The 144,179-nt window shown below is 39.8% G+C and overlaps 1 protein-coding gene across 1 annotated transcript; it reads left to right on the forward strand.

Moving 5' to 3' along the window:
- Window positions 1–23,404: 23,404 nt before the first annotated feature.
- KCNK1 (potassium two pore domain channel subfamily K member 1) lies at window positions 23,405–54,377 on the forward strand. The gene is made up of 3 exons (XM_062573687.1): window positions 23,405–23,778; window positions 50,792–51,187; window positions 54,118–54,377. The coding sequence occupies exons 1-3, from the start codon at window positions 23,424–23,426 to the stop codon at window positions 54,375–54,377; spliced, it is 1,011 nt and encodes a 336-aa protein (XP_062429671.1). The 5' UTR covers window positions 23,405–23,423.
- The last annotated feature ends 89,802 nt before the right edge of the window (window positions 54,378–144,179 follow it).

Consider the following 144,179-nt stretch of genomic DNA (forward strand, 5'->3'; position numbering starts at 1 on the left):
GTGCCAAGTTAGCCCAGCAGCAGAAGCTTGTAGATTTTAAGCCATTAGCTGCCCAAAATGGATCCAAGGATTCTCTCTCTTCAAAGGGGATTTCGTACACTAAACCTTTTCACTCTCAAGATGAAGGCTGAGAGAGGCACAGAGCCAAGTTATGACCAAGCAAAAATCCTTAGAATTATTTTTTATGGATGTTTGCTTCACCTTTTTCTTTCCCCAAACCTGTGTGCATACGTTCACACAACCTAGAGACTTAGATGGACTGACAAGCTGAAGTTTGGTGTCAGCTAAGAAGGAAGCGAAATAGAGAGCAAATAGGATTCCCTCAAGTCAGGGAAAAGAAAAATGACTGCATTTTCCAGTCCTCCCCTAGATGCTATTTTCAAGTGTGTATAAACTTATCACACAGACCAGGTAACCTTGGATCTAGGCAGTCAAAAATCAAGATGACGACATTATTACTTTGCTTAGCCACCCTGACCCATTTCTGTTAAGTAGGAATATTAAGTACTAGTGTTTTGAAAAGCAGACAACGCCGTTCTTGAGTCTTTTATTGAACAGCATTTTTCTGTCTAAATACTGCTTTTTTGACTTAAGAATGGTCCACATATCTTCCAACTTAAATTTAAGGGGACTTTGCCAGTAGCTTCCCTGGGAGTCCTGTCCTGAAGTTGAGAGAGTCATGTATAATGAATCCACCCTTTGAGAAGTCTCATCAATTATAAACAAGATATGATGGAGGAAAGCACTCTAGCAGATGCTCACTACCTGAAGGACTTTCCTGGGTCAAATCCACCCTTGTTTCATTTTGGGGGCTACCAGGGCATTACCTCTGAAAATCAATTCTTATGCACGGTAAATGCTTTCAGTTCAACAAACTATGTACTATGGTAGGTATTAAATTGCTGCAATGCTGCTTTGAGGTTTTTTGAGTCTGTTGGTAGCTGTTGGCTATAATTAGCAGAGCTCTTTATGCAACTTTCATATCACTGAGAGAAATCAATGCTGCAGCATTATTTTACTTTCCTTCTCTTACCTAGACTTCTGTAAATTGAAACACAAATGCAGCCAAGAACTGCAGGCTTTGAACCATATTTTATAGTGCTTCACTAATGTATTGCAGTGTGTCAGCTGTCTTACAAGAGGGAGGGGAATAAAGATGTGTATTTGTATGATTACCTGGGGAGACTTCAGGATTGGAAATCTTTAACAGGTTAGACAGATGTTTATCAGGTAGGACGCATAGTTAGTTTAATTGGTTGGACTAGAAACTCTCAGGAAGTCCCTTTTTTGCAGTTACTCTGTCCATGTGGGATGATCATGTTACTTATGAATAGTTTGGTAAACTGGAGAACTAACAAAGCTTAGCTGGGCTCCTGTGTGGATTCCCTCATATCAAGCAAAGTGGATGGTGCTCCCAGTTCCTTCGGTAATAGCACTTACAGAAACTTCTTCCTCTACAGTCTCCTATTCTCATAAATTTTATAGGACCGTAACACCTCTGAGACCTCAGCAGATCTGACTGAAATTGGCAGTTTGGTGCAACAGTTATTAAACAAGGATTGACACACATGCATGCAAGCAGGCCCGCAGAAAATGATTGTGTGAGCTGTGTTATGCCATGAAATGAGGCTGTAATGAAAAGTTGATGCAGCAACCTTGATTTCTGCCAATGGACAATGTAACAAACGATGACTCTGTAGGGAAACAGGAAGATGTACAGAAGGTTTTGATTATGTTGATGATGGACTGTGGTTTTTTTTTTTTTTTTTTTTTTTTTTTTTTTAGTGCATTGAAGACATTGAAGCCATATTATATGTTCAGCAATGCAAAGCCACCAGAAGTTCCTCTTAAATTTTTCTCATCTGGTTTGTATCACTAGATTAGGACAAAGTTATCTGAGTGCACCAGTGTATCTGATCCCTTTTTAGCAGACATCACTGGTAAAACAATTGTCTCTCTTACCCTGTGCACTAAGGATTGTAATGAGAGGTAAGCCCCCACAAGAATGATGTGGATAACCAACTGGTGTTATTCATGACAAATTATGTGGAAATACTTTGTCTAGCTACCTTTCATATGCCTGCAGTAGGTCTTCCATTCTAACTAAATGCCAAAATGCTTTCTGTAAAATATCGGCTGGAGTGGACATGGGAGTTCAAGACTGCACGTAGGCCAAGGAAAAAAAAATCTGCTGTTGAGCCTGATGGAGATTTATCTGAATTTAATAGCTGAAGCTGTTAAAACTTAGGTTTGTCCTGCCCTCATTTGCACTCATAAATTAAGGGGAATCCACCAGGAGAAGCCACTGGGATTTGCTATCCCTAACCTGATTTCAGCTTATTTAATGGCTAGGATGGAGGCAAGTGGGAGCAGGACCTGGAAGCACAAGTTAATAAACATTATTTGCCCATACAGCAGCTTGGCATCTTCTGTTGTCCTGTCTTACCCACTGATGGCTTCTGCCAGTCTCTGTGGTGGGGAGTGATGATGCTTTACAGCTGTTTACCTGTTTCCAGAGTGAACTGAGGAGCCTGAGATCTCTACCCTTATTCCAGTTAAAAATTATGAAGGAAGTCTATTGCCTGCATGCCTCCCACTTCTCTGCCTTTTCCTGGGGTGTTTTTGTGGAGGTGGGCAAGGAGGACATAGGGAGCTGCTGGAGACAGCAGCACATGGTGAGTGTTGTCCCACAGACAAAGCTGGTTAGGAGGGGCAGGGCAGTAGAGATTGAGAAAATACTTTCTTTTTGTTGTTGTTATTGTTGTTGCTGTTGTTTGTTTTTAATTAGAAGTCTATAGGACAAGCTGTATGCAGATTTTTTGCCTTGTTTTCTTCAACTCCCTGGTGCCCCCACTGATAATGAATCATGTGCTAATGCTAGATACAAACCCACAGTATCCAGGGTAGATAGCATTTTAATATTTCATACATGGCCTACTTGTCAGAGCTGTTTTCTCTCTTTTCACAGCAATACACAAGGGATTTCTTTCTGTGACTACTGGAACACTCCCTCCAGACTAAGCTGTGCACAGTTGCCCAGTGCTGGTTTCAGAAACTGTCCAGCACATGTAAATGATTGTGTATCCATAGATCTCCAGTGGTGAGGGAAGAAAGCAGAGCTGATAGCAGTGGAAGTGTGAACCATTGGTCTCAACTTCTTGTCCTGTCATTTGCTGTTTTAGAGGATTGATTCCATTTTAGGATCATTTGGAGGTACACCAGTGCTGGAATTCATTACTCCTTCCTGTTAACAGAACTAATTCTTTCCAGGATCATTCCTGATTAAAGGATTAAGGCACAAGGATGAAATCAAGGGGGGAATCACTTTTGATTCCCTAGTCTTTAGATGCATGAAAGATGTTTCCTTAGCTCTGGAGCTGGAAAAGCCATATTCATGCTGACATCTGTTATGTTTGCTTCATCCAGCTGCTGAAAAAAAGAGGCTTCAGTCTGTTTGAAGTTTATCCTTCTGAATTCAGTGCTGGTGAAAGCAACCGGAGTGGCAGCTTTGCCCTTTGACGATGCCTCATTTCTGCCTGAGAGTTTCCTTCACTTTTTCCTCTTGGAGTTAAGGGAATGGAGTTAAGGGAATACAAATTCAGTGTGAATTCAATGTCAGTAAGGCTCTAATGTCCTGCTAATAAGAACATTATAATAACCTGAATGGAACAGTAACTTCAGCAGCAGCAGCATTCATCACTTTTAGAAAACAGTTTTTCTCCTGGCCTCTCCATCGAGTGATGCAGTGTGAAATGAAGGGGGACTTTCACATTACCTGCATCAATGCAATAACTCAAGTGCATAGGTGAGTAGGTTAGCCATCCTAAAAAACTCCTATATCTTCAGTTATGCTCTAGAAGTGACTCCCTCACTGTGACTGTAGAGAGAACTGAGTCTTGTAAGTTAGCACTGCTATTAGGTGCAGAAAGTCAAATATTGCGAAAACCCAACAGTACCTCTGTCAAATTCACTGACAGACTCCACAGTTCCTCTAGCTACTCTGAGATATATATTACTGGAGCCATTACACCATGTATTTGACATTTTCCAATTACTCTTTCAGTGTTCTTAATCAGCAGTTAATTTTACAGCACCATTCTGACTTCCTGATTAGTCAAACTTCTTTTCTTTATTTAATGTGCTACAGACAGATTTAAAAAAAGCCAGCCTCTCCCAGACATTTTGAGTCATCACTAATTTCATCCATTTCTCATTTTTAATTGTTCTGTTATCTCTCTAGCTCCATTCCCACTCCAATATATTAGAAAAAACCTCCAGCCTTCTGGTTTCCCTCAGCCCCTTTGGCTAATGGTAACTCATTTTGGGTTTTTAATTGCGTTTTTAATTAAGGCTGCTTCAACCCTATTGGCTCAGCACCTTTCCCCATGTACAGTATTTTCTAACGTGCAACACAGCACAAGCTAGCCGTCAGGGATAGCCTTTGCACAGAGCCCATAGAAGCAGAGTGGAGCACGTACCACTTTCTGTTGCAAGAACCTGGGCAGGGAATAAGGACAAGTTAGTTAAGTTTTTAGCTATTTCTCTCACTTTGGGGCTTAAGTTAGTCATCTCAGCAGTGTCGCAGTTCCCCACCTATAAAATGTCGTCTCTCTCCTGTCAACTTGTTGTGTGATTTACCAAGGATACCCTGCCTTTTTGTGCCCCAGTTTGCCCCTCCATTACTCAAAGGATTTTTTGTGAGATGTTCTCCCGGGAGCCCCAGTCTGGCACCAGCAGTGTTTGCATTGCCAGGATGCCAGGATGGCTTCCTGCTCTCACCCACACTCCACAAACCTGATATCAACTGCCTGGCCACATACGAAACCCGTATGTACTGCACAAAGACTCAGCAGGGACAGAGCCACATGGCCGCGAGGCATCACCTGAACCTTCCCCTGTCTCCACGTGGCTCTGCATGTCCTTTGTGCCAGCCCACCATAGGGGCACATGTTCTCACCAGGTGAGCAAAGGGATCTCACCTGCAAACAAAGAGAAACCCTATGGTGTCCCTTCCAAGCCTTGCAGTTGTACCACCTTAAGCTTAGATCTAAGCAGGCATACACCATTAATGCCTGGTTTGCAAAATCTAAAGGACACCTGTTAAGAGTGAGTTTAGTGAATCACTATTACGTCGCTGTACATGACTCATCTCTCCGACCCAACGTTAACATAAAGTCCAGATCTGTGTTAACAGGAGTTATATTTAAAGGTTCCTAAGTGGATGTTCCTGGCATTGCATCATTAAAAACAGCACTACTTCATTTCCAAAAACACAGAGATTTTAGCCTTCATATCCAAGCCACATTCTAAATCGAGTATTTACTTCTTGCACCTCAAAATGGTTTTCCATTATTTCTATTGGCAACTACAGTTTCACTTTCTGCCTTAAACCGTGCTATTGGGTTGCTCATATACTGTATACAGTGCCATACATAATGGAGCTTGGAGTGTAGTTGCATATTTGGAAAATATTTGGGGAATAAAAGCAGGTGGACAGTGTTCACCTATAAAAGTAATCTATATATTAGATTCAATCTATATAGTAATCTATATATAATTGGTGTTTATAGAATGTTCTGAGGAAATACGACCTATAAGAACATTCACCACTTTTAATCACAAATAAACCTGATGTGTCACAATTACTTTGGCTCCCAGTTCAACAGATTTCATAATGCATTAGGAAAACATAACCAGCCATACGAATGCAGGGTAATTAGTTCAATATAAACAAGACGGTCTTCTTGTAAAACAAGCTGAAATACTTCATTTCAGCTGCTTCAGAAAAATCAGTGCAGGAAGAAATTCATCGCATAAGTTTCTCAGCAGCAGCTAGGGGCTTCTGATAAGCACTCAGAGAGCAGCTGACTCAAGCACATGGGCCCTGGTATCAGATCGTCCTTTCAATAACAAACCCACTGGGCAGGCTCTGCTGAACGTATCTTCACGAGGAGTCAGCCCAGAGGTTCTCTCTAACGCTTCCCACCCCAGTAACATCCTAATGATGAGAAAAGGAACAGCTACAAATAATAATTCAAGGAATAATTCGCAAGTAACTTTCAACAAATTATTAGCATTTCAAAGTTAGTTTGCAGTGAAAACATACCTGCCCTGAGGTAGCACCCAGCAAGGGTTGTTCCTGAGTCTGTCTGGCTTTCAGAAGATGTTTATCCAACAACAGTATCAGGAATTGTAGACAAGTCCCAAAATACCAACTCTTCAGTTGCTGTTGCTATCCTCCCTCATTCATTTTCATAGGCATTCCCATGAATAAAGGGGATTTTTCTCAAAACAAGAAATAATCATAGGCTGATGTTATTTAAATAAATCTGACTGATAGCAGTGCTTTCTTCTTCCCTCTATTCCATCAGCCTTGATGCTGCACAGCAGACTCCTATGGGTAGAGTTGGTTTCATGGAGGGGATGTAATATATTTCCAACAGTGCACTGGCAGGTCTTACCAGCTCAGGCACAAAGCCCTCGCAAAATCACTATATTCCTTTTGTGCTGAAGCTTAACATCTGCATACATGTTTGTCGGCAGGATTCACAAATCAGGCACCGCTCCACTATGCTGTCCAAGCCGCCAAATCCAGGTGACATGCCAAGAGCTTTAGTTCTGGTTGTAGAGAGTATTTCTGCCTTTTGAACTGCTGGGATAGATAAATGACAGCAATATTTAATTTTTGGCTGCCATGGTTTGGGGATAGGCAGGTGACAGCCAGATTTGAAGATATTTCTTCTTACGATGAAGCAACTTTTACAAACTCTTAATATATACTGTTAGTGATTCATTAATTTTATTACTAAACCTTGTGTCTCACAGTATTCATACTTGCTAATATGTGCATGCTAAATATTTTCTGCTATCTCCTTTCTAATTTTTCTTGGTAGTGAAACCTTTGCTTCCTAACTGACTGTTTTTCTTTCCTTTTTTTTCTTTCGCATTACCTTTTTATTTGAAAGAGCATTTTAAAATAGCTGTTCAATACAACATGTCTATTAGAAAATGATGACTCTTGCAGGCTTTTGAAGTACTCTGTAGAGCTTAAAGGAGAATTATATCCACTGTAGAATGTTATAGAAAATCTCTGGAATACTGCAAAAGAATATGGTATTTATTACATCCATAAGTTTCAACAGTACTTTTAAGTAGAAAATTATGAAGTGTGTTTATAATTCTCTTGTAACTCTAATAAGGTCTCTTGGGACAATCTTAGATCATTCAATTTGTCAAGTCCTCCATTTGCTACGAGTTTATGTGCTGCGAGCTAGATCATGATGTAGTCCAAGACCCTTTCCTTTACATTTTTTGGACAATATTAATGTAGCTTAGCATGAGGCTATAGGTAAATATGGAAATTAGGTGTCTGAGTTTTCTTCTGTAGAGTTGGACTGAAAGAGGTGCCATCAAAGTCAATGGAAGCCTCCTCTTTGGTTTCAGTGCGTGTTAAGTCAGACTGTTTCCAGAAGGAGAAGTTCCTTTTCATATTTTATGCCTTTGAGCAATCTTTGTAAACCTCTACTGGCTGCTGCTTATCCTTTGTATTTTCTTTGTTCATCTTTAAATAACCAGACAAGCACACTATTGTAGTTCAATTTGTTCTTCAATACTGATTTTTGAAGCTGACATATGATTTGCTCCGACGGCTGTTTGCAGTGACACATCTTTGGAGCCAGGAGTTCTTGACAGAAGTAATTGTGTTGTTTCATCCAGCCACATTGTCTGTAAGTCAGGAGGGCCAGGCAGGCCAGGTCACCTGAGCTGCTCGCTCTGGAAACGGTAGATCTGCTTACATGCCCGTTTACAGAGTAGAAGTTAACTTCGCTGTACACGTCCTAATTAGATTTGAAATACCTGAGTTCATCATTGTATGGTACAAAGTGTGCTAAAGTGGGAGATGCCATCTTACCTTGCTAACATCACAAATGACAACATGCTTTTTTTCTTTTTAAGCAGGAATTTGAAGTTTACAGTTTAATTAGGTTATGCTTTTGAATACAGTCAGTTTTTTTTTTTTTTTTTTTTTGTTCTGAGATGTGATTTTTACAATTCATTCCTAGCTAACAAGGGGATCTATTTCTTCTGAAAATCAGAGAACTTGAAGGGAAAATATTTATATTGCCTACTATTCCAACAGGTTTAAACACAAAATCCTGCAGTAGGTTATAGCTGAGAACAACAGAAAACCTGCTAGAAATACAGAGGGAGGTGCAGCAGAATTCCTCTGCTCTTCTCAGGGACAGGACCAGAGCAGGATGTATCTGCATTTAAAATGTATATGAGATCCTGGAGCTTTTAACTTAGACTATAAAGCAACAGGTACAGAAAGTGAACTCTAACCCCGAAGTCTAATTGCCAGGTGAGGCAAGTCACACACTTTGGTCCTCGTTAATCATTGCTGGCCAACCTCTGGCTTTGTGCGCCTTCACTTCCATTCTCATTATTGCCCACTGCTGCCCAGAGACCTGTTCAGGGATTGCACCGAAGCTGGCTGGATGTTTGAGGTGGATGGGAAGTCAAGGAGCAAAAGGCTCACAGGGGCTGCCCAGCACCATGACCACTACCACGTGTCAGAGCTGGGAACATCTGCTTCACTGGGACATCCTGGGGACGCTGTGGTGGCCAGGAGGCACAAAGGTGCCCTTATGTCCCCCCCTCCTCAGATGTGCACCCTGTTCTTCACACACTGCATGCTGCAGCCTACCCAGAGGGGACTAAAGCACTGCAAAGCTTTGACAACAAGATGAAATACCAATATGGAGTTGATAGTCCTTTAATAGTTGCTTTCTACTGTAGTCACCTTACTTTTCAAGAAACAAGCATCAATTCTGAAACAGCCGTAACAAGTGGACCAGTAAAATCCTATCTGTTTAAGTGAGGTTGCTATTTTGGTATTACAGATAATGAAAAACAACATCTGGTTAGTTAGCATCTTTTCTGTAAAAGCAGAGTTGCATTAATAACTTCCATATAAATAACCTTTAATCTTTATTTATATAGTAAGACACTAGGAAAAAATAAAATAAAATATTACACCTGTTGAAACGGCAGTACTGTTTAAATGGAGTAAATAACATTTCTTGTATACAAGCATCACTTTTAAGATATGAAATGCAGACATTTCAGTTATAACAAAATTATGCTATCCTTAGCTACAAATGAATCATTTTCCTCCTCAATTTAAAGCATACAATAGTACACAGAGAAAAGAAAATGATAGAAATCATGCTACCGGAACAAGAAGAGTGCTGCATCATCTATTAGATTGTCTTTTATAGCTAAATATAAAGGTATATTCTCCTGAAAGCATGTCTTGGGGTCATAATTTTCATAGAGCAAGGCTATACTCTGAAACTAAACATTTTGTAAGGACTACAGTCTGAAGAAGTGCTAAAATGCACAGAAAAGTGGAACATTTTAATCTAATTATAGACTGATTTTCAAACTTCAGTGGACAATGTAATTTCCCCTGTTTAGTGAAGCTATATTTAAAATTATTTTCTTTATTCTTTTACTTTCATGATCAAAATATTTCAGTAAAAACGATAAGCTGAAAAATCATTTCTGCTATAACATCAGGCAGAAGAAATATATCTTAGGGAGTTCATCCGGGGGACCAAAGTGGAGATCTTTTTCTGTAGGAAAGCTTTGTGTCATTTGTCAATAACTTAAGAAATAAAAGAAGTACCTTGAGAGAGAAGTCACAAAAGTATATGGCACAATTATATGTAAAATGCTAGTGATATATATCTTTCATTAATATTTAATGCTTTAGGATAAGTACATCCAGCTTTTCCTTCAATCTGAACTTCCTAGAAGACAGGCAGGATTTATAGGATCCTGTGGTAATAGTACATTTTGTTCTCCTGAAATAATGTCTGTCTATCTATCATGCAATATGAATGGGAAAGTCTAAGCAGACAGAAGCCTGTGGCTAAAAAATTCAGAGTGCCTGCCTTTAAGCTTCTAAATTAGTTTTTAGGAAATTAACCCTGAGCCACTCGACTTCCTTAAGGTGCTTTGCTATTACAGGTCCTTTTGCATAATGCTCCTTTGGGTCCGTTGTCCCCTTTGTCTATGGGAACAGAGTTACAGATAAAGAAGGTTCCACAGGCCATATATTGCCATGCAGGAGAAGGCAACTCACCAGCAGCTGGGATGTCACCCACAGTATGTTGCACATTACACTGCAGCTTTGGACCCACTGTTAGTTACTAGGGCCAGATTTCCCATAAGCACTATGTTAGAAGGTGTTAAGGGCCACCCACCAAAAGGATTTTTGATCTATAGATACTTAGAGTGAAAAAAATCACTATTTCTTAGTGGAGTAAAATGGTGGAAGACTGTGGAGGCTAAGGCACCAAGCTCTATGATTAGCCAGGAAGAGTCTCCAGTGGAAAGTGCTAAAAGACTGGAAACAGAGCAGCCAGCCCCTGATGAGCTTTAGATACGTGTGCTTGCATACAGACATCCAGGAAAGAAGAGCAAAGCTGCGGAAAACATGAAAGGATAAAGAGCGTGGCCCAGATGGGGAGCAAGTTCAGTCCTCGCTGAGGGGCAAAATTTACTGGCAAAGGCCAACTTGGAAACCGGGCTTGGAAATTTTGTGTTCTGTAGAAAAGCACACCTTGCATGTGTTTTGTACACAGACCAGTCTGTGGGCAGCAAGCATTTAATTTCATCATTGTTTTCTCCTGCAAGGTGGACTGGCCTAACAAGGCCCTAAATATGAGTTGGTGACTCCAGTCAATGGGGCTCAAAGGTTTAGGATGCAGGCAAGAGCCTGAGGAAAGTGCCAAAAAGCACCACTATGAACTACATGTTAAATTCCTAATGATTTCAGCAGGGCTTTGCAGGCAGTCCTGACTATGCTATTAAATGTCTAGCCACATCTCTTGGTGACTGACCAGCCTTGAAAAAGTAATCCTGAGTTTTCATGACTACTTTTTCCAGATGTAACATGAGGAAAATAGAATTTCCTCCCTCAAAGAGCTGTTTGGAGAAGAAAAGCACTGAAGCTTTCTCTTGTTTTAGTGTTCAAAAACACTGAGCTGCTCAGTAATCATGGCATGATAATATAATATATGCTTTAGAAATGTCTGGTGGCTAAATAGATCTGATAATATTCCAAGGATATAATTATCTGATAACATACTGAAGAGAAACTTCTTTGTAATCCTGAACACAATTGCTGTGTTTTTTGTCTAGCGGGAATAACCATCATGATTGTCATCATAAACATAATCATTATTACTTTTTATTTCTATTCATTATTTTCATTGTTATTAGTAGATGACCTCTTCTAGAGGTCTTAAAATAGTTTAAGGCAACTCCATAGTGTCCTTTTACTGGTTTTGCATAGTGGAGATTTGTCTTTATTGACATTCTGACAGGTGAAAATATAGCCTCTAGAAGCCAAGTGTATATTCTTGTTTTCTTTGTGTGGTTAGACTGAGAGTCCATTGAGGACTGAGGGATCTGTTCAGCATTAACCTTTAATTGTATAGTGTTATATTGGTGCTATATCCCTGTTCTCCAAAGCCCTAGTGCTAAACTAGAATGTACTTACTGTATCTGTAGCCATGCTTAACTGCATAGTCATATCACATATTTTAATACCATAATTCATGAATATTACATTGTTTAATGAGTCTTATGACTCCATGTGCTTACATAAAAATTTGCGCTTGTGATTTCTCTTGCTAATTTGGTAATTGCATCTTCCAGGATTTACTTTTTGCCACCATCAATTTAAAATCTCTGATTTATTTTTAACAGATTGAGGAAAGTGCTTTAATTCTGATGCCTCCTTGCTGAGAAAATTCTTTCAGACGGCTCTATACCTTGCTGTCTGCAAAGTCATTTTTGTATCTTTAGAAAACTGTGTATCCAGTTGGAAATATCATTTACTTGTTCCTGTTGCAGGATTATGCTACATAAAAGGACCCTGTTACTATGTGATTCCTATTTGATACTGACTTTTTTTTTTTTTTTTATGTTTGAGCAATTTTACTTCTTCACTTCACTGAAAAATTGAAGGCTGTAGCTGTTAAATACTAGGGCAAAATTGTTTCAACGTTCATGTCAAAATTTACACCAGATGTGAGTGCTTCAAAAGTCTCACTCACCACATATGCAAGTACCCCAACATGTGTAATCTGAACTGTGCAGATTTTCCCATTGCCTGAGGTAGAACCACATGTTGGTTACAGTTGGACGTGCATTTGCAAATCTTACAGATCACATAATTGTACAAAATATGCAGACCTGAACCTACACCTTCTTCTCATGTGCTGACTGCATGCCCCTGCCCATTCCACTTTTGTGGAAAATTAGATCAAAATACAAATTCATAGAGAAACTTGAAAAAGGCATAGACTGGTCAGGAAAAGGAAGAGCAACAGGACTATTACATTATCAGTCTTTTCAACATTGATTTTAGCCCATTTATTTTCAGAGCATTTGAAATTTGAGTAGATTTGGGATCTTTTCATCCCTCAAAAAAGTCAAGAACTGTCCAATATTAATGTCTTTCTCACAGCATAAGAGTGCAGGTACCAACAGATGGATCTTGTGATCTTTCCTATATTCCCTTACCCAATTCTAGTCTCATTTATCCCCTTCAAAGGTCCTTGTGCAGATTTTCTGTTCATGTAAACCAGCATTGCTTCTGAGGAACCAGAGTTCTCTAACACCTGATAGCAGCCAACTATCTCCTCACTGTAATAAGCTGAGTTTTCTTGGTTTCCACTGTGGTAACTCAGAGACCGAACTGGGGACATGACTGAGAATTTTTCTATTATGTGCCAGCCTTTGCTGGATTTGTTTAATATTACACAATAACTAATAAATGAACAATTTGTTTCAAGTTTGTTTCAGGGAAGAAGGACTTTAACAGCAATATTGGCTAAACACATTCCCATCTCCTCTTTGTGGCTGCTTATTCCTACCCACACATTGCAGAACGCCTTGGTGATATTAATGCAGCTCTCTGTGGGATTGCATAGCCACAGATGTCATGCTGACACATCTGAGGGGTGGTGTAGGAGGGGAGAGGAGCAAGCTGGAAGCTTGGGAGCTGGAGCACTCTGAGGTCCTTGCCAGTGTTCCCCCCATAACGTGAAACTGCTATCTCCGATGCAGCAGTGGCTGCAATTAGCCCACTGCATGAGGAATGCAAGGAAAGAGTTTGCTTCTAAAGTAAAATTTGTCAATATTTAATACCTGGAGTAATCTTTCATTGATAAGAAGGAAAGTTTGGGAAATATGTAGTGTTAGGAGATTAGTAACATGAGACTCAAGGATGTTGAGTGAAATTTCTTTATTATGCTATTATTGCAATACACATGAGTAATCCAGTGGTATGATAAACTTGGTACTGGTTACAAGAATTAATCCAGTCAGCTAACTAGGTGAAATGTGCTGGCTAGCAGTGGCCAGGAAAACAAGAATGGAGAGCAATGTAATTATAAGCATCAAGGTAGGTGAGGCATTCGACATGGTACCAGCCAGATCCCAGGCAGGCAGCAAGTACTGGCTGCTGTGCCTTTCCCAATGCCAATGCAGACAGCCCGATGGGACCACGATCCACTGCAGCCATGGAAGGGCAGATGGGCTGTGAATTCTCTGTGGGCAGGAAGAGGTGATTCAACATGCTGCAGGAAAAGAAAAAGTATTTGAAGAGCAGGGAAGGTGTTGGTGCAGGAATCTTTGACAGGCAGGAAGAGGCAAGACAGGCTGAAAGCTACAGGGTTAAATTAAAGCAAAAAAAAAAAAAAGATGACATGAAAGCCTGCCACAAGGACATCTTGAAAAATATACACAGTATTAATTTTATTTAATTTTCTCATTTACAAAAATATAGTCCTAAATTTACTCGATAGAGTGTGTAGGAGAAGAGGGCTTTAGCTACAAACAAGAATGGGCACAGATATTAATAGTTTAAACAAAGAAGAAGTGGGGGAGGTAGAGAAGATTATATATATCCATATATGTATGTATTATAATGCAGCACAAAATCCGAATACACAGTCTGCAGTGTTCAAAAGGTTGTAAGTATTAGTTCCCAACCTCATCTTTTGAAAGTATTTTGTGTGTCTTGAAAATCAAGTGTGAGTGATCAGAGAAGAAACAGTGGCTCTATGAGAAATGCTTTCTCCCTGGAAAGTGGATTTTTCAGTTTTTTATTCTTTATACTTGGCAAGGATAAAGACTTGTTGACAGGATAGTGGGCTGGATTCTGGAAAAGGGATTTCAAGAAGAAGGAAAGATCTTCTTCCAGTACGTTTCCCATGTATGCTCCATGAACCAGACAGAGTAAGATACTAAAATGATTCGATCCCTGACAAGGTCAGGTCACTGATACTTTTTTTTGCTATGACAACAGCAAGAAAAATAGATATTGTTTTATTTTTTAAATAACTTCATACATCTCTGAAAATACAGGGAAATTTATAGTAAGGTTTCTACCAGTGATTTTTCTGGATAGTCTTACACTTTACGTCACTTCTTTTAGCAGACTGTATGCCAGCCAGTTTTTTATTTCTTTCTCAGCACACATGCTCTCGTGAACATCTAATAAATGCTACAAGAATGAAAGTGCATTCTGAGAGAAGTGGATTAAACTAGGACAGTTTAATAGCATAGAATGCCATTAATATTAAAGTTATCTTATTTCTCAAAAACTTTTTTTGTTGTCTGTGATATTTTTTCTATCCAAGTGTATTTTTTTCAGGGGAGAGTGTAGAATTTGGCCTTGGTCAAATTTTCTTAAATCTTAAAATATCCCACATAATGCAATATTTGCAATGACATTTTGAGCTGAGTGACAAAATTGTCCTTTTGTACTTCTGATAGGTTTGTTAGGTTGATTGAGAGTCAGTGGGTGAAAATAGGACTCAAATTCAGTTTCGATTGATGAGTCAGATGACATAGTTGAGAAAAAGTAGGACACTGCAGCTTGTGTTCCCTCTAAGTGGATAAAAATAAAGGACTAAATTTTCAAAAGATTCAGGTCACTGAAGTAGGCTTTGGTGTTTATTATAGCAGGTGCATGTGGCAATAGTACCCATGGGCTGTTCCAGACACTGGTTCAGAAAGGCAATGAGTTGCATTTATTAAAATTTAACTCTGCTGAGGCAGAAGGGTTGTCTGGAAAACGAATCTGCCCAAATAGTATGGCTATGTGGAAGGACCGCAGGTTAGAGCTCTTTGATTGTGCTTCCTCATCTGTGAACAGTAGCTCTTGCTTACTTCACTGCAGCAATGAAGAATAAACGAGGCTCTCGATTTCTGGTACAGCATGTTGTTTCATGCTGCTCTCACATTAAATGGCTTTGGGGCTGTGAGGAGTGACCACAGCAAGTGATGGGTGTACTCTGTAGGCGCAAAGAAGGAAGGTTGCCCACAGCACCACAGCCCTCCTGTGCGGTGTGTAAAGGGTGTGCCTGGGCAACACGTGGCATCTGGGTTCTCAATGCCACTAGGACAGCTGTGGTAAAGTCTTTGTGCTTGTGGCAGTAAACAAAGACTTAGATATACATTAAGCTCTTGTGAGTTGTAGGATCCGTCCAGCACAGGGAAGAGCCCAGATCAGACACAAGGGTTGTTTGGTGTGCCTCATTTTCAGGTGTAGTTGAGGATCTAGGTTAGAGAGTGTTTTATGTATTGGAGGCTGGCAACTACTTGTACAATGGTCTCTTCTTAGGATTTGAACTCTCTAGAAGTTAGTCTAAAGCCTGTCTCTGAAAAAACAAGTTGTTATATATCCTAGCCATCGGCTATGGCTGCAGATGGAGAAAAAAAGTCTTTCCAAGAGCTGAATCCCTGTTCCTTCCAAGGTCCCTTAACCCTTTGGCTACATCTGGGCAGGATCTGAAAGCCGTCCTAAGGACGTGCATGGGTTCCATGCCCTAGGAGCACCATATCATAGAATCATAGAATTGGTAAGGTTGGAAGGGACACCTGGAGGTCATCTAGTCCAACCCTCAAGCGAGTGGCCCATACTGGGATAGAACCCATGTCCTTGGCATTATTAGCACCATGCTCTAACCAATTGAGCTAAACCATATGATCCACAGATGGGCAGCCACATTCAGCATCAGACTCTCCTCCCACAGCAAAGCAAGTGTAGTTACCACAGGGTCACACATAGACCAGGATGACTGCAAACATCGACAGTTCACTGCCACTAATGACAACAGTTTCAAAAACTTCTCCTGCTGCCTGAGCTTAACTGTCCAAAGCAAACAGAATCACAAGGTGGTGTCTAAGTTAGCCTTCTGAAGTGCATGAACTAGCTAACTGAAGGGCATGAAGACATCCAAGCGTGCACAGTATTCAGTCTGAGCTAATTAAGTAGGTCAGGGAGGCCTGAGAGCCAGCACTGTGCTGTGTACACATACTGGGGGCCAGGGAAAACAAAGACAGCCAAACGCAGCTAGAGCTGAAAGCCATTTTGGCAAGTTAATACAACCTTTCCGAGAATGGGAGAGAGGATGTGTGACTTAATTTAAACCTCATTACTGCAGTGTCCAGGCCTACTATCATAGCAGGAGTCCAACCCAGTCAGTTATGTTAACACTCTTTATATGTGTATACAAACTCTAAGGCAAAGCAGACTGAACCAAAACAAGCAAAAAGACCTGCCAATACTCCCCAACTGTATCATGGTATTAAATCTATGTCTGCTGAAGACTAGGAGACTGGGACTAGATCTCATTTAGCCGAGAATGAAAGTGATGAAAATTAGGCCTAAATACTGAACAAAGTAATTACAGGCAGGCCACTTAATGCATAACTCTTTCTGGGGCTGTGTGTTTTGAAAACAACAGGGAAAGCTGGTGGGCTGTGCAATCGACGTCATTTCCCGGGAGCCCAAAAAGCCAGCACAACCTCTTTGAGACACTACCAAGACCAAGTCAGGAGATGGTAAGACTGAACTCCAACAGCTGTTTCGGGTCACTTCAGCTGCTGCAGTCTTTTACTTTCCGCCATAATCTCTTTAATATCAGACTTCCAAGAACAGAAAGGAGGTATTAAAAATTCTACAGTGCAGAAGGAAGAGAAATAAGAAATGTTGTGAAAATGAACCCTTATTTTCAGTATGATGTATTAAGCATCTTAACCAGTTTTCTTCTTTTCAGCATCTTGAACAAGAGGTTAAAAAGACTCATACTGCTGGCCGTCTGCCATAAGACTAAGGAGGACAAGGTCACTTTATTTAAAACACTGAATTTTATTTAATGTAATACTCTAATAAGGTCATGTTGTCATCCTGAATCTTCCAAGCCATTACATTCCTTTGGCATTAACACAATCCTACAAATCATGGGTAGTTACCTTTCTACTAAGATATGACATAATTCAAAACGCCAATAATATATGAAAAGTTCAAGGAATCATACTGTATCTGTATCTATTTAAATATCAATTTATGTATGTACATATAAGCATGCATGTATCTATGTACATATACACAGCCCTCATCCCCACCCTACACCTCTTAGAGTGACAAAGTTCCTTTTTAGATAATGCCATAGGGTAAATCTAACTGCGTATATGAAAGAAACTACTTTTTCCATGAGAGCATGGTTATTTTATTAAGCGCTGATATCTATCAGTTATACTCATAGGATGCTGAGGTCACAGGTTAAATATGAATCCCTATTGCAGCTCTAAGGAAAATTATGCTTATATTGAACATGGCATGACTCACTCTAGAAAGAGTTTATGCCTGACCATGCATTTGAACTTTCACAATCCCAAACAATACTGCTCCATTACATAATATTTTCCCCAAATAGAGCCACCAAACCATGCACATTCATTCTTTTGGTATCACAGATCAGTGGTCTTAACCCTTGCGGACATTGTTGGAGCATTAAGTTAGTAACATAAACTGATTTTTTGAGGAAGCCACTAAATCTGAAGCCTTCTCTACTCCCTCTCTAGTAGAATGAAGCCAGGCAGGATATTGGAAACAGTACAGACAGGGGCTTTGCTGATTCTTTTTCTTCCACAGAGATATTTCTACTGTCACCAGTTTGCTCAGTGATAAATTTTAAAGACCTAAATATATCTGTACTCTGCTACCATATCTCCGTCCTCGCCAGTACATTAAGATGGGAATGAATCTCCTCTTCAGAGATAACGTTTTTCTATAAAGTCAGGCTGTGTTGTTTCAATTTTTATAAGATTCACATTATTTGACCCAAATCTAGAGGACTTCTTTTAGCCAAAATAGAACACCTATCCATCTGAAACAGAACACATGGTGACCCATCTGACTGCTTCTCAAGTTACCACATATGAATTGGTGCTGTGTGGATACAATTCTTGTAATTCCACCCCTTGCCTGCCCACAAGGGCGTGACAGGCAATTACACCCACTAGGTGACCTTATATTAACTTCTGCAAAAGCTCACAAACTGAGTGGTCTGAAACAGTTGTTTACCTATATTTTCTTCTATAAGAACAGGAAATTTTATTGTATTTCAGCCTTCATTTAACAGATACAGAAAATTATGAAGCATTTTACTTCTTCTGAGTGTTATTTTAAAAAATGTTCATGGAAACAATTAAATGTGGCAGAATCCTTAATGCAAGTGAATTCAATGACTCCTACATTTGTGACTATCTTCCTTCATGTACACGTAATACAGGATTGATCAGACAGGTTTTAGACTGGATACAACCATGCAATTTATCTTAGTACCAAATTTAAAGAAAAAACACAAAGGACAAATCAGTTCCCTACTGCCATTCAGTTTTCTTGGGGTGACAGTTTTAGTACTATTTCAAGTTCTCTGCAAGCAACTGCTTACTGCCTCCCGCATTGTCCTGGTTCATCCCACTCTTCCCATCACCCCTTAGCACCACTGTTCAGCATATGTTGAGCTCATGCTGTAGGTATGCCAGAGCAGAACAGGTTTGTCAGGATGAGTAGGTCTATAGCTAATTTTATTTACCCTTCTTCTCAGAACTGAAAAGTTCTTCACCATGATTATTTACACTTTTGGAGAGGAAGGATATTTTCTCCTAAGACTGATGTCAAGATGGAGGGTTTTGTGCAGAAGTCTGTGAGACTAGTTCCTTTTCAAAAAAGTACCTTTCAGTCAACTTGAAACTCTCTGCGTATTTGAATCACTTTCAATTATTTGCTTTAGTTGATGAAAATATTTTATAGTCCTGGTGTTAGTAACCATGCCAAGCACAGGTATTTTCCTTTCCCCAGACTCATCCCCCATGAGGTCTAGAGCTCAGTGATTAGAGCAGCGGAGCTCCAGCTTCAAATCACCTCTTTGCCTGATTCAGCACAGGGCAGTCACTCGGCATTGGATCATTTTAGTGAGCTATTTTTTCCTTTCCACAGAAGCTAATATTTTTGTTTAATATCATTTTACACTAACTGGAACAAAGACTAGAGTGCAGTGACCCCACTTTCTGGTCAGTATCTGCCACCAGTCTGTCCTCTCCCTCCAGCCCACCTCCATCTCCTTGTCTTCTGCTGTTCAGAGCACTTCAGGTTTTCATTGCAAATGCCTTAAAATTTAATTTTTCTTTCACTTAATTGAAAATCTCAGAGAAAAATTGTGATTAACATTAAAACTCTTTATTTAAATTTCATCACCCACCTAACAAAAATACATCAGTGACTTGTACTGCTCTGAGAGGGCCTTACATTTAATATATACAAGAGAGGATTTTCAAAGAAAAGATGAGTAGTCTCTAGACTACACTGGAGAAACAGCTAGCCTGATAATGTGATGGGAAAGGGCTGTCTTATCTCCCTGAGCTGTAAATTTAGAGCAAATTGCTATCTTTTTCTGTGTTTTTCTAGCACCAAAAAGACACAGGCATGCTGTCAAAGTTTATGGGAGAACTAGAGTGACTACATTGTCTTCTATCATCTCCTTAGAGGTTTTCTATGGGATGGCAGCTTGTGCTTGCATTTTCTTTTCCTCAGAACTGAGTTTGGTGCTATAGGGAGCACCAGTATCTTTTCTTCTCTGTGCTGGTAGTTGGACCTCCAACAATGTTATTGAGCTTAGTTAGAGGATGAGTGATGTGATGATGTAGCTTGCTTTATTAACCGGGTTATCGATTTACTAGGATGGATAATCAGAGTAGAAGGAAACTTCTGCTGAAGAAAGACTGTCCTGTAATAGCCTGCTCCAGAATTTCCTTCATCTCTTGCTGAAGTATGTTGTAACTATCTGTCATACTATACATAATTCTGAATTCTGTGCACTGATCTGATCCTTGACTAGCAAAATAATGTGAAAATGGACATAACATACTCAGGGATGAAAACTAAATGATACGCTTGCATTCAAATTTAACATTATCATGATAAATGACTATTCAAACTCAGAAAACTGAACATTATGACACTTTTCTCTCTGCCTATCTATCCCAGTGAAATCTGCAATTAAATTATCAGATACATAATGAATTTAAAATACAGGTTTAAAAAATGCTAGCTGAAACTCAGAACGTCCAGGCGTTTGTTTTGGAAGGGAGAATGTGAAAGCTTCTATGACACAGCTGTGCTGCTCTGCTGTTGTTCCCCTAGCCCATGTTTCTGAAAGCCTTTGGTGGAAAAATCACTAAGAGCAGTGCAGCTTCTGTTCAGCAGAGTCCTGCTTCTGTTTCTAGCCCAGCAAGCCTGCAAGTGTGATAGTGTGGGTGACATAAAAATGGAGAATGACTGTTTTATGTAAATGGAAGACTGAAGGAGGCCGGTAAAGAAAACGTTCGACTACACAGCCACAGTTTCCTATCACCACTCAAAAGAGGTGTGTTCTTAGGCAAACACTTCCTAACATTTAAACAAATATTTGGCTTGAAGGCTGGGAAAATACTGATTTACGGTAAATACAAGCCTACTCTCCATCATATATACAACTATACCTATCAGGTATTGCCATAAATTAGATCATATTATGAAACCTATTGTGTCTCTGGCAAACTAAGTACCCTTGATCAAAATGGAACCCAGTGTCATACATATTGCTTTAAATGGCTTTTCTATTATAGATGGAGATATATAGTCATTTGGAATTTGAGGAGGCAAGTGATTAAGTAATTGGATAGAGTTAGCCAAGAAACTGGTCAATGAGGTCCCTTGACCTCTTTTTCTATAACAATGCTTCAAGGTATGTTGTCTTAGGGGGGTATAATAAAACATTTGCTTGGAATACTCCCTTCAATATCTTATCTGCATTACATTCTTTCAGACAGTATCCAATATTGTCATTGCTAGTGATTTAGATTGCCTTGTTCCTATACGTAACTCTTTTAGAGCAAATAACTGCATCTTAAAGAGACATTGGTGCTGAGAAAAGGTGCTGAAGTGATGTTCTAGTGACCTGATATCTCTGCCTGCCCTTCTGTCAATGAATTTCTGCGTATGTAGCATAGATTTTCTTCAGCTGCTCATTTTAAACCCCTCCCCTTAATTTAACTGCATCTCATCTCTGTCTGGTGCTACAGTTTATACGTATGACGAATGCAGCATGGAAATGTTTGCCTTGCAACAGTTCAGAAATTCAGCCATAGGAAAAAAAAGTATATTCTTCTTCTGAAACAGCCAAATGTCCACAGTGCCCCTTCCCTGGCTGTATGACTGAACGTGCTTTCAACAGAACCAGCAGCCATGTCTACTCTAGCTATGCTCCAGACACGATGGATGCACATTTGACACTGTAAGCTGACACACTTGCATACTCCTGTCACATGACTTAGAGCCAGCTTGCATCGCCTGTCACATATGTAGCTATCACATCACCCAAATGCATCATTTGACAGAGCATTCAAGCAGCTGCTTTTTGCATGCATGAGCACTTATGTATTTTGATCGTGCAACAAGAGAGGGGAGTTTTTAGCCCCTGAAACAAGTTAGCTACAGAGGGGAGTGGCAAATGGGCCAGAGACTGGATGAACTGTTCTGCCAGGCCAGATTCAGCCCACAGATTCATTCCAAGGGAACGTTGTATACAAAGGGAACATTGCTACATCATTTTCAGTTTCCAGCGTGAAAAATTGTTTCACACTTTACATTTCTGTATTTTTTCCCCACTTACTCCTTATAGCTTGGCGATATACCTCACATTTCAAGCTAAATTGCTGGATTTGATTTATTCTGTCCAATCTCACCTGCTTAAACTCAGTACATTTCTAATTTACAAAATACCACTTTCTGTGATGCTACAAGCTGCCATCAGCTGAGATGAGCAAGGGAAGAGGCAGACTCCTGCAGGATGAGTCTTTAGCATTTCTTCTGTCTGGTTTACACAAAGTTAGTCATCTCAAGGGACACTTCAAGACACTACACTTTTCATTGTTTCTCTTTTAGTGGTGGGGAACTGTATGACAGCTGGTTGAAGTCTGAGGTAAATAACGAAAGAGGCATTTGAGGTGAAACTTGGAAAGGTCACTCTTGGACCATTCAAAGGGCTGACTGGATGGTGCATTTGTATTCATGGCAAATGCTTCTTGGAGAACTAGGTAGGTATTTCCTATCACTAAAAAATAAGTAGCTTCAGGGCTGGGGCAGAGAGTCATAGAGTAATTTATGTTGGAAGGGGCATCTGCAGGTTGCCTGGTTCAAATCTCACCCTCAAACAGGCCTGATTTTCAAGCTACATCCCAACGGTTTGAGGAAAGCCATTCATTCCTGCTGCTGGGATTACTTCCTGAATTCATTTTATCAGAGGAACTGAAAATTAATCTCCTGCTTCACATAGGTCAATGCCACACTAGGAATTACCTTCTTCTCCTTTGACAAGTGCCTTTTGAAGTATGAAAAACTGGTGGAAGGATTTTTTAAGTCTTTAGCCATTGGCTTTCTTATTAGTGATGGGGGGCACACTCAAAGCATGAAATCTCAAAGAATATTTGTATAAAAAGGGGAAGAAACCTTTATTTCCCCAGCCACGCGCCTGCCCCCATCGCAGCCAGTCAGAGTTTTTGCGGTTGATTTCAGGAAAATTTAGATTGGGCTTGCAAACCCAATGAAAAGGTTAAAGGAGGGGGGGTGTATGTAAATGTATATAAACGTCCTTTTTTATTCAAGGGGCTCAAGCGTGACCCCCTCCGCTACAGCAGCTGCCCCCGGCAGGCGGCGGGGCGGGGCGGGGGCGGGGCGGCCGTTGGCAGCCGTTGGCGGCCGTTGGCGGCCGTTGGCTCCCGCCCGCCCGCGCGCGCGCGCGCGCGTGGCGGCGGCCACCTGCGCCGCGAGGCCACGTGAGCGCCACATCACCGCGGCTCCGCGCGTTCAAAGTCAGCAGGAAGAGCGGCGGCGCGGTGTGGCGCGGCGCGGCGCAGTGCAGCGCGCTTCCTCCGTCCCCTCAACTTCGCGGCCCGGCGCGGGGGCCGCAGCTGGCCCCGGGGCGCTGGGCTGGGTTTGGCTTAGGAAGATGCTGCAGTCGCTGGCGGGCAGCTCCTGCGTGCGGCTCGTGGAGCAGCACCGCTCCGCCTGGTGCTTCGCGCTGCTGGTGCTGGGCTACCTGCTCTACTTGGTTTTCGGCGCCGTGGTGTTCTCCTCTGTGGAGCTGCCCTACGAGGACCTGCTGCGCCAGGAGCTGGGCAAGCTGAAGCAGCGCTTCCTGGAGGAGCACGCCTGCCTCTCGGAGCAGCAGCTGGAGCAGTTCCTGCTGCGGGTGCTGGAGGCCAGCAACTACGGCGTCTCGGTGCTCAGCAACGCCTCGGGCAACTGGAACTGGGACTTCACCTCTTCCCTCTTCTTCGCCAGCACCGTGCTCTCCACCACGGGTAGGGGGGCGGCCCTTCCCCGGCGCCGGCGGGCCTGCCCTGCCGCCGCGCTTGGCGGGATGGGGAGGCCCGGGCGCTTCGCGGGGGGAGGGGGTGCTCCCTCCGCTCGGGGGCCTCGCTGGGGGCGGGGGCGGGGCCTGGAGGGCCCGGGCGGGGGCGCCGGGCTGGGGCGGGCGGGCGGCCGTTGGGCTCGAGCCGCCGGCGCAACCGTCCGCTGGAGGCGGCCGGTCTCGCTCCGTGCACGAAATGACCTAGCGAGGGCAAGCCGGTATAAAGTTTCTGTCACAGCGGAAAAACCGATTGCTCATCACGGGTGGCTGGAAAAAAAAAAAAAAAGAGAGAGCGAGAGCACACCCATAACTAATTCAGAATTGCAGTCTGAGTGGCGTTCTCATACCTACTGTTAAATCCAGGAAGCCACACTGAGCTAGGTTCAAACAGATGTGTAGACGTGGCTGCTGGTCCTAGCTTTTGCCAGTATAGAGGGCTGTCTGCTCTCTGCCTAGGAGCTTAGAAATATTTTTTTTTCCATTTTTCAAAATGAGGCAAAGCGAGACTGTCGGTTTAAATTATGAATTTATACCTCTGCTTCTGACGTGAACCTACATTGCTTTTTGGAGCATCTCAAAGTGACTAGGAGAAGAGAGACTTTGCACACCTACTGAGCCTCTGCAGCATGGCAGTGGCTATGCAGTAATCTTGTCTGCAAATATTTGACTAGCAACCCACCTGTGCCCTTGGCTTCAGGAGGGCACTCGGGTATCTCGTGCTAATGATAGCCGAGAGGCCTCCCGGAAATGACCGCTTGGCAGAGTTAAAGGGAGACATCAGAGTTGTTACACTGACTTCCCAGGACCTGCATAGTTCCCTTGTGTAAGGGGAATCTCTTATGTAAGATGTGTTTCCCCTTACAAACATCGGTGTTAATGTCACTGCCATACATAAATTGAAACCATATTTTAAACCTAGCCTGTTTATCATTAAGAGCCAAGGTTTTAACTTTCTCTTAATACTTAAAGAGGCAGGCATTGTGCCAGGTTTCTGCCTCCTTCCTCCCTACTCACAAATATACTGGTGTTTTTGAAAATCCACCCAAGTACCTCTCGCCTCCTTTGAACTTTTAAGTCTTTTTTAGAAGTCTCTTAGGCTCTTTAGTCTGCTGCTGCCTTCCCCCCCCCCCCCCCCCCCGCCGGTATGGACTAAAAACAACCAAAAAAGTAACTTGATATAATAAAGAATAATGAAGTTAAATTTCAGTATTTTTACTGTCAGCTTCAACTTCAAGTTTAATATTTGCATGTAAAATACTAAAAGATAGTGTTTATTTGCTTCTAAATAGCAATTTTCGTTGGGATTTTAAAAGACTTATGGAAATGCTTCTTCAGCCATAGTTCTTATACACTCATTTTTGTAACAGTTATGTTTCAGGTAAGATTGTAATGGACTGCTGTTTTGTAAAGGATGAGTACAAGTGTGTATGCTTGGAAGCTGGACTTGTAACAATTTTGATAACTGAATTTGAAAGCTGGCTCACTGAAATTAACTTCTTAACACTACAGAATGGTTAAGGTTGGGAGGGACTGTTGTAGATCGTCTGGTTCAACCTCCCTGCACAGGCAGCGTCAAGGAGAGCAGGTCGCCCAGGACTGTGGTCAGATGGCTTTTGAATATCTCCAAGAATGGAGACTGCAGCCTCTGTGAATGACCTAGTGCTCAGTGTCATGCAGTAGTGATTTTTTTATTATTATTATTTTATTATTATTTTAAGTAATAAAAACTCTATAAAGATTTCCCTAAAGCTAGTCTGAATTCAAGGCTTTGCCCTCTAAGTAATTTGAGCCTGTACTGCTATAAAAGAAAAAACCCAACAGATTCCATCTTTTTTTTTTTTTCCCTCCTGCCTAAGTGAGCATTCTGAGAGACATCAGCTGATATTAATGATAATGTTTTATGGTGTACTTCCTAACTGATTAGGACAAGCATTTCCCCCCCCCCTTTTTTTTTAAGAGTGTTTTTCAATGAATGTACAAATGAGATTGCTCATTTCAAGGAATTCTTGAATGTAGGATAAGGGCAAAAAGTTACTTTCACCCCCCCCCCCCCCCCCCGTTTTCTTTCCTGTTTCTGGTCCTTATAACCATAATTAGACCAGAAGATGTGAGAGTGACATACTTCTGGCATATACAATTAAATGTTTCCAGTGAATGAAGTTTTAAAGCTATAGTCAATGTATAGTAATGACAGTGGTGAGAAGATGTATGAAATTGTAATAATACTTCACTATTTTTTTGTAAAAACAAAATTCTTAAAGCACTGAATTTTATGGATCTCATGCTACCCTGTTTTCATTCCAAAAAAAATAATTTATATTTTAGTGTTAGTGTTTAGTGTTTCCTGAAACCTCTTGTGTTCAAATTTTTCTATGTAATAACCCACACATCAAAGGAAATGAAAAAAGGCCCTGCTTTTATATCTGTTCTTATTCAGTTGCTATAATTAGTTTTTTTTCAGAAAAATGAAAAATTATTCCATAAACACTACAATGTATTTCTTTTAATCCAGCTATTTCCATTTCAGAGATAAGTCACTCCAAAGAATTTCATTGGGACACTGGAATCTGGACTGAGTTAGTAACACTTCAATACTGCCTGTTAAGACACAATACAGAAGAGTTGGCTTCAGTAGTACAGTTTACATGCATATACCTCTTTTGCCCCCTGCACGTATGCTTTTAGGCAAGGCACAACCTGGTTTGAGCATAGAGACCTCACAAGGAAACTATTGAAAATGCAAGCTACTGTTGTCTAAATTGAAATTCTTTTAGAAAACTCTACTTCAAAAGCATATGCTTAAACAGAGGACTGGAACAGAGTCTTTGGGCTAGGCCCAAAAGAATAAAAATTCTTAACAAAATCCATCTGTTTCTTTAGATAAAACTTTAGATAAAAACATTGTACTTTACAACATTTTCCTATTACATATAAGCAAAAATTTTTTTAAGTCCGCAGGTGTATATATGCAAACCAATCTACCAAGTCCATTCTTCCCAAAGCATATAGTTTTCAGGTATGGATTCTCTTTTTTTCCTTCCCACTTGCTTTGTACCTGTGCAGGAAACCTTTTAAGTCCTTTCAAAGAGTCAGTAAAATAAGATGGGTGAGAAGCAGGACCTGTCTGGTCATCTGAATATTCAAATATTTATGAACAGCTGCTTAAATGTTGTATCACTACAAATAGTACATCTCAAATGCCTTTTCTTTTGAAAATAGTGTAAAGATAAATGCAGAAAAAGGCAACACTGGTATTGAAGACCAACTGATGGTTGCTTCTGTACTCAGGGACACAGCATAAAATTGCAGGGAACATAAGGAACGTTTTCTTAAGGTTAGCTGACTGACTTTACCAATCATCGTTTAAATGAGTGCACACCTACTTCCTGTATGGAGGCCAAGGCTTACTTCACAGCCATTTAGTCTTTGATAGCAAGCATGTAGCATAGGGAATCTTAGAATCCTCAACTCCCCTTCTTGTTCTCTCAGCCCTTACTGGGCTCTTACTAACTAAAGAAAAATATTTGAAGAAAATAATAAAGCCAATTAAGAATTCTGAAAATACGTATAAATAGAAGGGGTTTGCAAAGTAAGCGCAGAAAGACAAACTGTTATTTGAAAGCAATTCAAATTGGCTGCACACATGAACTGTCACAGGACTGTCACAAGCTGCCTGAAGGATGGGCAAACAAAGGATAATAATAAATGGCAGTGAAATGAGCTGTATGAGGCTCCAACAAATTACAGCAGTGACTGGCAGAAGGTTCCTGTTTTAACAATTTTATTCCACCCTGTAAAACTTAAGCAGTCTTGCAGAATCCCATCTGAGCAGTGCACAAAAGGAAAGAATTGACTAATTAAGGGTTGACAATGTAAACGCAAAGAATATATGGTCATGTGTGTTTAAATGACATCTATATTTCGAAACTGTCTTTAGTTACGACCTTAGGCACATGTATGTTCATAGCTGGTCCCAGTGCTAGATGTGATGAATGATCTTCCTCAGGCCATTGTTTCTGGTTGGCTTTATTATGGGACCACCTGTGTATATCTGTGCATTTTAAGAATGCAAAGCTACTTTACTTTTATACAGAACCAGTCATCTGCTAGGTATATATTTTCACTGTTCTTAAGATGTTAGATATCAACAACACTATTGCGTACTTGTACAATATGAGAATACTGTAAGAAGAATGGAGTAAGGAAATTATTATTGGTTGTGTTGGGAGATACAAAGCATAAAGTGCCTTATGCTGAAGGAAAAGATAGGGAAGGAAGGAAGATGCTAGTTCATGAATTTATTTTGACACATGTTTTTAGAAAGGGCTTTTTCAGTGTAAAAGTATTTTGCAGCTGTTCATGAGAAAGGAGGATAGTTGTGTTCTGGCTGTCCAGCTTTGAGTGTGCCTACCCTCTCCCCCCACTCCAAGTCATGGTATAGGTTTCATTTACCATTTGGGCAACAGAGGGAAGGTGAAAAAGAGCTACTTTGTATTCATCTGCTGTGACAAAGCTGCCAAAATGCATGATGCAGAAAATAGGTCCTAGGGCAAGGAAGAGGAAGCACAAGGAGAAGTTTCATCTTTTATAATGTCAATGAATATTATGAATATTTTTGGATTAGGATCAGCCTGGACTTTTTTCTGAACTAAAGGAGTCAAAATAGTAACAGGAGGGAGGGGAGAGAGGGAGAGAGCTGTTAGTATTCAATGACTTCTGAATCTGGTAAGGTGGTTAGCATATGCTATCATCTCCAGTGTTTTAGCCTGCACCAATTCTAATGTTGGCAATAAACATGGATGTGTTGTACTGCATTGCAAGGGATGGCACCCAGATCGGTGGCATACTAAACTAATGTTTCTGCATGCTGTATTTTGAAGTGAGTAAAAAAAGCTGTTCCTACTTCATAATTCATATCAAATGTATGCCTGGAAATTTCTCTCTTCTATGAAAATATACAAACTTTATGATGGCTTAGGCTCAGACCAATCTCATGAGTCACTCCTGACTCCAGCAGGAAAATGAAGCTTTGTTGTACTCCTCTCTAAGGCTAGTAGGTCACTTAAATACCTGTGATAAATTGCAGTTATTCACTGGGTGGGGATTCCAAACTTTGTGAATGAATTTTGTTTCTCACTTTTAAGTAAGGGTTGTTTGTTACTTAGCAACAATATCTACAGAAAAATGTAATTTGCTGGAGATGATCTAGGAGACAAAGCTAGATTGTGCTGTGACAGATGTTTTTATATTGGAGTGCTGGTAAGAAACATAGAAGTAGATTTAAGAAAGATGCTGGAAGAGGAGGTTTACGTTCAATATGCTGACTGTTTGGATGTTGAGAACATGTTGGATGTTGGATGGTGAGAAACCATTCTTTAATCTCCTTTGCTTAGAGGGACTTTAGTTCAAGTCCCAGGAGAATAGTTTAATGACATGGGGCATTCTGGGACAAGGTAGTCAGAGCTATGTCATTGAGGCTGTCCCCTTCCAGATAATTAGGCATTCACTGGAGCGGGACCTAGAACCAAGCGTCCCACCTCTCAGGTTAAATTGTGTAAACATGAAGTGAAAGAGTCATTCTGTCTGCCTGTGTGTCTACTTTCCTTTCAGGGAGTATTTCAGTATTTTATACAACATCGTACAGCTCCAGTCTTGCATGCTGTCAAATTTTAGTCTGGCCTTTGGGTTAAGAGGCTGTCTTGTGGGATAAGAGACTTGAGATGAGTTCAGCTTAATGCCTTTCTCAAGACAAGGATCTGAGCGGAGGTAGTCTTTAGGAAGAGGAGACAAAAAGACTGCAATTATGTATCTTGGAAAGCTGTACGAGGAGACAGGATGATGCATATAAAATAGTACTGAGAAGGTAAATTGAGTGCTTCTGGTCTCCCCGTTTTATAACCGAAGAACGTGGAAATGTTCAATGAAATCAAAAGACAGCATTTTTTTTTTTAAGAGAGGAATTTATCAAGCTTTGAAAACTCAGCTTTTCTGAATTTGTTGGAAAGACTTTTGTGAGTATATTGAAAATAACTGTATTTTTCAAAATTAATAAAATCCATTTTGGAAGGATATTAGGCATCATGCTTTAGGGTGCAGGCCACCCTTTAGATTCAGTTCTTTAGTTACCAGAGATTACAGCTAGGCCCAGTAGACAGTCACATTACTTCTTGTGTGCATAATACAAAGCTTTTACCATTTTCTCTATCATAGTAGCCTGTAGCAGAGAAAATCTGGGTCTGGCCTACCTTCTCTTCCAGGTGGAGTGGCAGTTTCTGGCTTCTCAACTCATCACAGTCTTAAGCTGTGCCAGGAGCTGTGCTTGCTGAAATGAGAGGTGGCAAAAGTAGCTCTAATACAATGTTTATGCTTTGCAGGCTGATGAGTAGTAAAAACCATCTCCTGGCAGAAATGAGAGCAGCCATGAAGTATCATGACTGTATTTTTTTTTTGTTCAGAGCAGTGTTGGCTGCTGATGGGTGGAGTGCTTCTTTTACCAGCTCTGTCTTCACTTCTGCGTGGAACTGTTCCACCTGCCTTGCTAAACTCCCAGTGATGAGGAGCCAGCCCAGAAGCTCTCCACAGGGAAGGAGCCCTCTTTAGCCCTTCCATGTCAGCTTTAAGGAAGTCGTTCTTCTACTGAGAAATGAAGCGGGGGGGTGATGGACGAACAGTCTATTGAACTCTAGTATGTTATGTAGAGTATAACCGAGGTTGTAACTGAGTTGATGGTGTCCTACCATGGGCTTATTAATTACAGTTTTTGTAGATGCATTATTACAGTTTTTGTAGATGTTAACTTTGTTTGGTATTTCTATTTTTCCAACTTTTATGTTGAAATTAGTTGCTGTTGTAATAGAGGGATTACATGGCCTACTGCTATTCTATTATTATTCTAGTATTTGGCTTTATTTTTGATCTGATACTTGCGTCCTTTTGGAAAGGAAGAGACTAATCCCGCACACTTGCCTTTCATTAGAATGTTTCTATTTATAATTCTTTCTCTAATCTACAGTTTTTATTACCATTCAGCTGACATCTCCGAATTGAATTCCTAAGCAAAAAGTTTTATCAACTTTCAGAACAGGATTTCTCAAATGTGTGCATTTGACAGTCAAATCCTGCAGTTCCTGCTTCTGAGAAGGGATTTCACTTTTATGTGCGTGTAACTTAAAAGAAGTTGTTTTTCAGATCCAAAATTTTTCCTTTAACAGTTTATTGGCTGTTTTTAGTTCAATGTTTTACTTCAGCCTATTCCATCATAGTCTTCATCCTTTTACCCGTTTTTGGATAAAGGAGCAACATAGTCTAGGGAGAAGTATCTAGTTTACACACTGTTTGGAGGTTAGTAATAAACTAGGTTCACAAGCTACTCAACCATACCAAGATGCTTCTTGACACACCCAGAAATGAAATTTCAACAATTTGAGAAAAAACAGGAAACCTAGAGAGTTTTGATGCCTCCGGGATTAGAGAGTAGCTCTGAAAGGTTTCTCGAGAGTTAGCTACCTGCATTCCAACTGTCTCTCTGGATCTGGCTGTAGTGCTTGAAGATTGTGGCATTTGTTCAGCTGAAGCTCTAGAACAGTTACTGATGATAATTCAGAAGACCCTAGGAGAAATATGTCCCTTTACTTTTTCCCTTAAGAACTTGTCTGCAGTGTTAAACAGTTTACTTTTCTTACAAAGCAAACCATGGCATAATCTTGATTAAGAAATCAACTGAAGTGGAAGAAATTAATAAAATAAAACTTTTCAAGTGCTTCAGAAAGATATCAGAGTGGCTTTTGCAGCAACACATGGATTTTCTGTCTCCTGAAAAGAAAGATGCATTCACATGTGGTTCTGCTTAAGGAAGTTTTCATACTGTGTTCAAAGATGACTGTAGATGGTAAATCATTTGTCTCTAAACCACAGATTTGCGGCTGGTGAGCTAACTGATGCTTCCATAGTGTTACTATAGTTCTTATTCTAAACTGATTATTTATTTATTTATTTTTGGTGCCAATGGCTTTTCAGAAAGGTATCAGAGCATCTTTTTGGAATTGAGGGAATGCAAATGTGGAAGCAAACAGCTTGCATAGGCAGGATCCCCTTGCAGGAGCTGAGGGAGGAGGTTGGGCTGGGCAGCAGGTTTTGCCAGTAGAGCAAGCCAACCCAGTGATCTTCTCAGCACCATCCTGCTTGCATGCAGAGAAAGTGAGGCTGTGCCCTCTGGAAAAAGTTGCATGCTATTTACCAACAGAAACTTAAACAGCAAGTTTCTATCTTTTGTCCGGTAATCATGAGTCTAGACTGATGTTATGCTAATAGGGGATAGGGTTTTCTTTATCTTTTTACTGTCCTCTACTACAAACTGGAGTACCTGCAACTTCTGCTTGGAAGGTTTTTAAGCATAATTTAATATCATTGCAAACACAGCTTTTGAGAGAACTGGTAGCATGAAAGTGGAGTTTTGTCATCTCTTTGCTCCGCATGTGCACATTGTGTTCCACATACTGAATGTATTCTCTGAAGATGTTAAAGATAATTCCTGAAGCTAAAATGAAAAGGCTAAAATGTGCCTGTGATTTTCATCCCATGTGTTAGTATCAGAGTTGTTGCTTCTGTGTCATTTCATTATTTAAAGATTATTTGAATTGAATCAACTAAAAAACCTTAAATTCTTTCACAGCAGCTACTTCACAAATGGTTTTCATGGCAGAAATATGGGTTGGTTTCTTGTTTCAGGGGAAAAAATAATAAACAGATTTAGATGTTAAAATGGTAGAGTTAAAAATGTATTGTGCCACTCATTATCATTAAGATAAATTTCTGCTTCCAAAGAGGTAAATTAAACCAGCTTCAAAATTTCAGGCTTTTATGAATCAAAACTCATTGCAGATGGCACTTAATTTGGGAAGTTTTGCTTTGTATAGGCTGTATAATGTTGCTAGTTGTGTTATGCAGAAATAGATATAAATGAAATCCTTTTCCCAACTTAATTGACAGTATTTTTTTAGTTTAAGGTTACCTATTCTTTATTCAGTGTTTACAGTGATGAATTTGATTTTCTGAAACGTTGGTGAAAACTATTTCAGGCTTTTCATATAGAAATGTGCAGTGCAACTAAAAGCATGAGAACAGCGGTATCTTTCATGGTGCTGGGGAAAAAATGGTATGGCCTACAGGAAACCATACAGCTACTAAGCCTACTGGGAAGTCTGTCACAGGTGCATGTCTGCTTTTCCATCTTTTTCTATCATAATGCGCCTAAAGGTGACAAGACTATGCAGAAGCTAAGTTAAACACAGAATTGCAGGGTGGAGACCTCTTGTGTCAAGGAAAAAGAAAACAGCCAACTCCATAGTGGCTGTAATAGTGATTGTAAAATTTACTGTTTCACTAATTTCTCCATTTTTATTATAAATCAAAGATTATATACTTATTGTAATTATTTTTAAAAATGAGAAGATTTATTAGCACAAAGAAGGAAATATGATCTACTGAAGACCTCAAATGATGGCAGCACTGGTTTGACTGGAGCTTAAGTATGTTCTTATCTTTAAGCCTCCACTGAAATTTTCTTGTGTTACTCTTGGACTCTTTTCTAATTTATGGCTTACAAGGCACATGAGGAACATATATTTTGCTAGGTTGAGATAGAGTGGGTATCTGCCACTCTTCCTGATATAGTTTGTAAAGTTTTCGGTTACTTCAGAATCATCAAAGGCAAGGCAAAGGGTCTAATTTCTCCTTCTTCCCCATATGCTGAGATCATACTAAAGATGGCTTTAGAGAAGGCTATAATGAAGTGTGTTTCAGAAATAACAATGTGTTCAGGGACCTGGAAGAAAACAAAGGAGCTTGGATGTTTAAATATTGGGACTTCATTTTACAATCTTACTTTGTAAAAGAAAAAAAATCTGAAAATGTTGTCATGTTTAAGATCAGCATGAGAGGACTATGAAAGCTCTACACTCTGTATTATTTAAGAAGGTATTTACCCAAATGCATGCTATACAAGAATGGTGTAGACCTTTCCCTTTGAAGCCTACAGCCTAAAGGAAATGAGAAAACCCTAAAGCAAATCAGAGCTTCCATCTGTTCTAGAGTTCTAGAAGCTCTAGGCTGTATGATTTACTAATGAGCAGTTAAATGCTTTCCAGCATGCCTTGTTACTTATTTTCATGGTTGTATTTTAACTTAATATTGGAATGCTGACTCAGCTGTAAACCAGAAATAACTAAGAATCAAACACATAGCTAGGACTTTCAAGCAGTAACACTACTGTATATAACAAGAATAATGAACAGAAATGAATCCAGTGCAGTAAATCATTTAGAACGGTTAACATCTGGCACTGAGGCTTTCTTACGTGAGAGTAGGAGAATATTTAAACACCTGCATACATAAACATGTCCATTGAGAAATCTAGGCCCTCAATTTGACTTCTGGTCCACTGCTGCAACTCCACTTGGACAAGCAAAGAACTCTAAACATTACAACATGTTGCATTCTGTGAGTCAACAACAACTGTGTTGACAGGGGAAGAGTAAATATAAGAGGGCAAGCTTCTGCCTTACTTCATTACAGAAGTTCTGCACAATTAACATTCTGCTCATCTATAGTGCCAAAAATAAATATCTTAGTCATACTCCTGTAGGTGCAGGTATTTATACTGTCAAAACTAGTTGAATGTTCAGGTCATGTTTTGGGGGGATAATTACTATCAAACAATTGTGTATGCTATTTACAGGAAAATGTCATTTACACTGAAAGTTATTAGAAATAAATTTTGAGAAAAGCAAAAGGTACAAACTCTCAACACCTCAAACAGAAGTCTGAGATTCAGATTTTTAGCCTTGTATTATCCTAAGATGTCATGAGGCAGATGGTAAGTTTTTCACATTTCTGAACCATCTTTCATCAGTAGATCCCAAAGCATGTGCATAGCAGAAACTAATTTACTTATTAAAACAGTTATGTTCTGCATCTCGTGAGATAGTGGTATTTCTGTGTGTATTTTTCAAATTAATGAACTAAGGCAAAGAGAACTTTGAAAAAAGATCTTGAAAAAAGAGATCACATAATAGGAGCCTATGAATATCATCTTGCAACTCTCTGCTCCCACTGCTAGGCCATGTTCTCATACATTACTGATATTTCCATCCTGCAAATACACTTCCATGTACTTTCATTTTTCTTGATTTGAGCTTCTTCAATAATATTTTTTCTGTGCCACAATATTTTAGGAAGTTGCAGCTATATAATGAGAAATACAGAAGCCATATAAAGCCTGTAATAACATTTCCATACCTTTCCTTCAGTGGAAACGGTAGGAATATTGCCACACCTATGTATGAAATTGTTCAGTTGTGTTCTCTCTGCAAAAAACCAAGCTGTATAGCAGCTGCTATTAGTTGATAGCTTATCAAATCCATGAATAGCCTTTGTGGGAAGATATCAGTGTTTGCTCTGCTGTAGCATGCTGATTGTCTCTCCTTATCCAGCATTTACCCAGGGTGATACTAAGCAAAATGAGCCAAGCCTGCCTAACCTCTCTGCCATTGAAAGGAAGATGTCTTGGACCCCTGATTTCTCCCCATGTGGTCCTGTCTACTCCCCTGGCCTAGGTTTATACCTGACCAGGCCCCAAGAGTAAGAAGAGGTAGACCCACACAGAGGAAAGGATCTTTTCAGCAGTGATGCTTAGATTAGGTTGGTTGTCTCATGTAGCTACTTGGGGAATGTATGGAAAGAATCAAAAATGCACAGGCCAAGTTAATGCATGTAAAAGGGGAGCTGGCAACCTAAGAATGCATTTCCTGTAATGATGGTGTATCTGACAACTACTGATTGCCACTTGTAAAAGAGTGTTATTTCAAGCAAGATTAAAATGAGAGCTAGTGAAGCTGAAACATCTTAACAAGCATCCTCTTTGCTAATACAGGTCCAGCACCAAAATATTTTTACACTCTGCTAGGACTCCATGTACCTTAGGTACATGCATCTCGAGGCGAACCTTGTATTTTTTTTTTTTCTATTTGATAACTAGTGTTGTCTGATATCTTCCCTTGTCTTTGAAACTAGTAAGGAAGTAACGCAGTAATACCATTGTGTTTACTCACTGTAACCTGTTTCCAAATTCTAGTCCTTGGCAACTGTAAGAAACTCAATGTATTCCTGGAGTCAGGCTCTTGGAAAGAAATACTTCCCTTGAAAAGGTGTGTTTGCTAGCAATATCCAGATTGCTGACTCAAGCTTTTCAGTGTCAGGTCTTTATTGTGGAATTAGTCTTCAGTTTACCCCCCACATACACGCACGCGCACACACGCACGTACACTCACACACTCCCCCAAAATGTACTGAAGTCTGAGGAAAAGCCACTTGTTCCAGTTAGATTCCCAGGGGCCAAACATCCGGTTTGTGCACATGCGTGTGTGCTGGCTTGCCACACGCACTCACTCGCTCACTCTTCAGTAGCAAGCGATTTATTAGTAAATACTTACAAACAGACCGACCTGACAGTAATCTCGAGAAGGACCACTCCAATGCTTGTCCCGATCATCTGCATGATATGAGAGAGAGAGAGAGTTGGCAGGCACAATCCTTTCGGGCGTACCTGAGGAGGCAACGTGGGCCTCTGTTGTGTAGCAGCCTCACTCTCCTTCAGAAAAACTCTGATATTTATGATTATTTGCGGTAGGTGGGAGTCCCGGCACATGGGGCCAACAAGTGCAGGGAGTCTAGCCCAACTCCGCCCCAGCTGCATAACCAGGCTATGATACTGCGCACGCGTGCAGACTTATTTTGGGAGCCACATTGACTTTGGGGATCACTATTTCATTATTCTTCAGCTTATGACCTTCATGTTGACTGCTTCTCACGGTTACGGTTGTTCTGTGGCTTCCAGCCACAGAATCTATATGTAACCAACTGCTGTTCTTTCTCACAGATTTCCAAGACCTTGTTAGTTACTTATTTGTATTCCGCTTATCACAGCGGTATTGTTCTAGACACCAAAAGGTTACAACAGGGACCATTCTCACCAAGTATGAGGTAGTACAGATACAAAAGTTGCAACACGGAGCATTCCCACCAAGTATCACCTAGTATGGATACACCACTTAAAGCATCACACTTTCCATAGAGAGTTACAGGTGATACTGATCTGGCCCTTTTCATTTTGTCCAGGGTTTGCAAATGCAAGCACTGACAGGAGAGTGCTGAATATGAGAAACCTTAGTATGACTCAGTTTTCAGATGGGATGGTTGCTAAGCAGTTTCTGATGCTTGAGCTACCTTAAGGTGTAGGAGATAAGACTCAATCATTTGTGTGTATCGAGAGTCTTTGACGCAGTTGGTCCAACATTCTGACTGGGCAGATGGAGCATTTTTGATGAGCTGTCTTGTTGATTTGATGTTGCCTGTATTCGCTGTGTGCAGGACTATCTTATTCTGTCCCTAGGAGGTTAGACTTATGTATTTTCTTAGGAAAATCATACTGTAGGGAGTAAAAAGGTCATGAGAATTTCTGAGAATATCAAAGACGCTTTTCTAACAAAACAAATATTTACTGTTTTAAAATAAATTGCCATTAATCTAAACAAATAATATCGTATTTGGAAGTAGTGAAGCATTTATGGTGCTCTGTCTGTATCTTTGCATTGTTGGCAACCATCCTGTGTCTGTCGTTTCCTTTTTTTAAAATGCTATATCCCAATTTATTTCTAAAGAATTTCTTCTAGTTAGGTGAGCCAATCTACACTTCTTCATCTTACAAAGAGAAATAGTACATGCAATTACAATTATGGGTTTTTCTTTTGTTTTCCCTTAATTTGTTGGTAGGACATACAGTTGTGATTATCTTAACTTACCCTGATTTTTGTGCGACTAATCAAGTTTATAGTTCTCAGAATTTTTTTTTGCTGTATGGAATGTCCTAGACATCTGAATGATTTAATAAGACTAGTATATCTATAAAATGTACTGTGCTTCAGTGAACTAGCTCTCAAAACATTGAAAGTATTTCCCTGTTGCCTTGCAACTTAATTTTTTTTTTTTATGAATGTGAAATTGTGAGTATATTCAGCTAGCCTATACTCAGATGGTAGAGTACCATAATGCATCATATTTTGAATTGTGATTTAGAATTTTGACTGAGCCAGAGAACTTGCCTGAAAACATATTTCACTTTAGCCTTTGTGTAAACACTCTTAACTTCAGAAGTAGGAAAATTCTCTTGGAAAATCAAAATTTAAATTTGAAATATACCTCTGTAGAAGTGGAGAATGCATTTTAGTTCTGTGCGTTTTTTGTTATTTGATCCTCTGATTTTTGGTGGTCTGTGTAAAGATTGGCTTTTATTTTGCTCTCCATGCTGATAAATTCCTCATATTTCTCAAAAATAATGATTAAAATACAGGGCAGAAATAAGGGTTTTTTTATATAGATGTATTATCATATCTGATTCCTTTAAATGTGAAATACTGAAATACCTTACAAATATAGGTAAAGACTATGTGTCTTCCTCCGCTGAACAAGGAAGGTAGTGCAGGTAATTTCCCTGAGTTCTGTATGTCAAATCAATAACAAAATTAGGAGAATAAATTCCTATCCCCCTGCTGTGTTCAGTAGATAATACTTCCTTCCATGTGAGGTTGCATTTTAATGCAATAATGCTGCTTGCAGATTTTCTTTTAACTCTACAGTCTGGAATTACCTAATTTTTTAATGTTGTGTGGTAATTCTTTACTGCCCACAATACCAATTTCATTCACTGCTTTCATACTTGGTTCTTCTGATGGTACAATAAAGTGAGTTTTGTCTCAGAAGTGGAGGTGGGAAGCATACTAATCTGCAGCTGGTTGTTTCTCTTTATTCCCAGATGGTAGGAAGAATAACAACTGCGACTCATTTCGATGCAAGAAATGGTAACTTGGCAAAGCTACATAGGTACTCTTCATTAATTAGATACTTGATTAAAGTATTGCAGTATGTGCCACTGAGACGTATTCAAGGCTTTTGACATGTCGAAGACATGTTTGGGATAGTAACAAGTGCCCATTATAAATCTTTGTAAACCTCTTGCCAGTAAACTGCACCTGACTTTTGTTCTTTTCAAGCTGAGTACCGTACTGCACAGGTGCTGGGCTTAGCAGTGGCAGCTGCTATATCCTTATAGTACCCTGTGTATAAACAAGGTCTTTCAAGTGATAGGAGGCTGAAGTAATTGATAGAACTTTAAAACCTGTTACAGGAAAAATTGGGGTTGAGGAAAGAGAAAGTTGCGACATGAAGAAGGAGGAAAAAAAAAAAAAAGACCATAGTTCCAGACCTTTTGCTACAAAGAACAAGCTCTATCTTCTGCTGCTCTGTTCAAAAAGTGTATATGCTTTCAGGTTCAGTGCCAGTTAGATGCTAAATGGATGTCAGCTGCTAAATGGATGTCAGCTGCTAAATGGATGTCAGCTGCTAAAACAGATTTTTTTTTCAATTGGTATCACTGTTGTAGATTGCCATATCTAAAAACCAAATCTGAAAGTATTAGTGTTTAAGATATAATATCACCTTCTTCATCAACCTTTATGTTGCAGCCAAGGTTACAGTCTCGTCATGCTCTGTACCAAATTAACACGTGTAATGAGACTGTCACTGTCACGGACGACCTACTGGCTAATTTAGCAGATAATGTCATTTCCTCCTTTCTGGTCTATCAGAATCTTTGAAGCATTTTCCAGGCTAGGTTTTTTTCCTACACTGAATGTTTAGGAGTTTGATTTCCAGGAAGAAGAGTTGCAGGAAGGCTTGTACCCTTCTCAATACCTTGAAGATAACGTTGAACTACTTAGGAGAATTTTGCGTGAACCTGTTTCTTTGATTGCATGTTAATGTTGGTGATCAATGGCTTTAAAAATCTATTATGGTGGGAATGCTGCTGCACTTTTGTTGCCACACACAGCAGTAAAGCCCTAACAAAAAAAAATCAGCGCAAAACCTTGTTTCCTAACATTTCAGAGGACTATAACTAAAGCTTCCTTGCTAAAGCCCATTTATATTTTTCTTCTATCAAATTTTAGTTTTGGAGGCTCATGGAGTTTGTTCTACCAAGAAACATTAATAATAAAATAGTCTGTTGGTGGGAACCCCATTTTGATACAGATTTTAGACCATCTGTTGCCTAGTGGGCAGGTAAACCAATAAAACAATAATTGGAGTTCTCCTTACTGAATTCTCAGAAGAGCCCTCAGGAAGTCTAACCTTGCTTTTGACCTGTTGATTGACTTGTGTTCCACAGGCTTTTGTTATTTTCCTTTTTTTTTTTGTTTTTTTTCTTTCCATTGAAAAATGAATCTGAGATTAGGCAGAAGTAACTGTTGCTGCAAAATACACGTTTCCTTGCTTAAGCTAAATATTTGTTAGAGGCAGATCTAAAGAGGCAACGTTCTCATTTTGGACAGATACTTCGAGAAATGTGCTGTTACTGAGAGGTCTTGGGGGGAAGAGGGAGAATCCCAACACCAGATGGATCCTGGTTCACAGTTTAACCCTTACAGAGTCTTAAAATCTGAATAAGACTAAGAGAAACTGAATTCTAGTTGAAAAAAAGTTAACTTAAAAACAGTAGTAAACCAGAAATGCATGCGTATGTTTTGACTATTATCTGTGATAGAATTAAAGACTGAATGTTTTGCCACAGAAGTGTAACTGAACTGTCTGCTGAATACGCTGACATATTTAGTCTTTGTTCCTGCCTTGAGCACTGTGTGAAGCCATACGCGCTCAGGGCATGAAGTCTTTAATGCCATGTTGCTTCAAAAAACATGGTGAAAGTTGGCATGACTCTGTGGGAACACAGGTCCAGCCTACACATACCTCAAGTCAGGATCAAGGTTTAGCATGTTATAACAAAAAGGAGTTTGATAACAGACAGTTTCAAGCAAACTGTTTAGCTAGGGTTTACAGCTACGGTTTGGGAAATCTAGTTTTCTGCTCACATAGGCTAAGAGGGAAAGCTTTGCTAGCTGAAAGCCTGGAGAACCCAGACTTCTCCTGTGGAGTGTGTTCCTTTCTAAAGGCAAGGTTAATGGTGCTGGAAATGGAATATGTGCCTTAACTATGGTTCCGCCATCTTCTGGTCATGGCTAGGGAAGAATGTGTACTTTCAGGTAGACTGGCAAATTAGAGACCTGTGCTGGAAAGGTGTAACAGTTCCCTTGAGCTGGTAGTGTATACTTCACTGTATCCAGGCAGGATTAGCAAGATCTAGTATCCAGCTTTGATGTGAAATAATGCTATCATTTACAACTTAAAGTTACTATCTTTTGAGTGGTATTTGCCTCTGATACTTTTACTAAGAAGATATATTACTGAGCCAAACACTCACTAATAATCATCCTAGTTGTGGGACTAATTTCTGTACTTGTTCTTATGGCTGTACTGGGTTCCCATGCAGTGAATTCCATCTTCTGTTTATGCAGTTCCAGCTCAATACATCATTTTACTGTGTAATATCTGAACAGAGCTCTCCCTTATTACCTCCACCCCATATGGATCTTAACCATTTGTGTCTGAATGAGTTCAGCATTGCCTTTGCAATACATAATATAGTAATACAGCTGTAATGTTTTTCACTTCACTAATAGTAACTATATGACAAAAAAACCAGTAAATGTCTGTACAAATATGACTGGTTTCTAGCCATTTGTTATGCCCATCAGATTTTAATCCTTTATGTATGTCTTGTCTCACACATGGTGTGATGAGTGAACTTTCCAACAAAAGGAGCGTGGAATATTTGGATTAGAAGTAAAAATTGTTTGGTTTGGCTGAGAGTTATGTCTGATTTCCCTTCACTTTAGGCAGTGTCTTCATCTGTTCATTAGTGACCTGTGGTTCAGGTAGCCATGCAAACCACTAATACTGTCATCGTTTATCTTTCACCAGCATATTTGCAACATGATGTCAATTCTCAAACAATTTACAGGTAAAAGACTACGATAGCAAATCAGGACTGCAACTGAGAAGAGAAAATATGTCCCAGATGGGGAACTGTGCTTTTAAGGTATTCTGGCACAGTCTTGCTGAGCACATGCGCAGGAGCCGATTCTGGAGAAGTGCTGTTAACTTAGAGTTTAAACTCTGAAGGCATTTCAAGTCTGCCAGATTTTTTGGACCTTAGTGGGAGAACCTGCAGTTGAATTTTGGTTCAGATCGGGACTGTGCTATTGAAACAAATCTCCAGATCATTCCCACTTCCTCATATTTTGATGCACAATGTGGAGCAGTCTTGAAGCACACAAACTGGGCTCTTTTTGAATTGAGTAAAACTGAGAGGTTCACTCGTGGAGCACAGTTAATCCCAACTTTTAATGGGCATTCAGTCTTTGGGAGCAGATCAGAGCAAATCTGAAGTAAACTCTTCATAACTGCATAACTGAACAGCTGGAAATTATAAAGGCATGCCCAGGCTACAACTTCTATTTTCCTACCTTCTTCTCACCTTATATATTAAGGCGTCCAGCAACCTTAATATAGTACAGAGATTTTTTCCTAGTATAGATGTTTCTCCAACATTGGCAGCTAGGGAGGAACAAAGGCAACAAACATTTTAATAGACTTTGCAGCTGGCAGTAAAGAGAATATTCCTTGAAGATCATAGAAATGGGTTAATAGTAAACATGAATAATGTAAAGATTTCCCTGTCCTAATTTTGAAATTATGAAATATTTCTTGTAATCTGGGAGTTGCCAGGCCTGTGAAGCTGCAGATGGTGACAGTGTGTATGACTCTAGAAACTTGTAAGTACATTTCATAATATCAAAAGAAGACACAAGAGAGTTCTCATTATAGGCAGATGGCACTTTATTTTTTTCTATAGTTAAGAAAAAAATACTTAATGTATCTTTTGTTCTGATTCCCATTGTTAAAATTCACCTGAAAAGACCTAATGCACTGCAGATTTTCCTTGCATAATTCATGGCTGAGGGAGAATATATATATATGAGTTTCTGTCTCAGTTTCTTTGGGAATGTGAAATTGCTTCCTATGCAAGAACAGGTATGGTAGGTACTAAATGCATTGCAAGATACAAATGTTCTAACATACAGCTATGCTGGCAAAAAAATGATTTTGAAACTACCTTTGAACATACAGGCCAATATATCCATGCCATTGGCTTGGTGCCTTGAGTTCAGATGTTGCTGACAGCCAGTGAGCTTATTCATACAATCCTGTTAATGTTCAAAGAACTTTCAGCCTTTCCTGATGCAGCAGGTGACACTTATATAGTTATAATAGGTATAAATCAATGTGTTAAAATCTTCTTGTTTTGGAAGAAATCTCCTGACATCTCTGAAATATCACACTGAAATTATAACTAGAAATTGGCAAAATGAAGTAAACTCTATTCTGAAAAGTAATTAAGTGAGAAATTGTTATTGAGAAGATCCAATTCTTGTGGTTACTTTTAATTATTCAAATACATTTTTACCGGTTTCATTCTCCTCAGGTTTGAGGGATCTATTGTGATTGAAGGGAGCTAGAATAACACCAAATCAAATATATTTAAAGGAAATCTAAAATTTTTAACTGATGCTGTGTGAGGATAAAGTTAATGAATGTTTTCTTTACTGTCAAAACTGATTTAAGAGACTTCTGCCCCTTCCTTTATCACTTCCCTAATTTTGCAGATGATACTGTTTGGGGACTGTGCTGTTAGCTTTGATTTGTAAAATGTATTAGGGTCAAATAAATGTCCTCCTCCTTGCATTCCCCCAATTTTTTTAATTGATGAAATGATCTGGCTTCAGTTTAAAGCATCTCTTCTTCCTCCCCCACCCCCACAAAAGCAGTTCCATTAGCTCAGCTGAGGAGGTAGCAAAATGTGACATCCAAACAGTTTCTGGGGCTTAAAAATGCCCATCATGGTGGGATTTTTTTCCTCTCTCCGTTCTGCCATATAGGATAGCTTATCTCAGCCTGGTTGGAAATCAAGGCTTTCAGGTGAATTTAATGAAACTGTATTACCAACCTTTAAATATTAAATTTTCCATTTCTGACATATGTCTCTTAATAGTGTGTTTTAATGGCATTGCTGTGTCTCAAACCTCTGAATAAAATTCTGAAAAAATATTTCTAGCAGCATGATGATACTAATTTGCACATTTTTATTAAAAGACTATCCTTCATGTTTTGCTTCTGCAGTTCTTTAGAATTATTTTTCCCATCTGTAATACAGGGAGGAAATACATACATGCAAAAATACAAGCTAAAAGGTTAGTAAACTACCTGCCTAGAATTATTGCTTATTTTTAAAGCTGGTCACTTCTCTGCTTTCCAGTGCACAACTAACCGAAGCAGCAAAAGCAAAATACTTTTTCTCAAAGGTAGTCTGACTGTGAACAATGCTTTGGCATTTGTAGATGTGTGCAATAATGCAACATATCTTTGTTTAATTTATTTCATTTTATATAGTAAGTCACCTTTGCCTTGTAATGTGTAGGATAGTCAGCTTTCGTACTTTACATGAGGCTCCTAATCATCTGCTTTAATCATAATGTTGTTGTTGATTTGAACTCTTTAGGGCAAGTTTCTGATCACTTTGGTTACTGCTGTGTTCCTCCTAACAATAAAAAAACATACCTGAGTTCTCACTACCACTTGGATGTATCATCAACTGACATTTCCCTAATATTTTAGAGAGGATATGAGACCAGTTATGAAGCAGGATGTGTTTCACTGCTTAACATGGATTCTGGAGCATGTCAAATCTTTATACAAAAAATAATGTAGAAATTATGTAAATACTATTACTGGTCTTCATCACTATATGCCAGTGAGTCATGTTATGCTTGGGCTGAATGAAGACAACTTTTTTTTTTTAATGGCTTTAACATACCGCACATGATTCATTTAATCTATTGGGGCATTTTGCGATTCTGATCAGACTTCAAAGAGCTGTCTTCTCTTCATGAACAGTAATTCAGATCTGCAAAGGGACTAGTGTACTTCTCGTGTTGTACCGCCACATCTGGATTGGGTGTTGCAACTCTGCTGTCAGAGTAGGCGAGTCTGGGTGGAGTGTGGATACACTTACTGTAGATACCTCCCAGTAAGAAGCTCAATGTTACTGCATAGGCTGGTAGTGGTGCAGCAAGTCACCTTCAGCTGAGGGAAAGGACCTGAGAGGGGTGGTGGCTTGGTGAAACACATAGGAGGAAAGCAGATCACTAGGCAGAAACAAGCGGACAGCACAGAACTATTGACTGCTGGCATTGACTTCTTAAGGCATGCAGAGAGAGGGGTGAGCTATGATCCTATGGTACTGGGGTCTCTGGGCTGTGAGGTCCCGTTCCTGTGAAAGGGATAGTAGACAGCTGAAGCCCCGAGAGTGTAACATAGGCACAAGAGAAAGGATCAATGCTGCCACCTGCAAATGTACCATCTAGGTTGCTTCACTGTAGCTTGAGAGAGACTGTTGGGGGAGGCTTACTGAGGGCTGTGGCACCTCTGTTAGCCCCTTGCTTTCCTCACCTGACATCAAAATCATTTACAACAAACAAACCCACCCTTCAAGGCCTCTGGGGAACTCTTGTGTAGAAAACCAGGCTGGGTAACAAAATCCTGGAGTTACAACACACAGTTGCAGCATCTTTGCACTTTGCTATTGTATGCTTTATTTAGGGTCACAAAAGTATCTGTTAGAGGGCTAGTCTTTCTTTACTGAAAGATCAGTTGTTTAATAAACTACAGGAGAGACTAACTATGAAGACACACTGAGTAGCTGTGACAGAAATACTTAGACTGGTCAAAAGCAACAACTGAGAAGGACAAGAAGAAGAAGAAAACAGTGCTAACAGTGCAAACAGTGCCATGATAATGCAATGTGCAAGAGTAGTCTGAAATGCTTGTAAATAGTGCTGGGTTTGACATAGATTGTTATGAGTTGGACGTTGTGAGCTGCCTAGTGACTCTGGAAAATGAACAAAATGTGGTGTTACATCATCATGGAGTGAGAAAATCTCTTATCTGGAACACAGTGATCAGTTCTGGATATTTCTCCACATGTAAAGTGATCTAGCAGGAGCAGTTAGGTACAGGGAAGACAAGAGGAAAATAACTGGAAGAGGAATCTCAAGAGTGGGATACAAAAGACTGAAAAGTATAGAGAAGTTATGACCAAGCATTCTTACAAGATAAGAACAAGAGGACGACTTGGAAGACTGAAAATGGAAAAGTATTTTACTGAACACATAATTGACCTCTATGACTCCCTGTATTAAGATCAGAGTAAAAAATATTGTGTTTTAAATGATTTTTAAAAACAAGTAGTTTTGTAGGACATTGCGAAGACATTCAAAATTACATCAGAAAAGATAAAGGTATTGCATATATTTATGTGACCACATAACAATAGAAGTCTTCCAAGTCATAAGTTGGTGCATAAATCACTTTTAACAAAAAAATCCCCATTTATGAGCAGAACTGAAACCCAACGGTCAATATGTTTTGGGGTTTTGCTCTTTATATGAATGATAAAGTGCTTGTCTGTCTCAGGAGGCTGAGCTAGATGGAGTGTTGATCTTATTTAACATGGGAAATCCTACTAGTCTTGCACATATTTCGTTTGGTGAGTTTTCTTCAAAGAATGACTAACTTTATACTGCTAATGTGTGAATGGGCACTAGAAAGGGTTATACACCTGTGTGGGTAATACCATTTTATTTCTGGTGTCACTTTGCTTCTGAGTTTGGGCAGGCTATCTAAGGATTTGATTTTATATATATATGTATATATATGTATATATTATATATATATATATATATATATTTTAAGCGCCAGTGGCTCTAAAGGAGCAATTGTTACCTGGTGTTCTGTTTACACATACCAATATACAGCAGTCTCTAAATCTTGTCTATCTTTATAATCAGTAACCTCTGTTATCAGATATGCTACATGAACAGTTTAATTCTAGGCACTCATAGCAAGTCTATCCATCTCTTCTCCTCCTTGACAGATTAACAAAGTGACTTTGTTTTAATAAAGGGAATATAATTAGTCCCCTTCTTGTGAGCATCCTTTTCTCATACTAAAGAAAATCTTAGGACTGCATCTGTAATGCTTTTGAACATGGTAGTTTTAGCTGAAAAAGGCAAACAGACACACTGTTTATTTAATATTTAGCAGAATCAGCATGTGCGGGGCACATTATGAACAATGAACTCTATTGTAGAAAGCCTCTGCCCTGAAGAGCTTACAGTGCAAGGAAGCAACAGAGATGCATGAGAGGCAGGAGGCAAGAGACTGCAAATGGCTGAACACTGACACGGAGTGTCTCCTGCCTTGGTTCTCTAATGTCCTCTGTTCTAACGTATTGCTATGCTTTTTTTTTTTTTAATAACTTTTGTATAGTAGGGGGCTAAGATGTATAGACTTTGTTAGGAGAGCTCACATAAGCAATTTACTACTGGGAAAAAAAACATGGGTCTCTTTCCTTACTGCTTGCCATAGTCTCATAAATAGTGACTTTTGCAGAATGGCAGAGCAGATGTTAAAGGGTGGTGTCTGCTTCAGGCACCTCAGCTACTTCTGTGAATTGAGAGTTTCAGTAAGGGTTAGCCCAGGTAAGTGGCAGACTGATTTGAGCATCCAGCTTAGCCCAACCTAGTGGCAAATTTCCCTGTTATACAGCCATTTTGTTCTATACTTGCCTCTGAGTCACGTGTTCTCTAGGTTGTACCTGGAGGAATGTTTTTCTGTCCTTTAGAGAGGATTATGGGGGAGGTGTTAGAGAAGTATCAGCACTGGAGCCCATCCTCACTAAGAAATGAGCTGACTACCACTAGAAGCAGAGCAGAGCTTGAACTTAAATCACTAGCAGCCTGTTCTGTTTTTGTTTGTTTTTGCATATGTGGTATGGATATTTGGGTTCAAGTTATTGAAAGTTTGGATTAATTGTGCCGTGCAAGTATACACCAATTTTAGGAACCTAGAGCTTGCAAAGGAGTTTGATGCTACAAGCTCAATTTCTGCTTATCACATTAGTTATCAATAGTTATCAAGCTTCATCAGGCTTCGTCTTAAACATGGCTGAGTTCTTCCCCCAGTACTGAAACTAGATGGCTGTTCTAAAACTCTACTCTGAAGCTTAGAAATGTTTTTTGAACTCCTAGAACAAATCCATTCATGGCTATATCACAGCTATTTGTTTGTATGGCAATATTGTTCTTTGTCTAAAACACTTCTCCCTTGGTAGTGCTCGTCTTCTGCTGCATTAAGAGGGAGATGCTATATCACCTTTCAGTCTTCATTCTGCTTTGCCAAGGAAGCCAGACACTTTTATCTTCCTCTCGCAGAACACTCTGTAATTCCCTGATAGTTTCAATAACTCTTCTCTGTTCTTGTTGCAGGGTGAATTTATTCTTAAACTTGAATATGCAATATCAGATTATTCCAGATAAGGACTGATCTGTCCTGTACAGCTAATACACCTCTAGTTCTGCTTTACTGAAGACATGTTGATGTGATGTAGCATTGCAGTTGCCTTTTCTGTGCATGTGTCATAAGAGTCAGTGGTAGACACCCTATGATCAACTAGAAGATAGATCTTTCTTCTTTTCCAAACCTAGAGCTGGGGAGCTAAGCAACAGCGTGGGTCCTTATATGGATAGAAGGTAGAAAAAGATAGAAAGCCGAGTAGGGGAAAATGGTTAGCTTTGGAAATACGGGAAAGTCGCAAGGGCTGTTCCTCAGAGGCCTGTGTTGGGAGCCGTGCTATTCAGCATATTCATAAATGATGTGGAAGAGGGGATGAACAGTGAGGTAACAAAGTTTAAAGATACTAAATTTAAGGTAGTAAGGATGATGGAAGAATTCCAGTCTGACTAGACAATAAAGTGGCACTTTAAAATGAATGCAGATGAAATGCGAAGTGATGCACAGCAAAAATAATCCTAGTTTCACATATGAAGTGATGAGGTCTGCACTGATGGTTGCCTCTCAAGAGCAGGATCCTGGTGTTCTGGTAGACAGTTACAATAAAATGTTAACTCAGTGTTCGGTAGTAGCCAAAAAAGCCAGCTGAATGTTAGAGATAATTAAGGATGGGCAAGAGAACAAAATCAAAAATAGTCTTTGCCATAGCATAAATATATATGATTCAGCTGCACCTGAGATTTGTATGCAGTTTTATTTCCCTCATCTCAAAAAAGGATAAAACAAACATAAGTTGAGTGCAAATAAAGCTATATATTTACTTTTCTCTTCCACCTCCCCACCTTGTGCTTAAAATGATACTTAGTTTTTCAGTTTATTGAAAGCTGAATAGAAGATAGCAGCAAAAATGGGGCAGGTGCTCTAAACAGCACAAAATAGTAGTTGTTAAACAATTTGGTGCATTTAAAATCCTTAACAATATACAATGGATTTGAGTAATTTTCCACATAAAAAGAAATACTCCTATAATATTTTTTATGGGGTTCAAAAGACTGAACTTGGATAAATTATTCATAATATTAAAATTCAAATGCAACTGAAGATTCCTGTCAGGTTAACTAATACGGAGAAACTACATCTCACAGACCTCTTTTCGTAAAACAGACATTTGGCATGTCCTCCATTATCTAGAGCTGTCTCTATATATCTTAAGGAAAAAGACGATTTGCTTTGTTTACCTTTCTGGAGAACCTGAAACATCAGTATTTGTACTATTAAATTCATTAATCTAGAGGGGAAACCTTTTGTGCTCGTGTAAAACCTGAAAGGCCATGCTGAGCAGAGTTTCATAAAGGAGCAGGAGGGGTTTCCCAGGAAGCACATAGGGGCTATCTGCTCCAGTGTCGTGCTGGGCAGACTGGCCTAGGTCAGAGTTTCCTCAGCACAGCTAGCTGCAGCAGCTCTAGAAAATGCTTCATTGTACAGCACTAAGGTAACCTGAGTGAGCTAGCAGATTTAGGACTGCAGAAATAGTAGGGCTTGTCTGTGCTTGCTTGAGGTACAAACCTCAAGAACTGACTACCCAAACTAAATTTCAAGAGATTTCCTTGCTGCAGTGAAAACAAAATCCTCATTGGCTGGCAAACAGGAGAAAGTGTTCCTAGTTTTACTGCCTTTACTGTTCTTTTCTGTGCCTGTGATTTACATTTAAAACCAAGCTGTCTGGCATGGCTTATTTTGGAAGCATAGCTGCTTTTACTGTATATAAGTGTAATTGTACACATTTGTGCAATCAAGATTGCTGGCCACAATCGGCCTGTACAACAGTGGGTACATTTCTTAACTCTAAATAGATTATATTGATATTTCTAATGTATAAATATTGATGTTTCTAATACATAAATGACTGGACAGTTCAGTTGCGATGGTTAGATACAGGATTTTTTTCTGGAAGTTCTGCTTTTAAATATCTTCAGTGGAATATCATCAAACATCTTGTAGAAGTATGGAAAAGTATAGTGTGGAATGACAATTGTAATATTTCTTTGCAATTTAAATTCTTTTCATAAATTTTTAGAATGTTTGGCTACAAAGAAGATCTAAGAACGCTCTTCTGAAGTACATATTGTCTCAATTAACAAGGTGGGAGGAAGAAAAAGTTATCTGACTTGGCAAAACTAAACAAAAGGGACAATAAAACCTAGAACAAAACACATTTCCTGGCATAGGTTCCCTGCTCTTGACCAGACACTACCTCCTTCTCTGAAATAAGGTTTAATACAATTATGTTCACAAATCTGAAGTATAAAAATCCTTCTGGATTTTTACTTGTTTGTCACTAATAATTTGGCTCTATGGCTGATTAAAAGAGACCTTTGAATAACATTTGTCAAGAATGACAGAGTTCAGATTTAGCAATAGTGAAGCAGTTCTTTGTCTCGCAAAATAAAACCAGTATCGAATTGGTACGTGTGGTCCCAGCTTTAGCACATACCTATTCCAGTTTCAATGGCAAGCTTATTCTGTGACTTTCCTCTGTTTTATTCCAGGTTATGGACACACGGTGCCTTTATCTGATGGAGGAAAGGCCTTCTGCATCATCTACTCAGTCATTGGGATCCCTTTTACACTGCTTTTCCTGACAGCAGTGGTGCAGCGCATCATTGTTTATGTCACCAGGCGGCCTGTACTGTATTTCCACATTCGCTGGGGCTTCTCCAAGCAGGTCGTTGCAATTATCCATGCCGTGGTCCTTGGCTTCATCACTGTCTCGTGCTTTTTCTTTATCCCAGCAGCAATATTTTCTGTTCTGGAAGATGATTGGAATTTTTTGGAATCTTTTTACTTTTGTTTCATTTCTCTGAGTACCATTGGCCTTGGAGACTATGTGCCAGGAGAAGGCTACAATCAAAAATTCCGAGAGCTGTATAAAATTGGAATTACGTGTAAGTGTCAAACTAATATTTAAGTATGCTATCAAAGTTTTCCAGGTTTCTCTTGATTCTATCAACTGCAGATGTTTTGCTAGCTGCCATCTGGCAAACTTTGCACTGTAGCCAATTGTGCAAAGAGGAGAGTTTTAAATAAAGTCAATTTTCTTAGTTAAGAGAGAACAAGTGGAAAATAGAATCCCTTTGTGTTAAATCACAGCTGGCAGCTCTCCTGTTAGTAATAATTAAAACATCGCCAGTATTACTGTTATGAAAATGCTTAGGATCATGTCAGGGACCAAGATTTCACAGTGCATCACAGAGCCAGAAGATGGTTCTTGTGATTTAAGGTCATTTCATGAAGGTGAGATGGCAGGTGGCTAGAGATGAATCAAGGGAAGCAAAGGGAAATGGGCAGAAGAACAAAGTTTCTTACTCCAATTGTAACAGAAGGTAGCTGAGGCTGGCATTGGGACATACCAGCTGTCAGAGAGAAGTACTGAGAATGGTTAAAAAAAAAAAATAAAAAAGCTATAGAAGTTAAATTTAAACAATAAAACTGTTTAATTATGGTTGACAGAGAGAGGCACAGTGATCAATGATTTGATCAAAGAATAGAGCTAAGAAAACTGTGTTGACATTCTGAATACACTGCAGGCAATGTTCTCCAGAGACAGTAACACTTTCTGGTAGGGCTTCAGTCTGTACAGTCCTGGATCTTCAGAAATACTGGTTAAAAGATCTAAATGGCCAAAGTAAACCCTTCCTACCAGGTTCATTTCTTAGGCTAGTATTCTGTGCTTCTATACATGATCCAGCAATCTTAATTTAGACAAAATGTCCATTCATTTGTTTTTGCATTTTACCTGTTACAGTTCATGTCTTGAATTTGCATGCCTTAAAGCAGTGCCTTTGGCTAGCCAGCAGAACATTTCACTTTCTTCAGCCTCTTTCCAGTCTCATCCTCATTCCAGGAAAATTTTCCCCTCTCTCAAGCTTGTTTATCTCATCATCAGTAGCTTTTAATTATTACTCTGCTGATCTGCAGAGTTAATTTGGAGATGCTAAATAATGAAGTGAATAGTGACAGAGCCATGTGTAATAAAAGCCTTTTAAAATTTTAGCAGTTCTGAATAATCAAAAGCAAAAGAGAGCATTATGGGTCAAATCTGTCTTCTGATTTTTTTTTCTTTTAACTGCAAAGTCAAAGATTTCATTTTTGAACAAAGACTTTTATTTCAGTTTCAAGCTTTGTAATACTTAAGTAATAAATTGAAGGAAAATCTAAAGGCAGCAATTTTTGGTCAGTGATGTATTTCAAAAGTGTTAAAATTAAAATATTTTAAAATCGTAACTTTTGGATTATTCATTCTTTGACTTCTTAATGTAGAAGAAGAATGAAATAATATGTATAAAAAATAGTATGTATGTAGCTTTGGCCAAGAATTTCACCAAGATCTGTATCTGAGAATGTTCAATAAATGCGATGGACTTTTCAGGAATTAACGGAAAAAATACAAGTCTCCCACTAAATCAGGTGGTGATCAGCTGGATGATTCAGAAGCAATTACAAAATTCTTAGTGCAGATTTATAGATGCCTTTTAATTGGCATAGATTTGTCATGTTCTCCCTGAGCTAATGCACGGCTCCCATTTGACTTCATGAGATAAAGCTTAAAAACAATTCGTAAATTGTAGCTGTAGTGCTGATTTAGGTCAGTACCTGGTATTGCAATATTGATTTGATGGTGTTCCTGGAAGACAAAGGAGTGTTATTGTCAGTGAAATACCTATAACTACATGTAAAACATTTATGCCTTTTGGTAACAAAGTGTTGTCCGTATGTGGATTATAATAATTAATCTGTGCTGATCTTTCAGCACATTTAATGCTCAGTCTTTGGAAGAGCATGTTGTACTCATTATGCATTTGGTTTCATGTGATTTATTATCCACGCAGCTTTACTTGACTTGCTCTGTGAAATGATAAAATATTAAGGTAGTCGTGCTTGTTGTTAGTTTGTAAGGATCAATCACAGAGACCAAATGGTAATGCAGAAATTAAGAAATGCTCATTTTAATAGCTTCCCTGAAATTCTAGATACAAGTGTTTGGAGAGGAAACAGGAGAACATATTGAGCTGTAACCATGCAGAGCTGGGTTTCCAAACGTGACAGTCCACGAGAGCTAACAAATACCTTTAAAAGTCAGAGTCAGTACACCACTGAAGTCGTCACAATGTTATTTAAGTAACACGAGCAAGATTGGCTAGTGTATGTACTATTACTAAAATTTTTCAAATAATCTTCAAGGTTTCATCAAATGTAGAAACTTTTTCAGGTTTTTAAAAGCATCAACAGTAATTTTACAGTAATTCTAAATTTTGGTTTTGCTGCTTTTGTACATGTTTCTAGGTTCTTTGCTTTTCCATTTATTTCACAGTGTCAGTTTTATTCCTATAATTTTAAAGGAAAATACTTCAAAAATGTTAATGAGAAGTGATTTGTCCTGCTAAACTGTTACAAACAACAACTATATTTAACTGCCATATTTTTACTTCTATTTGAAACATGAAATAATAATAAGGGGGAAAAACTTTGAAGAGCACATAATCATGAAGCTCGTAAATACATGAGAGAGAGTAGAGGTGTTAAAATTCTAATATTCTGATTGAATGTCATTGCAACCATCTATGAGAAAAATACGTAGCAGAACTAAACCCACTAACATTACTTTTTTAAAAATTATCTGGAGCTTTGTTGATTGTAGAATGAAAAAGGCAAAAAAGAATTTGATAATGCAAAGTTGGTTGCAAAACTTTGAAACCAGATTATAAAGAAGATTAAGATACTGTTCAGAAAAGATAGCATTGGGAAAAACCACAGTTTTAGAACTGTTTCATACCCACTTATTTGTTAATAATTAAAGCACTTTTTTCATTCCTAGGTTACCTGTTGCTGGGGCTTATAGCAATGTTGGTGGTTCTCGAGACTTTCTGTGAACTCCATGAGCTCAAAAAGTTTAGGAAACTCTTTTATGTGAAGAAGGACAAGGAAGAGGACCAAGTGCATATAATGGAACATGACCAGCTCTCCTTCTCTTCCATCTCAGACCAAGCAACCTCGATGAAGGAGGATCAGAAGGCAAACGAGCCTTTCGTGACTTCTCAGTCCCCAACCTCCAATGACAGCTCTATAAACAATTAATATAGGGGCATCCAAACCATTGTTTTGGTGCGTTTATGCTACTTATCGTAAGAAATAGAATGCCTCTTTTACAAAAGTATAAAAGCTGGAAGACTGTGCTACTTTAACAAGAATTCATCACTTCTGACATAGGAAAGATTTCTACGAGAACTGTGGGAGCCACCCTGGGAGAATAGGGGAAAACAGTATAGGCTGTGGCTGGGAACTTGAGGCCATTTGGCTCAAGGGGTAAGGAGTTAGGTGTACTACTTGCAGAGGTGCCAGAGAGAAGGGCTTGAACAAGCAACCTCATACAGCATATTTAGGAGAGTAGGCCTTCACTGGCATCCAACTCACTCAGTTGCATGCTCTGTCTTGGAACTGGGTGAAATAGCAAATTGTGAGAGATGTCCTTGTCTCTCAGAAGTAGTCAGATTTAATCCAAACACAACAAATATCTTCATCTGGAAAACATGTCTAGATCATTATCTACCAACCTGCTGGAGGAAAGTATCTAGGTCATCCCTCTATTACTCAGTAACATCCACGTGCAAACAATAGGAATTAAAAAACAAGGCTCAGTTTCCTCCTCTGCTCGGGATATTTACATTCAAATTTCCTGCTTCCTTTAAAGGTCCGCTGATCACAAGAATAATGCTGGCCTGAAGTCTTGATGATGCTGTTTTGCTTGGTGTAAAACAGTACCATAAACTCAGAGGTAGTAAGACTAGTTTAAAGTGCTGTGTGAGACAGGGTTTTAGGGAAGGGAGACAGCTGCATTTCAGTCCTCTCCTCTGAAATGGATAGGAATATTTTATTTAAATAAGTGGAACAATATGAACAAGAGAACTGAAATTCAGTACATGCCATATTCACCGTAGTCACCTGCTTAACACATTTTCTTGGGAGAGGGATGAAATCTGTTCAGAAGAGGAAGGACTCAGCGCTATTTTTTCTACAGTCCAACCCAGTGTGTGCTCTCTACTGAGCTGTTAGGTAAATGGAAAAACAGAAATAGTATCAACTTCATGAATGTAGGTAGCCCTTTGTCTTCTTTTGCTTTTCTAACAAGTACTCAGAGCACTTTGTTTGAAGAGTAGAACGTTTTGGGGCAAAACAAGCAATTTTTCAGTTTTTCATACGGCAAGAAAAAAGGAAAAATGTCACATTTGGTTCAGATGGAACCGAAATTTTTTCCCCTTGGGAAAAGTCAGTAAGAAGCCAAGACCCCACTCAACTTCTGGAGATGGAATCTCTTTGGCTGTAATAGAGAGGCATTTTAGTCCAGCTACCAGTCACTGTGCTGAACGCAGGGATCTCAGAGTGAATTTCAGTGAGCAGGAGGTGAGATTAAATGGTCACAGTACTCTCTTCTGGCCTTAAGAAACTACATCATGGGTATTTTGCTAATTGCTTTCAATGGACAAAGGATCTGGAACACAAATAGCCATGTTAGGACAGCCTCCCACATACGAGTAGTGTAGAAGAGAGCCTTTTCCCTGCAGTGCAAGCATGCCAGATTGCCTGTAGTTTGGCTTTTAGTGTTTAGAGCTGATCATCAATATTCTCATGCAAAAGCGGAACAAAAAATTGCGACATGTCTAGATTTAGGTCACGTGGAAAAAATACTTGAAAATAAATTACCCAAAATATACTGTATTTGAGTTCAATTATAGCTAGCATTGAACAGACTTTATATCTTTACTCTAAAAAAATACCTTATGGTTAAATCAGCTAAAAGTCTTCAATTAAAATTTATATTTGTAAGAACCAGAGCTAAAATTTTGATTGTTTTGGGCGTTCTAGATTAGGTGAAAGCATACTGTTTGCATGTTCCCAGGAAAGTAGCTATTTTTTATACTGCTTAAGTTAAGACAGTTCTATTTATAAAGAATGTTAGCTGATATATATGTACATATATTCATAAGTATATTTATATACTGTACATATATCGTAACTTGAAGTTTAACTGACTTAGGAATGGCATTTTAGGTAATTTTTTTTCCTAGACTTCTTTTTATATAAGGAATAATTGAAAACTGTCATTAAAGTGACATTGACGTAAGATTAAGAGTACTGTACTACAAGAAACACGTACACATTTTCTTTTTCAGGGGAGTTTTATTGTCTCCAATACCTAAAATTTCAAGACTTCTTTTAATTTCAGTGTAGTATTAGCTCTACAAGAAAATGGGTATGCACAGATGCTAAATGATATTCCAAGATAATTTTGCAGCGTGTACACAACTGCAAAATATAGACACTTGAAATGAAAGCACAGAATTTAAAGCAGAAGTAATAAACTGAGTATACTGTGATGTAGGTGAATATTTATTATTTTAAACTTAAACAGAGCTTTTGGCTGCCTGCACTATGAAGTGGGGAGTATTTTCTTTAGCATTGTATGTTTCTGCATACTGTGCAAAATCACGTTTGCATTTGGCAAGATTATGCATCCTTTAGTTACCCTTCCTCAGCCAAAGGAGGGACCATAAATGCCAGAGTGTGTTACCCAACCTTGATATTGATTGTACCTTAGAATTGTATTGGTTATTTCTATAGAAAAAGCATTCCAAAGTGTATGTGTTCTTGTTTTAGATGCTGGCTGATTATGGCAAATAAAATAATAGTGGCATAAAATTTATCTTGTCTTTATGAAATAACTATTCCACTATTTGAGGAAATTAATGAAAAACTGCCATTACCAGTTATCAGTAGCACTGATGAAAATAATAAGCTCCATATTCTACCAGTTTTATATCTTCATGTTATGCCAACATACAAGATTACAATGGTAAAAACAAGAATCCAGACTAGATAAAGATTATTGTGCAGGACCTTTGTATAAAATGATATCTATCCTAGAGCCAAACTATGAAGCTGGTGTATGTAAACTGAAATGGAGAACATGAGTAATAAAACAGAAGTGCCCCCCCCAAAAAAAATGCAAGAGGTACTCAAAGTGAGCAAGGGACTTCTATGTGGAAGAAAATTGTCTAGGTCTTACCCTCACCTAACTACCTTTCTATCTTCAGTTCGTCCAGGCACATATCCCATTAGCTTTATTGCTGTCCTAGAGATGACATTTTTCATCTTCTCTTTGTTTGTCTTTCAGTCATTAAATATAACTTAATTTTGTTACAGTCTCAAGGCAAAGAACTGGCAGGCTATTCAGTTGTGTTAGGGGAAAGAAAATGAAGGAACCTAGTAGAGATTTTTGTTTTGGAGCTGAGCCGTAATCAAGAATACGTCCTGTTCCACAAGTCCTTCCCAAGGATCGCAAAAGGCACTTTGATGATCCTTGTGCAGGTGAACACAGTCTTGCTGAAGGTTGAAAGGAGTAAGTGTGCCCTTCTCACAGGGCAGTTTCGCGATGAGTGTTTTGCAGTCCAGATGGGATAGCACTAATGCATGGAGCACTGTGCCCCATGGGACAGGCTCTTGAAAGGGCCTGCTCCTTGGCCACTGCTGTCCTCTGGGTAGGTAGGAACAGTTACAAAACCCTTTCACTGAGGCTAAGTCTTACAACTCCGCATTACCATCAGCTGTGTAAATGCTAGCTGAGAACATACTGAGATGACCCATAGGTATGCAAGATTCTCAGCTGGTAAAAATGTAACTCTCCTAATGCTGGCCCATTGTCATTTGTTCTAGGTCCTGCTTTCCACTGAAGCAAAATAATGTTACTAAACTGGAAGCAGTGTTGTTCTAGATTTATGCTAGTTTGAAGAAGCAGGGTTTCTCTTCTCTGTAAAGAGTTCCAGTAGTAATGTGCATTATCATAGTATGTATTAAAAAGCTCCTAGGTAGCCAATAAAAGTACTTGTTTTCATGTAGCTTTTTTCAAAAAGAAATAAGAATTTTTGAAATCATCATGATAAGCTCTGAAAATTTGCATGCTTACTAATGCATATTATGTATTTGATCTGTGTCATTTTTAATGCATAAAGTGTTAGGAAGTGATGAGACTAAGTAATCATTCTGCTTGCTTTTGACCATGGATTTCTTGGCCCTATATCTTGAAAAGTCATCCTGTTGCCTCTGATTATGAGTGCTGTGGTGCAGAGTTATTTCACTGGTCATGCTGCTGCTGTGTCAGAGTCATTCTCTAACAAAAACTACTTTACATGTGGAATTTTGGGCCAAATGACAGATTTAGATAATGAGGAAGAAAAGTATGTCTGGAACAGGTGTGAAGGCCGACCGTCCATCCTCCCTCCTGAGTGGCATAGTGCAAAGCTTGTCATGAGGGAAAGCATAAATCAGAATTATTGAATGTCAGAACAAAATCATCCTGACAGCCTGTTATGTGATTACATAGTTTTCACTGGACTTTGTTCCTTGTCACTATGAGTAAGGGAAAAAGAATTCTAGAAGAAGGAAAGAGAAAGGATATTGACAAAATTAATCTGAAACTAAACTCAATAATGTTCTTTCATAATTTGTCTGTAATCTGTGCCTCTGTTACTGCAGTTGCACTGTATCAGACCTGTAAGGAAGAGTGCCAGTCAGTATTACTTGAGGCTTTCCAGCAGAAAACATATTCACCTTGCTGGTCACCCCCTTGGCTGCCTGCCTTTCTGGATACCTACGCTGTCTGGAAAGAGAAAGGTGAACCTTACTATAGCTGCGCCTGTACCTTATAAACAGAAACCCACTCTCCTAGAGCTCAAAGCTCCCCATACCCATTTTGTGCTCATCACAGAGGCCATGTAGTCTTATTAAAGCATGTAGAATTGAGTCTCTGGGACTCTATTTCTCTCATAAGGCCCAATTTTTTGTGACTTTGGTCAAGCTACTTAACCTTCTAAATTTATCTTTCGTATTTTAAGAACGTGACTCAGTATTCACCGACCGTCCCTGAGCAGTCCCCAGTAACTGGCTGGGCCACTTCAGCAAGTGGTGAGATGCGATTAAAAAAAGAACAGAAAGGACTCATAAACTATGTACCCTAAGGAGTGTTGATGGGAATATATTAGTTGTTTTGGGATGACTGAGAAAGCACTCACCAATTTTATTAATACCAGATTAGTAAAAGGCTCAAGGAATAACCTCATGTAATGCTGTGTAACAGCAGCCCTCTTACCGAAAGGGAGGCCAGCTTACTCAACAGCAGGGCCTGGCTGTGCCCTTTCTTGCCATCAAGGCATTCCTGCGTGTCCAGGGACTTGTAGTTCCAGCTATTGATCCCAGGAGACTCCACCACCAAGTCTGTTATTCCTCACCCTCTTTGCCTGAGTCTCCCTCACGTAGTCAGTGTGCAAGCAAGAAGCACTGCACTCAGTCGGCCTGCCAACCTCCAGGAGAAAGTTCAACAGAGGCATTGGCCTCCACGGCACTTTCAGCAGAGCTCGATGCCAAACCATCTTTGCTCCCACAGATATTAGCGAGAGGAGGCTGAGGGCACTGCTGCACACCAGCAAAGCCCCATCCCTGAGGTGACCATGTGAGTACACGTTAACTCTAGTGGCAGCCACCACTACTAGTCACGCTAATTTATTTTTAAAATCCATTCCAAAGTCTGTCACATAAGCCCAAAGTGTCACATAAGGACTGTATGATTCACTCAGCTGCTGTCTCTGTACATCAGCCAAAGTTCACGCTGTTTGCAACATAATGACTATAAAAACTAGCAGCTCATCTAGAAGAATTGTTTTATTTTTCTTTTTTAAACATATCATGGCTGTGTTTCCTGCCATTATTCAGATTTTTAATTTTATTCTGGCCTGCAATGCTATGCTATTCCAGAACTGTAAAGCTTTTATCTCAGTCATGTGTTGTCAAAGATTAATTAAGATGCTTGCGTAGACAGAAGGCAGTAAACTGTAATATTAGCTTAAATGGGAATTAGCAAATCCTAGTTCTGCATTCCAGGCCTCGTTTCCTCAATTACAGACACAGATCTATTAAATTTGTTTTGCAATTGGCAGCTGTAATTTGAGGCATTCTTTCTGAACCGAGATTGATAAATAGTGATGTCCAGTAATAAAGTACAGTATCACCTATGGGCTTAATTCCCTCAACTGTTTAGTTAGCTGCTCTTGCAGATTAATCCTATTTGCGTGGGGGTAATAAGCTCTTGTTTGAAATCTGTTATGCAAAAATTAAAATCCACACTCCATTTAACTCAGATTCCTACTGCATTTTCTGAGAATAGGGGAAAAAAAAAAAAAAAAAAAAATGACCTTGTTTCGTACCTCACCTCCTAGGGAGTTTGGCATGGCTCTGTTGTGAGGACAACCTGTGCCGGCCACAGCCTCTCCCCCATGGGCCAGCCGGTCCCCAAGAGAAACAGGAACAGGAGACAGCAGGAGGAGGCAGGAGCTGACCCCATGACAGACCCCCAGGGAGGGGAGGGATGCTGAAGGTAAACAGGAAAAGCTAGAGGTGACCAAGGGGACAGGGTGGGATTGTGAGGGGACATGGGCACGCAGCCTGTGCCGCCCTCAAGGGAAGTGCATGATCCAGCTGCGTTGTGAAGAACAGGAGTGAAATAATCTTGGTGTCAGGATTATCAGGGTGAAGGGTTGCTTTCTGAAATGATTTAAACTTTATCTTCCAGAGTGAGCTGTGGAGGGTTTTAGAAATTTTGTATGAAGAAATGCAGAGAAGTAGAGTCACAGAACAGAATGACAGAATCAGTAAGGTTGGAAGGGCCCTCTGGAGATCTTCTAGTCCAACCTCCTAAAGATTTGCTGGTGTTGGTTCCAGTGGGGCTTGAACCCAGGCCCTTCTGTGTGTAAAGCAGATGTGACAACCACTACACTATCCCTCTTCCCTGAAACTAGTGAATCTGCAAAGGTTGGGAGGTGTTAGGAGCAAAGACACATTAACCAGCAAAGGCAGAAAAGGCCCTTGAGATGCTCTTCCCTGACCTTTTGCATGACACAAAACACATAAAGGGTTGCCAAGTTAGGTCAGATCTACAAGTGTGAGAGAGGCTGCCCCAGCCATCATCCCCTGTCCCAGAAGTTGATTATCTCTTCTGTTAAAAATTCCCTCTTTCCTTGGTCTGGCTGCACAGTTTCTACTGGATTATTCTGAAAGCAGTATTTCCATCAGATTTGGTTATGTTGTTGTCTGCAAGGTGAAGAAACATGTTATATTAGCTATCAGCTTGCCCTGAGAAGACGAACATCTCTGTCTTCTCTTTACTAAGCAAAGCGGGCTGAGCATCTCTGGGCTCTGAACCTGGACATGTCTTTAAAAACTCAGCTCAAACCTGGTTTGGTTTTTCAACATCCATTTTTGAATGTAGACACAAAACTAGATGTCATATACTCTTCTTGGCACTCAGACGGTACCATTGCAGAAGGTCTCTGCTGTGCTGTGGAGCAGAATAAGGAGGCAACATTTCCTACCATCCCCTGTATGAGTGCTGTGAGTCTCTCCGGGCACCCCCAGATTTCCCTCCCATATATATCGTAGGGCATGGGAGCATGAACCAGGCTAGGGCCCTCACAGGTTGGGTGCCTGGCAGAAGCCAACCCATTTTCCCTGGTCTCCAGCAGCATGAAAGTAAAGGGGGAGGAGCAGGGAATAAATTAAACCAGACCTCATTGAAGAAAGTTCTCCACACTGTAAGATTTAGTTCAACAAAACCTTCATTTTTGTTTCACATTAGTGAAGCAGCTGACACGACCACTGAGGTACCGCTGCTCCCAGAGCGGGCTGAGGCGGCAGGGGTAGCGGGACAGGGTGGGGGTCCCATGGCACCCACGCGGAGCCTGGCATTCCTGGGGATGAGGACGAGAAAGGATGTCAAAGCTCAGATGCTGAAAGGGAGATTTACTTGTTTCCTTCAAGCAGTCTTGGAGCAATAACTTCAGATGAGAGGGATAATTCATCATTCCTGCTGCACTCGCGAGGACCACGCGCCTCCGAGCGCCTCCGGCGTGAACGAGGTGCTTAGCACGCATTTGAGAGCAAAATGCTCCCTTGGCGCAGAAGGGCTTCTGAGTGAACTGCCTTCCGGGGAGGGCATTACAGAGCGAGTGGAGATGTATTTTTATTAACTTCAGGGTACGGCTGAGAAAACTACCCTTGTTTTTAGGCAGCGCCGCTGCTCTAAGGCGCTGCCGCGTCCCTGGGGTAGGGAGCTCCACCAGCAAGGAGCGTCGGGGGTGCCCGAGCTGCGGCTCTGGTCGCAGCAGTGAGGTCTGGCTTTCATTAAAACACAGCTGAGCCTGCAGTTTCTTTTTAGAGCCAAGACAGGAGACATTACCCAAGGGTACTGAGGCGGGTAAGGCAATAACCTGGGTCAGGCACCGAGGACTTACATCTAGACTGTCTGGAAACCTGTATTTGCCAAGTTACTAACTATCTTGATGGTGCAAGTATTACTATTTCATTTTTTTTCACAAAGGAAGGCTAATAAGATTTAGGGTTTTTGTTTTGTTGTGCGTACTGCACTGAAACAAAAGCTAATCTCAAAACGTCAATAGTTTTTCCGATGGGTTTAGATGGCCAGTCTCATCCTTTAGTCCTGAATGCCCTTAAATGGAAATTTGGTGGCGGAATGGAATAATTTATCGATCTGTAAGGCAGGCAGGAGTCTGAGGCTGAATGCTTGGACAAAAATAGATCCACTGGGCAAACAGTTACCCAGGACTTCATTTGCCAGCTGCAAAAACTAAGCATATGGGAAACTCCCAGAAGCAATAACAGAGCTAGAGAAGTGAGAAGGAAAAGCAAAGCACAACCATACCCCGTCCCCCACCCAATTCAGTGAGACCTCAGGAAAATACTGTCTCTGCATCCCATGAAACAAGAGGATTTGCACCCACCAAAGTGACCAAGATAGGGCAAGAACTAACATTATCAGCCACGGCTGTCTGGTTTTTTTTGTTGTTGGTGGTGGTTTTTTTTCCTTTCTACCACTGTTACACTTTTCAGCCACGCTGCAATCCAGGGGCTACTATTCTTTTTGAATCAAAAAACATCAAAAATATGATAGCATTTCAAATAGGCTAATGTTGGCAGCTCCATGAGGAATCCCCTGGGCCTTGTTGGCTATTTCAGTAACACCCTGGCATTTCACGAGGTGTATGAGTAAAATTAGTAGAAAAACAATATGTTGAATAGCATAAGGAACTGCTGCTCCAATTTCAGCCTTTGTATCTCTGTCAAAAAGAACAAAGTGTGTCTTGCTGAACTGATTTTGTCAATTCTGCTGCTGATTGATCATGGCTCTACTGTATTCTAGAAGCGCAGTTGGATTCTGTTCTCCTCGTATCTGCATTACTTTACCAGAGATAATATTACTGACACATGCAGTTTATGCTAGAAGCAGAGGTGTGTATGAGACCTGGGAATTTTACCTAGATCCCAAGAGCCCAAATTCAGCACCTTAACTACAAAATCTTCCTCATCTCTGGAGGTGATAGGACTGTGAGAAAGCAAGAACCGGCACTGAGTTGGGATATGATTTTCTATTCCTCTCCTGCTTGGATTCAATTCATATTCTATCCCATATGCAGCAGCCATGGTACACACTCCCATGGGAGCTTAGCAATTTTAACATAAATCTTGCTAATTTTACATTCAAACTTGAATGTGCACAAGCCCTACTATTAACAGTATTTCTCCTATATGATATTGTCTAATCTAAACCCAAGCGAAATGGATTACATGAAAATATTGTGGAAGGTTGGGAGGTGCTGGATAACTACTTACAATATAGAGAGACAAACTCAAAACAAATAGACTTAGGTTTTATGTCAGCTGTAGGTATATGTTACCTGTTACACGTAGGAGGGGCATACGTTTTTAAAAGCTTAAGTGTTACCCAGCTGTCAGTCCTCTGAGAGATGTTGCTGTCAAATGGTTCAGTCTAAATACATACAGTATCTAATGGCTGGGATTACTGACTCTGAGGGAGGCTTTGGTTATCAGTATTTCTGCTGAGGAAAGAAGACCGGATGTGTATCTACACAGTAGATTAGGGACTAAGAAATATTCCAGAGTGAAAACATGCACCTTAAATAACAGCTCTTTTGGTTATGTTTACATGGGTTGTTACCTCTTGCAGCATATACATACAATGTTTTCTATTTGTTGTAATAAAAAATGTTTAGTTTTCCTGTTTTAATGAAACAAGAAGCCCTGGATGAGCATGCAGCTTGAGAATGGCTACAAGTCTCACTCTGCAAATACTTCTGCATGGGGAGGTTTCTGTAGGTGAACTTTCCCTCTGAAATCAGAGTTTCTCAAGGTAGGTGCTTCGCCATGTGTGAAGGTTCGCAGGACTGCACTTAGACCATCTGTTTCAAGGACCTCTCAAATGCAGACAGCCCTTCTTTTTAATTTTTTTCATTCTTTTTTCCTTTGGCTCATACTCTGCTCTTGCCAAAAAAATGAGATGTTGTCCCCTATTACACCTAATAGGACTTAAAATTTCTCGAAAAAGAGCAAATAAAGAGGCTGTGTAGTCTCTGATAGCCTGGGCCAGCCTGGGCTCCAGGGGCAGGCAGAGAGGTCAGGTACCTGAGAGCATTTTCCATGCCCTGGGGCACCTGCCCACCCCGACCAGCACCCTGTTGCTGCCTGCAAGCAGTTCAGATGCTCCAGAGAAGGGCAAAAACCAAAATCAAAACAAACACTGATGCTAAACAGGACAGGCTATTTAATCTACCCACATGAAACAGAAGGAATCATCTCTCGTCTCTGCATGAGCTTTGCAGCCCTTTTTCCTATTTGTGCATTTTTAAATACTCTTTGTGAAAGCTGGGTGATGAGAACAGCATGCAGATATCTAAACGTGGCTATTTCAGTGCCCGAGACAGCACAGGGGCCTCCTCTGCCCATCGGAAAGCATTTCACCTGACCCGTCCTGAAATTCCTGACCTATCTTTCATGACTGTTGGACCTCGGTGGCCCAGAGTCAGCGTGTGACTTTGCAGCACACACGGATCACCTTCCTCTGCTGGCATTGAGCAGTAACGTCTCAGCACATGGCAGCAGGCCTTGTGCTGCAGCTCCAGGTGGGTTGGGTCACACTTTCTTCCACCTGATTTCATCCTCTTTCTAGCCTCCAGACTGTCTGGTTCTGCCTGTGAAATTATCCAGTCACCCTCTATGAACCCGTGCCTCATCTTGCATCATCGTTGTCAAGGGAAATCGGCTAATTCATGATTCGAGTTATCTCTACCGACTGGTAACACCCCTATCAATTATATTGTCCTTTTCACCCAAGGCCTTATTCTCTTTATAATTCTTATAGTACATCCCATTTGCGCAAATTATTCCTTGTGATTCACTGGCTAAACACTTCTGTATAGATTAGGCCAACCAACCTGCTCTGTTGATGGGAGCAACCTTTTTCATAGTGCTTTCTGTATGAATTTGAGCATAATAATCTGCTATTTCTATGATCACATTTCCTATTTCCTCTTCAGTGGAAATAATATTTTTTGTCATCTTGCCTTGCTCATTGATTAAACTGGAGCAAAGATGAAAAATACAAAGATGAAAAATACTTACTGTGTGTGCTTGAATGAAGAAGGAAATGAATTGATGGATAACAGTGGCTTTACTTAATACGAAATGCAAGATTTGACATGTTTTAAGCTATTGGGTATTTCCTCCTACTTCCTTCCCTTTCTTCTGTTAAGAGCTGGTTACCTCCTTTGTGGATCCACAGTAGACAGTACGTCCCTCTCTTCAGGCAAACCGTGCATCTTATTTGCCTGGCATCTTTCAGTGGGTCCAACATCCTTCACACAGGTATATGACAGAGTTTGAGAGTTCAGGGGAGCACTGCAAGAGAGAAGGGCAGAGGTGCAGGCAAGAGAGAAAAGACATGATTTTAGACAAGATCTGAAAAGCCTGGAAGGTTTAGGGAGAAATGGAGAGACCTAGAGTCATGCTAGATCCCTAATTTGCCTTGCATACACTCAAGGAAGCTACTCGAGCATTTGCTCATAAAGCACATCTGAAGCATATCTGAAGCAGGCTGGTGGCAGGATTAGCTCAAGGTGCAGTTACGTGATGGGACACTCACTTTGTGCCCTGTAGACGTGCTGCCATGGACCATCTAACAGCAAATGCTCCCGGCTTGCAGCTATGTGACACCAGATGGGCACATTCAGCTTTTTTCAGGTTGGCAAAGGAAAATGGTTTAAGCTAGTTTGTTTGGCTTTGCCGTGAAAGAAGATGCAAGCTCACATGAACAGGTTTAAAAGGGAGATTTAAGAAGTTGCTGTCTTCCAGATGAGGTGTTACAGAGGCTGCCTGAATCTCTCTTATCCCTCTCAATATAATCACATTTTCTGAAGGCAGTAATGTGGTGAGCGGCACGCCAGGTGCTACCACACCAAAACGTGGAGTGCTCAGACACGGGCTGCAAATGGGCTCAAGCACGAGGAAACCCCCTTAGAAGCAACACAGCCACATGGAGGAATTTATTCTTTCCACCCTGTGTGCAGCCACCAGTGAGAAGAAAGACAAGCAACGTCTACGAGCGCGAAGCAAAGCCAGCATGTTGGCTTTGCATTGTCATGTCCTGGCTACAAAAAGCCCAAGTTTAGCCCTTTCTATAGGACTTCCACAGCACAGGCCACCGAATGCTACCTGCAAGCACCAGCCTGGAAGGCACCTGCAGGTGCCAGTCAACCTGCCCTCGGTACCACGGCCTACAGTGCCCTGGGGGTGTCTTTGGACACCACGTCTCTGTGCGTGGAGCCTGTCTCACCTCCCTTTGCTCGAGAGAGCTGACGCCATCCCAAGCCAAGGCTGGCTGAGAGCCACCTGCGTTGCAAGAACTGACGAGCGCTTCGCACTGCCGCTTGGCAGGGAGAATCACAGATGGTCCGGAAATCAAACACTCCGCTCAGCCCATCTCCCCGCAATGTTCAATAATCAAATCGTTCATGCCAGTTTTCTCCGAAAGGTCAAACTTCGCTGGTTAACAGCTAGGGCCAAATAATTTTTTCCCCTGTGATTTAATGTGGCCATTTGCTGGCTTCCCAGGCCGGTCATTTGCCACAGAATTTATTTCCCGCAGAAGAAGTTGACATCTCCTTGTTCGGGCTTCTTCAATCCTTTCCTGGTCAGGGTAGGGTTTGCTTGGTGGGTTGGTTTGTCTAACCACCCCCGGCTGCGTTGTGCTGAGCGCGTTCTCAGCCCCCCGCGCTCCCGGGCTCTGTTCTCATGCCCGCTGTTATTCCCGGCGCGCGAATCAACGTTAACTGCTGTAGAATCAGCCTGCGTCTTACCGACCCGCATTTGTCCCGCTGCCGGCTTTCGTTGCGGTCCCCGCTTTCCTGGCTTTCACCCACCCTCTTGTATTTGCAGGTTCATACGGTCGTAATTGTGCGCAGGATGTTTAAGGCTTGATTTTAAGCCTAAAATTATTAAATATTAGATAAATACTTCCTGGCAGGCACACATATATTATGAGAGTTTGGCTATTGGGGCATGGAGCTACTTTATGACATTCTGCTTTTGATAATCAAAATGCTAAAAATCTATTTCACTCAGTTCCCACTTTTCCAAATTTGTATTTTATTGATCACTAAAAAACACGTGTTGCGCTGAACAAGTAGAAATGCAGCTACCTAGGCATTGATCTACACATTGCCTATACTAATCTTTTCCATGACAGGGCTGGACTGTATAAATCAGACTTTGATATTTGCGAATAAGAGGCAGCAATTAAAATAACCTTAAAAAAAGCTGTTTTCCAGGTGTCATGATTCCTCCCTTCCCACTCAAAACTCTATATCAGTCACATTTTTAGATCACCTGCCTATTTTCTGAAAAAGCACCTATATGCTAAAGTCACCTTTGAAAATGGCCCTCAAACCCCATGGCAAGATCCATAAGGCTCAGAAGCTTTCTCATGTCCAACACAGCCATCGTGAAGAGCGAGCTGGCTGCCGATGCGGCGCGAGCCACTGGCTCCTCATCGCCATAACACGGGGCCCCACCTTGCCACCAGTAAGGACCCTTAAGTGAAAACCTTGGAGATTTAAGGATATCAGGATGCCAAGGAGCTAGGAAGACTTGCATGAATCTCTCACTAATACTTAATATCTAAAAAAGGGCCTCAGCACCTTCATGTCGCTCACAGTAAGAGTTCTTAAAATTTTACCCTAAATTCCATTCAGTTTGGTGTTTGCCCCTATTCTCCAGACCAGTCCCAGCCCTTATGACAATGACCTACACCGACAGGTCTATTCATGTACATTGATAGGTATACGCACTGCTTCTCACCAAACAGGCTGGAACCGACCATATACTGCATTTCTCTTGCACAAAGTACAGCACGGAGTGTGTAAACTCCAAGCAGAAATTGTGTCTAACTCAATAATGATTTTAACAACAACAACAAAAAAAAGAAAACTAAAACAAACAAAAACCTACAATGGTGCCAAGCAGGGTAGAAAGGAGGGTGGTGTTTAGCCTGGCTGTGGAGGAGGCCTAATGAAGTCATGATCTCAAACCTGTAGGAAGAAAGGCAAAAATGGGAGCCATAGCATGAGGGGTGATACAGCACATTGCCTGGTCTCTAAAGGTCTTCCAACTCCAAAGCCCTGCCACCCAGAGGATGTGGGGTTTCATCGTTCAGAAGACATGGGAAAACCTCCTGGAAAGAGCTGGGCAGCCAGGAAGAACACTCAGCCCGTAAAAACAGAATGATATGGCTAAATATAAATTGTTTTTATAAAAAGTTTTCCCGATTTAGGAAACAAAAAGCTAAAACACTAAAAATCAAAGACTGTCTATAAAAGTCTTTCACATATTCTTTCCTTTTAATGCTGTGAATAAGAAAGAGATAGAAGAGTTAACAGGAAAGAAAATATTCTAAAAGAGATAAGATGAAGTAGTTCATTTTAAAATAATTAAAGAAGACAGCCTGGATTCCAAGATAAGGAAAATGAGGATGCAAAAGGAAACATGAGCTCAGTAAGAATCTGGCAGCTCTTTTGTGTGGCCTAATGTGTTTTCAAAACTCGACTATATTGTCTGGTAGGCAAATACCAATGGAGAGGAAACCATAATCCTTTTTTTTTTTGGCAGTAGATAAAGCCGATATTATCTTAAAGCAGGAGTTATTACACCTCAGTGGACCAAATACAGCCACAAAACCACATTCAGTGCTACTTGTAAGATGCTGTCATTTTCTTTTAACTGAACATATTTGCTAATTTTACTGGATTAGACGTGGTGAACAGCACAGAGTAACCTGCTGATCATCTTAAAAAAAAGAAAAAAGAAAAAAGCATACCTCGTTTGGGTTCAGACTGGTCTCTCTTTAAGTGAGACCAGACAGCCAAGGTGAGTAACAGGGCAGGTAGCAGCTAGGCCAGGAAAGATCTGTGGTTTCAGGGACAAGAGCTTCTGCATGGTGACAGTCTCATGGGCAGCCCTGCCCAGGTCAGCATGGGCCTCGGCCCCATCCCCATTCCCAGGGGAAGGTGAGACCCTGGAGCATGCCTCCTGCTCGCTGCACCTTTCTCCAGCCCTGGACAACACAGCGGTGCCCTCTGGTCTGCCAGGGGCTGGGACACGGGGGTGGCGGGGTGCACCTGCTGATTCGGGGTGTGCAGCTGCAAGGGCTGACAGAGTGCTGGGGGGCGAGGAGCTGGGACAAGAGAGACGTCAGAGGATGGTGCTTGGAGTGGGTATGAGGCAGGTTATTAGTGCTGGTTTTAGACTCTCACATTGAAGAAATGCTCTCTGGAGACCCACATGGAAAGGTTAAATTGCCCTGAGACTAGAGGATGAGAGTTTCCTATCTGAGGGGAAAGAGCCCAAAGTCAGGCAAGGATAAAACCCTTGTTAAGGAAATAACCAAATATATATTCCTTTGATCTGGCTGGGTTTAAACCTCATCCATATGCTTATTAGCCTCATCTTATCTAAGCCATATGCCTGCCTGCAGCTGCATTTCCCTTAGCACACACCAGTGGAAAAGACTCAAAATGCCTAAAAAAAACCCCATATCACTGTTTCACATACTTTGTAAAAGCCCAGCTGTCATCCACATCACTGCCATAAGTCCTCCTAACCTTATACTTCTCCTCCTGGTCTCTCTGCCATCTTGCCTTCCCTCCTCACCCCTCCAGCCACCTTCTCCTGCACCATTCCCTTCTTTCCTCCCTTTGCAGGAGCCCTCAACTCTTGCTTCCTTTTTCCTTGCTCAGTTCACCAAGCGAACGGTTGCTTTTAAACTCCCAGGACTTGCCAAGGGGTCTGCATGGTGAGCCTCTAGCACCTTTAGAAACCTGTCTGTTGGAGAAACTTTGCAGGCATGGGAATCGCGCAGCTGTGATGCCGAGGGCATGCCAAGCAGCTGACTGCTGCCAGCTATCTGAGGCCAGGGGTTGATGCTGAGTCAGTTCCAAATAAAATGAAGGCAACCTGTAGCAAAACGTAGGCTGTCAGAGACCAAAACTGTAACATGCCTCTACTATGCTTGTTTGGAAGGGACATTTTGAATGAAAACATCTCCTAAAGCCTGTGAAGAGATTAGGATACATGTTGTCACACTAGAATGCACCTGTAATGATATGACCTCGAATTAATCTCTCATAAGGCCAGTGCTTGACTCAGTTCAGGTTAAGTGAAACCACACAGAGCAAATATATTTTGTGCATGCAAAAATTAAAATGCATTTCCTGCCTGATGCTAGCCAGTAAAAGTAGGACACCAGAAATCATATTATGTGTTCAGAACCAGGGGGAAGAAAGTGATCATTTATGGATGAGGCAAAGAAGCATTCCAAAGAGCAGAAACACCAGGCAAGTTGAGTGTGAGCTGATATGAAAACCTCATCCATGCAGTGGACTTGGGAAGAGCCAGGACATGTCCTGAAACTCTGCTTGAGCACACAGCTTGGCAGGGACTACAGATATTGGTGGGAATGTGAAAGTGTGTGAGCTGTGGACAGGAATTTCTCCTTGTCTCCTGAATAAAGTGCATCTGTCTTGTACAAAGATGGTGGTCTGCCACAACATCCGTCTGTGTGTGTCATCTTAAGGACCAGCACCAAGCACAGCCTCTGGGGCTGCCCAGGAAGTCCAGCACAGGACATGATGGAAAACCCCCCAGAAGGGCCTTTCATTTTGGTGGACAGCTGTGATCCAGCTGCATCACAGCCACCATTCACTGCGTCCCCTGCCAGTGGCTCTGAGTCCACTTGTAGAAGAGCCTTTCTAAAGGCGTCCTGGATGGGAACAGGGCTTGGAGGCATAGGGCCTGTAGTCATGTTTACAGGCTTCCCCTGCCCATAGCTTTTCTATTTGGTACATTTTCCTCAAGAAGGCCTCTCCTGACTGCTTCGCAGGCCCTCTCAGTTGAAGGCAGCTAAGGCTCCAAGGAAGTGGAGTCACCAGGAATACCTGCACTTCTGCTCACAAGGCCAGGATGTCCTGGGTGTCGCCTTGCTCCAAACATGCCTCACAGAGGATTCAGAGCACTTTCTGGATTTGTGGCTTTTTCCCTTTTTCTTTCCACTACCAAGCCAAGTTTCAGTGAGGGAATTGCCCAGGTGTATCGGTTTTGTGCAGAATTGCAGCTGTTTTGTGTTCAATTTGTCAAACGTTCACCCGACAGGGTTGGAAAGGGACCCCTCCCCACCCCGAGCAGCCCTGCCTGCCACAGCTTTTACTTTTGAGATTATCCTTAGCTGGTTGTGAATAACAAATGCCTCAGGACTGTTCTCTCCATCCAATAGTCTTTCTCTCCCAAACTTTCTTCGCAGGTGAATTAACACTGATCCGGCACCTCAAGTAGAGCCTGATCTTTGCCTGGACCTCCAGGCATTCTCTTTATTACCAAAATTTGATTTATGTTCTAGCTAACTATGGAAACTATTTGACAAGGACTAATATGGAGAGAAGCACATGATTTGTGGAAGGAATGTGAAAAGAGGGTAAGGGCAGAGGCACAACACAAGCTCCCGTGCACTGAAGGAAAGACCATTAAGTGTCTGGTTTTGGCAGGTTCTTCAGCCTTCACTGAATAGTGTATTAATGGATGAAACCAAGAAGGACAGAACACAGCTGGGACACCAAGGTGTCATGGAAGCACTGAGATGGCCCGCATGGTACACTCAGTAAAGGACTGCTAAAAAGTACAACGTGACTGCAGAATGCAAACAAGTTTAGTCCAACAGCTTCAGTCAGGAGTAACAGGAACTACTTCTAAACACTACTTCTTGCACAAAATCTTTATTTTGTTTAATTTTAGTTTTTCATTTTAATTAAGCTGGGGATATTTTAAGAAGACTAATTAGGACCATTAATGTTAAAGTTGTGCTCAGTCCATCTTCCATACCCCCGGGAAATATCCTTATCGACATTCGAGGAAACCCTCTGGGTCCCTCTGACCATGGAAGCAGGCCAGATGCACATGGTATGGTGAGAAAATACATCTTTGTTGTCCTGCTCCAGGCTGCACTGATAAGGTGTGTGGATATTTGACAGGTAACCTTCAGAGCTCCCATGACATGAGTTACTTTACCTTGGATTCCCTTCTCACCTCCTCTTCCCCCCCCCCCCCCCAAATAAACCCACTTCTGCTTAATCTCCCCCCACAGCCCCCTGTTTTGCCACCTTGACCTTAGGGACAGCCAGGAAGCCAACATCCCCCTTTCACCATCTTTTGGCATCTTTCACCTCAAGGCCACCTCAGCGCTTTCCTTTCTCTGTCCTACCAAAAAGTCAGGCTGAGAGGAAGGGAAAAGAGACATGGGCATCTTGAGCTGACCCCTCTGCGCGATGGCAGCGTCTCACAAGCTGCCCAGCTGGCGCATGCAGAAGCCTGGCTTCAAGGTCTAACACAGTCATCGTTTGCCTGGGCTGTAAAACGCATGCCTCCAAACCCAGATCGGACCTCCTGATGAGCATTTGGCTTTCGCAGGAAGAAGCAAGGCCTTTCTCAGGGGCTTGGAGCTGGAAGCTTGCACCGTGTCCGTGCTTGGGGCATTTGCTCTTTGTGCCCCACGTTTGCTGCTACACTGGGGCTATCGCCTTACTCTCGGTGAGCACGCCGGGCTCGCTGCTGCTCCTCACGGCCGAACTGACTGCAGACCACACAAGAAGGACCACGTGCTCTCGGCTTCCCACCCGAGCCCATAGCACCTCGAAACACCAGCTTACCTGCGAGTGTGTCGGGGTGGCCAGCAGGGCCAGAGGGCCGAGCGTGCAGCCGCGGGGAGCGCCGGGGAGACAGGCTGCCGGGGGCTCCCCAGGCCGGGGGAAGCACGCCTGGGGCCAGAGAGCCCGTCAAAAGCGGGCACAGGGGAAAAGAGAGATGTGAAGAAGAAGGGCACTGATGTGACCCATTTGCAATTGAGGGGAGAGAAAGGTGACCGTGCTGCACTGCCTAACTGCTGTTGCTGGAGGTTCCTGGAAGAAAAATCTAGAAATCACTTTGCTTTTTCCAGTGGGAAGAAGCAACTTAGAGGGGCAAATCTTGCAAAATATATGTTCCAAGCGCCTGCAACAGGGAGCTCTCTGGCAATGAAATGCTGACACCAGGCAAACAGCTGCCTGCAAGCTCTTCCTCCACACACCCAGCGCCTACCTGGGTGGCCGCTTGAAGGCTCTGCCCACTCTTAGGCACTGCCGGCCGGTGGCTTTTTTTTTTTTTTTGCAATTACCATGCCTGACCACTTAGTAAATGTGGCACACTTGCCCCTGCGAGCCATAAACAGAACCGTAAATAAACGGCTTTTTGTGCACGTTCATGGGACATAACTCGAGTGAGAACAAGTGTGCACTCAAGGTCACCCGCTCCTTCCCGAATAACATATTGCAAAGCGAGACGCGAGTCCCATCACTGGCCCCATTAGCCGCACTTGCTAGTCCGTGCAAGACCTGGCGCCACTCGCTTTGCTGTCCAGACAGCTCCTCTAAGTTATGCGCCCTGTTTTCAGTTGTCAGACCTAAGAAAGTGCTGAACATTCAGGCACAGGACTTAAATAGGCAGGAAACGAGCTTCACGGCCCAGAGGCATGCCCCGGTGGCAGGGCGCGAGGGGAGAGTCAGAGCTCGCCTGCATCCCGCGGCGCTGCGTGGCTCTCCCAGTGCCACTGGATCGCCTCCAGTAGCCAAAGTCGTGCGAGCGTCGCCGTGCGCCCGGCTCATCTGTTGTAATAGGTGATGATTAGAGAATCGTATAACAAGTTTGCATAGCACAGGTGCTCTGAAAGGAGGAATCCTGCCTGTTTGGAGCTGGTCGTGCAGCAAATGGGTGCTCTGAAATTTATTTTTTTTCCCTTGAATCTCCATCTGTAAAAAAGAGAGATAAAGTCCACCAACACCAGATTGCTATGACATTAAATGTACATCTATTCATTATGCACTCAGACACTACAGTGTGTGACAGAGAGGAGTGCAGGAGAAGCGGCCCTTCTCCCATCAGGGAAGAACAGAACGGCCGTGTGGTTTGACAGGGCAGTGGAGACGAGATTAAGCACAGCGTAATCGCGTTAAGAGGCTGAGTCTACCTCAGTCAGTGTACAAATGGGTCCCACAGAAAAAAAAAAGCAAAACAAAAAGCAAGAAGGATCCCGTAATCCAATACATTGTTTGAACAAATGCCCTCAACTATGGTGTCTCCGGGCATCTGAATAGTTCAACCAATATTACAAGAACATTAACGTCACAGGGTGTGTTTTATTGTACTCATAACCCACGAAAAGGGAGGGAGGAAACACGTCTGTCATCACAGGCGTGTTCTGCCGCACTTAGCACAAAGGTAAATAGCTGGCGTGCCCGGAGATGGCCGGTCTTAAGTTCACAGTGCTCACCCTAGCACTGTAGGATGAAACAGTTTCTGCAGCGCAAACGCTGTGCAGTAAGCTGCTTATCTGGCATGATGGTTAAAAGGCAAGCTGTAAATAAAAAAGTAACACAGCTGAAAAAATAGCTTTGTACAATTTTGGAGCCCGCTTTCTGCATGGATAACCATATCGTTTGAACGATGGGACCTGACCCGCAGCAGCTGTAGAAGAGAGAGAAGGAAGAGTTGGACGTAGGTCTGGTTTATTTATACTTCCCCCTGTTTCTCACCAGCCTCCTCTGCATGCTGCTCATGTGTATACAGTGTACAGAAGTGGTACGTGGAAGCTAGGATTTATAAATCCCATTAGTTCCTGAAAGAAAGAGCTTCTGGGATTGCAGTTTCCATTGCAGCCCTCACTCACATGACTTCATATCTGTCACACAGATTAGTTTTCAAGTGCCTCAAATGAGAAAGTAGCCTGAGGTTCAAAAGCTTCAGACTACTTCTGGCTTTCAGAAGTCTGAGATAGCTTAGAGTGCCTAATGAAGATTTTGGATAAAAAACTCCAGTGAGACAGTTACTCTATATAATAGTATGTGAAAACTTTTTTGCAAGATGCCATCCACTGATATGGAAAAAAGAAACCCGGTAAAAAATGCATGCCAGTGGTCACCATAAAGTCATAACATGTTGGGATATCATCCTCAGTTTGGCATAAATTTGGATCTATTAAGTTTTATTTATTTATTTATTTATTTATTTATTTATTTATTTATTTTTACCTAATATATACTTCTCAAGCTAAAAAGGAAAAAATAGGTCTCTAGTGAATCACTTGCTTGTGAAAGGCAGAGGGCCTGGCACTTTACACGGAGTGTGCCGTTATCTGCTGTAACCACTGACAAATTAGAAGAGAAGACTTGAAACACCTCTGGTTTGGTGCTGTGACCTGCTGCGAGGAGCCTGCTGCCATGTCCAAATCGCGGGAGAGAACTGGAAAAGCAGCTCCTCAACGTGTGGAAATGTCCTGTGTCAGAACCGGGAACTTCAAGCCTAGAGACACCGTGGCTGCACCTGCCAACAGCAAAATACCTGTCAAGTCTCTAAACATTTTGGTTTTCTGAACAAGGTATTGCTACCAGCTGGGGGTTATAGTGTCTGCTAGATAGATTTATCTCTATAAAGTTAACAGTTAATTCCTGCAGCTACCTCCGAGCAAGTGATGATCACAATATAACTTCACGGAGGAAAGGAATGTGGTTCTGCATAAGTAAGAGAAGCTCAGAGCTAGTGCTCAAAAGGCAAAAGTGCTTAAGTGCTTAATGTATGTTAATATAGATTTTTAAATATCTCTTTTGTAATCTAAAAATAATGTAATTATTTAAGATTGATAATATATAGACATACATTCCTATTGAACACATATTAAGGTAGCTAGTACATACGTATTTTAGATACATTTCTGTGTGAATATGTTGCTATTTTTATTTCCAGCTTAAAGATAAAATTTGTATAATGGAAATAGGGACAGAGGGAGTATTTAGTGAACACGTTGAACTGGCAGAAGCACAGACCTCTCTTATCTTCTGTAAACAGCATTAATTAAAAAAAAAAACAACCTATGGCCAACGAATATTAAGGATAAAAAGAGGGATTAAAACCTGATTAATTAACAAATTTGCATCTTTCCTCCTGGGTGAAAGTGGATCACCCAGGAAGCTGCTACACAGGGACACTCTGCCAATGTATATTGTAACATTATTCTAATATCTACTTATTATGATGAAGAATCTACTTAGCACTGTATCCACGGATATATAAGCAGGGAGATATCAATGAGCAGAAATAGCATGTTGTTTCTGCACAAGACAAAAATATCACCACTGCAGGAACATAATGACTTGCTCTAGGGTTAATAATTTTTCTCAGCGTGTTTTATGCAAAAGGATTCAAGAAAGATTTGAAAACTGGGGGAAAAGGATATCAAATTTAATCTGTTCCCTTAATCAAAATAAAAGTTAAGATGTGGCTTGATCATGGTCCACATTTAACTGACTAAGTGAGGAATCTGAATGTTTAGAGTGAAAAAAAAAATGGAAAGAAATCTTAAGTGCTTTTAATGCTATCATATCATCAAGGTAAACTATCATGTCTCTGCATTCCCTAGCCAGTTTGCATTTGGGGAGCTTCCATAACCTACCTGGAAATGTAATGATGCAGACAAAAAGCAGTTCTCTTTTTTTATTCCCTGACTGTTCAAAAAAACTATTAGCTTGTTAAATTAGAGACACCATGAATTAGGTAAACAGAAAAATTCAAGTATAAAAATGATTTTAATGCCCAGTTGAGTACAGAACCTTCTCAGATCCTGCTTTAATTCTTGGTCTTGCTCAAAAATCAAAAGCCTGGTTCAATTCTGGGCAAAGTGGAGCCCTCACTCCTGGATGACCTCTTAAAAACACTCTTTGTGCTCTTAACAGCAGAGCCCAGAGGGGGAGCTCTTAATTTTTATTCTGTGTCTGAGGTGGGGGAAAATGTTGGGTATAGAAAAGACCCAAGTAAACTTGTAAGTTACATCAACTAGTAATATTTTCAGAAATCTCTCTGGTTCACTAAGAGCTCATGGTTAAAGACTATTTTGGAGTTGTGTAGAGAAGTGAACAACCTACAGATGAAACTCTACATTCTTTATTATCTTCTTCTATAGTGAACTATCAAATCTTACTCACTGTGGAAACAACATTTGCAGTGTGAAACAAAGTAAGAAAACACCAGGGTAACATTAAAAAAGTGTAATAATAGGAAAATACATTTTTTAAATCACTCTGGTACTATTTTCTGCCTTTCCTAATTCTTTAAATAAACTCTTACAGGCATGAGGAGGGAAGCAGCAGTGTTCAGAGTTACATTTTGCAGTGATGTTGAGCAAGCATAGTGATAAATAGAGGATTATTTCCTGCAGTGGTAGGGAAAAGTAGACTGTGAGGAAATTGGGTGAGTGGTGGTACATTTGGCTGAGTACTGGTTGTTCCGGCTGGAGACTGGGAACCAGAGCAACCAGGGGACCAGGAGACCTCAGACCAAGGGGGTGTGTAGCTGCTAACTGTGGGTCCTTGTAAAGCTGTGCTCCGGCTGCTGTTTTTTCTTCCAGCAGAAGCTAGTAGATATTTTGGTCTTTCCAAATGCTTGAAATTACTCTGTTCTGCCAGGCTGTGTTACCTTCTGCTGGTGTCTAGGTAGTTTGGCCCATATTCTCAATACTGTCAGTGAAATGATTGGTTGGTGTCCTTGTTCATGGTTGGTGTCCTTGCCAGTTCTGATGTTCAGGCATTGAATGTCTTTCTCTGATTTGCTTGTTGTTTTATTCCTTCATGATATTTTTCCTTCATGTTTTACAGCATGAATGAGCTTTTACTGAGTGATATATCTGGAATTATTTATCATTTCAGTATACCTAGTTGGAGGCCTGTGGCTAGTGGCGTCCCCCGGGGCTCAGTACTGGGTCCCATCCTGCTCAGCTTCTTCATCAATGACCTGGATGAGGGGACAGAGTGCCTCCTCAGCAAGTTTGCTGATGATCCCAAGCTGGGAGGAGTGGCTGACACACCTGAGGGCTGTGCTGCCATTCAGAGAGACCTGGACAGGCTGGAGAGCTGGGCAGAGAGGAACCTCCTGAGGTTCAACAAGGGCAAGTGCAGAGTCCTGCACCTAGGGAGGAATAACCCCAGGCAGCAGTACAAGCTGGGGGCTGACCTTGTGGAGAGCAGCTCTGCAGAGAAGGACCTGGGAGTGCTGGTGAACAACAAGTTGACCATGAGGCAGCAATGTGCCCTTGTGGCCAAGAGAGCAAATGGTCTCCTGGGGTGCATTGGGAAGAGTGCTGCCAGTAGGTCGAGGGAGGTGATCCTGCCCCTCTACTCAGCCCTGGGGAGGCCTCATCTCGACTACTGTGTCCAGTTCACCAGTTCTCTTGTACTCTCCTTGGTACAAGAGAGACATGGAGCTGCTGGAAAGAGTCCAGCGTAGGGCTACGAAGATGATCAGAAGACTGGAGCACCTGTCCTGTGAAGAACGGCTGTGAGAGCTGGGCCTCTTCAGCATGGGGAAGAGAAGACTGAAGGGGGATCTTATCAATGTCTGTAAGTACCTGAAGGGAGGGTGTCAAGGGGACGGGGACAGACTCTTTTCAGTTGTCCCATGTGACAGGACAAGAGGCAATGGGCAGAAATTGAAGCACAGGCAGTTCCACCTGACCGTGAGGGGGAATTTCTTCCCTGTGAGAGTGACGGAGCACTGGGACAGGTTGCCCAGAGAGATTGTGGAGTCTCCTTCTCTGGAGATCTTCAAGGCCCGCGTGGGTGCAACCCTGTCTAACATGCTCTAAGTGACCCTGCTGAGCAGAGAGGTTGGACTAGATGATCTCCAAAGGTCCCTTCCAACTTTACTGATTCTATGATTCTATGAGACGCTCTTCTGTCAAATGCAGATATCATGACAGAGGAAGGCAGCTAACGTAGTGACACCCTGGAAAAACATGGGCCTGCAAGTTAAGAAGGACTCAAAATTATTTACTCTAACCATACACATTGAGTGGATCTGCCAGGTCTGAGCTTGCACTGAGGAGTGAGGTTGCAGAAGCAGCTAGGAGGTGTGGGATAGGGGACAGCTGAATCCTCCTCAAATACAGTCACAAAAGCAATAATTAGCAGGAGTCTGCACATGGAAGACTTCTCTGAGGAAAGATGAGAGAATGGATTCATTAATCCAAGGGGGAACAGTTGGTATGCGCGACCAGGGCTGCACACTGGAGGCTGAAGAGAAATCCGCTAAAGACACATTGGTAAATTCTGTAACACTTGGATGAAGAAACAGTGCAAATGTGTTCCCTAACTGATGTCTCAGTTTTCTGGAAATGGGATTATTTCTACATATATTTAACTCTTCCTGACCTCACCAGGTTCTCCGTGCAATGTTCAACCCATTCACTCTCTTTTCAGTGATAGTGCAAAAATTCAGATAACTCCAAAAGTTACTGCTCTGCAAAAATTGTCCCAGAAATGGACCAGTACATATCCTAACCATGACACATACTTCATCTTTGTCAAATGTCAGGAACATAAATTCAAGTAACTTGACAGATTTCTTTGGACTCTTTGCTTTAAAAGTAGACCCTATATATCCAACATTGCTGAGTGTGGCAGAAAGTTATTTATGTTTTCTACCATACGCAAATTATGGCTTCACTAAATCTACGCTTAATGATTTTTAGGCCCAAACTGTTTCTTTTAGCAGGTCCACAGTAGTCAGTGTGATTACTTGTGGCAAGGATTATTTCTCTGTATACATAAATGTTTCCTGATAGAATAGAGCAGAATATCAACTTTGTCTCATGCAACTATTCATTACACATTTTCAGTCTGATACATATAATCCAGTGCTAATTAAGCCCCTGCTATTTCTGTGCTTCTGTGCAAAGTGACTCCCTGATGTTTCTTGCTGTCTTTCATTTGCAATTATGTGAACTCAATAGAAATTGACTTTTCTCTTTCTGTTATATCATGCGATTTATATTCTTAACTTGCACAATGGTTATCTACAGAATTGACATGATTGTACTGAAAATTGCCTCTAGCTTCTGAAAGAGCTGCAATTGATTTCAAAATGGTGACTATTCTTACTTCCTGTGATCTCCGAGCAGGTCTGAATACACTAAATCTTGTCTGATTTTGCTGGGCAGCTCACTAGCAGTATATCATTCACTGGAAGCTATAGTTTTCACTTGCAAATATTAATGGGCCTGTGACCTCCCATGATATGAGCTTGGATCTCCTATTAATACTAATGGGAGTTGCTCTGGGAGGATAATGGCTTTCTAAGAGTATCTGTGTGCAAAGATTTTGATGCAGCTTGTGAAGATGTCTTCTGAGTTGTATTAACACCCACAGTGCACAAATGTATCATAAATACACTGTTCAGATAAAGTATTTCTGTACAAATTGGTTCTAACCTCTGTTTCTTTTAGTCCCAAAGCAGTTGTGGTTGCCTACCATATTTCAGATCTTTAGTGTCCTTTTTCCAGTTCTCCCTTCTTAGCAGTTATAAAAAGAACCATTGATACTTTTGATCAAGAATTCCTGGTCGTCAATGCATGGCAAAATGACATGTCTGCCTCAGGCCTCGCATATCTGTGGTAAATGTTGTGTTGCAATGGTGGCCTGAGCTGCAAATACAGCAGTTTTGTACTGCAGCTGAAGTATTTTTCCCTCGGTGAATTGCAGTGGTGTTTTGATGCAGTGTTCAGATATGTGTAGTGTTATGCTAGTTGCTGCTCTGTATGTCTTCTGGGGTCTTCTGGACTTTTTTTTTTTTTTCATGGGATTTCCTGCAGAAGACACAGGAAACTAAAGTTTGGGTTTAATTTAATCATTGCTTTTTCAGGATCTCATCAGCCTATTTTTCTCTAAGCCAAACCAGGCCATGCTCAGAGTGCTACCAGGTGACGCAGAGCACACATGGAGCACTGGACCCCGCAGGCGAGGCACAGAACAGCTAGCAGTTCCCCATTTATCAAGGATAGTGTTGCAGAGCAGCAGTGATGACAGCTTTCCCTCCCAGACCAAAAACAGCACCTTCAGGAAAGTCAAAATTGTTTTTTCTCCAAATTTCTGAGGAGCTTCCTGGCACTGTGGTGTTGTAGTAGCCACCTACATGAAAGCCTTCAGTGTGGCGATCAGGATCCTTTGCTTACCTCACCGAATTAGCTGTACACTGTTAGCAATGGGTATTTTTTATTCGGTGTATCAAACTCCCGGTGTGGTTGTAATGTAATTGATATTTCAGGAAAGATCTGTCCCCGTGAGTCATAATTACTGGTGTTCTGCACAGTCTTGTAGGTAAATTTGCTGCTGTAGCATCCAAACATTATATTGATAAGACTGCGTGACAACAGGTCCTCCCCCCTCTCAATGTAGGTAATGTGGGAGGTCATCACATAGAAATATAGGATGGTCTAGAAAGGCTAGGGGTGCCAGGACATCCACAGAAACAAACTACTGTTGCAGTGAGGACTTTTGCTACAGTGGAAGCTCTGGGAAGTGGTGGCAGCACTCATTCTTGGAAACCTGGCTTAATCTCTGCTTGCTTTTCACAGGGAACCTGAGCAAGGGAGAAAGGCCTAGTTCAGCATAAGGGGCCTCTTCTGGCACCTGGTAGTAACTAGGGTTAAGTAACCACTTAGCACCTAGTCTCACTCTACAGCAGCCCTGCAATGGAGCCCAAACTATGTAACCAGGTGCCCTAATTCTTTACTGAAAGAATAAATTTTGGATCATTTATCAGGTATTACACTATGTGGTGAAAATCGTTGTTTTTGTATTACCTGAAAAATGTGAACTAACATCGCTTTCCAAGCTCCAGAAACCTCAGGGGGAGGATCCCGTCTGCTGCCAACATTACTGCTCAGAGTGCATGGGTTCAAGTCTCAGCTAGGTGTGCAAGGCAGCATACTCTTGCCAGCGTTTTCTATGCCATTTACTACTTGAAAAACGCTAAGGGACTACAGTGGGCATAGTCCTGTGTGTTTGGTAGGCTCAAGGAAAATGCAAAATCTTACTGTGGTTTATCACCTTGGAATCTACTGTAGAGAGGAAAAATATTTTGGAATAAAAGTGGTATTAGATTATTCTTTGAATTACTGTATATATTTTAAGACGCTGAAAGAGCTTTGATATTACTCTGGTTACACTGCAGCTTGTTTATCTTAGCATTATCAAACATACACTGAATCAAAAACTGAGATACTGTTTGAGCTTGAAGAAGTAATGGCTAATACATCACATGAATTACTAGGAACATAATCAGGTCAAGAGTGTTGCGAAGAAGTTAAAAGTTAGCCAAATGTCTTGAAAATCTCTGTTAATACTGTGCATACAGTATTCTTCAAGAAGCTTTGTTGTTGTAGCAATAGTATAAATAGTCAAACATTTTTTTTTATTTACCAAATAAAAGTGTTTGCAATTGAGAATAACCTTAAAATCTTAATAGAATTTCTAGCATTTGCGAACACACTGAAAGGAAACCAGTGATGTAGTTTAGATTTCAGTGCTCTTCCCACAAAGGAATATTATTGATACACCTTTCAGGAGCTGTAGGCTGCAATGCATGTGAATTTTAAAGCTCTGTCTCTTCCCTGAGGCATTCTTCAATGGCATAGGCGTTGGACAGCAAATTTAGCAGCTTCAATAGCAGTAAAGAAGTAAAGCTAGTCTGGTTTTGTGTTCATTGCTGCTAATCTGTGCACTTCCTAAGTTAAAGTTTTGAGTGCACTAACTGAATAGCAATGCCATTTTAGACCTTTTAAATCTGCCACTGGGTTTGTCATAATACCTGCACTCCCTTAAACACCTATTTTCCAAAGTTTCCAACTCTCATTGAAAAAAAAATCCGGCAGACAACAATTTGATGCCACAAATCTTAGCCTAGCAAGATGAGAGGGATTCAGACACTAAGACTTACACATCTAGTGCATTCCTAGGCTTCCTAGAGTGTCCTTTTGGGTTGGCGGATGTGACACAGATGTTACAGGAGACCTACTCCCTTTGGAGCACAAGGTCACCAGGGATACCTGTGGGCATCTGTGATGGTACAAGACTATGCTTAGCCACCTAAATCCCTTCTTAACATTTATCAAAAAAGGGGGGAAAGTACATTTTCATTAAACTTTCTTGTGTATAATTGTGGATCAGAAGCTGTTCAGTAATCGGAAATGGATAGGATAGGATTTCCCTACTGCAACCAAACTACCTTATTTCATAAATTGTGATTATTACAAAAAGAAAGTTGACAGTCCTGCCATCTTGGATATTTCAGTATCTTTTGTTGCTAGTATTTAACAAGCTTTTTGTATAAATTCCATTCTCTGAATTAAAGAAAAATGACAATGTTCATTTAAGTGCTTGAGTCCAAAGAATACATGTAAATAAGGAACTGCGAGCGCCTGAGCTCTAATCTGTCTGTCTAACTGTGTTGTTAGTCAGCTTTCTTATCTTCCTCTCTTTTCTTGTCAATAAGATAAGATTGTTACCTGTCATTGGTTTTAAAGATTCAGTGGTCTCAGAAATACAAAGGACTGCAGAAATATGAAAGACTACATTCAGGAAAGCCAGAGAACAGAGGGTCTAAAAAAAGACATATGAGGAAGCAGCACTAGGAAAAGCAATGTCTGATACCATAGTCTTTTCTTTGTGGTTCAAGCTGAAACTAATCCAAAAGCTTTAAGTGTGATTTGTCTTTATCCAGGTACCAGTTTGAGTCACTGGTTATACAAACCTGTCTTACACACCCATTTCTGTTCAGTATGACTTAAAGCCCATTGAAGTCAGTGGAGTTAGAAGCACAGCTTGTATGAATCAGTGGATCTGGGAAGAAAAAATAGGATCAGGCAGGAGTCTGCCAGGTGAGCATTACAGATCTTGCAGCTTGAAAGTCTTAAGTGCAAGTTGTTACTGCACACCCCCCCCCCCCATCATTTAAATAAAGACTATATTCAGGCATAGAGGCAACATAACAGTATTAGAGTTGCACAGTTGGTCATAATTCAAATGTTTCCTCTATTTAAATGGCTTGCAATAGTAACACTGTCTGAATGCATTTTTTGTAGCAGCACAGAGGCTACTGGTGCTGGAAAGCAGCTGAAGAAAAAGAACTAAAGGCTGCCCTTAATGGTAGTTTTCATTCTGCTGCTGGTCCAAGGCCAGATTAAAAAGACACTGTGTCATTTGGGCAAAACAAAATAGCTGGCAGCCATAGCAGCTCCTCCATACTGCTCATGTCAATGCATTCAAAGTTAGAACTCACATTTCTATGGCATTAGAAAGCTCTAATCTGTAAGCTCTGTGGTCTTAATGTTTGTAATATTAGCTGGATGAAATATGCTTAAGGGCAATCCTGAATACAGAGGGACCTCAGCGTATTATTACTTTTTTTTTCTTTCTTCTTTTTTTTTTCAGACTGGATAATGATACAAGGAGCTTCAAAGCCAGTATTACTAGCCTGCCTTTCTGAAAGTGCTTAGCACCATGAATGCAGACACCGCAGCCTCACATCAGGCGCACGGCTCATTAGTGCGCGCAAAGACTTATGCCGGGCGACTTGCTTAACTTCACAGAGACGCTCATGGCAGAGGTAGGGACAGCAAAATTGTGTCCTGGGCAGCATTATTCTGCCTTAACCATGAGCTCGTCTTCTCTCATACACTTTGCACTCTCCCATTTCTACAAGTAGGCATAGGTGTTTTATGGCCCTTTTTCCTGCAGAGATTTGCCTCACTCCTTGAGCAGCAACACGCTGTGCTCTGGAGGAGGAAGGTCCCGTACGCAGCACTCCATGCCAGCACATGCTCCAGCCCACAGCAAAGTGTGCCCACGAGTCCACCTCAGTGAGGCTGCAAGGGCAATACTAATTTCCAATTACCTTTCTTTCCAAACTACATTTCTTGTATGTTCTTTGGTGTACAGTCGTTTTAAGTGCAATTTCCCCGTTCCAGTACTGAACAGACACTGCCACATAAGTAGACCCCCCCAAAAAAAGAAATGATTTTAACCAAAAAATGAAAACAGTGCTGTCTCAGGTATGTAAATCAACCTCCTCATCTACTCTGTTGTTTGCTTGCAAGATTTACCGTGTCTCTGAAGTCCTGCTGCTGCTTCAGAGAGAATATCAGAAAAAAAGCAATAAAATGCATCCAGGTATGACATTCTGTGGTATAGGTGAATGGTTATAACTGTACTTTTAAATATCCATCTTTCTTTATACAGAACACACTACACTCAAAATTAAGTATTATTTTTGTACAATGAAAAATCATTGAAACCATGTGATGCAAGTATGGGCTTATACAGGCATGAAATGACTGAATGACTCACGCAAGGCTCCTCTTGATAATATGACATCTTTTTTTTTTCCTGACTTGAGCTTGTCACAGCTCTTTAACTTCATTTTCCCTGAGATAATGCTAGTTGAATAAAGAGTTGTTTTCATGAAAAGTCTTGTAACAAGGAAGGGTTGTATCAAAATTACAATGCTAACAGAAAGACAGCATAGTCCTTTTTTTCACATGTGATATTGGCAGTTAGAAACTCCTGAGCTAGACACATATTTTGAAACTGGATTGCTTCATGGCTTAAAATTTGCAGTGTCTTTCTTTCTAGCGCTGTAAAACAGAAGGGGTAGCTTAACTTAATGCTTCTTCAGAGCTTTTTGAGGATTCAGCTAGGTGGGGCTGGACTCAAAGCCAGATCCCAACAGATTTCAGGAGAGAGTGGGTTGAGGTTGTGGCCACTGTGGATAGCAGCTGGGATACCTTCCTGAAGTATTTGCTTGACCCAACACTCAACAGGACAGCCTTGAGGGAAAAAAAAAAAAAAAAAAAAAAAAAAAAAAAAAAACTTTTCACAAGGTTGCAAATGGACCTAGAGAAGAAAAGCTCCATAAAGCAGGACTCCAGCTACCAAAGTAGCCTCCATGTGGTCTAAGGAGAGGTAGGGACACTGCTTAAAAAAGATTTTACTGCCCACACCAATTCTGATTCATCCCATATAAATATGTAGAGCTATTTTTAAGAGATATTATGGGTACTTTGTCTTGGTTTGCACACATAATCACAATAATAACAGCACTTGACTCATTCATTCAGATAGTGCTGTTTTTGTTCTAGGCGCTAACCAGAATTTGACAGATAAGATGGAGAACATATTTTGAATGGTGAAAGCTTAAATACTGTTATAAACAGTATGAAAATCAAGTAACACTCTAAAATAAAAGCAAGCTATCTTCTCAGGAAAAAATGTGATCTCTGCCTATTTCCCAGGGCTTCCCAGATACTTGGGTTTTACAACTGTATCAGCACGAATGCCTTGTTATGCACAGTCATTGTGAAGTTTTCCCTCTGCTTCTACAGCTTCTACAATTTACTTTTATTACCCAAAGTAAAATACAGCCGTAGTGATGTTTGTCACATACAGAAAACCGGCACACACATTCTATAGTGTCTTTCCCTTGGGAGATGTAAAAATTTCCCATGTATTTCAGCTCAGTAAAAATGCTGAGAAGAAATGTAATCCTTCAGCCTATTTTATTGATTTTAACATAGAAGACACAGACTTAAACAGGAAAATCCAAAGTCTTAGGATGTTCTGCTCAAGCTCTATGATAAAAAGCAAATGATGCTGTAGTCTTCAGGCTTCTGATATTTGAATCGATACACATAGCAGTTGAAAACTGGTATGTATCTCAGTTCAAATATCAGATGTGTTGATCTGAAAGGAAAGAAAACAGCTGATCATACTGGTCTTGTGCATTCTTAGCCTAAAACTAAGATATCTTCAATATCTTTTAGAACGGCTTTTTTCTTTTTGTAGCTAAAGTTCTTTAAAACAACTGTAGGTTTTTGGGTGAGCATCCTACTAGTATGCTCGGGGCCAGCACAGAGGATGGGAAGCGTACTGTAGCCTTACCCACACAGAGGATGGGAAGCGTACTGTAGCCTTACCCACAGCACAGCCCTGCAAGCTGTCCAGGATGCTGGATACACCAAACTCGTGAGTCACGAGTAGGTAAACTGCACTCTGAGCCTTGATGTTTATAGTCAAAGCACAGGCAGGAGCCTTAACATGCAACTCACATAAAAGTACAGTGGTTTAGTATCCCTCCCGCTGTAAAGACCTCTTAAGACTGGGAGAAAAGCCATGGAGCTTGTATTTAGAAAAAGAAACCTTTGTTCCTTTAAAATATAACAAAATAAATGGAAATGATTAACCTGCTGATACACAAAGTAATTTCAGTGCAGCGTGGAGACTGACTCCAAAATATTGACCTTTTCTCAAATTGTGGAGGCCTCCTTGAAAACATCCAATGTGAAGGAAGTGCATAGTCTGATTTCCAGTTGTTAGAGCAATGTGAAAGAATGTCAAAGTGTTTCTGCAAATGCAGGCAGTTTGTATATCGTGTTGACATAAAAATACATGTTCCTAAATGTCAGTATGAAGACAGACAGGAAAGAGTGACTGTCAAAACTTGTCTCATATAGAAGGTAGATTTAGACAAATTACAGACATGACATACATATTGGTATTCTACAATGTACTGAATGATCTAGTTATCAACCCAAGTGATTGCCTTTTAGGGAAACCACCATTTTTTTTCTGGTGATGAGATGTTACCATAGTCTTCTGAATGAAAAAATATAATCCCTCCCCCCATTCTTACAGGCATATTCCAGAGACAGTCCTCTCATGCCTAGCTAATGGGGAGGGGAGGGTTGTTTGGGGGCTTTGGGGCATTATTAAATTGTAAAACTTTCCTTTTTTAGTAATATTAAATGTCAGTCAGGATGTAATTTAATCTTGGATGTTCTTTATGATGGAAACAACAAACCACTTTCTGCTGAACAGAAAAATGTTTTAAATTTGTGATGCTGTAGGACTCAATAAAATTAATCCAGGAGATAAACCAACAAAATTTCTGAATACATTATTGTTACTATATAAACCTGTCAAAATCTAGAACTTCATGGTGAGTTATGAAAGATGATTTTGCTTCATTAATCATTTTTACTCTCCAATCAATATTTGCTGGATCAGGGCCAAGGTAGCCACAGATCAGAATGTGATGAAGGTATGAATGTGCCTCCTGCCCACCTAGCAGAATGGGCTAGATGCAGAGGCAGCTTATTCCTCAGAGCTGGAAAGGTCAGCAGGGCCTTTCCTTCAAACATCAGCTTGTACGTACAGAAGCTGAACTCCAAAGAGTTACTCACTCTCCAGGGAAAGAGAACTGTAACTTCATGTTTATTGCTTCAAGATTAAAAGTGTTGGCCTGAACCTCCTGTGAACACTGCAACACTGTCACAGCCCTGTTTTCTTGTATCCTCAGTCCAGAAGGGGTAATTTTGATATTTGTTGCTCCTTTATGCAGCTTTTCTTGACATATAGAATGGGCTCCTGCAGGAGGTCATTGGGACAAGTACTGCAGTATTAATTTAAAATGTGGATGGATGACTTTACTAATGAAGTTTTGATTAATACATAAGTGCAGGCGAAGGTGCAATTAAAATCTGTGCTTTGGAAAATCAGGCTGCTTTCTTGTGCTAGTACCTAGCTCTTCTTTTGAATTTTGCAGCATTGTCTATTGTCTGCCTTGTCTGTTGTTGTTTTTGCAAGAAACATTGAATGCAGTTATGTTCAAAGGCAAAATACCTCAAGACCCAGGCCTGATCCAGTATTACTCCTAGATACCATTTTGGTAGGGACCAACAAGGTACAAGCCAGGCTGTTGGCCAGGTGGAGCACAAAGAGGCAGAGCAAGGCTAAGCTCAAGGTGGCCTGGAGACCTGGAGAATTTTTTCTTGTTTCTCCACAGCAGCCCCCAGGAGCAAAATGAGGCCACAGTGATCACCTATGACATTAAGACCCATGGTGCTGCTTGCTGGGAGTGAAGGCATGCTTGGCTCAGGTGACAGTCATAGTCTGGAAAGGGCTGTCACTTTGCTGTGAGTTGTTGGGTTTTGAAGTCAGGGGAGCTCAATAACATGTCCATTAAATTCTCTGTTATACTCTTTACATGCTCCCGGCAAGTAACATACAAAATCTTGTGCACAGGTAGGGAAGGACCTTTACACAAAGCTCCTTGGTGGTGAGTTAGAGAGGGGAGGGCACTTGCATTGGCCACTTCTAACCTAGGGGTCTCACAGCTTTTCCAGGTCTATTATCCATGCCATATCGCCTTTTCTCCTCACCCACATGCCTTCATTTCAAAGATAAAAACACCCAGAAATGTGGCCTGGAAGACTGTGTGAGGCACCCCACCCAGCCATGTCTTCAGCTTGTCCTGGAAGCTAGAACTCCGAGGCATACAACACATCTGCTCAGTTGCAGCACAGCCACAGCCCCCAGTATCTGACATGTCACATAGACATTGATGGACAACATGCACTTCTGGATGGACCCAAAATGAAGTACTGAGTTCTCTCAGCACATCACAAAGAAGGTAAAATTGTATCACCTTCTTGTAAAAGCTGACATGATTTTTGACCATAGTAACACGACTAAACTGGTAGGCTGCTCAAGCAACTATTGTAATAACTACCCAAGTTAATAAGGAATACCTTTTCTATTGAACAATTTCAAAAATACCAATTTAAAAATACAGTTAGAAGGATGAAATAAGTTCCCCATGGTATTGAGATTTCTAAACTGTCTGCTAAGAAGAAAACCAATCAGACACTCCTTTTATCAGACGCTTTAGTAATCTTCCATAAATTGATTAACATCCAACACTGAAAGTGCATGACTATACCTTTATTTCCTCTGAGAATGAGCTTGTTTCTAGCCCTTCTCTGCCCTTTAGTTAGTTCTAGAAGCCCTTTAGAAACCTATGGTCCTCTCTAGAAGAGATAACCATATTAGGTTTCTGACAGAGTCATATTCAATAATCACAGCAACTAGGAGCCAAATACTAGCTTTATTTTTTCCATTTAAAAAGATTTTCATAGTATAAATCTTCTAGTATTTATAATTTATACATCTTCATTTTTATTAAAGGCCCAGAAGTGTTATGCTTTTCATACAAGTATATAAAGAAAGTGCTACCAAGTTATCTGAAATAAATGAAAATGAAAACTGAAAAAATGAACCTATTGATTTTCTTGGTGGGTAGTTTCCTGAAAATTACATTTCATATAAAGTTAAAACAGATCCTTCTTGTTTAAATTTTTTGATATACTTCTGGATTACAGCTATCATTTTCTTTCTCCATAGATATTTACGTACTGTCAACGGTCTTCTCAGGGACCTTATTGATAAACAAACAGATTAGCTGCTATGGTCTTTCACAGTAAGGAGCTACCTCCAGTCCTTGAGTCATTTTATAGCCACTGTCTGTGCTCACTTCAACTTTGCAATATCTTTTAAGAAACATGAGTAGTGGAGCTGGGTACTGTATTCTCATGCTAGCCTTGCCAGCCTATAGAGAAATTTTCCTGCCCTTATGGTTTACGCCAGCAATCAAATCAACTGACTTTGCAATGTGTTTTCACTAACCACTCAAGTTGTTTGCCCGGTGGTAACCCACAGAGATACAAGCACCCTTTTCATCTGCTGGCAGCAGCCTGGCTGCTCTTGAAAAGAGTTCATTTGCTTTCTCTACTTGCCCAAATTGCCAATATGGAACAGCTGCTATGAAGAGGAGCTCATAAAGCCTGTAGGAGTAGCAGGTGAAGTAGGTTGTTTTGCAGAGTCAGCAGTGAGGGGAGTTGAGAGAGGTTGTTTGATGGGGAAGGTAGGAAGCAGTCTTGGCAAAGGATGAAAAATGAGAAGGCAAATTATTGTGAGATCTGCATGTAGGGAAGTAGTATAATAGAACTCAATGCAAAATCTTAAGGAAGGGGAAAATTATTTTGTTTTCAGTAAAACTGACACTCATGCTCTTGCTTGTGCCATCAAGCATGTGTTCTTGTAGCACTGACAGGGGGCTTGCCCAGGTGGTCTGACCAGGGGTGATGGTGTGTAAAGTAGAGGATAAGGAATGCAGAAGATCAAGTCTTCATTATGTCTCTAGGATTCCACTTAACTGGTGACAGAAGATTCATCCACAAATGATTTGTTACACCTTGTAGGAGTTAACAGTTATATTATTATACTACATGGTGCAGTACAGCAGGGGAGGTCAAGGTAGGAGCTGAGGGTGATACTGTCATTTCACAGCTGCCATTGATTATCACACCTCCAACTGGCTCTTCCTTGCTTGCACAGGGCACCTCAAGGAAGAGCAACTGCTCATTGGCACATCTAGCATCTGTGCTGAGATGCTAATGCTGACAGCCTCCAGCAGCCCCCTGGATAGCTTGTGTCCTGCTATGGTACCCTTCCTGCATAAGGTAAGGAAGTTAAAGAATATTTAAAAACAGTCCTTGCTGCTTAGTCCTGTGAGCGGTCCTTCAATGGCTGTTGGGTCCTGACACTAGGATGGCTGGCTGAGGAGGCCTGGCTCCCACCCAGGCTTGGGAGATCAGGGGTGTTGTATCCTGGGCAGCAGGGAAGGAAATTTTTGGATTTTAGTGGTATTTACAAATGCAATATTGCTGGTATTGTACAAATACAATAAAGGACACTGATATACATATTTGGTATTTTTATCTGGCATTTCAAGAATGGGACTTATCAAATTAACTCCCCATGTGCCTCACTTGGACAAAAAGGAGGTCCAGAGCTTCAATTGGGTGGCAGACAAGTAGCAGAGTACACCAACCACTGCCCTGAGACTATTGTTTTCTGATAGTAGTTTGTCTGTCTAAACTTGACTTTTGGCTCTTTGAGAAGAGTGGGGAAAATTCTCAGTCCATGTAAACTTTCTGGGATGGGGCTGCGGGGCACGTGGGAGCTGCCTGGGTCTCCTGGGCTCATCAAAAGCAATGGTGGAAAAGGGTCCTGATGTCCCACTGCTGGCCTGAAATTCCCCACACGTTCTTGCTGTAGTTTCTGCCACTGTCTTTGGCAGTAACTTGTGGTCTCTTTTGTTTTTAAGGCTAGGTGGTGGGATTATATGCTACAGACAACCTGGAGGAGATGAGCTCCAAACAGGCCTTTTTGGGAGCTTCTGCAAGCAGCTACAGGACAAGCAATGAGCCTGTGCTTGTGTGAAGTAATGAACTATGTGGTTGCTCTTGTAGGAGATGCAAGGTCACCATGGGTAGGTGGTTTCAGCTCTGACCTCCTCAGAAGCAACATAATCAGAGTTGTACTTTGGTAAGCTGTCAGTTGCTAACTTTGTGACGACTTGTCATTTCCATTTGGAGAAGCCTCAAATTAAAACATAGCACAAAAAGAATCACAGTCAATGTGAAAAGATAGAACTTCTGGCCAGGTATAAATCAATTCATTGTTTGTGTAGGCCCTTCAGAATGTGTTTGCCCTAGCACACAGTCTTTTCCTTTGGTTTGGTCTAGTAGTACAGTATTCTTACGTTCTCCCAAACTCATTAGCCACATCGCACGCTGTGTGCAATGTGCACAAGTCACACTGTGGGTCCATGCACAGGAGACTGCTTTCCTTCCTTTAGTTTGTCTATTTAAATGATACAAAATAAACTTTGTTTCTTGTGTTTTTCTGATGTTAGGAATACAATGGTAAAATGACTTGCAACAATTATCATTTGAAACTAATACTTCGTTTTTAATTCTTGTTTCCTATGCAATATTTTTACTGTAATATTCCTGCACTCACTGCAATAGCAACATGAAGACATAAAATTTAAAATAGTCAGAAGATACAATTTCTCCAACTTCTTTTTAAAGAAAATTACATTATTTCTACAGGTTTTGTAATAAGGGGATATAAAGCAAATCATAGAGTGAAGCCTTGGTTTCACTCAGGAAATTGTTTTTTGTCAGAAAGACAGTTGTGCTTCTGGCAATGTTAGTTTGTGAAATTTGTAGAATGTATTTGCCTGGATCCCAGGCAGATCTAAACTCATCTGTTAGGCTGCTGTAGCATAAAACAGTTTTGTTTGCTTTTTCTTTTGTTTTTCAACGAGTTCTAATAATGGTCCAGGTTACAAAGAACTCTACAGATCTAGGAACAAAGAAATAATCAAGTCTCTCATGAGGAAGAAGTAAACAATATCAAGATGATTGATGCTTCCTCACTCTCCTATCCCCCTCCTAATATTTTCTGAGTATTGTACTGATCGACTTAAGTGAAGTATCTTGTCATTGGTAGCTTGTAGAAGACCAAACATTCCTGTTACATTTGTTAGCACTCTGTCATTGTATGTTAGTCACACCAGAGAAATAAAGAAGATGCCTCTGCTTCTGAAGTAAATATTTACTAACTTTGATAAACAGAGCAAGAGAAGACAATAAGCCAAAATCTGTGAAGCAACTGGGAAGGGAAGAACAGTGTTTTACCTGACTGGACTATGTAAGATGCAGAGCACTATTCAGAAACTTGTTCTAATGGTTACACCTCCCTTAAATAATAGTAAACAAGAAAGTAAACTTTTGAAATCATGTGCATGAGATAATTTGTGTCATATGCGTCAGCAAAGGTTAAAGCTAGATTTGGTTCCATACATTATGTTAACAACTAGCAATAATCAAGCATATTTTCTAATACAACTCATTAAACAGAAACTACAAAATACAGCGAGGATTGAATTATATGGGTATGTGATTCAATTACAAGATGTATTGCAATAAGCCTCTCAATTTACAGGCAGTAAATGAGACTGTAATTATGCCACAATATAAAATGAGAGCAGCAAAATCAGAATGCAGTCCCTTTTTTTCTAGATTTACTGTCAGCAAATTTGAACTTTATCCATTTTTACTTACGCTGTTTTTTTTTTGTTAGATATATGTGGATTAATCAGTATCTAATGAGAAACAAGTAATCTAGAGATTTCAGAAGAGTGTATCATAGCCTAGAATTTGCAGGGGCACCTGACTCCAACAATAGTAGGCATGTTACCTCGGCTCCCTAGCTCAAACATAATGCTCTTATTGGGATCTACGCATGTATTTTGGCATGGTAAAGTACATAGACTTCAACATAGACCATTCTGACCTAGTTTTGGAATCTGCACTGCTCTATGGTGTGATCATGCCGTAAGATGTCCTGTTCCCTCTGACACGTACAAATTTAACAAACTTCCGTGTCCCAAAACAGCCATCTCAAGACTTCAAGTTGCAAGACATACGGGCTGTATGCGCTAAATCTTTACACTGCTTAAGCATTATGTAAATTTGATTTACAAAATATAGGGCTGATATCAAGAGGATACAATGATACAAGTTTTATATAACTCTCTTTAATGTAATAGTTTGTAGAAAGAAAAATGTAAAAAGAGAACAAGTCTGAAACTTAACCTGTAAGGCATTAACTGTTATTTTTGGGGAAAACAGATTAATGAGAGAATTGTACCTATCGTATAGCATGCTAGCCTTTATAGCAGTGATATCCTCTGAAGTACAGCACCCAATAAAGAATAATAGTTAGCTTTATGTTTTCATTGAACATGAACACTTACTCTAAAGATCGTATCCTTTGATAGTAAAAAGAACTGCTTTCTGAATACTCTTACAAGGAGTTCTACTTTAGCTGAAAGTAATCCACAGTTACCTTTGTGATCATTTAACTGTAAATAGAGATTTCAAGGTAGAGGAAACAAATAAAAATGTATTTTTGATAGTCTAAGGCTCAGGTTAGGGTTAGAGTCAAGAGAAAGCGTGTAGAGCTCCCGTTGGCATGAGGCTGGAAAGGGGCTACCAAAAGGAAAGTGTGGGCTGCAAGAAGAATTCTTCCCTGAAAGTTGCTTCATTGGGCCAGATGATACTGAGAGATACTGATAATGAATCTCAGACCAGATTATCTCATGGAAAGTATAACTTTTCAGTAATTTGAGAAAAGGGGGTATTTGTGGCTTAAACATTTAATCTTTATTAAACTGGTAAGGAAAGTCACTTATCACATACATAATGCATAACAGAACTACAAAAGCTTTTGAGTCAGTTTTCTCCATTAGATACATTCTGTGTTATGCTACTGTTAGTTATGGTCTACTTGGTTTAATAGGAGGAATGTGCTAATAAATTTTTTAATTGTTTTGGTAAGGAATACAAATCTTGTATTTTTCTCTTCATGGGTATAGAAGCTATAACTAGTCACTACTGGAATACAAATATTTATTGCATTAATAAGTGCTATGTGTCTCCTTGTAACACAGAAGGGAAGTATTTAATGTGGGAAGCAGAAGTTAGAGATCATATCACCTGTTTCTGATGGTAATGAAGACCTTTCCAGAGGTCTCAAACTGCACTGGAAATGGAAAGAACAGAGTGTAGGTCTCCTGCTCAGATGGGGCTCCTTCTTACTCCAACGTTCTGCTTGTTTCTTCTTTGCATAAGTGGACCTGGTATTCAAAGAGCAAAAGTGGGTCTGAGAGAAAGAAGTTGCACACATACATCTAACACTGCCAGGTTACTTTTGGAGTCTCTGGATCAGGAGGGCAAGGGAGGAGTAGCATAAGGCTGTTAATACAGCTCATTCTGGCCTGCGAGCTATGTGCTCTAAATTGACTACAGATGCTCTGGCTTGCTACTATCACTGTTGAGGGAACCACTAGAGATGTAACCCATTTTTTTCAGATTGTCTGTTTGGGTAAACTAGGTCGAATTCTTAGTTCAGTTGGAAATTAAGTGTCTTTCGCTGTCTTCTGAGCTATAGTATCAAATCAGAGAGATCTCTGTACTAGTGAACACTGTAATATGGATAGAGTTGTAAAATTAAGATATCTGTCTTTAAGAGCCATAAAGCATTCAAACACGAGCTTTTTTGAGTTCATTATTGGGTTATAAAGGAAACCTCTCTAAGTAGTCCTCTTTCATTTTCTTCTGTTTACCAGTCTCTCAAATTGCTCTCTCTTCCTCTCTTTTAAGAGGAGCAGGACTCAAAACTGGCAGCCCTCTTGCTGCTACTTTAATTTTTTTTGTGTGCTCCTGAAGACAGACACTCTATAGAAGGGGTTCCTGAAAGCCCCATGAAGCCTGCCAAATGCCAGGGAAGCCAGACCTGAATTCTTCTTGGTGATCTCAGAGGCTATGCCCAAGTTCAGCATATCCTCTGAGATCGGAGCTGGGCTGATCTCTGATTCACCCAGACTCAGCAGTCCTACTTAATTGTCAGTGGACGGATTTCCCCTAACATCCTTGCCCAGCTAAGCACTCCAGATAGCATCCAAAGTATGATGGCTTAGTGCTGAGCTCTTCCCTATTTCTCACTCAGAATGATAAATTACAGTTAGGTGACTGTTGCTGTACCTAGCAGTTCATCTTCTGAAAGAGTTCTAAACAGGCAATAGTAGATGTACACACAGAAAAGAACAGCTGATTTTATACCTTCTGAAATTCCTGCACTGGGAAAAGATACATTAGATACCTGTAAGTACATTACTAATTTCTGAGTCATTTTGGTAAATGTCATTTGTAGTAATTGACCGAGCTTTTCCAAAAACTACTGAAGACCTAAACGATAATTTCAAATTTGGACAACTGTCATGTAAACCTAGAGTAGTTATTTAAACTGTATTTGTGCATCTTCTGATTAATATGGTAAGTAGACAAGCAGTATAATATGAGAATATAATTCTATTCCACTATATTTTAACAGGACTTTTAAATTAAAATTAACATTTAGGAGGTGGGAGACTAGTAGAACAAAGTTTCTGATAATGTGATCCTTTTTTCCCTTTTTTTTTTTTGCCTTATCTCCCTTTTTGTCATCGCATTTTTTTCCCCCTTCTCCTTAGCTGAAGTGCTCTGAAAAGCAAAACTTGGATCCAAACTTTTCTGGCTTCAGACTGATGATATTTGAGCATCCACTTTAGGCCGGGATAGATAAGCTATGTGGTCATGATCAGAAAGAAAATTTTCTCTGTAGGTACATTAGAATAATTCTTCTATTTAATGTCCTTGACATTTATTAACATTATTAATGTTTACAAATGCTGATTATGAAAAGAATGTCCTCAGAGAAGAGTGATCAAACTGTCCACAATATCACCTAAGTAAGTGATTTCAGAGGTGTTAATTGCATCACAACAGGATTTTAGTGCTAAAGCCCAACTTTTTAATTTCCCCACAGTTTATCAAAGCATTCAGGAAAAGAGAAAAAAATATATTAAAAATTTCACATCTTAATAAAATCTTATATGGCTTAGGCAAGTGGATAGAAGTTTGAAAAATGTTGCAAAGTTGGATCTGCTTTCCTTGCTGTTTGAATTTTCTCCATATTAACCAAATGCGTATACATGGGCCAATTTCAGCATCAATTTTATATCAAGCAAAACAATTTTTAGCATCCAGATAGTTCAATGCTTTTAAAAACTGAAATTCTTTGTATTAATGAATCAAGAACATACTTTTTTTCTAATGCTCTAAGGAGTAGGTTGTGGCTGAGCAGACCAAGCACTCTCAGGTTTATCTCAAAGGTGAAGTCTGAAAAACAGAAATTAGGTATCTGACCTCTTCAGCCTTGCCTCTAACAAGACATATAAAACTGGATGAGTTGCCTTGGTTCATTTTTAGTGGAAGCCATATGTGAGTAAGCCTGTCTGTGTGAACAGAGCACACAGGTGCCAACAGAGACTGCTCACCATGCACCACGCAGAACCAACAGCATGGGCTGGGAGGGACTTCTGCCCTTATACCTCTGTGTATGGAGGGGCAGGTCACACAGTGCTACAGAAAGAAATTGTTGATAAAGAATTAATAAGCTCAGAGTTAGTCTTGGTGTAAGGAAGACTACCAGCATTTACAGTTCATGAACTTTTTTGATTTAGATCTTTGAAATGGGCCTAGTGGTCTGTCATGTTTCTGATTTAATTTAAAATGAAGGCTCCATTTCTTTTAGCTCTAAATAGAGCTTTAGTATCCACAAGCAGCCCCTTGACATCCCAGCTAGGATATCATTACACCTTTTTGTCACTGTAGAGCTCTTATGCAGACCTCTGTATGTGTATGCGTAACAAAATTAATACATTCATTGTAACTTCCAAAGCACTTGAAAGCTAAAAATGCATGAACAATGGAAAACCTAAAGTAGGTACTAGTTTAACAAATGTATATCTGATGGGAAGTAAAGAGCTTCCTGTTAACATGATATTGTTCATTTTCATTCTGGAACTGGTATTTGTAGATATATGTTTAACAAAGCTAACATTGTAACATTATAAACAAATGAATTGAATTTGTTATACAGGCAACAAGAAATATATTTGTACAAAAACATAGCAATTTATCTGATCCTGAAGCTCGTATAAACATTAAGAATATGCCGTGAAGAAAGGAGAAGAGGAAGAAAAGTAGAGCCACCAGGGGAAAGAGCTAAAAGTAGGTAGGTATCTCAAAGCATAGCAAGAGTAGAACCTTTGCACGGAGCCAACTTCACCTGCACAAAACCTTGCTTTTGCACCACCTAGAGGCTGTAGGTTTATGTGAATTGACTTCTTCAAACTGAAAGAAGCATTATTTCTTTTCACTTATTTGGGACTGCTATTTCGGACCAGAATACATTCCAGCGGGATTCGCTTATACTATCAGTACATGTCGCCAGAAATTATGCTTTATAGAATCAAGCATAATCACAGGAACTCTGCATTATGCTGCCATAATGCTATGCTAAGTGAATGCTATATTAAGCTCCTATATTTCTCCTCTGTCCTCCCTCACAGCAAACTGTTGTGTTATTATTTGGCTATCAAATATCCTCATTTATATGTTTTTGGTGTTAGATGAGAATTATATCACAGATCATACTTCCAGCTACAAAGAAGGATATAGATAGCAAGGTCCTGCTTGCTATTTGGAGATATTTGCAGATGCTTACATTAAGATATATGAATGAATGAAGAAAAACTCTTGTAGATCTATGGAGAGATCAGTTAGACATTTTAAAATTAGTTTCAAATTGAGCAAGACTATGTGAGGTAAAACTTAGACTGAAGATATTCCTTTTTTACTTCCTCTAATTCAAAATGGAAAAACTCTAGCTATTGCTTCTCAAACAAGCCGGGTGACTTCAAGATGTCAAACAATACAAAGCTGTTTTCCTAAATTTTAATAGCTTACCTGAGGAGACTGTTACTTACAGATCTGATTTTGCCAAGTTACAGAAGGTGATCCTATAGCAAAGTGGCCTAGATTAGTATGGATTCAGCTCCAGTGAGAAAAGACCTATTACTTGGAGCTTGGTGATCTTTCTTCAGGTGTTATGGCTTAAGCTCCAGGATAAAGAGTTGGGCTTTCATTTTTGTGCCTTCATAAAGTTCCTTAGTGTTTTTAATTAAAAACCTCCATTTTTTTTACCTTTTTTTTTCTTTTTCTTTCTTTCTTTTTTTTTTTTTTTTTTTTTTTTTAATGCTGTATTGTCACCATCTAAAAGGCAGAATTGAAACTACCTACAGCATGGAGAAATTTTGTGTACATAGAAGTGATTCTTGGGTAGAAATGTTGTGTACATAGAAGTGATTCTTGGGTAAAAAATATGATAGACAAACCAGTGACTTTCAGGTTGCTGTCAGTTCTCAACATTTCCTGACATGAAGCATCAGATTATACACACTTCAGGGAATTCTTATTTTTGTTTTTCTTCAAATGGGATAGGAATGTAAGAATTGCTTCAGCTCACCTTAAAATGAATTTCCTGAACAATGCTGTTCTGCAGTTGTAACCAGGTCCTTATTTACCCATATATATATTGCCTGTCAGTTGAGGACTCACCGATCAATCTGAAAGGGGAATAAAAATATGGAAAGGAGGGATAAATTTATGACTTCTTAGTGAGCCCCACAACAGTGTAACAGGTGTTATCTTGTTGCAGATAAACTAGATTGCGTTAATTCATTAATAAATGTGGATAACACTAATAATTCCTAGAAAATATTTTAAAAGTTTAAACAGCTGCTTTCTGGAAAAATAGGAAACTCAATTTTCTTTATAGCCTGACAATTCAGGCTAGAGCTGCAAACCAGCTACAACTAGGATCTCAACTATGAATTACCAAAGCTTGGAAGACTTCATCTGTTTTCATGAGACAAGTAGAGTCAAAAGTTTCTAGTAATCTAATCACCTAATAATAACTTATAATTATATATATCAATAATCTGACAATCATGGAAATTCTCAGACATTTTGTCCAGTTTCATCCTTCTTAAAGTTCTTGGCTTACTACTAGAAAGAATAGCCTCAAAATGAAAGCCATGTCACCTGCCTGCAACTCTGCAGAACCTGTCAGTCTTCCTTTAAGTGACAGTAGCCTCAGCATCCCTAGTAGATGTTGTTATGGCGACAATGGAAATCTAACACTGAGCACTACATCTTCCTGCTTACCAGTCATTAGCAACCCTGCTGCATACAGCTTCAAAAGGAAGTGAACCTACGGGTTGTTTTTAAAAGCTCCTCAGTGATCAAAGAGCAGAGAGATTACAAAACTGTCCTTCTGTTAAAAATTTAATGCTTGAGTCTGATCTCAGCTAGCGGAAGGGAGGGAAGATAAGTCTCTTTATACACCTCTGCAGCTAGACTCGTTGCTTATTTAGGGCCTGCTCATGTTTCTGCAGAGGATGGCAAAATGCTCTAGCCCTTTATGAACAGTCGTCAGTGGAGTCTGCAGCTAACAGAGTAATTTGGAGAACGAGCTAATCAGTGCTATTGTCTGGAGCGTAAGTGTGTTCATGGACATCTATGTCTTGTTGGGAATGTGCTAGCACAGGATAAGAATGTATATATGCTGGCGCTAGGTAATTTCATCCCTCTGAATTGCACAGTTCACTCTAAGGGATGTCTTCAACCACCCTTCAGCTGTTACTGCATTTTGCTTAGCATATTAGCAACAATCATGTCTATGTAGGTAAGCACCAATTGAATTAATTTTTTAAACATATTTAGGAAAGACATAGCAATGAAGTGTGCATGGGGGGCGGGGGAGGACGAGATTCTTAAAAATCTCTGATTAAAAATATAGCTGCTTTTGTAGTACAGGTGAATACCAGAGCTGTACGTTAGTATATTTTTTCCCTGCCCAAAAATGTGGTCAGGGCCACATGAGAGATCTTACTTCTCTCCTCTGGATCTTTGTATCAGAGGTGATTTCTGTACATTAGTTTGTTTGATCTCTTGTCAACTTCTCTGCAGCATATGCACTTCTCGGTTTGTGTCATGCAGTACACAGCTCAGGAGGCACTGTATATAATAACTACTAGACACAGCTGCAGTCAGCAGGACCTCAAGGTGACAGATGTCTGCCCTGCAGTTACCCTGCCAACTCCAAAGCCAGGTAATAGAGGACAAGCTGACCTTTCTAAGAAAATGTCATGCTGGTAACTGTTACCACTGGCAGACAACTACAGCCTTCCTCGTCTCATACTCAGCAATTTAGATTCCATGGTACTAGATAGTGCTCTTGAGGATGTTTAAGCTGTTTCTCACGAAGCTTTCTTTTCCACTTCTGGGTAATGAGAAGAGGGCTCTGTGTTTTCCTTGATACTTCCTACTTACTTTAGGGGCTGATGAAGAAATAATGGCAACCCTTCATTCAGATATTCTTCCTTTGTGCTGAGGCTGAATCTCTTGACCATTTTGATGACTACTGCCTCTTGATGTGACAAATCAGAGTTCTGAGCAAGCGCAGGCAAGAGGCACTGCCTCACTTCACGCTTCATTTGTATCTTTAAGTAGGTGACTAAAGAAGCACTTCAAAAGTTAGTGCTACAAACTGCATTTTTGGGAAGCGACAAACAATATTCTCTGGAGCTCTGAGTGGGATAAAATGAGATGCAGTTGGTAAGTATCCATGGGTAACAGAGGAGAATCAGGAGTAACTTAATTTTCTCAAATGAAATGAATCTTAATTCTGGAAGGAGAAAAAAAGCTTCATTCTTAACCAGAGAATAAGCATTCAAAAAAGGGAAAACAAGTCATTACCCACGCTACAGGATTTATTTCTTTTCAATCTTGTTTGATAACTAATGGAGAAACTAAGGAGGCTGCAAACAATGAGACTGCTATTGACTAATATAGCACAAAACCTTAAAAGAAATAATAGGAGCAACTGCAGTAATGTTTTTCTGGGTATCTGATATTGTGCCTGGCACAAGGAACTGTTACTGCCAGTAAGCAAATGGGGACTGGGGCCCCCATCACAGAGAGCAGAGCTGCACAGGTCAGCATTTGGCCCTTGACAGAAGTGCTTGACTTTTTAAATACCAGTGATGGAGGTTCAACACACTTCCTAAGCAACCTACTCCAATTTTTAACCATACTTATAACAGAAAGTTTTGCTCAGAGTCTACACTGTAAGTTTCTTGTTGAGATTTAAGGCCCTTACTACTTCTTCTATCCTAAGCAAACAGGGGATCGATGTAATGTATTTTTCTCATAACAAATGGCTCTAAGGCATTCATGTTATTTATTTTTTTTCCCCCAAACTAAAGTATGGGGAGGCTGTGCTGAGATGGCATCTTCTTGCTACACCCTGCCTATTTATATTCTGATCTGCTAACCTCAGAAAGTAAAAGAATTATTATTCCTGTGCAGACTCATGGCCCCTGTAGGAATAAAACAGCTGAGAAAATGAAAATAATTCACTTCTTCCTTAAAGTAATAAGTATCTCTTAAATGAGGAGTCTTTGGTAATGCTGCTGATGGCACAAGCCTGAAAAACAGCTTTCATCTCTGGCTACCTCAAAGGGTTTTTTAAAAAGGTTTGTATATGATCTTGTGGTATGGTTGCATGATAAATGCAGGTCTCCTTAATGATATGAAGATTTTCTCTTTGGAGTATAAGTGCACTTTGGAAGAACAGATAGGCAACTCAGATTTTTGAATATTTTCTCCAGCTGCAAATGTTCTGGTTTCAGTTGTTTGCTTTTCATAAGGTCTATTCACTAACCATAGAAAGGTCTAGTAAAGTCAATCCTCAGCTTTTCTAAATAACCAAATAGCTAAATAATCACAAATATAGTTCATCGTTAATTTAAATCTCCTATTTCAGTCAATGGAAACTTTTCATCAGCTACATAGTAAAGTTATTTTGTTACTCATCTGTCTTAGTGTTACAAAATATCTCAACACTAAAACAGCATAAGCACATGCTGTGAAAAACTACTGATTATAGAAGATGAATACTTAGTTTCTGGTGGGAGATATATCAGAGCCTAGAATTAGTGTGCTAGTCCATGGGCTATGACATCAGAAAAACTGCTGTTGGTAGGTTGCCTGTTTATTGTGTGAATGTGTATATATATTTTATATATATATATCCCTTCAATTTCATGTTTTGATCTGAATATTTCTGGATTTTTTATTATTATTTGACTATAAGATTTTGCTTAGAATAGAAATAGTTTCTGTATATTACCATAACTCTACCTGTGTGTAACACTGAGGAGTTTTACATCTGATAAAGCAGAGAACCTCCACTGGTTATGGTCTCCTCCACATCTACTAGAGGGCAGAGGGAAAGGAGGTCCTGCTCAGCTGTGAAAAGGTATGCTGATAGTGCTTTACGGACTAATGCAGCATGAAATGAACCTGGGTTTTTTTCAAACGACACGACCATCTCAGTAATTGCACAGTGCGATGGGGCTTTTGTCTCAAAAATGAGATTACAGCAATTGACACTACAGCACATGGCAGGAGAAGCCACATAAATGGCCTTTTTATATTTATGGTATCAAAAAGAATAAATGCAATTTTTGTCCATAATTGTTGCCACAAGTCAAACTAAAATTTGTCATGATGAGAACTTATTTCGTTTTAGTAAAGGAGCACCATATTTAAGGTTACAAGACATTAATTTTAGTAGTGGCTGAGAGCTAAAACTCTGTAGCTATATATATGCATGTGAATATTGGAGGATGACAAAACACTATGAGCAGTTCTGTGTTCAGGCAGTAATAATGACTTTGTTTTATAGGGCATATTTTAATTCTCTTTCACTGTTTACAATAAATACATTGAAGATATTATAAAAATCCCATGTGTGAAACAAAGGGTACAGATTACCTCACAAATGCAAAATAAAGCACAAAATGTGCCATTTTTCAACTTTTCATGTCTGAAATCATAACTTATCTCCTTGTATTTTGTGCAGAGGGAGAAAAAATACATAAAAAATAAATTACTCTGATTTTTCTTACTTTAGAGATGTGATCCAGCTAAAATTGACATTTCTGGCACAGATATATTCTAAAAATCCTATTAGAATAGTTTGAAATCTCTTTTATTTTTCTATTTATTACAGATTCTAACCAAAGAATATTGAAGCTAGAATTTTGGCTTGTCTTTATGGCCAAATATTCTACAGAAAACAAAAGTGCCTGAATAATGTTCTTCTTTTTTAATCAGATGTCTGGCGAAATTTTCAGTTAATGTGAATTAACAACGTTTCTCCAATGTAAGTGGAAAGTATCTCCTAAACTGAAGCGGACTTTCATATCCCTCTCATTTGGTCTGAGGATCATTTTGTTTCAAGGGCCATCTTAATACTTTCACTTTTTGAAAAAGGCTGCTCCAAATATCGTACTGTATGATTATATCCGTTTTGCCTATTGATGCTCAGTGTTACCCAAAGGGCTAACAAACGGAGTTCAGGAACATTGCCTGCCTTTCTGCCTGCCCTCCTCACCAGCCAGACTCTGCCCCTGTACTGCAGTGTGTGCTGTCAAAATCTCTTGGTGGGGGGGGAGTTTAAGGGGGTAGAAGCGGTGAGGTGCAAGTCTGCCATAAATAGTCTGCATTTGAAGATCTCTCTCAGAGCATATGGCTGTCAACACTTTCAGGATCAACTATAACTCATGTCAGCCTCTGAATTTCACTTTAAGCAATGTCATCTCCGAAAGTGCAATGGATTCCTACAGTATAGGAAGTTTTTGCAAGGAAAATAGGTGCATTTCAAGTTAGTCAAGGTGAGTGCCTCTTTCCTAATGTACAGCTTTTCATTTGCCTTCTGCACACTGTCTCTTGTTTTTCATATTGCTGATACAGCTTAATAAGGCTTTGGGAAATCTCTCAGCTTCCCTTATCAATCTCTGAGTTGGAATTTTGCATGGGTCAACAAAGGAAAGTTTGTATATAAATGCAAATCTTTCTAATTCAAAAAAATTTTAGTAGTCTAGAAAAAAGAATATAAAATGTGTTTAGTAGAAAGATTATCCCACAAAGGAACACAAGGATCAACTGATTTAATGAATTTTTTGATCTTACCTTAACCAAAATTAGAAATTAAAGTACCAGTAGTAAATAGAAAAACTTTCCTTGTGTCATATTTCTTCGAAAATATGAGGAAGTGACTGATTAGAAAAGCCATGCCACCCTTCAAGCTGAGTGTCTGCCTGTGAATTCTGAGGCTATACATTAAAGCTATTAAGCCAGTGGAGTTTTACCAATGTGAAATAAGATTAGACTATTTCAAGTTGGTGGATAACTTTGACTTAAATTGTGACAACTTGAAACCAGTCTGAATGAACACTTCTCAGTTCTTCTGAGAAACACAGCTGCTTGTATCTAGATATGAAAGACAATTTTCATCTGGGAAAAACAGTAGTAAAGAATATTTTCATTATCTAGGAGGTTCACCGACATGCGTGAGTAAATAATGTAAACAATATTTCAAAACAAGGTTTGGAGGACTGCTTTATACTGTTCCTTCCATATGAGAATTACAGTGCAATTTACTTGATAATCTAACTTTATGCAGTTATGTATCCCATAGACGCATGATTTTCCACAGCAACAATGATATTCATCTTGATCCTTGTGACCTTTTGGTGGAAAAGATTATGCACAACTGCTAGTGCTTTTCATCCACTTTCATTCATTTTTTTTTTTCTCCCGAGCTGTAAATTTTTAAATAAGAGTGAGGCATTGGTGAACATGACGAAGATTTAGATCTATATCAGATATGGTAAATGGAAGTTTAATTGTTTACCTTTTGATCATCATGTGATGCTGTGGTACTTCAGGTACTAAAAAATGTGAAAGGATGCTAGTGCACGTGGCTCTTTGATAAGTCTTTATTTTTGTGTTTTGCTTCCCAATAAGCATGCACAGCAAAATCCAGCTCTGCTTTGAATAACACAAGGAGAACTGGACTGTTTTACTTATACAGTTCTGTGCAGTAAGCAATTCTAGCATGAACATAAAAAAAATCTTCTGGATAGTTCAGGACTACAGTTTTTGCAAGGTCATCTTCTCCTGACTCAACCTTTAAGAATATGATTTAAAAGCGTTCTGACTTTCCTCAGTACATGCCCTTTGGCAGGACTAAACTGCACTGCTGCCAGTCCAGCTCAATACCAAGCATGTTAATGAGGTGTCTTGGGCTTTTTATTAATTCTACAAGCAGGAAAGTCCACTCAGCAGTGACTGAGAAAGTTTAATCAAATAATCTTACTGTTTCAAATTTATCTCCACTACAAATGGATCTACTAAAGAAATACAGGATGAAAGTTGTTTTCTAACACTACATAGTTTTACACTAAGTAGTGCCTTGAGGCTCACAACTGCCCCTGCGCAAAATACAGGGATGTTGCTATCTACAAAAGAATACAGAGGAGCCTGCCTAGTACCGCTGTGATCTCTCTGCCCACTGCCTGCTGTTCTTACTAATATTCTCATGATAAATTCCTGCTTTTAACGCATTTTTGTGAAATCTTTTGATTTCCAAAGGCAGCTGGGAAAAAAGCAATGTAGTGAGATACTGTCCTTAATCTTATGTGATGAAATATATTCTTTGTGGATTACAAGAGGCTAAGGAAAAACTCTTTATGTACGTGAGGGGAGAAGCAGCTCACCTGGGGTCTTAGTCAGCATAGTAAAATATTTGTAGTAGTTTCCAAAATTATTTCCTGAAGAACTGGAAAAATAAGTGTGGTTAGCTTATGAATACGGTTCAAAATGCATATATGGTCATAAGTTGCTGTGCTCCACAATATAGAACCATGTGGCATGTAATGCTCCTTCATCTTACGTGCTCTCAGACCAAAAATTCAGCTTTGGAATTTTTAACATTTCAGACACCTGAGCAGCTTCAAACAACTGCCATTAATTTCGTATAATAAAAATTGCCTGTCAGATCAGTCTCCAAGTGTTCCTTTCTCTTCAGAAATTACCCCTGCTGAGAAAACTGCACAGTCCAAGGCTAGTGACATGTTTTCTGCATCAAAAATGTCAATTATAAAAAGCACCTTCAAAACTAGAAAAACAAAAGTTGATCTCAAGGTTGAGAATTACCACATTCTTTTGGCGGCTAGCACACTCTCCAAATAAGCAACTTTAAACATAATATACATGCTGTGCTCTGATTCACCAAAGTAACTTCCTTCCCCATGCACAAATCCATTTTTTTTTCCAAATTCCATCTGTAGTCATCACTCTCCCTTATGTATTTTCATGGCTGCTGCTTTTTTCTCTGTGGCTTTTCAGAGATTAGCCAGGGTATGTGGCTGTGGCTAGGTTCCCCCCTTTTCATTATCCTCTATTTGGCTTATCCCCTCTCAGCCAAACATGGGCCCTGTTGTGGTCACCACAACACAAAAAGGACATGCCAGGACAGACACACAAATAAATACAGAAAACCTGCAAGACTAGTGACTATTGTAACCAGTTTTTCCTTAGCCTCTGCTATGTAGTCCATATTTTTTAGTATATATTGCTTGAAATGAGAGAATATGAAGTGACACCAAGCCTCTGCAGAACATGCAATGAATTTGGGATTCAAGTCTCTAGCATTTCTCATAATACGGGATATTGGAGGGATCTGCTGTTCAGTGTTTTCTGTCAGTTACACCTCCTGCTCTTTTGGGGTTTCTTACTGGAAGAAGAAGGAGATCTTACCACTTTAAAAACAAATGTTATTTTTTCCTCCTTTTGGATTTCAAATTTCTACTTGAACTGAGAAGAGAGGAAATGGCGGGGCTCACATACCACCCAGAAATGATGATATTTTCTGTACTTCTCCTCTAACAATAGATAGCAAAACCCACAGTAAGCCTATTTTCATTTTCAAATCTAAGGGGCTTATATTTTCCACTGTGTCTGGTAAAGGAGAACAGTCCATATTCAACAGCTTCAAAGCAGTAGATTAAAATTAGCTTTCTATAGAGCTGCAGACTTCCCAGGAATGGAGACTCTGTCTGTCCCTTGCTGACTGCAACAGGCATCATAATTTTCTGAGCTTTCTAGTTGCTTTCAGAGAGGAATTAGGTCTGATGCTTTGGTTTCTCCTGTGCATTGTCAGGGTCCCAGAATAATGTGGGAGCTTATATCAAAGATGTGCTGTGACTTGTCTCTAATCCATCTGACTGTGCTCTCTCAAGATCTCTACTCGAGAAAGCAAGTGTGAGTCTGTTGAAGGTGGTTGGACTGCCTGTGCTTAATGAGTTGTGCGTTTGGCTGTTGACTATCAGCTCCATTGGGTGTTTTTTTTTTTTTTTTTTTTTTGGTTGTCTGAGTTTCATTAAAACAGTCAGTATTAAGTTTTTTGAAAACACGATTGCAAGTAAGACTCTCCAGAGTAGACTGGAAAGTCTCTAGCAACATAATATTTTATGTTGCTGATCCAAAATATTTTGCATGTAAGATAGATAATGTTCAAAGATGCACTCTTCTCCAGCCTGCATAGCGTATGACTCTTAAATTGGTCTCACTGATCTAGCTGGAGCCACTTTGGAGGTTAAGTAGCATTATATTCATGTGGATGTCAAATTTCACCTGAACTAGAGAAAATTGGTAGTTTTGCCATATACACATTTCTGTATGTTATATGGGGCTTTCATCCTGCACATTGTGTTTGTCTGTCTAACACACCAAAGCCCTTGGAGCACGAATCTCTGATTAATGGCTCTGGTATATACCTTCAGTGCTAAGTATAAAAATACTAAGCAGGACATACATCAGCTACACAGAGATTCAGCTGGAAAACTTGTATAATGAAGGGCTGGGTTGTCTTCAAAAGACTCTGAGCTCCTAAGGGTGATTTTTAAGAACTGGAGAAGAAAGAGGTTAACTTCATGCTATAGTTTCTACAATTGTCGTTATTTTGTTACCCAATGAACTAGCTCTGCTGCATTATCCTACTTGCTGTCAGTGCATCCTCTAAACATAAAAGTCTCATCTCCTAAAAAATCTCACTTATCCTTCACATGAAATGAAAAATATTTTGATGAGTATAAACTTCAGTCCCAGAGAGACTTTTGGCAAGCTAGTATTGATGGGAGGTGAAAATAAATACTGTTTAAATTATGTTTTCTTCTGGCATGGCATCACATTTTAGACAATACAGTGCTAATACATCTTAATGGCTGTGTATTTTAAGAGCCATCAGTCAAGCATGCAATTTCATGTTGTCTAAAAGAAAAGGTTTATCTAATAGGATAGAATAGGTCACCATACACTGTAATAAATACTAATTGTTCCCTTGCTACAGGACACCGCCAATTTTTAAAATATATTATTTCCTAACTATTAATTGCTTGGATGATTGCAGGTATTTTATTAAAGTAATGCACTAGTAAGAGGTCCAGAAAAGCTATTTATAGTGGCTCCAATTTGGTGTTGCACAGCATACTAGGCAGCTCCAGCTTAAACTCTGAGTGAAATCCTGCTCAGTTTTGGACACTGTTTTTTAAATGGGTATAGGTGATTTAGCAAATGTTTTCTGTCTAAGTTGTTGCTTCTTTTTTGTAACATTGGTAATACTGCAATACTTTTTCTCTCCTCATACCAAAAATCTTAAGTCAGCTTCAAAGTCCCACAAATTTAAAATCATGAAGGACCCCAAATGTTATCTTTTAATGGTTAGGCATTCTCCAACGTCACATTGTCATGTTTCCATTTTAACTACAATGTTTACTCATAATTAAAAAATGCAAACACAAACCTCTTTTTGCTTTCATGCCTCCAGCAGCTGCTACTTTTAAGAATATCACATAGTGTAAGGTTTGAGAAAATTCTAAGAACTAGCTATGTTGATGCTGCCTCTTACTAAAGTTTGAAATGTCATTTTTATTAACCATTTCAATGAGCCCCTTAATTTTCACTCCCACGCACTCGCTTCCCTCTAACAGGATGCTCACTTCAAGTTTGTCAGCACTGCCGCCCAAGCTGTCCAAAGTCACTCGTCTGCGTGGCAGGGGAAGGCATTAACACCTGCGTGTCATTTCATTCACATCTTGAAAATGACAGTATTTGGGAAAGAATAAAATAGCAGAAAAAAAAACATTCTTGGCATGTAGGAGGTATGAGACGGTTTTGGCACATCGAAGTGGAGATGTGGGCAGTCACCTCGAGGTACAGTAGATGGGTAGTGAGGCACGTCACGGAGGAGCAGAGCTTCTAGCCGGGTCAGGCTCACCTGCGCTGCTCGGCGCCAGCCCTGCTGCTCCGACCATCCCGAGGAGATGGTAAGCGCTCCACGGACGTCCAGCTTGGCTGGCCAGCGGTGCCGCCTCCTTGGTTTTCTGAGCCTGTGTTTGCTCCCTGGCACTCAGAGCGCTTTATACTACCTGTTTTCTCATGCCAATGTGAATTAGTCCTCTGCTGAGTGCTGCTAGCCCTGGCTCAGGTTGCTTTATCTGCACTATGCTATTTCAGTGCCTTCTGCGAATCTTGTGTCTGTAATAATGGAGAATTTGAAACCAGGTACGTGCAGTATTTCAGGTAATTCTCAGGTGAAGTCCTATCCTTGCCAATCACTTAAGGCCAGAGTGAGCACGGACACTGCATCTGAGGCAACATCGGACTTGGGGAGCCTGGCTGAAACGCTGTGATCCCGTTCATGCCTGTTACTGCTATCCCCGCTCTGAATGCCTGAAACAGGCTTTACACCAAGTCAGTCACCAGCACCTGTGGATTTAGCAGCCACTGCTGTTTTTACCTTCCCATCTCAGCCCGCAGATGTACCTGTGTGCTGAAACCTCTGTGCTGGTTTGTGCATCCTGCAAGGAGCTCTGCCACTCCGCAGGCAGGCTGGCAGTGTCAGAGGGCTGCACGCTCGCTACGCGGTTGCCCTGCTGCACCACTGCGGGTTGTTTGTGCTGGACTTTGGAACCGACCACCACAGTTACAAAAATTTTGATTTTCACGTGCTCAAAATAATGGTTGCACAGATAATAAAATAAATGTACTGTATTGTTTAATACATGTATGCTTAAGATGATATTTAGTTTGGCTTCCATCTGTTGGGGATTTTTCCTTTTTCTTTCTGATAACGGCACAGTGATCCTTTAACGCTACCTTTATTTGACAGCAAGATGTTGCATTTAATTGATACCAGTTAGTTTTCGAATTCAATGCCTCAGCGTTTCAATACTCCAGACAAACTGAATTATGTGTGCTGGTGAAAGGGAATGATCTTTTTTTCCCCTTGAACTTTCTCCTTTTATTCCCCTTACGAGAAACGCATATACAAAAAGATATTTAAATAATTGGAAGTATCTCTACCTATAGACGACCAGTTTTGTCGCCTGCATAACACAGCCTGCGTTAGCCCCAGGTCGGGTTTAGTAAGGGGCCGGCGGAGCCTTCGAGGGGCGCGCGCCGCGACCGTTGGGCCGGGCGGCTGGCGACCGTTGGGCCGGGCGGCTGGCGGCTGCGGCAGCGGGGCCGCGGGGCTCCCCCTGCTGGCGGCCGGCGGGAGCGCGCGGAGGTGGGGAGCGCGGCGGCGGGCGCGCAGCGCGCCCTGCCCGGCCCTGGCGGCTGCCGGCGGCGCTCCGCGGTCCGCGTGTGGGCCGGCCATTTCCCTGCCTGCCTGCCTGCCTCCCTCTCCGCGGCGAGCCCTCCAGCCGCCGCCGCGCTCCCTCCTTTCCTCCCTGTCCTGCCCGGCCGGTGAGCGCTGCCGGCTCGCCCCGCTGGGAAGTCTGGGCGCCCCCCAGCCATCGCTGCTGCTCCCCATGGGGATCCGGGAGTTCCCCAACGGCTCCGCGCGGGGCAAAGGCGCCAGCCTGTGAGTACCGCCGCGGCGCGGGCGGGGGAGCGGGACGGCGGCGGGCACGGAGGGAGGGAAGGGGCCACCTCGCGGCGCGGCGCCGCCCGCCCGCGGGGTCGCCTGCGCTGGAGGCCGGCGAGGAAAGTTTGCGGCGCCGCCGCCTCCCGTCGCGGGGCGCCGGGCCGCTCACCTGCCGGGGGAGGTCCCGCCGCCGCGGCGAGCCCGCCTCGGGCGCCGCGCCCGCTGCCGCCGAGCCCCGCGCCGGGGGAGCCGCCGGCGGAGCCGAGCCACCTCGCCTCGCCTCGCCCTGCCCCGCCGCGGCCCCGGCGCCGCTCACGCCCCTCTCCCGGCCCTCGCAGCGGCATGCGGCGCTCCCCCGATGTCAGCCCGCGGCGGCTGTCCGACATCAGCCCGCAGCTCCGGCAGCTGAAGTACCTGGTGGTGGACGAGGCCATCAAAGAGGACTTGAAGTGGTCCCGCTCCGTGGAAGACCTCACCAGCGCGTCCGTGGGACTCACCTCCATCGAGGAGAGGATCCTCCGCATCACTGGCTACTACGGCTACCAGCCCTGGGCTGCCAGCTGCAAAAGTGAGTCCCCGGGCGCGTGGCTTTGTGTGGGGCCGGCATGGAAGGGGCTGGGGCCACTCAGTGAGACCGCAGCGTGACACCCAGTGCGGCGCTGCTGTCAGCCTCTTTAACGTGGACACAGGTTTGGTCATCTTACCTGTGGGGAACCCCCTGCCATGGAAGTGCTTTCATTCTTTGACAAGAATTTTATACGTATGCTGTGTTAATCTTTAGGCAGTTTTTTGTTAATGGCAGTGTAGGCTTCATCACTATACCTAAATTTTACTAAGGAAAATAGGGCAAATATTTGTCTTAATATTGCACTTAGTCAGGTATGTTGATTTCCTTATTTGTGATAGCTCTTTAAAAGCACCAGTGCTTTCATGCACATGTATATTTTCAGAAGTAATGTTATCAGTATCTCTATCTGTTGTTCTAAAGGTCTGTGAGGTTTTCACAGTAGTTATACTTAATCTGGGTTTTATGCCTTTCCTATGTTTACTGCAACTGCTTTTTCCATCTTCCTGCACTTAGGAAACTTCTTATGGTATCAATATGAAGAGTAACCTAGCTGTACTCCACCACACATGATTTACAAAGGAGGTGATATTTTGAGAGACTTTAATATATCAACTAGAAATATTTTTGCGTGTAACACTTGCCATTTTTCATCACTACCAAAGACAATTGCATCAGATAACCAGTTTTAAGAATTACTTTGTTCTGTAATTTAAGCCATGAAAAATATTTTGGTTGTTTTGATGCTGTTCATAACATTGCAGTTTTCTGTTGTAAAAAAATTATGATATGACAGAAATCATTACTTTGCTGGGAAAACTGGCTGTGACAAAGTGATTGTTTCTATGCAGTGCTTTCTTAAGTATTCAGCATAAACATTTTAAAATGCTTACCTGTGGATTATTGTTACTGAGCAAACTGGCAATTAGAAAGGGAAAGATATAAGAAAATACAGTACACAATACTTGTTCAGTTTCTTCATGAGGAAGAGTAGCTCCTAGATAATAGAACTTTGTTGATAAATACTTTAATACTTTTTCTGTTAGAGCCTTTTATTTGTCTTTGCTGTGATTATAACAGAAGTATCTGATGTTTGCTACCTTTACTCACAGGGAGTATGGGCTTTCTCTAAGAGCAATTCCATTGCCTGGATTGGGACCATTCCTGAGAGTAAAGCTTATTCAGGTCAGTTTTCAGGATCAGACCATATGCTGATGCCAGACTGAGTTGCATATTAGTGCTTCTGTTTGACAGAGTGACTAACAGTCCAGTTGAAGTCACGCTGAGCTACTGTGGTTGATCTTTCTGAAATAATAAACGTCATGCTGGCTGTTCAATTATAGCCTATTTGTTGAAATTTATAACTGTATCTGAAAAAGTTATCTAAGCAACCCTAAGCTTACTATTTCAGTTGTGTTTTCTCTGGTAACTCATTTGAATAATAAAATTACATGAGTTGAGAGGATGTCTGAGGCTTCTTAAGTCTATGCCTAAAAATAATGGCTAATGCGAAGTCATTGCCAATTTAAATTCTGGGTTGGTAGACATATAAAAACAACATTCAGAGAAAATGGGCCATCTCTCTTGCTGGTATAATACGGTATGGCTGAAGCAGAGCTGTGTTGATCTACATCAGCTGAGTATGAGACTGAATGCATGTAAATGGGGTAAATCGACAAAAATGGAAAACTAGCTTTGTAACAGCTACTTAGAAATCTTTTTGAAGACTCCTACAATTTGGGCTTGTGCAGTTAGCTTTGAGAAATGAATTCTTTTGACTTTATAGTTGCTAGCCTTAATTAGCCCAAGAACTGTGAACAAAAATAATTTCTATTAAGTTCAAATTGCACTCTTGTATTTTTTTGTCTTCTTATTGTGCATGTTTGTAAGATATTCAGATGCTGTTGGCACTATATAAATAATGAGTATAATTAGAGGAGTGCATTAATAATGGACCTGTTTTCTGGGAAATAAATCAGTAATCCAGTCTGAACTGGTCAAATTTCATCCATCTCAATGACATTTTTGTTTCTCTGTCACCTGTAGAGCTAGATCTAGTTTCTCCACATACACACACTAGATCTCCTCCCCTGCCAATATACTTCATTTAGACTGTTTATTTAAATAAAATTGTATGAGGTGTTCCAAAAGTTTTTGACAGTTTTAAACAAAGCTCCAGGAACAAAACTACTAAAGAAGTTAATTGTTATGAAGTCAGAGATAGTGTTGCCGTTTCCCCAAAACTGGCCAGAAGATTGGCTTTGTGGTTAAATAAATGATCATCTAAAACAGATTGGGATATCTCAAGGTTATGGACCAGTTCCAGTATTTCATATGCTTATAAATGAGATGGGGGTGGTAGTGGAAGTCAAGATTTACTGAAGACAAGAAGTGATACAGATTGGACAGGACAAGAAAGGATTCTGCATTACTCTAGAGATTCAGTCAAGTGAATAGTCCAAATGTTAACAAATGACATTCAGTATTGCAAATACAAGCCTCGTATGTTCCCTGAAAAGGCTTAAAATTACTGGTCCACCCCACAAAGTTTCATATCAGTACATCAGCTCATGAAAGGGAATAGGCAGGGACTATAAATAGCTCTATGAAGACCTGTGCTTTTTGGTTACACTTGCAAACAAGATCTTAGGTCCTATAGGAACTAGAATAATATTTTTTTCTGTTGTAATGCCTTCAAAGAATTTAGTGGTACAGCTTGATGAAATATTGTGCACTATTGATTGTCTCCTCCCAAGAAAGGTAACAGAAGGTTCTGAAATGAGTAAGGAGAAAGAGTATGTACAGAAAGTCTAAAAGAAGATCCTGAAGAGTTTTGGCTGTTTACCACAAAGAGGTTAGAACAAAGGTACATAAAGTGCTGGCAGGTATTGTATAGGCAAATAGAATGGTTTTCTTAATGTATCATAAGAGGAAAAACATGAACAGACAATGATGCTGAAAAGCCATCAATAAAAAAAGATAGAAAAAGAGACATTTTTTGAGAAAACACATATTTTGATTCTGAAATTCATTGCCACCTGCAATTTTTGAGATCAAGAATTCAAAGGGATTGTAATTCATAATAGTGACAAGATCTAGAATTACCATAATTAGGAAAAGAACGTTGGAGAGAATATTAAACTTCATTCTACAGAATACAAATTAGTCTCTGTCAGGCTGGGAGGCAGACCATCTTCTTGCTGAGAGCTTCTTTCTCTGTAGCATCTAGCCTCCTTCAGAAAGACGATAGGTGTGTGTCCTGAACCAGTTTGGCAGTTCTTATTTTTTTGAAATTCTTACTATTGATTTTCAAGGGAGCTAATTATGTGACTAACTGTTCTCCAGTCTAAATCAAATATTCATATCTGTCCCATAGGGACTATTTTGCATCAACTAATTTGTTTTTTTTTTTCAAATGCAAAAAGGAAGAGGGGAAGAAACACATGATATGCAGTCAGATTACAGAGTCATATCTGATGCAGCTATGTCAATAATACAGCTCAATATTTGTGAAATCTAAGAAAGGTTACTTGACTTTTAAACTTTTTAAATTAACATAAATGAAAGAATCAAGGGATCATAGAATTTCATGTAAAAAAAATAAATCCATAGATCCCAGTAGCAGCCTTTTCATTGTGTGGAGACTGAACATTGGTAAGGTCATATTTGCAAGGGTGTTCTTTTTCATGAGGAGTAAATAAATAACCAGCAGTTCTACCTCTTAAAGTCTGCATCATTCCAATTCAGCAGAAGGTACAAGTTCAGAGGTGAACAGCTATATTTGTAAAACACAGTTAAGTTTCTGTTCTCACCAATATCAATGGGAATTGGATTTCTGATGTTTTTTTTAAAAATGTTATCTCCTGGGAGCTTTTCTGTACTTGAGAAATGCAGATGTCACTAAGCTTCTCAACTGTCTTGCTCGTAGGCATAGAAGACTATTTTAGTTATGGTAGCAATTGGCAGGATGCTTACATCCACCTGAAATGTGCACAGCTAGCACCTTTGCCAGAAATTCATTTTTCTTTGTGTTACTAAGTCATATTTTGTAATGATTCAATATCATAGTCTATCATTGTGTGATTAGTATTTTAAATACATAGTGCCAGAGACAACTATCTCCATTTTGCAGTCTTTGTCTCTTCCTACAGATTGCCTGCATGCTTCTTCTCCTTGTTTAAGGCTAGAGACTTTCCTCTAAAGCACGGATCCTCAAATATGCATGTGTTCCCAGATACAAACTCCTTATGCACAAATCAGGATCTCTCTGCTTTTAGATGCCCAAGAGATCACTTGGCATCCCACTTTCATTCACACACCTGCTTTGTGTACAGATGGATGTTGCTCTACACATGAAAGTAGCATGAAGACAATATTTACATAGTGTTTGATTCTTTCAGTGCTGTTAAGTAGAAATAGACCACAGTCTAGTTCACAACTGTAAACATACATTTCTATGAAACCTTCACCTTGTGAATAGTCTGAAATTGTTTCAGTGACTTCCTTCAAGTGGCATATTGTTGTTCAGGTGAAAGGGAAAGATTGTGTCCACAACACTGAAGAACTCTGGTTCTGCTCCTCCCTTACTTTAAAAATTAGTTCCCTATTTTTAATATTTCTTCATCAGCATTTCAGGCATAACAAAATAAGCCATACATTGTTATTGCTCAGACTCCCAATGTAATACTCATACAGCTTGTAGCACAGTAGGCCTTGACCTGGATATGGAATTTTAGTGCTGTTACCAAAATTAATAATATATTGAAACACATTGACTTACAAAACCTCTGAACTTTGCTCAGAAAACATAAATGTCTGAGTATGAAAATATCCCAGTTACTGAATTTTGATAGGCTTTCAAGATAGTACTTTAGGGTTTGTTTTATCTAATTAAAAGAATGAGCAGCGTACTTTTATAACGATTAGAATCTACACATCTAAGGTCCAGTGCTTCCAGCTGTTCCCAAACGTTCCTCCTTATGATCTGTTTTTCACATGCCATTGAACGCTGTCGCTTTGGTACTCAGTAAAAGCAAATCTAATGGGGATACGAATCAGGACAAAAATACTAATGCCTGAAATCTGTGCAAATGCTGTTTTGCAATATTTACAGTTGAGCCAGAACTTAAGTGTTTTTTTTGTTTTGTTTTGTTTTTTTTTTTGTTTTTTTGAGATGGTATGCAGGAATCTCCAGAAATTTGAAGTCCGAAGTTGAATAGCATTATTTTGTCTGGCAAAAACCATTTTCAGGACAGCTGCAGTTGATTCGCATAAAACTGATGCTTGCTTTCTATGAATAAAGGCTAAAGGTTATGCTATTATAACTAATTTAATGCTTGATGATACCATTCATGTTGCTGTTCCTGAGGTTGAGTGATTATGTGAGAGTCTCAGTTTTCTGGTGAAAATGCAGAGTAATCTCTAGATGTCTTGTTCTAGGAGAAAAACTTGGATAGTTACTTTAAGGTGAATTCATAGGTTACAAAAAAAAGAAAGAAATCAAGAAAGCCAGAAACTTAGAAGAGAAGTAAAACCCTGCATTTTGTTTCATTGTTTAAAGCCAGCTTTATGGTGTTTGAGACCTGGTTCATGTTTTCTAATGCACTTCATTGGCAGTAATAACATAGCTTTTCTTGCTAGCATAAAAATTAGTTAAGGAAAGCGTGGTTACTCCTGCAGGTGAAAGAAAACATTGGTAAGCAATTACATTGTAGCTTTAAAAATTTTGTGGCATTCAACTGTCAGCTGCAGTCTCTTGCCTTACGCTGAGCCTATGCATGTTAGTACACCAACCAGGAGTATTATTGATTTATATTCACATGACAGTTCATACTCAAACTCTTAAAGCCATTTCCCCATATTTTTAGTACTCATTATCTCTGAGAATAACTGTCTCCAAAGACAATCCTCTAAAAATATTTCAGAGACCTAATCAAAAGCCTGCAGTGGATGTCCCAGGAGGTATTTTTCATTGGCAAGGGAACCCTTTGCCCTAGTGGACTTTAATTATTTGGATGGTCTTGCAATTGAGAATGAATATGGCGTAGCTCAGTCTGGCCATGTAAGACAGAGAAAAGAAGTATGGGTAATGAATACTGAACAACTGCAAAAATATGGCATGAATGATAAGAAAAAGGAAGAGAGAAATGGAGCCTTTCAGAAGTTTCTTGTTCAAGACAATTCCAATAGAGAGAAGGTATAAGGATTCTTTGGAATTTTTTTCCTCAACGCCAACAAAAAAAATTTTAGCCTACACTAAGCAGGAAACTACTTCTTGTTACAATATTTAGCTTCATTAATCACAAATTTTAAGTTTTAAATTGTTTGCTTTCAAAGCAAAATAATTGAATTAAAGCCATTTTACTAAACATTTCAAATTGTTTAGTAAATATTTAGTAAATTGTAAATGTTTAGGGAACATATAATAACTTGTTTACTGAACAGTTTTAATTGTGTAGTGTTACCTTTTTGTTTGTTTGTTGTTTAAACAAATTAATGGGTTACTTTCAAGTTTTCTTCCATGAAGCATTAATTACATGTCATATGTAGTATGCCATTTATATAGAGCAGTTCACAGCAGCTGGGGGGTTGTTGGCTTCCAGCTTTCATTTATAATACTGGAATATATTAACATAAATGTTACCATCGAATTTTATTATGTTTGTAGAACATACCACTGAGGTCTCCATTGTGAAAAATTATTAATAAAACTAGTCATATATGTAAATGTTTTTAAAATTGGGGCCCATGTTAAAAGTTTTGAGAGAGAATATTAATTGGCATTGGAGATTCCTTCCACCGATGAGCTATATATTTTTAATAGAAATTTGAATGCATTTAATAATCAATGTGTTTATTTGATAATAATGGATTGCTCCTGAAAACACGAACTACTCTATATTGATATGGAATAATATTAAGTGAGCAAAATAATTTACTAAGTAAAACAAAAATTGGGTAGTATTAAGAATTATGCACAAATTTGCATCAAATTTGTGAAATCGTATCTGTCTTTACTGAGGGGCTCTTCCTTCATCAGGGGAAATCTCTGTAACAATTTTGGAGTGTATAGTGTAGTATATATTTGAAATGCAAACCAATGCTTTGTTTAACAAAAGCAATTAACTGCATAAGATGGAGATGTGGAATCTGGCAGCAAAGTCAGTGATGATCTGCTGTAGTATGAGGATATGGTTGTGTAACTGGAGTATTACTGAGACACAAAGCCACAAAAGAACAAAGACTCTTGGTCCCAGATATTGGTCTCTCTTGAAACTGTGTAGCACATCAGCCAGTCCAGTGATGCTAATCAGCCTAATAGCTATTTTAACCAGATTCTGGCTTATCACGGGGCTGTATTCAAGAGGAGTTGCTGTTCCTTAATCTCTCATTAATGTAATGAGGTGTTTGAGTTTCTTATTCCTGCCATAAATGAGAAGTTGCCATTTACTTGAGATTGGATGATCCTCAGGATAAAGAGAGGGATGGAGAAATTACATAAAGGCAACTTTGTCCCTTTGGCTCAGTGCCCTTCTCTAGAGCCTCTAGGATCTAATTTTGATCCTCTCTCTGTTTTGGAAGCTGAAGCCATAGGCTTTCCACCATGTTAGTGAGTGGCAACTGCTCTGAGAACAGTAATACAATGAACACTTCTGTTTTGAAGAAGTTTATCTAAGAAATGGATCTGCAGAGGATCTACCTGCCTAGGAAATAGCTAGCCTTCATGGGATGTATACTCATGTAGAACCTGCTTCCTTGAGTATTGTTGATTCTCTGCTTATCTTCACTTGGTACATGCTATTTTGTTCCTCAGTACATCTATGGAAGAAAAGAGATTCCATGACTGCATGTAAGATCAGGGTCCAGAGGAGAACTGTCTTTTTCATGGACTGTTTAACTTCTAAGGGGAGCAACTAGATTTTCAGTTTCAAAAAGTGGTGCAAAGCCCTACCAATCCCATTGCAAAATAAATAATAGCTAGTAGAGCTAATCTGATAGTGATAAACTGAAGGGATTTATCATTTCATTACACTGGAAGTAGCATGTATTTGATACTTAGCCTCATTATGTCATCTTAACACTAATTAGGTGTACCAAAGTAGGGTAAAAGTTGAACATGCTCTCCACTTTTTGTGTATGCTGGAGAAGGCCAAGCCATTTGACTCATGCACTCTCTGGCAGTGATGCTGTTCATTAGCCCTGGCACAGTCTGCATGCTCTACCTCATCCAGGATACCTTGTTTTAGCTGGGCCAGGTCCATGCGGTATGAACAGAGCATGGGCTTGTGCTCAGGTGCAAAGTGAACCAAGGACTTTCCCCTTCAGAGATCCTGTGCTTCTGTGAGGACAAGTCTTTTTTTTTTGTTGACATTCTGAAACCCTGGAGTTTGCTCAGTAACTTGCATTCAGACCATACAGTTTTTCAGGCATTCAGCAGGGATGAGTAGCTTGCAAATGTCTGCCTTAGCTGAAATATTCAGTGCCAGGGTTAAGTTCAGACATCCAGTGTTTCAGCATGAAGCAGGAAATGAACCTTCATGACTCTATGACTCTATTGGCTTTCCTGCTAATTTTATGTAATGTCTTCTGAAAGCTTTGGGACTGACTTCTTAAAATGCACTATCATTTATACTAATATTTGTTTGGGCAAGTTAGCACTTAAATCCATAGCTATTTGGTAATCACATTTTAATTTTTCAACTTATTTAGACACTAGTTAAGACTCATGTTTTTTGAGTAGTGCTTTCCAAGGAACAGTAATTAATAACAGTAATAACAGCCAATGGGTTGATTCCCTGTATTTCTGCTGAAATTGTCTTTTGCGGTATCATCCTTCTGTATAGCATTCCGTTTCATATCCCCCTGCCTAGTAATTTCTCAGTTGTGAATCTTTGTTCCTTTCAGAAACAAGTTTATTAATATAAATGAATATGTAGGAATATGTAGAAAGAAAGAGTTTATTTTGAAATGCTAGTTAAAGAGAAGAAATTACAAAATAATATAAAAGTATAAAATACAAAGAAGAAAAATAATTTGAAGTTATCAGAACCCGAGAAAATGTCTGTAATCAAAGCTAGTTTAGATCACTTTCAAGCTGAGCAAGAGGAGGAGAAAAAGACAGAAAGAAAACTTCCTTTCTACAAGTGTTGGCTTCCTGACACTTCTATGGGCACATGTTGTGACTAGGGGATTTTATTGCAAAGGACTTGAGTTTAACTTTTTCTTACATACACATGACAAGTGTATTCTGTGGGCCTTTTTCAAAGGATTCCTTTTTCCAGTCTGGGAGAGTACAAGAGCTGGAATGAAACTTAGGTTAACATGGTGCATTAGGACTACAGTATATACGACTTCAGGGTTTTCAGGAGGCTCTCTGATTCCTGGACAGTTTCACAGGCTTTCCAAGTTATACTGGGAGAATGTATGAGGAGGATGCAAGGACAACTCTTTAATCACCATATTCCCATCACTGGCTAGAAGAATTATGATGATCTCCTGTGAGATGCAGTATAGAACTTGACTTCTATTTACTGCTTGTAAATTATTTCCCAGTCTTTGGAAGATCTTTCTAAAGCTTATCCTAGAACACTAAAAACGGTGTCAAAATTCCTAACTTTAACTGGAAAAGGAAATTCGCAATCTTGGTCTCAGTTTGTTGCAAAATAGTTGCTCAGAAGTCCTTTCCTAATTGCATTGCTTATGTAATAAATAATTTCTTTATCTGCTTTTCTTGTATCAAAGGTAGAAATAAAATACAGTATCCTTTGCTATTTCACATTTTGCACTGTACTTAGTAATGTTTGATTCAATATCTTTAGAAACTTCTTTCTTTTGCAAATATTGACAGGTGGAATACTCTGTGTGTTCTGATTTCTGAACACTGTGAAAAGGCAATGAGAAATAGAGCCTTGTTTTATAGTATTTTTCCAAATAGAAACAAAAATGGGCGGTAAATCATTGAAATATGAACAAGTATTTTCCCAGTGTAGAAATGCAAGAACAACAAACAGATCTTGACTCTTGTACAGGGAGCAATGCTTTGGACCTTCTGTTTCTAGTATGTGCGTAAGATAAACTGAATCTCACTGGAAATAGTTCTGTCAAACAATGTTATGTTTTTATTCCTAGAAATAACAGAATATGTAAAAATTTTTGCATGGCATCTTAATAGGAATCTTTGTTATTTTAAAATAATGCTTATATATCAGACCTTTCTGCATGTCACATTCTTTTATATCCTACAATAATACTTCTTTAGAAACACAGTATCGCTTGTCTACGTAATAAAAATACATAGGAAGTGGGAATGAGGTCAGAATCTCCAGAGTATAAACCTAGACTCTCTTATGATTCCCTAGGTACTTTTTGTTTCTTGATGGAATAATTACACAAAGGAAACAGGGAAGAGCTCTCAAATAGGGCATTTCTGGCTCAAGGTATACTCCTCAGCTCTGCACACTCCTACCAATGCTACAAATATGAGAGAAATAGAACAGCTATTGTAATGAAACCCTGGGTCCATCCAAGTTCATGGCACTTTTGTCATTAACTTCAGTTGAGCCAGGGTTTCACCACCAGGCTTAAGTCTTTGAGTTTGTCTTTTAAGCGCCTTTCCTGTTTTATATGCTGAACATTTGTTCCTAAGGCAACTGTATCCAATTACACCTACCCATACATGGTCTTTATTATATATTCCTGAGCACTATTGAGGAGCTCTATTTAAATTATAGAATAATGACTACTTTTAACAGATGTTCAATTTTAATTTTCTTTCATCTTGAACTTGGTATTTAATTAGTACTTAGTAGCCTGTCCCAACGTGGGTAGAGAGCATCTAGAGCAGTTAAGGAGAGACCACTTTTTCTTCCCATTGCCTGGAAAGATGACTACCCTGAGCCTTAGGTGTGAAAGGAGGAAGAACATAAGTTCATATATGTATGAACATATATATAGTCATTCTTGGTTTTAGGTTAGGAGTTGTGGTTGGAGACCTCTAACAAAGCATGCAAAAGAAGCACTGAAAAAGGAGGAGAAAATTCTGAAACTGGTCTGCTACCTACAGAAAATATCTTTTCCTCTGAACAGGTCATGTACTACCCCTACCCCTTTGTACTAACTAAATGCTAAATCACTGTGTGTTTTCACTTCAGATGAGGACAAAGAATCCCCCTATGCCAGTGTGAGGGAGCCTTTTAGAACTGTAGCAAAAAGGCATTCTAGTTGCCATTTTTGTAAACTGTAACTTAGAAATCAGTTAGGCTTTGACAGTCCTGCCTCAAATAAGACATTATCACAGTCAATTGAGAAGTAAGAGGGCATAAAATGGACCTCCTTGCAAATGAAGACAAAGGGCGGTTTGTAGTGGGATAGAATTACAGAGAAATGCAGAATTTCAAAATGACACTAAGGATAACAAAATACTGTGCATGCAACTTGTTTTTTTGATTGTTTTTAAACTAGCCCACCACAAAAAAATACAAGGAACATGCAGAGTGCGTGGTTGAGAAATTCTTAAGTAAAGTTTAAAATCCATCCAAGAAAGCTGACTGATTAGATTTTTTTTTTATTTTCAAAGACTTAAATACTTCAGTCTTCCTGTGAGCAAAACTCTAACAGAAGCCAGGAGGAATTTTGCCTAACTAAACCCAGCAACTAATGGTCTGTTAGTATACTGCAGACCTAAATGAACATTAGGTTTCTAGTTTCAACGTAGTTGTAATAGGTTCATGAAAGCTGTGCAGTTTGGCAGGCTTGGACACATAAGCCTCCACTGAATCTCAGGAGTGAACTACCCAAAGTATTTTTATAAACGCAACATGCTTTCACAAGCCCAGAGTCTCTCTTGCTTTTCCAATGGCTTTTGCAGTTTTCAGATGGAAGTACAAAGTGCTGGATCTGGTCTCAGCTTCCAGCTAAGACCATTCCTGTTGTAACTATCTGTTGATGTAAGTATGTCTAATAAATTCCTTTGTAGTCTTCATACTGTTTTCTAGCAGAAGGCAATTAGACAATATGTATTTGTGATCCTTCAATTCTTTATAACTAATGGTCCTTATTTATGCTAGGTTAGGGCAGCTTGAGAGCAGGGAAACTGCCTTTCCATCTGGCCTTACCTCTTCCTGTTCTGGATCAATCTAATCTCAGATGCTGAGACCAATTTGATCTTGAAACATTTACTTTTTTGGAGGAAAGGTTGTAGAACTTTAGCCAAACTTGTGTCCCCAACAGTAGGAATTGCACAAGAGAAATAAGAGTGATCTAGACAGAGATTTATTCCAGGTTTTGGATTCATGTTTGAAACATTAGTATTGTAGGGTAGTAACTGCTAAATCACTCTATATTGAAGAGTAATTTTGGAAGGTGCAAAACATTAACACATTGCTGAAAGAATTCCTTCACTTTAGATGCATCTCTCTCAGCTAGTACAATGTTAAACTGGTTGCACAGTCTACTGCTTTTTGCAATAGCAGTCAATTTTACTAAAAGAAAATTGATTACATAGGTCTGAGCTCAGGGCTGAAGCTGGTGAATTTCTCTGGTAATAACTAATCTTAATCCTTTTTGCTTTTTTGGTTGTTATTGATTTTGATAGGTTGAATTATTCTACCATTTCCTAGGAATTTTTTCATTAGATAATTTTTTTGAGAGTTGTAATTTTTAACAATTCTCAGACATAACTTTAAATAGTATTTTTCAAATAACTTTGTGTTTATAAACTCTTGAGATTAAAATAATGAGCAAAGTTTACACCTTATAGTAGTTACTTTTGATATCTCTTAGCATTTTTATTATGTTAATGTTATAGAAAAATATAAGGACCTCATCCAAAAGCCAAAGTAATACCTGAAAATGCCCATGGATGTAACTATAGGGTCACATGTCTGCTTTATACTTGAAAGATAGATCTTCAGTATTTTTTTCTTCAGCTGAATCACTAGGAAGCTGTGTTTCCGTGGAGCTATTAGGTTTCAAAGAAATGTTTCTGCAACTATTTGATACGCAAGTTTCAAGCCTGCAAAATATGTATAAGTATCTTAAGCTGTGCAGCAGCTCTGTGACTGAGATTATTCATATGTGTATTTTAACTTTTGGAATTTAAATTATTTTTATTGCCCCAAATAAATGTTTTTTTACTGAATGTTAATGTAATATTTTGTTGAAAGCTCTAATTCAATATTCTTCATTAATATGAAATGTCATTTTTGTCTGTCCATGGTAATTATAGCAAACTAGAACATTTCATCATTGCTAATATGCTCTACATTGAAAGTCAATTTTCACGTGAATAAATGAAATAATTTTTGTGTGCCAACAAAAATGTTCCTATTCTGTTTCAAAAATATTTCATTTCTCTACTCTAGTTCATTTTAGCTTTACAGTTTCCTAGCGTAATGATTGATCTGTTTTTAATTTATTTTTTCATCAGTCTGATCTTGTAATTTTTACAAAATATAATGTAATCCTAAGTAATTCATGTGCTGAACAATTAAGCTTGACAAAATGGTCTGCCCATAAGCAAAAGTTTTGTGACAGCGGTTATCTGTAGTTTATTTAATGCAAATTAAAAAGATTTATGAATTAGTGTTTTGATGGGTATTTGATTTATTTGAAAAAAATATATTTCTCCTGGTAATATTTCTGATTGAGCAATTTAAACATTATAACAGCACATTGTGACATTAACTTTCTTTGATACCTTGTTTGCAAGAAGCACCATTTTCTTAAGCATAAAACACTCTTCAAACCAAGTACTTCATTCATTTTATTTAACTTGATCCTGTGTTGATTTCAGTGGAGTAAAGTAGTAAAGCAGAGTAAATTCATAGAATCCAGCTTAAGATAAACAGCCTGAAAAAAAGACAAAGAAAATTAGCAGTTGTAGGGTTTGGGGGAAACACAGCATTAAGCTTTCAAAGATTTAGCAGAGAAAATACTTCCAGCATCCTGAATCCCAGATGCAGCAGGTGACAAGAAAATATAGTTACCAGATTTTCACAATCAAAATTAATACTGGGCTCAGTTTTTTCAAGAATGGAAAAATAGAAGTTTCTATGTGTTGTACATAGTTCTCAGTTAAGGGACTATCATTTTTAAATAACCATTATTAAACTCCTTTTCTGCAAGTGATCAGCTGTGATACAAACAAGTGGAATGAGAGAGAGAGAGAAATGCATCTCCTTTACTGGAGGGTGAATCATCTGTGAAGCTGTACCGTGCCTTTCTGTTCTTCAGCCTTTGCCTTTTCTGTTCAAGTGCTAGATTTATTTGCTCCATGTATAGGAGCTAAAGAGCAAGGGAGAAGTTTGTAATAAAGGTGATGTAAAAATCTGGACGAAGACTCCCATGAACAATCAGGACAGAAATCTACTGTATTTTTTTTTTCCCTTGGTAAAAGACAAGTCATTTCACTGATATGACATGCACTTGCAAGTCCTTTGTAGATATGTTAGCTGATTGTCACATACAACTGCAAGTGAATGTGAATGAGTCTTCCTAGTTGAACTGCACTGTATTGTGACTTCGGTAACTGTCTAATAGCCTTTCCTACATAGGCTTCAGCAAAGAGAGCAAATTGGCAAAAGCAAGAAAAGAAAGGGTGCCAATTTTTATTCTTATATCTAACACACCAGTTGATCAATGTTTCTGGTAACGAGTGCCAGCTGGAAGCAGTCTGGAAAAGTAGAAATAGTTAAGCTTCAATTTCCCAGACTGATTTTCAAATTCTGCATATTTGGGCAGAAGACCAGGCTCCCCAAAGGTTTTAGGGAGTCTAGGTTTCTTTGATTACAGTGAGAGTTAGTTGTCCAAATATGAGGATCTCTACCAAAGATTCATTCTACCCTCTTTGTCTTCATTTTCTTGTTTGTGGATTTTTCCTAAGATGTAGCATATGATTTGTGACTATTTGCATGCTGTTCTTTTCTGGCATGGACTTTCTTTTGCCTGATTTGGCACCACATTTGATCCCTAGCTTGCAGGGATCTGGTTCTTCCACTTCATTTCTGTTACCTCTGCCCCATTCACCTCATTTACTCCTGTCTTCCCTTTCTCAAGTGTCAATGACTTTTTTTTCCCCAGTTACTTAGGTTACTCATCTGTTACCTTTTGATCTTCCTTCCCCTCAGTAGCCAGCTGCACTGCACATCTGCAGTACTAGCTGTGGATAAATAAAGATCACACATAGAAGGAAAAGAGACTTGGAAGGACTAACAACACACTGGGTACTGATGGGCTAAAAGAAACCACAAACATGTTTTGAATTTTCCTAGAGGAAGCCCAAAGAGACAAGCTGACCGATGCCAGAATGACAGTTCTAGAAACAGTTGTGGGGAAAGGAGTTTATGTTAAAACTTAAAAGGAGTGATGACAGATTTCTAAATGACAAAAAAGATTTTTCCACATGATTTCCAGCTAGAAGTCAAACCTGTTTTTATGCTATATGACAGGATCTGTACAATTTTGGGGCACCAATACAAAAATGAGGAATACAAAGCAATAGTTGTAGCACAGAGGAACATAATTCCCAATTTGTTTGTATGCAGGTCACTCATCTGTTCCTCGAAAAATGAAATATTAGTAAATTAAATGGAACTCTTCCAGCTTTTTTAATCAAGCCTTTTCTGAAGAGCCTTGGAAAGCTGTTTGCCTTTCTTTCAAAGCTCCTGGAGGTGAAATGAGATGAAGGTTTCAGAAAGCAAATGCAGTGCAACTTGCCCAAATTCTGGTTTTAGTAGTTATGATGTTCTGAGTTATTCAATATGCCTATCTGAACTTTAGCATTAGCATGACAGGACAATTAGGAAAAAAGATTTTGGCAAAAACAGAATAGGGATAAAACATGGAAATGTAAACAAAGCATTCTGAATCAATTTAGTAAATAAAAAAGTACAAAACAGAGTAAAATACACAAACTCAGAGAGATTGCCACGGAAGTCTATGAGTATGTGTGTGAAAATGCCAGATGAAGCATTACATTGCAGTGGGCCAAATTCATGTCTGATGTTGAGGTGTATAAAAATTAGTAAGAGAATAAATAATGTAACAAAGGCATTGAAGAATAGAAATGGTATACCAAAGGGAATGAAAGCTTCAAGCAGGTCTGAAAAGACAACTAGGTTTTCTTGTGTTGAAAATGAATTTAGGTGTCTAGATTTATGGTGTCTTTATACCTTTGTCCTATTCTCATTTAAGTGGATCATGAGTTGAAACATGCACACTGACTGTACCACCAGCATGTTTTTTTAAGAGGTGAGTGCTAGCTAGGCAGTCTTATAGTTGCTGTATTGTTTTGTTTTGTTATGTAGGCAGGCAGAGAAAACAACTTTATCTGACATAACCAAACCAAAAAATCAGACAACCTAGCGACAGTCAGAAATTACTCTTGCCTAGAGCCATCCAAGTGCTGAAGAAGAATGCCAAGAAAATTCCTTCAAATTGATCATTTTTTTTCTTTATACTATATCTTAAATATCTAAAATAAAAACAAAGACTAGATCTTGGATATTCTTTTTGCTGGCCTACAAGTAACTGGATCTAATTGCTGTTTGACTGTTTCGCTGGCTTAGAGATTCTATGGCCAGCAAATTCAGCTGTTCCGATGCAGGATACAGAAGGGACAGCTCTATCATGTCAAGTAGATTTTAGGGTCAGGAAAATGGAGTACGGTTGATCATCTTTGCATGAACAGCAAGTCCCTACATGTTGTTTTCTACTGACATGGTTTAGAATAGCCCAGTCCTGTACCAGTCCAAAATCACAGGAATGGAAAGGATGGAGTAACATATTGATGTGGTCTGTCCCATGTCCAGATGTGCGATGTAGTGGGAATTTGGCTCAGAAAGGTACCCTTATTTTCTTCCTCTCCAGATAAACAATTGTTTTAACAAGGCAACACTGGAATTTGCAGTATTAGCTCCTTTCCTTTGCTTAGTGTCTTAGCCTATGCATGTGCAAAAGACCCATATCCAAATGATGATTGTAATGCTGATGTTACAGTGTTGTGGACTTTTTCATTGTTTTAAATATAAACACATTGGTTCAAACACACATTGAAAACAAATGAATGCACGTACGTGTACACACACACACACACACACATGTACGCACGTATGTATGAGAGGAAACCAGTTTTAACCAGTACTGTTGGGATTTAACAGCATAGCCTTGCTGAAAGTTGTGTCCCTGAACAGAAACAGTTAAGTTTCCTCATAACAAGTACCCTCAGAGAACATTATGTAATGATCTGCACTGACACGTTTGGATGGTTTCTTTACATTGACTGATTGTTCTTACAGTTCATTTTCCCCCTCCCTTTCTAATCATTTAATTCATTCCTTTGTATAAAGCCCATTAGTTTTGCACTGAATTTATCATCTATATCATAGCTAGAGATTTATTCAACTGAGGCACTTTACAGAAGCCTTAATTTAGCCTTTTCCACAGTCTCAGCAATGAATATTGTAGTTTGACAACCAGTTATTTCAAGCTGCACACAGCACTCCTATTCTTGAGTGCTGTTCATAGAGAAATGGAAAAATTAATAAGGAAGTTTGATAGAAAACTCTATGTACTATGCTTTTTACCTTCCTTTTTCCACCCAGGTAAACCTCTTGGGGGATATAGAGGGAAGGCAGCAGAAAAGAAATTTGTGCTATTTTCCTATGACTAAACCATAGTCTGTTCTGGCTGCTGTACTAAGAAGTCTGTAAGCACCCACAATATATTTAAAATTGTGAAAAGGTCAGTAGAATTCAGGTAGAACTCAGTAGAATTAAAAGGCAGATTTTTTTAAAGCATGAATTAGAATGTGCCCTGAAAAAGAAATTTCAAAATACTGCAGAAGTCTTTGTGACAGACATTGTGATACATAATGTTGAGCAGAAGCTAGATAAACTCTGTATAATTTGAAATAATGTGGCAATAACACTGAGCTGCAATCTGCCATTAAATTTGAAACACAGAAATGTAATTCCAGTTTATTTCTGAATGAGGAAAATGTCTTGTCCCTGTTGTATGTCTCTTTCCAAGGCAACTTGTTGGGCTTTCTGTACATTCATAATGTGAAAGTTTTAGGTTTCTAAATGGTTACTTATTCAGTGAGCTCCAGGATCCACAGACAGGATACTTACTGTTACAGAAAGATACCATTTCACCTAGTATGTTTGCTAAACCCTAAATCAGACATGCTTACCCTGGGCTGGGCTCTTGCAAATCTAGACATCTTGCAAATTTAGATATCAAAACACTAAAGCATAACCTATTACCAATGACAGCATTCACTCCAATGGTATTGCCTGTGGATATAAACATAGGAATTACTGTGATTGATATGAATTGCGGTCCGTCTATTTATTATCTGGTCCTTCAGAGACAGTAATGTTACGCTACTCTGAGAAGTTGTTTTGAGACAACCTCTCTAGGATTTTTTTTCTGTATCCTTTAAGAGTTGGCTATTAAAAATATGGGTTAAGAGGGTTAAGAAGTCTGTTTTTTGAATGTTGTTGTTTTACAAGTTCAGATATGGCTTTAAAATAATTCCTCAGCTTGGATATATGTATTTATCTAGAACAAGATAAAAAGTACTATGTAATTTATAATTAAAGATATGGGATCATTCTCTTAGACCATGCAAATAACAGTGGATATCACTGGTAGGATTGTCATTGATTTACTTCAGAATTCTAGAGAGACCATAAAGATAGAAGAGGCTTAGGTGATGCCCGCAGGTTGATATGAAATGAAATGATGTGCTGCCGAGCAGTGAGCAAAACTTAACTAGCAAAGTAAATAGCAATGAATAAATTGCAGAACATGGTCTCATTCCCTATATGTCATACCTTAGGAAGCAATATATCTGAAATAAGAGCAAGAACAGATGATCCAGTTAGAGGTTAACCTAACATATACTTGAAAATGGAAAAAAGTGACTATACTGGTATCTGTGCATCCCAGTTGCTTTGATGAAGGACAGGAGGATGAAGGTGTAATTTTCTGAAGTATCAACAGAACAGAGATCTACTTTGGTCTTAACCTATATCCCAAATCAAATTAAAATCTGGATTTTTTTTCTGGAGACTTGTACAAAAGCATATAGTCCAATTGCATGAAGATTTAATTGGGTATTCATCCCCTGTAGGTAAAAAAAAAGTAGTGAAAAACCCAAACTGACATACATAATCCATTCAAAAGTGCATGTATAACTTTTAATGTAAAATACAAGTGAAAGTTCATTGACTGTATTTCACAATATCATCCTTTTACAAATTTGACTTGGATATCTTTAATTCAGTTTAGATTTTCAATTATCTGAAAGTGTACTTGAACTTTATTGTCTTAATAATAGATTCTAACCAGTGACAGACAATTTTTAGGGGTTTGAAGAAGTGAAATGTGGCTGCTTAAAAATGAAGTTTCTATATCTCATGATGGGGTGGACACTGAATCGCTTCGCTCTAGTCTTATAGATATTTTCAAAGTAGGTACTCTATAAATTGTTTAGACATAATTAACAAGCTTAATAGACTTATCACATGCTTCAAGACAGTAGCAACTGAACAAGGAAATAAAGAAGAACTTGCTTCTGACAGACTGTTAACAGACTGACACAAAGCCATACACAGGCGTTGCCACTCAGAATAAAAGTATCAGTGGAAAATGACATAGAAACAGCAAACCTGATTAGTAAAGCAAGGACACTTCTATTTAAAATACCTGTAATGTTCTAGTAGTTCAAAGTTTTTTTGCCAAATTCCATTAGAATGGATTTTTTTTATAACATAAGATCAGAATCAACTAAGAAGGAAGTATGAAGAAAATAATGTTATTGCTATATACTGGAAACATTTTTTCCCCAAATCAGAGCACCAGCAAGGCCCGTTTGACAGTGTAATGTTTCAAATGACTCAGGGTATATTAATCATTTGCCTTTTCTTGAGGAATCTGTAACACAACATTAACCACCCAAGAGTAAACAGTAAGAAGAATATTGACTGGTATTCGTGTGCCCAGCCATGTCTCTCTGCCCCAAGATTTAGCACTCTGCATTGGCCAGGGATTCCTTTGTCTTGAGAAAAAAAAATGCTTTGGGATAGTGCAGTGATACTGAAAGTATGATAATATATTTAGACATGTTGATTCTGTTCACTGCATGTTAAGAGAAGTAGACATCATGACTGCAAGACTTCTGTCTGTGCAAACATCTTTGATTGCTAAAGTTTGAAGGGCTAAAATATTTGGCTAGAAGTCCTTGGCCAATTGATAAGTTTTTCCATTGACTGCAATAAGCCTGGGATTAGATTTCTTTCTTAAATGGAATATAAACTGCAAAATGTGTGCATATAAGACTGTAATACTATCTCTAGTGCTCGAGAATCTTCATATATGTGTATGCTGTCTGGGGTTTTTTTGTCTTTATGGATATAACATAATCTCTCAAAAATAAGTAATAGCCATTGAATATGTCATTGTAAATTGAAAATAAAATGGAAAAAAGTTTGATGATTTAATGATTCTAATAAATTAGAACTTTAATGATTCTAATAAATTAGAATTTAGTGCCAATTAAAGGCTGAGGTAAGCAAACTCAAACTACGAGGTATTTTATCGCAACAGGCATATGTTAGGATATATTTTCATGTAAATATTTCTTTAAGCAGATTAAATGTGGAAGTCTAAATAAAAGTCTTTACCTCAACAAATTTCCCACTACAGGAAGAGTTGAGAAATAATGTGACTCACAGGACAGAAAAAGTATAGTTAGTTATTCTAGAATGCACTAGATTCTTTAGCTTTTCTGTTATTTAGGGTTTTATTAAGACAGGCTAAAATTGCATGCTTTTAAATGTATATGTGCACTGCTATTCCTTTTTTTCTGAGAATTTTCTTTCTAAATGGAAGTACGTAGTCTAAACTCTTGTTACTGTGCTGTTGCCAAACATTATATTTGCAGCATATCGTACGTACATTCTTCCATTACAGTTTTTTCGCACTTATCGGGGAAAAAAATCCCACTCAAAATGCAGTACTTCACTGCCATATTCTCCTTCATATACCTCTTCAAAATTTCTTTCCGCTGCTATCTAAAAAAACCTTTAACCTGGTAACAGGAATTGGTTTTGAACACTGCTCCATGCTTGGCCAAGAATCGGGCATATTCATCTATTCTGCCATTGCATTTTGTCCCAAATCCTGTTACAGCTATCCTCTTGTTATACCCTCCTTTTATTGTGTTTAGCTTGTATGCTGTTGGGGGAAAACACTCTAAACATTTAAACAGTATTTTATGCTTTTATAGCATGTAGTATTATCAATCCCATTTTAGCTGGATTGTGAATGTCACCACAAGATAAGTATTAATAACCTGTGCCTATTGATTATACAACGAAGGGTCAATACGATCCTTGTCTGACACGAAGAGCCTGCACAGCTACAACCCAGTCAAACATGCGAGGAGCTGTGCCACCTTGGCTTTTATTAGTGCAAGGACTACAGCTCCCTCAGGTCCTGTCTCACTAATTTGCCTGTGCTGGTCAGTCTCTGAGATTTGCCACAGTGCCATACAGTAGCATCTCTAATGCTTTTTAGCTGCTGGGGATCTCAACAATAAGTTTTGTAGTAGGCTTGTCTTTATATGCATGTGTAATACAATAGGAATCTAAGAGGACTGCCATATGAAACAAGCATATAATTTATTCATTATGACAATAGTACTACTAGGTCAAGAATATTTGTTATTATATTCTGGAAAACATAAAAAAATGTTTATTACCTTGTAAAGGACCTTGTAACTTTCTTCCACTCCTCCCTTTTCATGCTGGACCCCATGTTGCCCCGTATCTGTCTCTGTGACTTTGGGAATAGCCAGAGGAGTCCCTACTGATAGCTACCGTGAATGCACAGCAACTCTGCTGCATTTACTAAGCTTGCTTTTCAGCAGAAAAAAATATTTTATTCAGCTTTGTCATAAAAGGAGGGTCAAAACACAGAGTTTTGTAATAAATTCTTGTTGTTCACTTCACAAATGAAGTCACAGGACAGATGGGTGTTTGGGGCCTTCTCATGCTGTCCTGCAAGTGCGCCATTTTTCATGCCCAGCCTGAGTTGCCAGGTGCGCATCTCAATGACTTTAGGGATGGCTCAGAAAATGACCCCAGAGGCCTACTGGGCTGGTGAAGTATACTTCCTGTTCTGGTATATTCTTCCTGTCCTGGGATGCTGGGCTTGATGGAAGCACATGCACCACCAGTATAAGAGGGAAAGAACAGCTCCGGAAGGACTTACTGAAGGTTATAAATGAAAACACTGGACAGCAAGGGATCGTGGGGATAGATCCTACTATTCTCATGGTAGGATCTGTCTCTTATTGTATTCTAATGAATATATTAGGGAATTAAATTGATAAGGGAAAATAATACCCTTCTTAAGTTTATTCAAAAAACCATAGTACAACAAAGCTAATTCAAAAATTTAAACATATAATTAAATAGTAAAATAGCCCATGTAGCAGTCAACTTCTAGATCTTTTTTAAGCCTCTCAAGTTTACGACTGAATAGGACTTATTTCAGAGGGTATAATTAGCTGAAGGGCAGTGTGATGACAGAAGGCGATATTGCAGAAGAGTGTTCTGAAGAGGTTGTTTGCAGACCAGAGGGAAGACTGGAAGTGGTGTTGGACAGGGAAATGCAGCTTATTACGGTGAGAGTTTAAGGTTTTTCTGTTGAGTTAAGCAAAGAGAAAAAAAAGGGAGAGTCCCTCACAGAAAGAAAGATTTTAAAAAAAGACCTTTGCAATGCTACTGCTGAAACGGGCTGTTGAATGCCTAAAATACTACTCTCTGCAGAGAGAAATTTATTGATCACAGAGTCTTTCAGCTATCAAGTGCTTGGTTATAAGCAGAAGTTTACCTCGTAATTTGTCTTACATGCTACTCTTACTGTGTTTTTGGGCAGGTAATTGGAGGCCAGAATAAAGATTGTGCCATCTCACTAGACGGTACAGTAGCAGTGCATTCTTGAATACCTAAAATACTCAGGCCTTTGCTGAACTTGTGCTTTTTAGGTACACAATGCAGGCAGAGAAAAAATAGGCCTAGCAAGCTTAAATAATTATCAGTAGCCTACTATGTGTGCATGCTGATATATAGAAACTCTTAGTTTCTGTAACTGTTTCTTTCTAAGTGTTATTTAGAAAGGGTATATTGATACTGTTTGTGGATTGCAAAGGAAAAAAAAAAAAGGATAAGATGTCCGTGTGATTCATTAAGCTGTTCCTACAACAGAATACTTGGTAAGATAACCTGTAAGATAAAGATCTGATAAAGGAGACTTTAATGTCCCTGTTAATATAACAATGATGTAAATATGAATGAATGATTGGTGTACCTAAGCATGCAAGTGTATTAGTTGGTTCAGTTAGTGACTGAACAGATAAACTGAGGTGCATCCCTTACATTTAAGGGATAGGGATGTAAGACTTTTTTTAGGGTATTCACTACATTTAAGTGTCTTATTTTCCAAGTGTTAAAATAAACAGTGGTAAACAACTGATTTTGATCTTATCTTCTGCCCCTTGATTTGTGACTATATAAACCACTGAACTAAGGCTAAACAGGGCTCAACAGACATTCATTATTCTTGGAAAGGTCATATCAAACCTGCCAGGCTTTTACTCAGAAACAATCTAATGGCTTACCCCTGTTTGAACCAGGATCAGTTCAAGAAGCTGAAGTCATTTTTATCTCACACTGTTGTGAATGAGCTCTCCAATGGATTTCCAAGTAGTTTGTGTGGTGAACTGCAATAATTCTTCCCTGAAGTAATGTAAGGATTTCATTTCATCTTCACGTATGCATTTTCTACTTTTCTGGGTCTAAGCCATGCTTCCATACCACCAGAATGTGGCTGGGAAAGAGGGGCTGTATGTGATTTAGTATTTAATAGTTGCTAACTCAAAGTGTCAGACAAAGCATTCTGGATTTTGCTGATTTTGTTGAAAAAGGACATCTGTAGTAGTTGCATAAATGTTTCTTTTTTCTTTAACAGTAAAAGGTACTCAGAAGAACTTTCCTGTTTATAATCTGTATAAATATGAGATTGGATGTTTTGATTTGCCATGGAAGTTTGTTACATAATGACTAGCAGTAGAATGCTCTTCTCTTTTCATCTTTGTCCTTCTAGGTAGTTATGGACATTATGTGAGGAAGTGGGGAGACCTGATTAACTTGTGACATGAGTGATCTCAAATAGGTGTGAAACTTGGGTCTTTCATCTGCACACTGCTCTGCAACCTGGATGTTCTACAAATTTTTGTATTTTGTTTCTCTGATTCCAAGGTGGCTAATGCATTTGGAAAGGTGATATATTAGTTAACAAGTATTTGATTATCTATGTTCTTTTCCAGTATGGAAGTGTATACGGCAAGAAAATTTAATAACTTCAAGCCTCGTGCATTCTGAGGTATGAAGTGGCTGGTGATAGGATAGGCAACAGTCTGATTTTTTTATAAGCAAATTAAAGTCATCTATGTATTCTCCATGAATGTAAGTTGAAGAGGAAGGGAACTACATTTTGTGTGATTACTTCTCCTTGGCTCCTTGCTGTTGTTGGCAGTATTTTTTCTTAATACATGATCAGTTGGCCTGTGAACAGGTGTGTGCAGGAAACAGAGGCAACTGAACAGGGGAAGTAAACAGCTTGAGTAATGAGCTCTTGTCTCTCTGGTTATTGCTAATGATATCTCTCTCCTGTGTGATTTTTCCCGTGATTTTATTCCTTTATGCATTGCACAGAGAAGGGAGAACATGTGCCTAGAATGAACTTCTAGGAGGATTTTTTTTCTTGGTGTTCATACTTCTGCAGTATGATGGCATCTGTGAGGAAGGCTACTCTTGTTGTATTCCACTCTTGTTATATCATAGAATCATAGAATCAGTAAGGTTGGAAGGGACCTCTGGAGATCGTCTAGTCCAACTTCCCTGCTCAGCAGGGTCACCTAGAGCATGGTAGACAGGGTTGCATCCAGGCGGGCCTTGAAGATCTCCAGGGAAGGAGACTCCGCAACGTCTCTGGGCAACCTGGTCCAGTGCTCCGTCACTCTCACAGGGAAGAAATTCCCCCTCACTGTCAGGCGGAACTTCCTGTGCTTCAATTTCTGCCCATTGCCTCTTGTCCTGTCACATGGGACAACTGAAAAGAGTTTGTCCACGTGCTAGCTTAACTATTCTCTGTGTCATAGGGTTGAAACTGGTTTTTCTCCTTGCATGTTCAAGACTTTGGTCTTTTTGCTTCTGTTGAGGTAATTGAAGAGAGTTTTGCAGTGCTTCAATCATGCTTCAATTCAGAGGCATTCGGATTTAGGTTGGGAGATTCCAGGGAAACTAACAAGACTGTCTGATTAACAACACTGCATTACATTTGCCCCCTTTTAGAAAAAGGATGAGATTTTTCAAAAATCTGACATTCCCCTTGTTTTCAAGGGAACTGTGTGTTGCACTTCTGTCTTATGCCTTTAAAAGTCTTCTGAGTCATCTCATTTTCTTAAGCTAAACTGAATCATTCCTCAACTCCATCTTCCATACTGTAGGTTCTTGCCTCAGTTTTAGGATCGTCACTGATGGACATGGTAAATTAAAATAAGTGTTTTCTTTCTTACTTTCAGTGTGTGATTTTAAGGATCTAGTAGCTGCAGACTCTTGAATGACACAGTATGTTACCATAGTTCAGTTTAGTATGAGAAATAAATTTCTGTGTTGAGTGAACTATTTTAAAATTCAAGATATGTTAGGACAAACTGGCTTTTTTGAGACTAAGAATCCACTTCACTTAGGATCACAGAATCATAGATTAAAATAAAATAACATGAGAAAAATGTTATAGAGAGAGTTAGAACTCTATAGGGAAGATAAATTAGCTGGTCTTTTTCACAAGGAAAGAATTAGAAGGTGCTCAATGAAGTGATTGGATACCAATTTTCAAACCACCGTAAAAAAATTATTTGGACTTTTTTTAAATTTGTTTCTTTTCTGCACTCTTGTAATAAGATTAAAGAACTCGCTGCCCCAGGATATGTGGAAGCTAAAAAGGAATGGGACGTGTTGGAAGAAGAACAAAGCATTTATGGAGAGCAAGTTTATTGCTAGTGACAGCCTAGATGCAGCCTCTGGCTTGCAAAGTCCCTCAGTGTCTAATTGCTGAAGTGTATATGAGGGGAGTGGTCATTCTGCTCTTGCCCTCTTTCCCATACTTTCCAGTAAGCATCTGTAGTTGGTCACTGATCATACTGGTACTCCCCATTAGGGACAGATGTCAGCTGTCCCTCAGAAAAAGGACACAAAACTGAAAAGAGAAAGCCTGAAAGTCAAAAATGTGGAGAGAAGGAGTAGGAGAGGACCCCCTGGCCAGAGCACCCCCACCACTCCCTGAAGGGAGCTAAGCACTGGGGCAGCACTGCTCTGTGGTGCTCTGGTTATGGACATGATAAAATGGGGGAACAAAAATAAGCCCTGCATTTGCCAGGGCTCCCCCTCCTTCCTCCCTCATCCATTCTCCTCCTGCATATCCCACAGTGTTGTGCAACTGTGGATAAGGAGGAGAGGGTGATATTTTAAAAGGCAAGAGGAAAAGTGCAGGTAGGATGTCAAGAGATTGTGGAGGAGCTGGCAAATGGGTGGCAGCCTTACGTGGTTGAAGTGTATGTGCACCAAGGGCTCCCGCTTGCCACAGAGGAGGCTTCGCTCAGAGCTCCCATCAGCTCTGCTGTGAACCTGCCCTTGGCCACTGCTCCTTGGAGGGTTTTTCAATTCCCCTCTCCCTGCCCCATGTCTGCGCAGTTAGCTCAGAATACATGCTGCCTGCATCCATTTTGCATGGGCCGCCTCCTGCCACCCGGAGCTCCTGTTGGCGAGTGTCTGGGCAGAACAGAAGGAAAGGAAATGGCATGAGCAAAGCACAGTCTTGTAGAGGTGCTTCTGAAGAGCAGTTGGGAGGGAGTGGGCTGGAGTTCATGCAGCCTACTAAAGAGGAGCCTGGATAATGCTCAGGCAGGCCCACAGGGCACAGCTGGAAAAAAGGACCTCTTAAGGGCTACGTGTGGTGATGGCTGAACCTTTGTCTGCCAGGCTTTTGAGAGAGAAAAAGGTTGCTAGATTTAGGGCAGCCCTCATCTCCAGGAGCCAGCAGTGGGGAATACTGGGCCGCCTTGCTCACCTCTAGCCTCCCTCCTCCCCTGACACCCTGCCCCTCTCCCCTGGCTCATGGCAGTTCATAAGCTCTAATTAGGTTTAGCTCAGTTGGTTAGAGCGCGGTGCTAATAATGGCAAGGTCGCGAGTTCGATCCCCTGATGGGCCATTCGTCTGAGGGTTGGACACGATGATCTCCGGAGGTCCCTTCCAACCTTACCAATTCTATCATTCTATGATTATTAAAACCATAGTCTTCTGCTTCCTGTTTTAAACTGAAGTTCTTCGATAACTTTGTGAAATTTTGCTCCTCTTGGTTACTGGTCCTTATACCTGGTCATGCCTCTAATCTTCCATACGTGAAAATTACTGGATTTGAGAGTTAACAGTGAAGTCTAAAGAAAAATAGGTTTTGCATGAATACCTTCTAATCTTCATAAGGTCTCCATCTCAAAAAGAAACCATCTCAGTGTTTCTTTTGTTTTATTTTCTGTTCCTTTTACAAAAATCTTTGAGTTTTTTTAAATTTGTTTTTTGTCTCGCTCTTTATCTACAAATGCTCAGGAAGACTAAGGCAGGTTATTTCTGTTGAAAGAGCCTCTGAAGTCTTGCAAAAATCCATTCACAGTGAGAGATTTTCCCATCTGTTGTCCTGAGTCTATATTCAATAAGTTTAAGCAGAAATGAAAAGTAAACAAAGAGTTTTAAATAACCAGATTCAACATCCTCTTTCTCTTTACAGAGAAGCTACAGAAGTCAGAAGCAACTGTGCTTTATTCTATCATAATTTCATGCTCTCATTATTTTTCAGTTATCCAGGAAAACCTGAAGAGTTAAGAGCTGTATTTAATGTAAGAAATGAGGAGAAACACCCTTCATGATCTTCTGTTTGAGTAACACCTCCTTCCAAGCATTTTTTGTTCTTTGTAAAGAAGGAATAAAAGACCAACATTTTTGTATTTGCTTTCTGCTATTAGTCACCTTTCCACCAGTTTCTTTTTTCAGTACCAGAAAATGTTTCCCTTTCAGGCTAAACCGTGCAGATTTTTTTTTTTGGGTAAGAGGAGTTCTATGGGTAAGTGCAGATATATTTCAGTCATATTTTCTGAGTTAAATATCTTATTTCATCTTGGCTCTGTCTAGGCTTTCCTTCAACTTTTCCATACTGCTTTAATATACGTTGTGACATTATTTGATTCCATAAGAAAAGGAAAATATAATAGAACAGTGTATCTAGTTAACTGTTATACCTGCTCATTAAGTTCTTTGCCTTTTGTTCACTTGGTTACTTCAATAAATACTGCAAATTACTGCAAATTACTGTGAATGTATGTTTTTCTGACACTAGTTTTGTTCCTTTTCCCTTTTTTAGTATTTATGCTCTGTTGCTATATTTTATATTTTCTTGTGCCTTCAGTTTGTTTGCATCCGCACATTTCCTTCTTTCGAGAAGCATTGGTAATTTCATTTTTTTAGGTGCATGTGGGACTTAGGATGTACATTCTTTTCTAAACTAACAGGGAAAGCCAAGATCAATTGTAATTCTATTGGACTTTTTAGATGATCTATTGAATTACTGAAAAAAAAATAAAATATACATTCATTTAGAGTTTTGCCTGAAAGTCCTTATCTGTTGCTTTCCTTGTTTTTCTCTTAGACTAGCCTTATTCCTTCACTTTTTCTGTCCTTTCCTTTCTTCAAAATTAGGGCCTACTAGATCATTTTTGTCTATCATCTTTTGTCCTGCAGACAAAGTTATGTCATACTTGTAGAGTCTTTTTTATTTATTTTTTTGTTGTTGTGGTGGAAGCATTTAGGTATGTGCCTAAATCTTTCCATTTTCAGGAAAGCTCTTTTGTCCTCTTCATCCTAATGGATCTTAAACATGCATTTCTGACACTCCTCTGTTGCAGTCTTCCTGCTTCTGTCTTACAGGCTTTTCCTCAGAAAATGCATCTGACTTGAGGCTGTTATTGTTAATCTTTGGTCTCATTACATCATCTGTGCTGTTCATGCGACCAGAAGGGCTGACCTGCATGTCAAGTGCTGAATTCTAAATTATTTCTTTGCCACTTAAGAGTGTTGGTACCATTATGCTTTCCCAGCAGGGTTAGTCTTTACAAGGTAGGTTCGGGTTTTAATGTCATCTTTTATTTGAACGTTTATCAGACACCAACACAAAATACTGTGAAGAACTTTTGTAATCAAAGTTTAGAACTGATTAAGTTATATACTTGTAAAAATATAAAGGAGTCACTGCTTTTGCACAGCTTAAAGTATTTTTATTATGAAGAAGTCAAGGGGATGCAGAGGACGTAGGTCTGTGGTACAATCACATTGCTCGTTGCTGAATCAGGTTTTGCTGAAATTGTTTTGGGGGCTTTTGACCCTGCTCCACAGTCATCAGGACCCGAGAGGGTGGTGTCATAAATAGCTAACAGAAAACAATTAATGCTGCAACATCCAAAATTTTAAATTAGCACTTTCTGCAAAAGTGCTTTAGTTGTTCTTTTGTTGACATATTATCAAAGGATATAATGTTCTGACTTAAAATATCTTTTATGTTATCTTTTTATCAAACTGAATTTAGCACAGCATCTCTGAATACATGAGGAGAAGAATCACTGGAGCAAGTAATATATTGCTGGTACAGTTCTACATTTAATGCTAATTTTATAGAACATCAGTAGGGACAATGAAATAATACAAAAGGACCTAAACATTTAGAAATACGGGCAGAAAAAATCAGCTGAGATTAGAGAAACGCCAGGTTGAACCCAGATCTGTGAGACTTTTGCTTGATACAGCTTTGGAAAAGTGACTTTCAACACAGATACTTGGTAGAGAGAGGAAAAATATGAGACAACAGTAATGAAGGTGGTCTGAAGGTGGAAAAAATATTGTAGACATGAAGTTACAATGGGATATAAAAAAACTGTTTATGCCTCGTCAGTCCATCCTGGAGCAAAGGCAATTGATGCTAATTGAAATTAACATACTTAATTTGTTTCTGGGCACTATTTCTTTAGTATGTTATCTAACAGGAGGGAACTCAAGGGGAAAAATCAGTTTGTTAGATGGCGAAGGGGATCAGTTTATGAATAATGACTAGCAGAACTGAATATTTGTTTTAAAAAATATTTAGCTTGACTAAGAAATAATAGAGGAAAGGACAAAAATACAGTGCTGATGTTCTCTTAACTTAGCATTCACATCCCTGGAAGTAGTCAAGGAACTATCCTGCTGTTTTCCACCTGGACTATCAGAATTAGTTTTGCCTAAGAGCAACACATTCAGGAATAGATTGGACGTACTTTTCTGCCTGTGAAGTATCATACATATTGCAAGAAAAGATTTAAGGAGGTCTTGCTGGAACTGTGTCTTTGATCTGCTGGCAGTGATTGCATCATTTGTAATGGAGCTGTTGAGCCCTGCATTGTGCAGGTAACTATCTTTAGGAGGAGCTGATGTGTGCTACCAATGTCACATTTAAAAAATAGATTCTGCAGTGTTTGCAGGCATATAAATAAGTTTTGCCTTTCTTAAGGGTCTTATAAGGTATTAAAAGACGGTGTAAAGAGTAGAAGCTAGAAGAAATTCATATCCAGGTGAAGTGGGCTGACACAAAGCAAATGGATCAGGGGCATTGAGAGCCTGAGCAACTCAGAGAAAGAGCAAGCCTCCCAAGACATTTGCTGCAAATAGCCAAGTTTGCTTTGTTTTCCAGGCTGTTTAATTTAATAAATAATGACTTTTTGCCCATAATCATGACTGATAGCATACCTCTTTGTCTTG

This window comes from Rhea pennata, chromosome 3 (assembly GCF_028389875.1).
Source record: "Rhea pennata isolate bPtePen1 chromosome 3, bPtePen1.pri, whole genome shotgun sequence".
Lineage (NCBI taxonomy): Eukaryota > Metazoa > Chordata > Aves > Rheiformes > Rheidae > Rhea > Rhea pennata.

Bases quoted from the DNA above. Each gene is read 5' to 3' on its own strand.
- KCNK1 (XM_062573687.1), top strand. From the start codon at position 23,424: ATGCTGCAGTCGCTGGCGGGCAGCTCCTGCGTGCGGCTCGTGGAGCAG. The intron at 23,779-50,791 runs GTAGGGGGGCGG...GTTTTATTCCAG, and splicing joins CACCGTGCTCTCCACCACGG to GTTATGGACACACGGTGCCT. The intron at 51,188-54,117 runs GTAAGTGTCAAA...TTTCATTCCTAG, and splicing joins GTATAAAATTGGAATTACGT to GTTACCTGTTGCTGGGGCTT.